This window comes from Antedon mediterranea, chromosome 4, assembly GCF_964355755.1.
Source record: "Antedon mediterranea chromosome 4, ecAntMedi1.1, whole genome shotgun sequence".
In the NCBI taxonomy this organism is placed as follows: domain Eukaryota; kingdom Metazoa; phylum Echinodermata; class Crinoidea; order Comatulida; family Antedonidae; genus Antedon; species Antedon mediterranea.
The window spans coordinates 33,488,699-33,632,877 of record NC_092673.1 but is presented as its reverse complement, the minus strand read 5'-3'; the positions used below and the strand labels follow the sequence as shown (position 1 = coordinate 33,632,877).

Genomic DNA, 144,179 nt, shown 5'->3' with positions numbered 1-144,179 from the left:
AAGGCAATAGGCAATAAAGTACAGACATAAAAGTTATACAATACTGTTGACGAGTATCAAGGGATTTTAAGAAATGCAAAAAAAAAAAAATGTCTTCCCATTATAACTATAACAGTTAAATTGGGCTAGCTAAATAACTGTTCAGTATCTTCCAGTTTCACATTAATTTGGGTTTATGTTCAAATACTTGCATTGTGTCTACGTCATTGCAAAGTGCCTTAAAGATACATAACAAACAAAACAAAAAACAGGCAGACTTAATCTCCTACTTCAACAACACTTGGGGATACCTCTACGAAAGGGACACTTTCCCATGAAACAAATGTGTAGCAATATGTTTTAACACTACAGACAGCCCCTAGGAACACCTTATAAGGGGACACTTCCCATGAAACAAATGAGTAGCAATATGTTTTAACACTACAGACAGCCCCTAGGAACACCTTATGAGGGGACACTTCCCATGAAACAAATATGTAGCAATATGTTTTAACACTACAGACAGCCCCTAGGAACACCTTATTATAAGGGGACACTTTCCCATGAAACAAATGTGTAGCAATATGTTTTAACACTACAGACGGCCCCTAGGAACACCTTATAAGGGGACACTTCCCATGAAACAAATGTGTAGCAATATGTTTTAACACTACAGACAGCCCCTAGGAACACCTTATAAGGGGACACTTCCCATGCAACAAATGAGTAGCAATATGTTTTAACACTACAGTCAGCCCCTAGGAACACCTTATAAGGGGACACTTCCCATGAAACAAATGAGTAGCAATATGTTTTAACACTACAGTCAGCCCCTAGGAACACCTTATAAGGGGACACTTCCGATGAAACAAATGAGTAGCAATATGTTTTAACACTACAGACAGCCCCTAGGAACACCTTATAAGGGGACACTTTCCCATGAAACAAATGAGTAGCAATATGTTTTAACACTACAGTCAGCCCCTAGGAACACCTTATAAGGGGACACTTCCCATGAAACAAATGAGTAGCAATATGTTTTAACACTACAGACGGCCCCTAGGAACACCTTAAGGGGACACTTCCCATGAAACAAATGAGTAGCAATATGTTTTAACACTACAGACAGCCCATAGGAACACCTTATAAGGGGACACTTCCCATGAAACAAATGAGTAGCAATATGTTTTAACACTACAGACGGCCCCTAGGAACACCTTAAGGGGACACTTCCCATGAAACAAATGAGTAGCAATATGTTTTAACACTACAGACGGCCCCTAGGAACACCTTATAAGGGGACACTTCCCATGAAACAAATGAGTAGCAATATGTTTTAACACTACAGACAGCCCCTAGGAACACCTTAAGGGGACACTTTCCCATGAAACAAATGAGTAGCAATATGTTTTAACACTACAGACGGCCCCTAGGAACACCTTATAAGGGGACACTTCCCATGAAACAAATGAGTAGCAATATGTTTTAACACTACAGACAGCCCCTAGGAACACCTTATAAGGGGACACTTCCCATGAAACAAATGAGTAGCAATATGTTTTAACACTACAGTCAGCCCCTAGGAACACCTTATAAGGGGACACTTTCCCATGAAACAAATGAGTAGCAATATGTTTTAACACTACAGACAGCCCCTAGGAACACCTTATAAGGGGACACTTCCCATGAAACAAATGAGTAGCAATATGTTTTAACACTACAGACAGCCCCTAGGAACACCTTATAAGGGGACACTTCCCATGAAACAAATGTGTAGCAATATGTTTTAACACTACAGACAGCCCCTAGGAACACCTTATAAGGGGACACTTCCCATGAAACAAATGAGTAGCAATATGTTTTAACACTACAGACAGCCCCTAGGAACACCTTATAAGGGGACACTTTCCCATGAAACAAATGAGTAGCAATATGTTTTAACACTACAGACAGCCCCTAGGAACACCTTATAAGGGGACACTTTCCCATGAAACAAATGAGTAGCAATATGTTTTAACACTACAGTCAGCCCCTAGGCACACCTTATAAGGGGACACTTCCCATGAAACAAATGAGTAGCAATATGTTTTAACACTACAGTCAGCCCCTAGGAACACCTTATAAGGGGACACTTCCCATGAAACAAATGAGTAGCAATATGTTTTAACACTACAGTCAGCCCCTAGGAACACCTTATAAGGGGACGCTTCCCATGAAACAAATGAGTAGCAATATGTTTTAACACTACAGACGGCCCCTAGGAACACCTTATAAGGGGACACCTTGCTGCTTCCTATTGTCTCCTAATAGGGGTTCTATTGTATATGTTTTTTTAATCTGATGGTGATGAACGCGAATGTCTCAATATGTGCCTAAATTTCAAAGCGGGTCAAATGGCCGAGCGGTTAAGGCAGGCTGCCATTTACTGTGCCTACAGAGCTAACAATATCCACCTAGTTCTGGTGTCTTCTCGGATAAGGACCATAAACTGTGTGCACTTCTTATAGAACCCAGTTCATCATTCAAAACGAGTTGGGCATTACTGCGGTGAACTGGTTCACAAAATTGCCCCTGTATCAGGGGGATTACCATCTATCTGATATGACAATGATTAATTTACTATTGGTAATCCTTAGCCACATATGTGTAAAGACATAAAATAAAAAATAAAATAGAGATGTGAATGACAACAATAATGACTTGAATGGCTTATCTTAAGGGTATCATCGAAGTGTAATTATGGGATTAATTAACAATTTTAATTACAGTATGTGCTTAAGCAAAGATTAAATCATATAATATATCAAGCTCATTTATCAAATATCAAAAAAAGTAATAAGTAGTTTTTATTCCCAAAGCTACATAAATGAAAATGAAGACATTTGATTGTATGTAACATTGTTTTTAAAGTAGACATTTTTTTTTTTTTTTAATTTCGTTTACGATATTCTGTGTTGATACAAGTGTCTGCCATGCAATATTGGTAAAGTAATGCTTGTCGGGTCAAGTGGCTACGCAGTTACAGACGGCAACACTGCAAACCATCGGCAGCAACAAATGCCAACAGTACTGTACTATGTACACATTCTCCAAGGCATTGTGTCTGTTACACTGCATGGAATTGATCGTGTCACAGCCACAGATAAACACTTTGATCTCCGGAGCTCAGCATCCTGTTCTTAGATTACCTTGAAAGAACCCAATGCACCTCTCGGAAAAGAGTAAAGTGTTACCTTGGAGTTGAGGGTCCATTTCATCGCCTTGTCATTTATCCCTGCCCTGGGCTAACAACCTAACAGTTTAATGATTTTCTTTACAGAAACCACAATCAGTACGGAACTCACCTTTATAAATTTCGGCCAATAGAATAGCAGATAGGGGTGTAAACTGCGACGGCTTATAAACCATAGTATTACCACACGCCAAGGCTGGTGCCGATTTCCAACCAGCAATTTGAACTGGGAAATTCCAAGCACCGATTCCAACACAAACTCCAAGTGGTTCTTGTCTTGTATATGCAAATGAGCCACCTGATAGTTGAATCTGTTGCCCTAAAATATAAATTGGATAACAATTTATTTTTAAAGCAAATATAACATTTCTGTCGTATTTATACCAAAAAAATACCATCACTTACTTTCTTTTAGATTTTTTTTTTCTCATCTTTAATATGTAAAAATCATTTGATGGCATTCACCTTTTAAGGAATACCCAGCTGGTAATTAGATGAGAGAATCTCAGGGGAATACGGTGAAATTAAAACAACTACACACTGACAAAGATGGATGTTTTGTCAAAAACCCAAAGGGAAACTAAGTTAGACAAAAATGTAATCTGTTTTTGTATTTTGCAAGAAGATAATTAATCAATTGTCTTGTAGTTGAGGTTTATATTTTTTGCTATTAGCTAATAAAAATAGATATAAAAGGTGACTTGATGTTGAAAAGAACCTTTTGAGTGCATGAAGCAATAACAAGTCAAAAAAGGAACCTTCTGTGATAAACTACACAAATCTATTGTTCCTGAGGCAAATCCTAAAATGAAAGGAGAGGGGGACAGACCCTAAACGTGTTGAACTTAACCTAATACCCTATTTTAAGAGGTAATAAGTTATTTGACTATTGGCTGCTCTGTTTAGCATGGCATCTGATTGGTTATTTTTTTTTTTTGTATTTTGTATTAATATTTGTCCTCAGTGAGGAAATTCGGATTAGGCCCTCCACGGACCCACGGCAGCCAGCAGTACAGCGCCTACCAGATTAGGCAATGAGAGTAAAGCATCTTGCCTAAGGATGCAATTAGTATGGTACAGATAACCTCGAACCCATGCCTATCACATGCTAGTCCGATATTACAATTACACCATCACTCTCCAGTATATACAGCACCCACCACGATTTCTAGACGGTCTCCCATCCAGAACGCAACCGGGCCCAACGTTGCTTAACTTCGGTGATCTGACGAGAACCGGTGTTTCAACGCAGTATGGCCGTATAATACTGTTAGTATTATCATTTATTTACTTCATTTACTCACTCTATTCAATGGTTCTACTGTATTTATTAACTATTGCACAAAACTGGCGACTGTGGCATTAAAAAAAAAAATCAACCGGAATATATGCATGGTCTGTTCTACTCCCCATCCAAAATCCAAGCACTGACTTTCTGAATGGCCTTAGCCTTCCACCTAACCTTTGACATGTTGAATAGGGAGAACATTCTTCTGCAGAACAATAAATCTTTTAACATTAATTATTTGTATATTAATTGGTCAGATGTAATCGCAATGGCAAACAAGTTTAAAAAAAAATTTAATTAACTTAGCTGACCGACGCAAATTATTTCAAAGTCTTAAAAGATTAAAGTAACATGAATTGCTATCTAGAATTACTATACACATAATAATATTTAATTCCGGTGTGTAATTCAAGAAACCCATATTTCTTAAACTGTATTATACTACAAAGGTCACTTATATAAGAATAACACATATTGATCTTCTTCTTCATATATTTTTTCCGCTACAATTTTGTAATCATTTTTCATGCGTAATGATGCGTGTGAAAACACACCACCCACTGAATTTAACAGCAACTGGGGTTAGCAAGAGGCTATGTCAAGCATTTCACTGGTACAGGTTTTTCAAGTACTACTGAACGACGTCTGTATATAATACTATGGAAATTTAATCAAACAATGGACATAAAAAAATGAAGATATCATATTTATTGGCTCGTTTTGAATAAAACGTCTCCCTTGAATAAACAGCAATTATTTTGATTGAAGACCCCCTACACTTTGAAAAAATTAAATAATTACTGGATGCTGAGCCCATCGCTAAAGGGATCCTACCTTAGAATCAATGAAAAGTAGCCGCCTATAATGTTATCCCAAAGTAGCCGCCTCAAACGGTTCCCCTTTTGCCCAGGAACTAGTCAAATATTGCACCCTCACTGGTGTGGTCTTGGTAGTTCAATTTATAGTATTTTTCAGTAAAACAGATAGAGTACTGTAAGAGCCTCATGTCTCGGAGTGGCTGCTGCACCACCACACTATTATTATTATTATATCAAAAATTATAAAGCGTCAATTCAAAGACCGAGGTACAAAATCAAAGGCGCTGGGCATTTTAGTGGTCGAAAAAATGAGTTTTGAGCAATTTTAAAAATAAGGCAACAGAAGAGCAGTGTTTAATTTGTGGGGGGGAGTGAATTCCAGAGTGTGGGTGCTGCAAAAGAAAACGATCTATGACCAAAGGTTTTAGTAGCTATGCGTGGAACAGAGAGTAAAAAATCAGATGATCTAAGAGTCCGTCCAGGAACATAAAAGGTGATTGACGGATGTAAGCAGGTTGGTTGAAAAGAAGTGCTTTAAAAGTAAGGAGCAAGATTTTAAATTTGATTCGATTGTCAATGGGGAGCCAGTGAAGTTCTCGAAGAACAGGTGAAATGTGAGAGCGACAGTTAGTGAACGTAATGATACGAGCAGCCGAGTTCTGTAGTCGTTGAAGACGATTAATTTAAAAATTCGGAAGGGCATAGAACAGAGAATTGCAATAATCAAGACGAGAGGAGATAAAACCATGAATAGAGGATGTGGAGCGCATCGAAAGAAAACGTCAAATGTGTGCAATATTGCGAAGATAAAAGTTTACTGATTTAGTAATATAACTGATGTGTGCTTGCATGTTTAGAGATTCGTCAAGTTTTATACCAAGATTAGTAACAAATTGAGACGGATGTATGAGTGATGAGCCTATAGTAATAAAATGGGGTGCTATTTTGGTACGAATATGATTAGTACAGAAAATGATGTATTCAGATTTATTATCATTTAATTTGAGGAGATTGGTTGAAAGCCAGGTATGGATGTCTTTAAAGCTCAGGTACAGGCATGAATTTTAAATATAATATTTGGTTAATTGTACATAAATCAAATATTTGTAACAGAAATCAAGACGAAAAAACATGAATTTCCATTAATATGGTCAAATACAAAATTTGGCCAAATTCTTCCATAAAAACCAGGAAGACTTTTTTTCAGTAGTTAGGTAGTTAACCTAATGTAATAACATGTCTGGTGACTCCCTAGACGGTGAAAAAAGGTGGTGGATATACGGTGGATAATTTTTGCTATAGCATGAAAATAAAAATCTGAAGTTGAATAAAAATATCAGAAATGTAATATTCAAGTTATATTACCTATATTTAGTCATCTGATAACTTTTTTTACCACACCGTTTATTTTTCATAGCTTTTTAAAATGCCTCTCTATTTACAAAATTTGTGTACAAAAGAATAGAGATTTTACTGTGTAATTTGAACTATCCCCCCACTGATAAGAAAGTGCTTATTTTTAACAAGCTCGTGTAACACAAATAAAATCCCAAAAATTATGAAACATAGGGGAAACTATAGATCGATAATTATTGGAATGTATGATCAATAGAAATTTTTTGCCCGCACCTGGCCTTTAAGGCAATTCTCAAGGCGTTCAATAACAATAAGTAGATTATGGGGATCAAAAGGAATATACAACTGAATATCATCAGCGTAGAAATGATGAGATGTTGTGACGTTTGATAATTTGGGATAAAGGAAATATGTATAAAGAGAAAAGAATAGGGCCAAGGATGGATCCTTGAGGGACTCCGCATTCCATATATTTAGGCGACGATCTAACACCATTTATTTCAATGAACTGTGTACGGTTTTGAAGATATGAAATCAACCAGTTCAAAACAAAGCCAGAAATGCCAAAATAAGAATGAAGACGATCAAGTATTTGGTGGTCAACTGTATCGAAGGCAGCAGATAGGTCAAGCATTACAAGGGCAACTGCTTGCTACTGTCCATAGCAACTGTTATGTCATTTATTTAGTATCCTGAGAAGAGCTCTTTCAGTACAGTGACCCTCTTTATATGCTGATTGGAATGGGTCTAACAAATTAAAATTAATAAGGTATGACATTAACTGTGTGGAGACAACTTTCTCAATTAATTTGGCATGGAAAGGTAAATTTGAGATAGGTCTAAAATTTTGGAATTGTTCCGGGTCAAGTGATGGGGATGACAACAGCCGATTTTAGCTGGTCAGGAAAAATACCAGTGGACAAGAACAAATTAATAAGGGAAGTAAGTATGGTGGCAAAAGCTTCTTTACAAGTCTTCAGAAGTGGAGTGGGAATGGGGTCAAGAGAGCAAGACGCCGAAGATGAGGAGGAAATGAGCTTAGCAACCTGAATAGGGTCAACCCAGTCAAATGAGCAGAGAGTAGCAGTGTTAGTGGTGGTTATGTTAGTAACGACATCATGGTCAGTGGGGATAGATTAGTGCGAATAGCAGCAATCTTGTTATGTAAAAAATCAGAAAATTGTTCGGCCAGATGGAAAATATTGGAATTACTTGGAAAGACTTGTTTAATAGTACCTTTAAAAAATTTATCAATAATATTAAATAATTTCCTAAGATCACCATTACATTTATCAATTTTAGAAGAGATGAATTTTGATTTAGCAAATACGTAATTTAGCATTAAACATTCTTTGTTGATTAGCAAACTTATCCTTATCAGAAAAAAATTTTGTTTTACGCCACTGACGTTCAAGTTTGCGAGATTGTTATTGAGATTGTTATTATACCAAGGTTTGTTTTTACAAGTAACCCCATTTTGATACAATTTTTACATCAAATGCGTAGACTTGGCTGCCAAGAATACTATTCTACTACCAGAACTATGGTGGAGAAGATCTTGAACCTGCACTTTTTATGCCTATAGGTGGTGGTACCCCGGTCTTAACTGCTTAACCACTGAATAATAAGTACCTGAAATAGTCGGAGCTAGCCCCGAATTATACTCTAATCCATCAATCACGGATTGTACATCGACTCGTGCTTCCCAAATTGGTTTTCCATTGTTATAGACTTCAAGTTCGGCAAGTTCTTCTCCACGTTCCTATAAGAAAAAAAACCATCCTAATAGATGTGAATAGTATCTACAAAAGTTGTCTGATACTGTGTCACATGTTTCAACTGCAATTACATTGCAAATTGTCTACAGTTACATAATATGTTATCATGCCACTAAACATTTATGACATGGAAGAAATAAGGGGAAAGGTTTTGTTTTATAACCTGCACAGCGCCAGTTTAAAAACAAAATATACCGTGTCATAGCCAGACTTCCTAGGTTGTCTGATAATTGTGGTAGTTTCCCAGGCATTTTGAGTGCCCTTCTGTTTCCCACTAAAAGTGCAATTTTGTCTAATTTATTTAAATAAAAATAAAATCCTGAAAATCCATAAATTCAACACAATGACATTTGTAATGGTACACAGTAAAGTAAATGTAATATACATTGTTTTATAGACATTGATGGCCCAGATTGTTTAACTAGCGCGCTCTATGGTGGCATGTTTAAACAGAATTATAGACCCCTCTATAGCTTGGCCAAATTTTAATAAAGTCCCCCAATATTTAATTTTTCCAAGTTGGGAATTCTGAAAAGCTACTCAACATTACAGTACAATAAAGTGGAGTAAGAAGTTGTTACCGAGTTCTCTCTTCAGATATCAGAATCATTTCCCGCATTGACACGGTGTAAGAGTATTTAAATTCACCTGCGTGTAAAGTTTCAAATTTTATTCAAATACTGGCAAGGTAATTGTTACCGACCTCGCAGGGCTGGTTAGAAATTACCAAACTCTTTCGTGATATACATGGGGGAAAATTAAAACTCCCTCTTGAAACACATTCGTATCAAGAAAACGATTGGTTATGAATTTTTAAAATTTCAGACACTTTTTAATACGTGTGAATTAGTAATTGTAATCACTTGTATTATTATACAATATGTTGTATTATCAGATTTCATTTGAAATGTACTTGTCACATATCATGATGTTAAATATTCAAAGTGCTACAAACAATCATATAATGTCACAAACTACAAGGATAAAGTTAAGCGTACTAAGACAAGCCTTAGAGAAAACACTGAAGAGTGATAATTAATTTGACCCGGGGTCAAATATATCAATCACGAAATGCAAAACAATCATCTTAAGTTGTTTAAAGTCAATGGTACTATCATATCACTCTCTTGATTTAAGCTAAAAGATTGGTTCATTCTGACAAATGAGATGTGTGGAGTGAATTGAGAATGAAGAAAAATGCTGGGAGAAGCTACTGTAAATAAAGATATTTGGAAATGAATAAAGACAAAACCAATACAGAAAAAAAATATTAACAGTTAAATATTAATTATAAAATAAGTATTATATGACATGATTAATGATATGATTGCAATGATTAATATAACAGAATTAAAAAAGGTTTTTGATGATTTAACAAAAATTTAGTGTTAGAAGAGGCTAAAGAAAGATATTTGGAAATGATTTAAGAAAAAAAAATACAGAAAAAATAATACATTAACAGTAATATTAATAATAAATGTTGTATGACATACAATGATTAAAAACAATTTAAAAAAGTGTTTGATGATTAACAAAAACAGGGTTGGCTAAGAAAGATATTTGGAAATATTTACGCCCGTATTCTTAAACCGGACTTTAGTTGTAGTTTGAAGTTCGACTTGAAAAAGTCGTAGTTCGAGCTATTACTTCAAATTCGATTCAAAAACAAAGTAGTCGAAGTTTGCAGTTCGACTTAATGAAGTCGAGCTTTTAGTTGAGTTGCACACGTCTGGGTAACAAAGGCTATACATTGGCCAATGACAAGAGAGTATTTGAGGAGCAGACGAAATTTTGCGCATTGATATCACTTTCCATTTTCTTACAACACTTTTTACGCATCAGGACTATATACATGAAAAGTAATTTTAATCGTTAATTATTAGAACAAGATCAGTATCAATTTAACAGTGAAGTACTTTTGATTAACAACAAACAAAATATTCAAAATATATTCAGGAACCATGGCGGTACGGTAACTTTTATATTTTCTAGGCCCCCAACAAAGTATGATCGCGACGAACCACGCACTTCATCGAGTGACAAGAAAGCGCTAGGCCCCCTAAACATTCCATCGCGTGGTGAATTTCCGCATCTGCCATTGTCGCTATGGCGTGACGTTGTTCAAGTCGGACTTGCGCGAAGAAAATAATGTAATTTGTATACGGTTGTAAATAAAGATTATTTCATTATTATAACTTATAATACCAATGTATACTTAATTAAGCTAATATAAAAATAGATATTTCATTTTTCAATATCTGGCCAATATAACAATTAAATGACTATTACGTTTTCCATAAACATCATTTAAAAACCATTTAGTCAACCATTTAGCCTGCCCCCTCCAGGACTAAAAAAATCGATCAAAATTCGTCTCGATTTAGTCGAGGTTGGCCTGAATTAGTCGGCGATTTAGTTGAAGTTTGGTTTATGAATTAAAATGACGTCATTTTTAAAGTTTTAGCTCGAACTACGACTAAAGTCCGGTTTAAGAATACGGGCGTTAGTTTGTTGGGCCCAAAATTGGGTTCTACTAAATTATTATTTCTTCTAAAACATTGAAGACTGAACCATGGTTGATGGTAATAGTGTTCTATGCAACCAGTGGTCTAATGGTAGGGTGCTTGCATATCAAGCAAAAGGTTGGTTCAAATCTCAACTATTTCAGTTGCAATCCATCCCATTATTTCAAAGCCTGTTGTATCAAACCTAGGGCAAAAGCTCTTTCAAAAGTTTTTTTAAACCTGGGTTAAAAAAGAAATAAATATTCTAACTATCTTCAAAAATATCTTTCACACGTAACATTTTTCAATTCTGAATTCAGATGTCATAATAGAATGTCGTTTTACGACTCATTCCTATCTATTTATTCGCAATAAAAAGGTTTAAGAAAGTTAATATGTGATTTTAACTCACTCAACAGGTTTATAATTACTAGTTGTGTCTCCGAGGTCTAATTAAGAAAGTGATAAATTGATTTAAATTTTACACAAAATGGTAACGCAGGTCGATTGCTGACATCACAAATCATTTTTATTCGACATAGTATTAAAAACCGTCTCACCACTGATTGACAGACTGTATGCCTACCTCACCTGTAGGCAGACAAAAAAAAATTTGTTGTCCTTAAACTTTAAATGTGTTCAGACTCTGCCTGCACTATCAAACTTTTAAACCCAGATTACTGAAAAACTTTAGTTTCATTCAACTCAAGGTAATACAATTGTAACCCTTTTTATTACATTATGTAAGACTTTATACATCCATCCAATACACATAAAACATATATTTTAATCATGATTAAATTCATTTAATTCACGATTATCATTTAATTCACTATTAAATTAATGTGCTAGTGGATAAAGTTACTGTAATTCATTCCTCCAAAATACATAAAACATTAAAGTTAAATATACATATCATATTTCAAATAATTCTATATCAATATCCGCAGCAAAGATTAAATTCTTAAATTATGAGGTACGACCATGTAACTGAAAACCAAAGTTAGTTATTTTTGTAATATGTTATTCGCTGATTTTTATAAGATTAAACAATTTGAATTTGCGGAAAATGTATAGCATTAATCCTCTCTTGGATCTGCTACCACAAGGTGGCCTCATAAGTAGATTTTTGTTATTAGATTGGACGCGAGTAGGATCACATGATAGAAAAATAAACGTAGCAGTAGGACACTCAACGTACCTTGTCGTTCCGTAATTTTGTTTTGTGTGTTCATTTTTGTTACACAGTGAGGAAACACACGCGTGTGAAGCTGTTGACTGATCACGTTCGATCAATCTGTACTCAGTGTCCTAAATAGGAGCTGCCTTTTTTAATGGTTTAACCTCTCGTTAAAAGTTTGTTATATTTGTGAGATGGTACAAATAATTTTATTCTGTAAAGTAGGTTTGTTAACAAATTTTTTATATTTGTGCAATAGTACAAATAATTTCAAAAGAAAGATATATATTGGTTATTTTGTCTTTACATTTGCCCTACATGAAGTTAGTGCATTGGATGCTATCCAATATTTTATACTGTATTATCGGCCTGGCATTATAGGTGCAGGTACTGTAGATCTTTAAAAGTCAGTGACAGATCGATGGGTGACCCATTAACACCTTTATTCTTTTAATTTTTAAACTTTAATCTGTGCCAAGAATGTGGTTAGCAGTGGCCCTAGAGGTCAGTGGCCCTACAGGTCATCATTCAACTACTGTAGACACAATTTTTTTAGAAAACTTTTTAAATATTTTATAAAATATTTACCTTCACTCTATTTGCAACAGACATTAAAATCTTTCCTCTTTCAAACCCAGATAGTCTGGACCACTCTGGAAAAGCATCTTTGGCAGCCTGCACGGCGCTGTCAACATCTTTTACACCAGAGCTTACGGTCTCGCATATTACTTCACCTGAAATAGATAGAGTTACATTCTAAACTCTATCAAACTTATGTTACAAAAATTATTATATATGTGAACTTTATTCAATCAATCGTACATTTGTTATAATGGTAACCACAATAAGATATAATATTACAGTAGATTTTTACAAAAAAACAAGACCAATATAAATATTAATTATAAAATATATACAATGATTATTTACAGTAATGATAATAATAAAAAAGAATATGATGTGCCCATATATGGACATGATGATGTCATATTGCTACCATATTTGGACATATCACACTAGTTTGATAGTGTAAATAAACACAATTCTTTATAATTATAGACATCACTTTTTCACCAATGACATCAAGATACAGAATGAATAATTTGTTTTGTCATCTCATAATCATAACTAAAGGTAGAAAGTTAAATTCTAACCTTAGGCTCTGTCTACACCATATATGGGTACATCACATTTTTTTGTCACATAAAATTTGATAGTGTGGACAGAGCTTTATGTCATTTTATTGGATGTGTAAAAACATCATTTTCATCAAAGGAAGTATAGATGGTTATGCTATAGTTAAAGGATTAAAACTCGTAAGATTTCTTTTGTCTTATAAAAAATGTGCATTTACCTATTTATCATCGTAGTGTAAATAGGCCTTAACACACTGCTCAAGGTCACCTTCAAACATTCAATTTAATCGCTTTAAATGAAAATTTCAACACAAATGTACACTCATACAATGTTGTACTTGATGAATGCTAATATTTGGATATACAGTACCATAATAGCTTGAGCTAGACCTACAATAGTAGTTTACCAGATGGTAGAGTTTTAATAATAGCTAGTCGTATACTGTAGTTAGAGGCTAGTTTAAAAAAACCGCTTTCATGGATAAGCTTATGACGATTTATAAACGAATAATTGACAGGCCACGCTTTACTATGACATCACTCTAGGAAAATACAATGATGGAGACTACCATTAATAAAAGTCATATAGGCCTATTACGGTAAGTATTTAGTAAAGATGGTGAAACGAAAAAAAAAAGAAGGAAAAATGCTTCGATCCAGTCCTGAGAAATTTATTTATCCAACATTTAATACAGCGATAGGTTTTTTTGTGTCAAGGATGAAAACAGCAAAACTGGGTCATACTAATCTTTGCCCAGTAGGCCTGGTATTGATTGGTATGGTTTTATGATATAAAATGTTAAGCGAAAATGTTATCAAGTACATCATAATACATGCTAACATATATATATACAAGTGATGTTTGTTTGTTGTCAACGTGTTTGACAAAAACAACTTTTTTTTACCGATTTTAACTCGTTTCTGGAAAGAAAAATATATAAAGTAAAATTGAAAACTATAGACTATTATAGTAGGGGGGGGGGGGGGCATAACATAGGCCTAACTTAACTAGCCTAGGCTAAAAAATAGGCATGTTAATAAACGTACTTAACGTCATTTTATATCTTAACCCTACCGGGCCCTAAATTTGCGATATCGGGGCTACAGGGCGTAGATTAGTATGACAGGCAAAGCTGTCCAAAACAGATCCGTGACCTGGCCTAGCTACTGTAGTATGGTTGTAGGCAGCTGGCACCGGCGAGCAGGGTCACCTGTCACACGTGTGGCCGCTGCTGATCATTATTGACAGGCCTAACCTTTGGCTGGATTAAACACTTTAAAATCTTCGTCCGAATTCTGACTTGTGGGCGTTTTGCGTACACCATTGACAAAATTCAACGGTTGATTAAAAAATTCTGTAGAAATCTGCCTACAGAACGAAGGTTTTAAAAGAATTTGATTCAGTACTGTTGTTGTAGATTTATGCATCGTTTCGCCGGTCGGTGGTTTTTTCACAGTAAAATAACATGAATGCTGCCCTCTATATATTAATATAACAGTTTGGGCCTTTAAAAAATCAATAAATTTAAACTTATTTTAATGCTTCTATGAGGAATGTTTGTTTCCCAGAATCACAGAATTGTTTCAATTGATTCAATTGCAACTTTCTGGTTTATGTGATTGCTTACCAATCTCTTGGGTTCAAATCATAGACTGACTTTTAGGCATATGAATTATAAAATTTCCCCCGGTGGTCTAACAGTGTCACTGATGTCCTCTTTAAAGAAACCTTATAACTTTATGGCCGATGTTAATGGCTATGCCACTATTTTAATGTATCGCTGAACGAGGAATTATTAACTGTAATAATATCACTGATCGCTGAGCACATTCTTCATAATCATAAAGTTGTATATCAATTAGTCAAAAAGCCTAGGATGAAAACAAGTTTCCCAGCCACGGGGATTAAACATTTCTTTATGGGCAGATTGATACATTTACAACTCTTTATAACGGTTTCCCGAGGTTGGAAATTCTGTGCATATAAATTCTTGTTAAATTATAAAAAACACCGCGCGCCCGGAGTTCGTGAGGCTTTGCTGGTACAGTACGAATCACTAGTAACTAAAGTGACGAAATAAAGGCCTACGACTAAAAAACAAACAAAAGATTGAATATTAGTTATTACTAGGCCTATTTATCTTAATTGTTTATCGGATACGCTACAAAAAAACAATGACGATAATGATATGCCGTGCGTCTGCACAACGGTTACTTCATACGACTCAGATGCACATACATTATAGAGCGGGCCTGGATGATAACTCGTTGGTATTCTGTTATTAAATGTACACACGCACGCGCCCTTGTAAAGATTGTCTCTTTATTCGTGATATTAAAGTATAGGTTCCCAGCTTGGACGCAATGGAACGTAAACACAACACAAAATGAGTTGACCAATCACAAGCGACATTTCGGATGATCGATCGCGTCGTGATTGGTTACTTTACTTGCGGTTTGACGTTCATTTCTTTTAAAAATTAGTATTTAGAATGATAATATCTAGTCAATCGAGTGAGAACCCGAACATACGGGATTGATACCAGTCTCCACATTGGATTTACAATAGGCCTATCCCATATGGGAAGAAGGTCGTTTTCCCTATAGACATAACCCGTGAAAGGGTGGGGTTTTATCATACCCCCCCTAGCATGGGTAAATAACCTGTCTTTTTCCTGTTATAATACGGATAACATCCCACCGCGCTAGTTTGTAATACTCTTTTATATTTTAGTAGCTGTAATTTCATAATGATTTGATATTGAAAACTATAAACGTACAACCACATGTTCGCTGTCATAACGTATGTGTTTAATTTTGTGTAACATTAATACACAGGCAGGTTTTATTATTAACACAAGTAATAATAATTATGAAAATAATAATAAAACTTGGAAGAAGATGCACTTATTATAATTTCTCCGATCCTTTCCACGTTCTGGTTAAATGATAACGCAATTTCCTGAAATATTGATTTAAAGTTAACAATTGGAACATCAGAATTAAACCGTCAACCGGAATAGTGAATTGCCTAAAGGGAAGACATTATCTTAAATCAAGTTAATAAAATTCTTTCAAGATGATATACTTTATTGACAGTAGAGAATACAATTTATGGCATATTCATTAATCAATGTAGCATGTAGGAGACTAGATGTTGTTTAAACTAATGATGACGACTTCGACGACAACTGGACCGTAAAAAACCGTCTTCATTTATATAATTTACACAATTCATTTTCTCTAATTACAAACTGAGAAAATTGAAAGGATATCAGATACAAAATTTACAGATAGCTATAAACGTATTAAATATGCTGTTTATAGCTCTCTACTCGCGAAGATTATATTTCTGACATTGCAGCAATGTACCGTTACGGCATTTGGCACTCACGTACTAAAATAATGTTTATGCGAGCGTAAAAACATGTAGATAAGGAGCCCGAATAAAGAACATGATTTATGAAATAAATAATGCACTCATCCGTTATACCGTTGAGCGCGTAAACATAATGTTAAGTTAGTATATTGCACTCACCACCGTAACGTTATACAGTCGAGCGCGTAAAAATCATGTTGGGTTAGTAATAATTGCACTCACCACAGTTATACTGTCAAGCGCGTAAAAACGATGTTTGAGTAATATTGCACTCTTGACTACTATGCTGTCGAGCGCGTAACAATTATGTTAAATTAATAATTGCTGCACTCAGCGTTATATTGTTGAGCGCTTAAAATTCATGTTAAGCCGGCAATAAATACACTCGCCAAAACCCTTATCCCATTTAAATAATATAATGCAAACACCATTACGGAAATACCAGAGGAGATTTTGTATGCGCACGTGAAATTGGCACGACGTTTTTACGTGCGTGTACACATTTTACGGCGTTTTACTTGTGTGCGTATAAAAATTGTACAAATGTTATATCCGGACGTAAAATGGGACGGACATTTGTGTAGAAAAGTGGCTTTGTATGCACGGTTGCATTGCACGGGTGAACGTTTTTTCTATTCGGTGGTTAAACCTACAATGTTCTAATAATAGTATTTATTAAATCGATATTGACAATGGAAAATAATACACGTATATAGAAAACCGGTTTACTATAGTAATGACAAAATAATCAGACGAAAAATATGAATTCAATATTTGAAAGTGGGCGGGACCGTTTCTGATTGGCTGGTGATACTTGACGCAAATTATTCAAGTACAGGCACAGTGTAGTAACAAATTCGGCACTAATGATTGTGATTCGAAAGATATTGGACTACAGCTAGTATTATCTGAGAGGAACACATCTATTCTGCTACTTAGAAAGATGAATACAATTGGACAGTTGTGAATATACAGAAAGCTGAAGTATTTTTAAATGTGACATTATGGAGTTCTGGAATGTAACATTAAATAATTACAATGCGTATGATTATGAAGAATATAGTATTAACAACCTACCACCGATAAAAGAGTCATTTCCAGATGTCCATCCAGCGATAAAAGTATTCCTAGCGTCCATCTATGTCTGTATGATGGTTATATCTGGTATTGGAAATCTGTTACTGTGCTGTGTGATAGCCGCCTATAGACGTATGCGAACGACTACAAACATCCTAATTGGCAACCTAGCTTGGTCTGACTTTTTAGTAGCTGTCATTTGTGTTCCGTTTAATTTTCACTACTACACGGCGTCAGTGTGGCCTTACGGAGAGGAGATCTGCAAGCTGGTGAATTACGTGAAATCCGCGTCATTGTATGTGTCAACAAACTCACTGCTCGTAATGGCACTTGACCGGTAAGCTAATTAATTATAATAAACAAAATTGTATTTTAAATAGTGTCAGAAAAGAAGGGTACGGACAAAAACGACTTTTTAAAAATCTTTTTTTTCATATGCGTTAGGACGCTCGCGTTCAATAACCGGTAAGACAATTAAACGACGAGCCACATCCTACAATACTCGAAGGTCATTCTCTGCACGGTCAGAATGACTATTAGACTCGATAGCCGCGTAAGCTCGTGAGCGTCGTGAAAACGAAACGCCACTTACGGAATGTCCGCAATGTTTATTTTGTTGTGAATGAGGCACGGTAACGGTCATCATTCATAACATTATAGAAATAAAATTACTTAGTAATACGCTTTTCTGACCTACCGATGTGAACGTGAACAAACTATTGAATAGAGTACCAGCACAGATCAATACAACAACAATTTTAATTGAATTAACATAACAATATTAATATAACAAAATATTGTTAAAATAAATTAAAATTAATATGTCTACATATAACAACAAACAACGAATAATTCAATAATAGCAAATTAAATGTTATAACTCATTACAATAGAATATTTAAATTATATCAACAATTTAAAATACATATAGTGTGGCATCATCAACAAATAATTATAAGTTCATTAATAATTTGATAACGACACAAGAACTGCGTACTAAAAAAAATACGCGCGCGCCAAATGTTGTGTGTGACGTCACCTGCATTAAGTGCCGGTACTGCCGCCACAATGAGAGACGTTAATTCAACACAATTAAAAAAACAAACAAATTTGTCTACTCGATCCCGCGCGCGTCCAATGTCTGTCGTCACCACAGTGAGACGTTTTAGTACTTACGCGCGCGTCCAATGTTTCCTGAATAACATTAGGTGACGTCACTGTCACAATGAGAGACGTTAATATTCAACAACACAAAAAACACACGTTTTAATACTTACGCGCGCGTCTAAGTGTTGTGTCTACGTCACAAATCATTAAACGAAGCTTTTTCTGATTAGAGAACGAAAACAGAAAAATTAAGTATTGCTGGCCTTTTCATCATCCTAGTAAACCGTTTGATCTATGAATAAATGGTAACATTAAAAACGATTTAAAATGGATGATGATGAGACAGCAATTCCAATACAAAGGTTGAAAGAGGTGACAGATGATTCTGGGTTAATCTCATTATTGCACTGTTTTATAATTACACTACCGTATCTAGGTTGAATGAAACTAATTATGATTAGAACGCAGGAGTAGTCGAACTTTACTTCGTTGGATTGTAGCGTTAATATTGCTTTTCATGAACTGATTAAGCTTTTCTCTATCTATTTGTATCAAATACGGTTGTTACTACTGATCACATGTTAATCCGCTGCACGCGCTTTCTCTAATAGTGCAACCAACGTGACGACTATAGCTAATTTACACAAGAAATATACACAGTATTGTATAATACATCCAAAGACAAATTACTGAAAAAATTACAATGCTGTGGGTATCAGAGTGGCTGGATCCCAATGAAGATACAGTAGAATACATGGATGATTAAATGGTCAGCAGGAACATAAAATGACCCTTGGGTGTCCAGGCTGAGTTGTGTTAAAGCATAAGTATATATTGCCACTCGTTAGGGTTGTCTCCTGATTGATTGCGCTTTTTTTGTTTGTCGTCACAAAAAAAGTAGAAATAGAAATATTAATACGCATGCGCATGAGGCTTTCGATTCGGGATTCGCCCAAGGAGTGTGGGAAACATAACACGGTAAACACTATTTCATTTTACTTGAATAACACGCGTGTCTTATATGTAAGTAGAAATATATTGATATGGCATATAATGTATGAAATTGAAACGCAGTAAATTAATAAGATGGAACAAAATGCTCCATGAAGTCTCTGAATACAGTACCCGTTTGTCGTAGTTATCATATACTGTTAGGCCTATGTTTGTTTCAGTGGAAAATGGTTCCTTAATTATATGTATTTTTGCTCTAAAATATAAAGAAAGAATTCACATGTACTGGAAGTAATAAAATGAATATTTTCTTTTTAAGAAAAAATAAATGTATAAAATAATCATGTTAGAAAAACACTTTTTATCGCTTTATGCTGATGAACAACTCTAAAATGTATATATTTATATTTATTATTTTGTGTTTATTGTTTTATTTTTTTTATGTAAAAGGGTCCTGCGAAAACAGAATTGTAAACTTCTCTATGCAAGATACTTGCCATCATTTATATTATGAAACTATATTTAAAAACGATGAGTAAATAAATTTGAAATGTGTTAATAAATGTGTCATGTCAAAGGAGAGGTTCACTGTAATAAAGTGGTTTTAAAAACAATACAGGCAATATTAAAAAATATAATTTCTAAAAAAAGGAAACGAGGTGACTAGAAATCAGACCTAACAGACCTACTTCGTGAGTTTAATAAAGTCGATTTTTAGTATTATATTACGTTACATCTTGTTTTAGTCTACTGAAATAACCTTTTTTTTTTTATAGTAAATTGATTTTTAACAGAAAACGGTATATACAAGCGATCGGCCTAGTTATCTAAAGGTGCATTTGCAACAGGAATCAAAACTAGGCCTACATTATTCCAAATCTAAAAATATAATACATTGTCCACCACAGTCATGATACAGTATCATGTGGTGGACAATGTATGAGTATTACTCATACAAGACTGTAAGAGTGCGTTCAGACAAAGTTAAAAAAAAATCACAACTAGAGTAGACGTCATATAACAATCGTAGAGTCTCTGTTTTAAAGGTTTGTTCACATCGGATACAATGTGTATAACACATGATAACCATACCTACATGTTTATTAAAGGTGCATTCGCACGTCACCAGATCCAATGAGTGTAGAATTTAGAATACTAGATGAAAGACATAATTATAGAGGTACGCCTATGTAACTACTGTACTAAAGGTGCCTTCACACCAGATCCAATGAGTATAGAATACTGGATCAATAACCATTGAGAAGGCGAACTACTAAAGGTAGGCCTACATTCACACCGGATCCAATACGTGTAGAATACTGGATCAATAACCATTGAGAAGGCGAACTACTAAAGGTAGGCCTACATTCACACCGGATCCAATACGTGTAGAATAGGACTTCAACCTCAATCTTGTTTATAATTCATTAAATTCATGTGTTTAATAGCAAGTTTGTAAGATCACTTTAGAATCTCTAGTTACGACGCTATATATTATTATTTTCATATGTCTAAATTAAATTTAACCAATCACATTTCATTTTTACCTTGCTGTTTAAATGACAATAAATACTATCTATCGTATCGTGTAACTGTTAAAAGTGCATTCACATCAGAATCCAACACGTGTTTAATACTGTATTAACCCTAAAGTTATCAAAACTCGTTCTAAAAATTGAATATATAAATATGTAAGCCAGTCATATAGGCTTGGTTCCAGAGACGCAACGCAAGGACGTAACGCAAGCCAGTTGACAAATGACAAGCGACTGTTCAATTACTAATCAATCGCTTGTGATTGGTCAAATCACGTTGCGTTGCGTCTGTGCGTTGCGTCTCTAGTGGGAACCAAGCTTAACCTACAATAGACTTGAATTCATGTTGAATCCAGCTGTTGAAACGAGTGTAAATGTTATTTGAATACAGCTGTTGTACATAGAAGCGATTAACACTTTATGGCCACACTATCCTACAACTTATTAACTCATGGAACTCATATTTGACGAGATAAATCACATTCGCATTAACTATTTAAAAATATATAATCTACTTCAGATGAGTGATTATTTTTAAATCACATGAATAATAATAATAATTACACCTAACCTGCACAATTAAAGCCTGCGCCTAATGCGCGCCGTGTACACCCACCTTGACACTTTTGTTACTTATTAGGCCCTGTATATATCTTGTTTTTGTGATAAACGGAAAAAAGTATGGCAATGTAAACAAGAAATATTTCTTACAAAAAACGCCGCTCGACATTTTAAAATTAATCATTGTTCTTTCTACAGATATATTAATAATTTATAGAAAATATGTTTTTGTTACCATGGAAACGTGTAACAAAATAAAAATATGTTGGTTAAACGCAAAAATACACAAAATCTAACTTAATATAATAATAAATCACATCATGGCCATTTTGGTGGGTGTTAGTAATCTGGTTGTATTTCACTGAATAATTGATATTTCTGCTAATTTTCAACAGCATTTGAAATAAGACACGTGTACCTTTCTAACAATGTATTATTTGCCAACAAATATTTCTCTACTAATTAAAAATGGCATTTAAAAATGGTCAATTTTGAACTTTATGTGCTGTGTGTGTGACCTCAACCTGTAGGCATGCAACTGAATACCCTCTAGAGTCAACGTGACTTTTCACGGTGGTGGTACAAATGAAAAATTCTTCCGCAGTCTGTTGGATCGCGTCAACCAATCAAAGGGCGAGAATCCAAAATCGTTCAAGCGTGAGCCTTCATAAACTCTCTTTTCCCAGACGTTTTTTGGGTCTAGCAGCTGGGACCTATAAATTATTGTCGACTTTACAAATTCCTAAAACTGTCGGCCTTAGAACTATAGCTACCGCGATGATAAAGCTTTTTAATGAGTATGTCCTCTACAATACGAATTTTTGATTAATAATATTTATTATTAAATAGTATGTCGTTCTTATGCAGTAGGCCTTATTATAGCGCCAAATGCCTAGACTCAATCACTTCACATTATTACCCCGGCCATTTTTGGATCAAAAAAGTCCTAAAATATGCAACCTAAAAGTCTCATTATATCCCCTATTGTGTCTATTGCTAATTCAAAATTAACGCATCTACTACAAATATATTAGCATGACGTCATAGGTCATAGGTCGTCAAAATCGAATGCACCCTATCAATAGCCTATATTACTAGTCTTGATAATAATGATTACGTGAAAAATAATAATTGTGGCAACAATGGTGATTAAAACATACAATAATAGTTACAAATTAACAAAAAGTCATGGCCAATCACAGAGACAGGATAGAATTAATAAAAAATAATCACACAAATACACGATACATTAACCTTGTATTAAAACTCAAGAAGCACTTAACGAAAATCGCCTGATACGTGTGGAGTGTCACCCATGCTCTTATAGCATAAAGTAGTTTTAACGAATTTAATAGAATTGAAAAAAAAAATCAGTAACATTTAAATATAATCCGATTTCGTCGAGAGGTATCAATTGACAACTTGCATCATATTTTCTGAAATAATGTCGTCGCGCAGAAAAATATTAAATTGGAAGAACAACATTAAAGCCGATTAATAAATAGATACATGTTTTTAGAAAGTTAAATTAAATCGGTTGCTTAGAGTCGACGCAGTTTTTATAAAAACGAAGACGCGTAATAATAACACAATTAAAGGAGAATTAAACACGGGGGATAATGAATCAATTATAAAAACAAGTGTATTCGTCGAGTCTACTTTAGTACAGTTGCTTTGTGTTGTGTTTTTTTGCTCGCATGTCTCTACCAGATACGGTTCTAGACAGAAATTAGTAAAAAGTAAATATTTTGGCACATATGGCGTTTCATACGTATAATACATGAGTTCGTATTTTTAGTATTCAAACAAAAATTAAAACGCCGACTGGTGGTGGACTAACATAAACAAGGCCATATACATGGCTGCAGTCGCTTGCTCAAGTTAGTGTTTACCGACCGACCAACCGAAAAAACGACCGACATATTATTAGTGAGCTGTAGAGTCGCCTTACGCGACTAGAAAGACAATAACTACAGAGTCTAGCAAGTCTCCTCAAAGAGAGAAAACAAGTTCATGTGATCATGGATTAAAGGAATAGTTTTTATTTCACTTGTGTAATTGTAGCCCGCAGTTGGGGCAAGTCTAACCATGCTTTACGGGCAGGTATGAAGGACATTTTATTGGGAAGATGGTAATCGCCCTTCAAGTCATGGTTCTACAGAAAGATTTCCATCGAATATTTTACATAAATAAATCAGAAACTACGTTTCAGTATTCGTGTACTTGGCACAGAATTCATCATTGATTTTTCAACAATAGAAAATTAGATACTGTATATATTTTTACAGAGATAAATAGGCCGGAAGCAAAACTTATATAAAATACATTAATTTTTAAATTGACGCATTAATCTCATTATTTCGATTTTTATCTTAAGGTATTATAGATATTATATAATAAATGCGACTATGCACATGCGCAGAGTTCTAATTATTGCATCATTTGTGTATTATTAGCTTATTCTTAATAATAATAGGGCCTAAATAGAACTATTTCCCGAATATAAATTATTGAACATTTCAAGTAAACTCAGTTATTTTGGGCTATACGGATGTTTTTTTTAAATATTTTTTTTCATTGATTTTAAAATCAGAATTCAAACGACAAAAACTTTCATAAATAAAAAACAGTTTATTTATATAGTTCACTTGACTTGCAGAGATATAATTAAAGGCCGGTCCACACGTCACATTCGATTTGATGTTCACACTGAAATCGTTCGTTCGTTAAAAATTACGGTTCGATTTAACGGTGACGCTTCACGTCTAAATAGTTCAGTGTGCTCCGGCTTTAAGACATGTTCTGGACTATTTATCGACTGTGATTAAACTCTTCATAAACGCACAGTATGTATGATTTAATTTTAACATCCGGACTTCGGTCTAGTGGACAAATGCAATATTTTTTTCACATATCAGGTTAAGAATAAATTTATGAAATTAATTATGGCATAAAAATGAATTACCTCGTGACAACATTATCTATGATTTCTGCCTTAACTCAATGGGAAAAAAAATTAATACTGGCCGGATGAAAATCGGAATCGTGAAAATGGGTATATATTTCAAGACAGAACATTTTGGACCGAATCTGGTTTCAGTGTGAACGATAGCTTAAAATAACAGTACGTTCACACACGACTTTTCGACGACGCATACAAAAAGAGAAAAACATAAGATAAGATAAACAGATACAGTAACATGACCCTGTTCTTCTTCTTCCTGTCCCTGTTCCTATGATTTTATTTCCTATCTATTAAATTGAACTATTATACAAAATGTAATTTAATGGAAAAAATAAATTGCAGAAATTGATAACGTACCAATCCAATATTGAAGGCACAGTGAACAAATTACCAAGTAAACAGAAACGTTATCAAATTAGTTTAAATTTGATTCAGCTCAAGATTGTCGAACATAAAACTGATATAAAACATATAAAATTTGTAATTTAATTTTTAAATATAAAAAATATATAATACCGCGTAGAGGAATTTTTTTCATTCAATTGAGGCAAAGTAGACGAAATCAAATTAAAAATCCAATCGATCAGTGATCACTTTTAGAAAATAATAATCTTATCAACATAAGGGAAATACCTCATCTTAAAGCTCTGTCTACACTATCAAACCTTATTATGTGACAAAAACAATGTGATGTACCCATATATGGACATGATGATGTCATATCACTACCATATTTGGGCACTTTTTTGTCAAACTAGTTTTAGAATAGATACAGTACAGTTTTGTTCCTCCCACTGATGCCAGTCGCAGCCAAGAGGCAGTCTTCTCTAGCCGGGTCTCTAGCATCCAAATATATGCTGGGTCCGACTGTTGAAGGGCTTTCTTGACTGGGTTAGCTTCTTAGCTTGACTAGGATCGCACTGAAGGAGATTGCCTAATTTGATATGGTTTTCGGGCTTGTGCAAAGAGCATTCGTTTTGTTCTCGACAGATATGGGCTATGTACTTCAGGTAGTGAACATGTATATAGTCTTTTAGTGGAGTTGCACCGATAGATAGATAGATAGACCGGTTAAAAACATATATAAGGAGTTACTATTCGCATACGGTGAGTTTGGGAATTCTGTTAATATAAGCGTGGTTCTAAAGCTTGGTTCCCACTAGAACGTAACGCAAGGACGTAAACGCAACGCAAGCGTTTTAACCAATGACAAGCGAAGTTATAGACAGTTAGCAATGACAAGCGAATGGCCATCGCTTGTGATTGGTCAATTCACTTGCGTTGCGTTACGTCCTTGTGTTGCGTCGCTAGTGGGAACCACGCTTCACTAACGACGCAACGCAACGCAGCGAAGTGCTGTATTGCGTAATCACAAGTGGGAAGCGACGACGCAACAGTGCTGCAAACATCGTGATTTCACGCAGGCGGGGGCAAACACAATGATCGTTGCGTAGGTTGCGTTACGTTCCTTCGCTAGTGAGAACCGTTAAATGCGCGTGTCATGGGTGCGTTCAGATTTAGTTATTTACACAGGTAAAGTTGGCTTCACGGACTAATTATTGCTAAATTTGGTGGGTAGGTCACTAACTTACCCGGGTAGTTAACTAAGCCTGAACGCCGGACGACAAGTAATGTATAATATTTTACATACAGTTCTATATGTCGTTACAATTCGTTCACTACTGTACTCATTTCTTTAAAAGTAATATAAACAGAGGATTTAGTATAAAATTGATGTTTTTTCCTAGAGGTCACTTCTTAATAAAGTTTTACATACCTGACCGTGAACTAACCAACCGTGTCATAACCTTAAAAGGCGCGTGAACGTGATAGATTAGAAAATGTTATCAGAAAATGACTGAATTAACTCAAGTTTTCTGAGCCTTTAACAACAAGTGAAAATGAACTCCTTTAATTTAATGCATTTAGGATTAAAAAACAGAAGACAGTCAATTAAGGTTCGCTTCTTTACGTGCCTTTGCTAAATGCTCGTATCAGACTGTTATTCTTCTTCACAGATAGGCCTAGGCCTAATATTAATTGCATCTTTCATTTTTCATCATCCCGTCCCACTTTTATTTAAAGATGTATTATCCCCCAAAGACATGAAAAATGAAGATTAATTAAATCAGACTTTGAATATGTTATGTTGTAGTTTTAATAAATTTAATCACTTCAGTAGAAAAAAAAATCGAAAAAAAAAAATGTTTTCACTTATAAAATGACAAAATAAATGGTTAAATTCAACTAAAAACCCATTGGCTGGCAGCCAATTTGAGCATTTTTTTGCTATAAATTACAGGTTTTTTTTTAGGTAGTAAATACATTATTTTTTAGATCCAATTTTTGGTCAAAGTGGATAACTATTATTTTATAAAAATATAATTCTAAGAATTATTTTTTCAAGGGGACAATACATTTAAACATTAGAAAGGTTTGCTTCTTGACGTGCTTTTATACCTAACTTATCTATCTCAGATGTACCGCGAAACGTAGATTTGATAACATTAGTTTTCAGTTCGACGCTATTGTTCCATATTTCTATCTTAGGAAGATATTATAAAGAGTTTTTTAACAAAATTTATTATTTCAACAGTAGATTTTCAACTCAATTTCAATTCTTCGCGGTCAATGTAATTTCCGGGTTTACGATGAGTTCACCTTGCAACAACCTGGTTTCAACTATTTTCTCTCTTAATTGATATAATAAATAATATATTTACTGTATTATAATAACAATATTATTAAAATAACATCAAATTATTATCGTTAGTTCGACGGTTACTATTATTTTGATAGAAACTTTAATTAATTGTTGCTGTTTTAAACGTAAGTTTAATACAGGATCATGGCTAATATTCTTGAGCGCAACTTTAATTTTTTTCCTTTTATTATTTGTGAATCATTTTTTTTCATAATTGAAATTAAATAACTAATATTAGTATCCTGTTTGGTTAATAGGCGACAACCGATGAATATGTTATTATGGGTTTTCAACCTAACTTAGGCCCAAAGGTCTTAATTTGAACTATTACGCATTTCTGCAATTTCTCAATGTTTTCTTTGCAATTACCCATAAGCGATCGTCAACTGATTTCTGAACATCTTTAATCAGACATAATATTGTCACTCGCGGATATAGATAAGAACCCAACCACCTGGAATAAGATGTTTGTTTATGCAAACTGAGAGTTAAAAGTCCTCAAATTTGTTTTACAACCATTGTAGATTAAATTTGAAGTTTCACTTCATTTTAAGTAAACGTAATTTTTTTCTTTGATAAATACTTAGTTTAAAGATGTATTGTCCCCCCAAAACATGAAAATGAAGATTGTAATTTGACCAATAATGACGTAATGAATCATTTGAACTTTTGTTGTGCCTGCGTCTTTGCGTCTCGTCTAATGGGAAGCTTATAAATTGAAATTGCTGTAGGCCAACATCGAACCCTTCTTTCTATTTCCAAGCTCATAAATGCGTAAAATAACGATGTCAATGTATATATATACAAACCGGGCGGTTTAGAATTAATGTTCTTTGCCTCTTGTGTTTTCTAACAATACCATGAAAGCCCCAGTGGTCTAATGGTTAGGACATCTGCATATCAAGCAGGTGGTCCGAGTTCGAGTCTCGGTTGGGGCGACTTTTTCTCATTCTCACAGATTTCCTCATCTTTATCGTTTCAAATTAATTAATTAAATTTCAGTATATCACCGGGCGGTTTAGAATTAATGTTCTTTGCCTCTTGTGTTTATATATATATATCTTTAGAATTATATACAACTTTAATTCGCAACGTTGCGAATTAAAGTTGGAATTTATTCTGACTTGTTAAGCCTCCACTGATTGTGAGGGCGTTTGTTGTATGAGAGAATGTATCTGGTGGGTGAAAATCTGTGATAATACCATACATGGCTCTGTGGCCTAGTGGTATGATACTCGCCCTGTAAGCGAGAGGTTGCAGGTTCGAATCCCGCCAGAGACATTTTTTCATACAACTAAAAAATACGGAACTTTCGCCAATGAGCTATGCTCGACGCGATTATGAGATCATGTTCCGAATATGAGCACTGTTTCTATAATTTACAGTATGATTTATATATAATTTACACAGTGCTACGCAACTTCATTGATTTATATATATATATATATTTATATATTTATTTATTAATGTGCTTGTAATTTAACATTTTGCTCTTCCCTCATTTAAATTGAGGGATATGGGACAACTGCAGTGCCGACATGTCAATAGAAGCCGTAAGCCAGATAATCCTCTAGATGCGCCATTGGGAAGAAGAAACATTGTCAAATGAATTCCCCGAAGACCAGTACTATAATGAAATGTATTCATAACACCATTTCACACTCTCACTTAATTAGTTAACATAATTACTAGTATATATAATATCATTAATAAAATATAGTCCGTTCATAGAAAATGTATTTTTAATTTTAGATAACGGATCGAACGATATAATGTAACCGTTTAAATTACTCTTTAATATTTATAAACATATAAATGCATGTAAGAACTTTACAAAAAATGTTTACTTTCTAAAGACCAGAGATTCCGAAATCGATTGAATGAATAAATGAATATAATAAAATTAAAAAAATACTGTACAACGATTTACGGACCGAAATCGAACGAAAACCATTTACAGTGCTGCGACAGCGACCAAAATGACAATCTACATTTCCAAACTATAGTTTGACAAAAAAAGTGTGATGTGCCCAAATATGGTAGTGATATGAAAGATGGTGGTGATATGACATCATCATGTCCATATATGGGCACATCACATTTTTTTAAAACATAAAGTTTGATAGTGTCGACAGAGCTTTAGTGTAGTTTGTGTAGTGATCGAGAATTTCATGTATATACGTTTCTTGTTAGTTTTGTGTTGCGCAAATAAAGCAACAAAAATAAATTAAACAAAATAAATAAATAAAATATATTGAATTATAATAAGCAAATTGATACAAAGTACAAATTGTCCAATCTTAAAGATTAGCATTAATAAGTATTTGCGGTCACAAACTAACAATGATATTTTAAACGTCCCAAGGACACTTGATGAATTTAAAATTACAATTTAAATTATTTTGCAGGTACCTTTCATATAATATATTTCATATTTTGGTTTAAATTGCATTTTTGAATTAATAAACCATGTTTTGTCGCTCGGAGCCTTCCATATATCACCGTGACGAATGTTAAATTATGCAACGTTACATATTTGGGCAAACTTCTTATAATCAAATCTCATACCCTGTGGCAGTGGAAAACATAATTATTGATACTTTAACATCAAAAGGCAAGTTACGAGACACATAAATATAAAAACCGAACGAATAATAAAGTAAATAAATAAAAACAATATTAATATTTTACTCGTTTTCAGATACCAATTATAAAAATATTTAATTTCTAAGGATTCATCGTTTTTTCATAAATATATTATTATTCCTAATTTACTTCAGTCACGTGAGGAATTGTTGTTGACGCACTCGTGTAAATTACATTGATATACTAAATTAAGATATATAGCAATATTGTTTAATGTGGTGCAATGAAATAAGAAAGGCTTTAACTCAACTTGAAACGTGTTTAATTTAATGTTACGCTGTGTATGTCTTAATGTTTCCCTAAAGTGTCGTTTTAATGTACTGTATTATCTTATTCTAAACATTATCAAAGAAAAGTTTAACTAAAACTGATTTGTGGTTAATTCTACAAGCTGGGAGCTAACGGATAGTTCAATTAAGATCTATGAGACCACAATGAAAAGCAAACGTCTATTTTTACAATAAATAATCACTATAACAAAAGTTTGTGACGGGATGGAAAGTGATTTGACCAATCACAAGCAACGGATCATCCGAAATATCGCTTGTGATTGGTCCAAATACTTGTGTTGCGTATACGTCATTGCGTTGCGTAGTGGGGGAGATTAGATAGCTTTAGATTTGCGACGACATATGACCTAGGACTTTATATGTATAAATTATTCATCAGTGTAGCCAGTAGTAAAAATCAGGAGTTCATAACGCAAACATCAATCTCTGTCTATACTTTGTAGACAGAGCATTAGAAGTTACATTATAGAATTTACTAACGCCCTTCATGATGCATCAGTGATTTTGACGCTTTCCAGTGAACAACGGCTAATATCACGATCAGTGATTACGACACGTAGTCTGAACACCTTTAACACTACTGATTTACCATGGGCCAAATTCCATGGCCTAAAACGGAAACTTAGTAAATTGCCTTGGTAAAATAAAGCTAGGTTTAGCATTGCTTTTATTAGTAATTGAATAAACGTTTTCACTTGTTAATTAGGCCTACAATTGAATTAAAATGGACGCTGTTGTCTCAATCCAGAAACAGAAATCATTTTAGCTACATTGCTTTTCTATGGAATAGTAGGCCTACAGACAACCCAGATGTTTAAACTGTTAGGGCTATTTTCCGATAAAAGTAACATATCATGTATGCCCATGTTGTTTATCACTTGGTTTGTGTTTGTCTAAATACATTTATATCGATTTCGTTACTGATTTCACGACAAAATGCTATGATCTTCAATTGACTGTCACAAAACAATTTGTAAAGACAATTTTATACAACTGTTTAATTAACATTAATCAGTATAACATTTCAACTGGATGAGAATATAGGGCCTAATTATCTCTATATTGTATATTAGATTTTGTTTTAAATCGCAAAATAGGCCTAATTATTGTAACAGTTGGTTATAGACAGGTGCATCCTAGCGGGTTTAATGCATTGGCTTCCCCAGTCACAAATAACTGTACTGAGAGCCGGGAAAATGATAAACCTATATATTAGCACAGAGACGCTACGCGCCTTTGTCGCAAATTACGCCAGTTTGCCAGTTCCCATCATAATTGTTCTTTAAAATGAAAAGCAGGTGGAAAGGACCTAGGTGGCAACAGGTCCTTTACAGGTCCAAATTCTTTATCAATTTCATTTACACTCAATATTTGATACTATACGTACGTAGGTGCGGCGAGAGATCATTTTCGGTTACCACGTGAAATCTATTCCCATGGTTTTCCGTCACATCATGAATATTCATAGGCCCTCTGTAGTTTCTGCCTTAACATAATAGGAAAAAAAATAATACAGTGGTGTGGCAAATGGCCGGGTGGCAATTGGCCGGGTGGCAATTGGCCGGATGGCAATTGGCCGGGTGGTAATTGGCCGGATGGCAATTGGCCGGGTGGCAATTGGCCGGATGGCAATTGGCCGGGTGGCAATTGGCCGGATGGCAATTGGTCTAATGTGGCACTACGTAGACTATAGAGCATAATGCTATATAAACAAGAAAAGTGGCATTAATTGATTGAGCTTTTTGCAGATAACCTTTGAAATATATCTACTTACTATACACAATGTTTTCTAAAAACTATTTTTAAGTCTACTAAATCTACATCACAGTTTATAAAGTAATCGATGGCCATCACTGAATTCTTTAATGCTGACCACGTCTTCATGATTATACCCACTGCGGAACAGAAACCTTGTTGGCCTAAATACGACATTTTTAAACCATAATTCAAAATATGGCGATCCTTACGAAATATAATTACTGAAAGTGAATAAAAAATAAATAAAAATACAGCATCTCATACATTCAATCGAATTTAGACTGCTGAAAACGAATTTTTTAAAACCCCTTTAACTGAAGGTGCATCAATCTATATGATAAATAAATTAACCGGAGCTGAACTCGAGTCCTGATCCCTGAGGTTATAAAGGTGAAAGTTAATTTTAAAATCCTAAATTAATTTAATTTAGATTCTGCGAGTGTTTTTATAATTTAAAAAGTTAATATAAAACACAAGGTCAAGGTACTTGAAAAGAGGTTATTTAGTATAATATTAATATAAAATTTTTTAAAAACACGAACCAGCATAAAATAATCATACTTAACATTTGTCAAATTAAGAAAGAAGAAACTAGGGTACTCCGAGAGTACAAACCTCCGCCTACTGTAAAATTCCCCTACATAAAATTCCTCCTGAATATTTTTTTTAACATTTTTTTTATTAGTTCTAAGTGTAAATATGCTAACTGCACACTACAAAGTTGTGGATGACAGTGTGGTGTAATGGTTATGTATCCAGCCTCTCACAGTTGAGATCGCTGGTTCAAGTCCTGAGGTTTTTCTTTTTTATTATTTTTTTATTTATTTTTTTTTTTGTGGACCTTGATCTTTGACCCTGACCCTTCAAAATTTAACCACAATTATATGATGTGTCATTGATCATTGTAGCTAAAGTTTGGTGAGAAACGGATAAAAACTGTGGTCTCTAGCCAGTAAAATAGTTTTTTGTTAGTTGTGACCTTGACCTATGACCTTGACCTATGACCTTTTCCCCTCAAATTCGAACTCGTCCGAGCTTTTGGGGCATAGATCATTGTTGCCAAATTTGGTGAGAGTCGGATAAAAACTGTGGCCTCCAGGCTGTTCACAGACACACAAACACACAAACATACAGGGGTGAAAATATAACCTCCTCGGCGGAGGTAATTATGACAAACTGATATTAACTGCTGTATTATTTATTGTTCGTCAAATAAAGAAACAGTATTGCATTAACAGCTTGTAAAGAGTATTAAAACGTGCGCTGAAATACTGATATTTCCAAAAAAAACATTGAGATAAATCAATGATAAACAAACATTCAAAATAAAGTGCTTGACTTTTTCTAATTATATTGATAGGACTAATACTCAATAATTTTATATTCATTGCATTTTGTATATAAAAATTGCAATATTTCATTATCATATTTTACCTAAAATGCACAACAATGAGTTAAGATTATTATATTATAATATTCTAAAGCAAGCTGTGATATGAAATTTGCTATATTATTAATACTACTATTAGTTTAAGTATTAGTTTTGTACTATTTATCCCAAACACTCTGTTTATCTATTTCATTTTACCAAACTATTGTTAAAGTTAGTTTATGATCAATACAATTGTATTAATTACATATTAATATTAATGCCCTAAATCTTGAACATTTTTTAATAGACTGCTCCACGAATATTGTTCAAAATTCCATTACACGAATACATTTTAAAGATCACTATCACTCGATCACTTGATATGCCAGGCCTACACTATTGGTATTGTTGCACATTTTAAGATCAAAATCGGACACTGTCCGGGGGTCCTCGGGTGTTTTTTCAAGGGGGAGGGGGATGACGGGGAGAGTTTACTACTATTAGTATAAATATTTTTGTTGTAAAAACAATATCATAGTTTCAGTAATTTCATACTGAATGGTAGCCTTCTGCTCTTGATTTAAATGTATTTACAGGGACTTGCTTGATCTTGCTCGTCTCATATTCTGTAACATTTGATTGGTTAAGTATGCTAGTAAGCCTCAGGCTTTAGGCCGAACAACACTATAGTTGATTAAGATTAAAAGGACAACACTGGGTTGTCATAGATATTACAAAATATAACTGATTTGTCATCACGTTTGTATAAATAAGAAATGTTCGATTTGTGATGGTCTAAAAATCAGCCTAAAATTTGTCGAGGAATCGAGTGAAGAAACACGTCTTAACCTCACCCGAGTAGGCCTATCTAGTTCTCATGCTAGGCTATAGGCTGGCTACTAATGATTTCGTTCGTAGGCCTAACGTGAAGAGCGTCGTAAAATAAGTACGATATCTTACTCAAAATGTGTGTATGAATAGAGTTGGCAACATATCACAGTGCAATAATGTACCATTTGTAAAATGTTAATCTCAGCAGGTCTAGGCTATACTTTCACAGATCCTTGAACATGCATGTATTTGTATACAAAAAGTTATCAAATAATAATAATTCAACATTTATTAGTTTCTATCAATGGTATCAATGCAATAAAAAGAATGATAATTTATAATGAGAAAATACAAACAATACCATTAATAGAGGATCTTGCAAGAAGAGATTACTTGTCACACAAGACTCATAAACAAAAGAAAAAAATACATTTGTATATAATTATTAAATAAAATAAAAAAAAAGTCATGACAAAAACAGTTTGAAGGTCTAGTTTGAGTACAATCAAATTAATCCTATTTTTACAGGAAAATTTAGCCCTCAATTTCACTAAAAAATCACAAAGTAAATAAAATCAAAAGGATGTTTATCCTGTACAGTAAGAGGATTTGTCGCCGGTAATGCTTACAAGGCTAAAATATTACCACCACAAGGAGAAAAAATAATCGCATCTTTTGATAATAATATTGATCAAATTAAAATACTTATTAATAATTCATCATTATATAAGTAAAATAACAAGTTTGTAATGAAAACGATCAATTAATATTAATGTGTTTAAACAGCCTGTTCTATAATTTACTACATAGTTAAATATAGCTTAAATACAATCCATGCATACAACACCACATGGCCTTCCTTCATCATCGTGACAGGAAAACAATAATAACTAGAGGGTACTCCGAGAGTACAAACCTCCGCCTACTGTAAAATTCCCCTACATAAAATTCCCCCTGAATATTTTTTTTTACATTTTTTTTTATTAGTTCTAAGTGTAAATATGTTAACTGCACACTACAAAGTTGTGGATGACAGTGTGGTGTAATGGTTATGTATCCAGCCTCTCACAGTTGAGATCGCTGGTTCAAGTCCCACTGAGGGGTTTTTTTTTTTAATTATTTTTTTATTTCTTTTTGTTTTGTTTTTTGTGGACCTTGATCTTTGACCCTGACCCTTCAAAATTTAACCACAATTATATGATGTGTCATTGATCATTGTGTCTAAGTTTGGTGAGAATCAGATCAAAACTGTGGTCTCTAGGCAGTAAAATAGTTTTTTGTTAGTTGTGACCTTGACCTATGACCTTTCCCTTTTCCCCCTCAAATTCGAACTCGTCCGAGCTTTTTGGGCATAGATCATTGTGTCCAAATTTGGTTAGAATCGGATAAAAACTGTGGCCTCCAGGCTGTTCACAGACACACACACAAACACACACACAAACATACAGGGGTGAAAACATAACCTCCTTGGCGGAGGTAATAACTTATAATATAGTACTGTACCTCGAATGACAGTCTGATTGTGAGAATTAGGAAGATGGCCTGCATGTGCTGGAGGGGTTGGGAGATTTTTGGGATGAGGCAATACCTTGAAAACACCCTGGCACCCTCCGAAACGCCCGGGATATGCGTCCATTGTGACGTCACATGTCCTTGGGGATGAGCATTTAAAAACGTGTGCATGTTTTTCCAGTGAAACACGACATTTACACACATTTACATATATTTTACAACATAAACATCAGCTTATCTCAATATATAATTATTATTGTATATATTTATCAAAATTAATTTCGTTCTGCACTCTATTTGTTATGATAAAATATTGCTTATTACTGGTAGGCTTACAGTTTATGTTATAGGCCTATACATTAAAATGAAAGACTATTATATTATCAAAGGATTAACACAAGACAAAACAGATCAACAACAAAACTAACCGATCAATAACCAAACTAACCGATCAATAACCAAACTAACCGATCAATAACCAAACTAACCGATCAACAACCAAACTAACCGATCAATAACCAAACTAACCGATCATCAACCAAACTAACCGTCCAATAACCAAACCAACCGATCAACAACCAAATTAACCCATCATTAACCAAACCAACCGATCAACAACCAAACTAACCGATCAATAACCAAACTAACCGATCAATAACCAAACTAACCGATCAATAACCAAACTAACCGATCAACAACCAAATTAACCGACCAACAACCAAACTAACCGATCAACCACCAAACTAACCGATCAATAACCAAACTAACCGATCAACAACCAAACCAACCGATCAACAACCAAACTAACCGATCAACAACCAAACTAACCCTTCAACAGCCAAACCAACCAAACTAACCGATCAATAACCAAACTAACCGATCAACAACCAAACCAACCGATCAACAACCAAACCAACCGATCAACAACCAAACTAACCCTTCAACAGCCAAACCAACCAAACTAACCGTACAACAACCACACTAACCGTTCAACAACTAAACTAACCGTTCAACAACTAAACCAACCGATCAACAAGCAAACAATTGATAACCATTTATTCTGTCTGAAGTCTAATAAAATGACATCACGAGGGGCAATAATATTGCGGCGATGTATACAGCAATGTTATTATGACATCATTTGATAAAAATATTATTTTCGTCGTCAAAGACAACAGCAGTATATATATGGTTATTCTGTAGCTCTTAAATGAAAACTGTCCTAATTTCTTTTTTCTACAAAACAAATGCATATTTATCTATATTCTCGACAGAATAATAACTTTGTATAAACTTTTCGATCGACGTATTCTTAAACGTTAACATTTTCTTTCTTTTTCTCTCAGGTATGTAATCATTATGAATCCGCTGAGACCGCGCATGACACGGCTGTGCACTATTATCATCATTGCTTTCGTTTGGATATTCTCATTCTGCCTGGCAATACCAACATTAATAAATACAGCCGTTTTAAAAATTCACAAAGATGACGGAACGATTAAACAGTGTTTGGGAGATTGGACAAACGGACATCACTTGCGCAACTACACGTTAACATTAATAATAATTGCTTTTATTATACCTATGATTATAATGACTGCCGTGTATTCTCGAATCGCTGTTAAACTATGGTTCAGGAACATTCCAGGCAACCAATGTACTGCTCAGCAGGCTGCAGCCTCCGAACAGTCGAAAAAACGAAGTGTGCGCATGCTCATTATACTGGTGGTAACGTTTGCCGTCTGCTTTGGACCATATTACAGTTTCATTTTTTTTCGTGACGTCATGCTCTTGTTTACGCATACGGATCATTTGGTATATTACGGCTTCTACATTGTGGAATGCTTAGCAATGAGTAATTGTATAGTCGATACAGTTACATACGTTATTTTGAATCCAAACTTTAGGAAACATGCTCGTATGCTGTTGGCAGCGATATTTCCGAAATATTTCAGCAAGCCGTCTATAATGAGTGCACAAGGTATGCAGCTGACGCGTCGCGCAACAAACTCCAGTTACGTTGGACGCGTCGCCAACACCGGCGGCGGGAACAACAGTCAACGAACGCCACGTAGTTCTTTTACGTACCAACCTGTTTCGAGACTCGAAAGAACATCAGCTATTTTGATCGTTAAAGAAGATACAGATTCAACTTGAAGTAAAAGGGAAGAACTGATTTACAATCATGGTAATAATTCATGATTCAAGATTATTTGTTATTGAGTGAAGATAGGCTCAGATGTTCCTACTTGAAATTACAGACAATGTTTGAGATTGTATGTCTACATGTTGTGCAATATAGATAGGCCTACCGACATAAAACGACACAAACATAATTGTTAAAAATAATAATTCCTTACTTTTGGTTTTATTTCAAATAGTAAAATATGTCCTGGTTAGCTATTTTGAACTTATACAAAAGCTGTATTACTTCCAGTGGTTACCGATTTGTTGTTCAATTTGTGTACTGTTTGAGAAGTCTCAAATTAATAGATTTAAATAGATTAGAAAGTATACAAAGGAAAGCAACAAGAAATGATGTTTAAAAAAGATAGATTAAAAGTGCTAGAAATATAATCTATTGAAGACTTGTTTTAAATTAGACTTTTATTTATTTATTTTATTTTATTTTTTTAGTGGCCAAGGATTATTAGGATTTAAGGTGTTGAATGGTCACTGTCCTCATTCTTTCAATGAGTATATTAACACTAGTGAAAGATGTCCGTGTAGGCTTTTACGTTGGAAATCGAAAGGCAATACTTTTCATAATTCTGTATTTGTTTCCTTTCCTATGGGAGCACATACCAAATATGACATAACACACACAATTCAATATTTAAGGCTGCTTTAACAAAACACTTTATTTCATGTTATGTATAGTTTTATTTGTATTACAAGTGTTTAATTTTAATTAAGGTTATATTTTAACTGTTTGAATTTTTATGGAGTGAGTGCAGAATCTGCTTGAGCTTTAGCCTGGTTATTTTTCATTGTTGACCGAATCAATATTATTATTAATATTAATTAATGTTTGAGTGTTTGGGTTTATCTCAAACGATAACGACAACCCCCCCCCCTCCTACGTCACGAGTATGGGCGGCCTTAACTGCCTCACAGAGAGTACCACTTATAGCAGTCTGTCGATTACGTTAAAAGTGCAATGTCCGATCTTAGTATTATTATTAGATCATAATGTATAATATACGAGCATCATTAACAAAACACATTTCTTCATTTCTCGTTTAATTGTGCGTGTTTCACTCTAAAATGGCTACCACTTGCTTTCACTCATCATTTTCTCAACGATTATACAGTCTCTCTGGCCTAATGTCACAATTGTAATTACTCTACTTTCAACCACCATTAAAATAACTTATTTATTTCTACATGCAACAGCTATTATAATCCGTTGGTGGCGCCGTTTAATATCATGACGTCAGTGATTATACAGTGTCTCTGGCCTAATCTTCCGATTGTAATTACTGTTCTTTCAACCACTATGGGAAAATAACTTATTTATTTATCCATGGAACAACTATTATAATCCTTTGGTGGCGCTGTTCAATATCATGACGTCAGTGAGCAGAAAAAACGTATTTCTCAAGACAATGCCCTTTAATATATCGCCCACCTTTACAATTGTTTTTTTTTAAAGATTAAGATAATATAGAATATCTTCTAAACAATTATTGCGCACACAATTCTGCCATTTCTTTTTGCTATGACGCCTTTGCTACAGTGAAATGTAAATTACTAATACTATAATATTCTCAGCTCGGAATACGTGAATAATATAAAATATTCTATTATAAAATTAAAACTTTCGGAGAGAATAGAGTGTTAAGGGTTTATTTTATTTTGTGTCAATTGGAAAAATGATTTCGTAAAGTATTTCTTAATGTATTGTCACCCTGAATAAATATCTTTTTACATTTTTTTGTGGAATATTCCATTTTAATGTCACATAATAGTTAATCACTTTGACCAAAAATGTTACTAAAAAAAAAAAAATTTACTTAAAACTAATTTTATGCACAAAATAGTCAAATTGGGTACCAGCAACTGGGTTTCTGGTTGAATTCAACTGTTTATTTTTTCATTTCATAACTGAAAACATTATTGTTTTCAGTTTTTTTCTACGGGAAGTGAATAACTTTGTTAGAACTACCAAATTCAAAGTCTGATTTATTAATTTTCATGTTTGTTGGGGACAATGCATCTTTAAAATTTCTAGATTGGGTCACCTACTAAATTTTTACATTGCCTCTAATTGAATTTAAAAAAAAACCTAAAAATGTCAACAATGCATACAGTAGTCAGAAATATTCAAACGCCCTGACTCACGTCGCGTATTATTGAACAGACGTAATCGAGAATACGCGTAAACAAGTCTAAGTTGTCAGGTGGGAATAAACTGATGGTTGTCCTTGGTAATTTGCCTAGATATATACAAATAAACAAAGCAACAATATTTTTTTCCAAAAGAATACAAGTGCAGTAGCTCTCTTTATTTACAAGATATACGACAAAGGATATATAGAAATTGGCAACGGAAACTAAATAAATAATGGTCATAAAAACAGAAATAAAATAAGATTTGAATGAGAGTTAGGCTAAACTAAAATAACTAAGATATTATTTATTTCACAGCAAAACATCTGGCAACAAATCAAATCTCGAGTTACTTTTATAAACCAATTGTAAGATAAATGACGTAGTTGCAGAAGCCGTCACAACACTTATTTCACTGTAATAAACGAGAACAAAAAAACCCGCGTTTGATTTTCGCTGGGCATGCAGAACAGGTGTTTTATTGCGGCTATTATAATTAGAATCGCATAGTATTAAGTTAAAAATAAAATCAATATTGAAATACTATACTGGAAAAATTACGTTTTAATATCACTCAAGAGTCCAAATACAGCATGAAACTAAAATGTAATTCCAAACTAGTGATACTTTGTTCAATAGAACATAAACCTAGTCATATGAATTGTGTGACACACACATAAAACTATTGGTCAAGAGCTAGTATCCTCAACTATCGGAAGTATCTATAGCAGTACTGCTGGTTAAAACATTTTTATCCTCGCGTGTGACACGCGTGGATGCACGCGACACATGTATGTAGATGCGACACACGTGGATTCATGTGACACGCGTAGTAGATGCATGTGACACGCGTAGATTCATGTGATACGCATAGATGCATGTGACACCGTGGATGCATGTGACATGCGTAGATGCTAGTGACACGCATAGATGCATTTGGCACGCGTATAGATACATATGTGACATGCGGCGTAGATGTTAGTGACACGCGTAGATTCATGTGACACGCGTAGGTGCATGTGACACACGTAGATGCATGTGACGCGCGTGGATGCGGACAAGTTAAATTTCTATTTAAAATATCAAAAAAAAATACACGCAAATATTCCGTGGGTTATTGTAACGTGCTGATCAAACAAAATCGGGTGGTGGTTTATAGTTTTTAATAACACGCGTCAAAATGTTGTTAAAACATTGACGAACTTTTGTACGCGCGCGTCAATGTTACCGCGCGTTCAAATGTTGATAATAGCAATACGCTTTTCCTAGCCGCACGTCAATGTTGCCATGCTATCAACGGCTTTTGTACGTGCACATAAAGTTGTCGGGCTAATCCGAACGTTTCATGTTAACCATGTGTCCTTTTTGTTGTTGTCACGACGTCTTTTCAGACAGAACACAATATAATCGAATTATTATTATTATATTAACCCCGAATTATTAAAATGAAAAGCTTTATTTGCATTAGTAAGAAACAGTCACTATAGGGTCTACATATAAAGTCAGTACTGTATAGAGAGTGACATTTAACCAATCAATCGCCAACTCAGCAGATTCAGCGACGTAAGTAAAGCCATTGCTTTCAAATTTTATTTATTTATAATTTGGAATTAGAGTAGCTATATACATTATTCCATCTTATAAATGAAAATCCTCACATAGGCCAATGACTTTTCATAATACCATAAAATTACTTTATTAAGATAGATTGAGAAAACAAGATCGGAGAAGATTGAATGAATACGATATAAATCAATTACTTAATTTTGAAGTAGTTACACGAACTGTCTTCTTCATTACTTCGCGATACAAAATGTCAATGACGATGTACGAAAATTGTTAAGGTCAAAGGTCAGAGAGAGAGAAGAAAGAGACCGACTCGTACTACTCGAAAGTAGAAAAGAAGATTTTTTTAATGATGGAAAGGTAATATATTAGAGAAAAATAATGAAACATTTATTTTTTTTAATTAGGATGTTTGGAAAGGTTATGCGAATTATATACTACACTATTATAAAATACCCTCATAAAACAAATTAAAATTCGAATTAATCAAAAATTGTAATTCATTTGACATAAACAACTAAACATGAGGCTAAAATTAACTGAAAATACCCTTACTTATAAAACCATACACAATTTCATTTTTTTATTTTCATTTATTTATTTCAGTTTACAAATATATAAATATAAAGTGGAGGAGCCTAAAAGAAAGCAAAGCTTGTGGTGAATAGGCTCCTCAAAACAAAAACAAAAAAAAATATAAATAAAATAACACAATTAGAAAAACCAAAAAAAAAAACAACAATTTAACTAATATCTTTTCTCTAACACATATGTTTAAAACTAAAAAAACAAGTAAAAAAAAGATTATATAAATTATTTAAGAAATATCCAAATATATCAATAATAAAATAATCAATAATAAAAGAATTTACAAAGAACCTTCAACCAATAATAGTTTAAATTGACGTTTAAATAAAGCACAGTTATGAGATTTTTTAAGAAATAAAGGAAGAGAATTCCAGAGTTTAGGTCCAGTGTATACAAGGGTATTCATTTTAAGACTAGTTCGAGTAAATGGCAGGTGATACTGATCTTTTTGTCTTGTTTGGTGAGTGTGGTATTGTTTATTTTGAGTGAATTTACTGGATTATTATAGGTGGTAAGTGTCCGGCGGTTAATTGAAACATGATGACACCAACATTAAATCTATAGAGATCCTCAATTTTTAATATTTTATTTTTTTGAAAGAGATCTTGGGTGTGAGCACGAAAAGTTACCCCTGAGATAAATCTGAAAGCTCGTTTCTGGATTAATAAAATTTTAGTAATAGTTGATTTTGAAGCATTTCCCCAAGCAAGAACACCATAATTTAAGTACGATAAAATAAGAGTAGAATATAAAATATTTAATACTTTTTGGGGAAATATTGATTTCAATTTATACATCATGCCAACATTTTTTGATAATAGTTTGCAAAGGTAATTAACATGGGATTTCCAGTCAAGTCTGTCGTCAATAAATATACCAAGAAATTTTGTGTTGGTTATTTGATTAATAGGAACATTGTTGAAAATAATATCTTTTGGTAACATACTATATTTGTTACTAAACAACATAAAATTGGTTTTTAGCATATTTAGTGATAGCTTGTTTGCATGTATCCAAGTAGTAACTTTTTTTTTAGTTCTTGATTAACGATGTCACAAAGACTATCTGGATCATCATGTGAATAAAACAGACTTGAATCATCCGCAAACAGTATTGACGACATGACATTAGATACATTATTGAAATCATTTGCATAAATTATGAAGAGAAGTGGGCCCAGAATCGAACCCTGGGGGACACCACATGTAACAGGTCTGCAGCTTGATTCAAAATTATTTAATGATACAAATTGTTGCCTATCAGAAAGGTAACTTCTAAACCATTTTTGAGCCACCCCTCTAATTCCATAGTTTGATAATTTATGCAGTAAGATTTCATGATTAACTGTATCGAAAGCTTTGGAGTAATCGAGGAAAATACCAATTGTATGCATATGATTATCTAAGGCTGATGTAATCATGTCAACGAAGTGTAAAATGGCATATGACGTAGTGTGCTTTTCTCTAAATCCAAATTGAATGTTTGAAAAATATTACACTGGTTTAAAAAATGTAAAGTCCGCATATATACAAGCTTTTCTAAAATGTTTGAAAATGATGTCAATAGTGAAATTGGTCGGTAATTTGATACTTCTTCAAGACTTCCTTTCTTTAATAAATGAATTACTTTCGCAATTTTCATTCTTTTAGGGACACACCCGTTACATATTGAGAGATTATATATATGAATTAAAGGCGTTATAATGTTGGGAATAATGCTTTTAATTAAATCATTGCTTATTCCATCAAATCCAGGACTTTTTTTTTCTTAAGGGTATTTACACTATCAATAACGTCCATTTCCGTTATTGGAACGAAAAAAATACTGTTTTTATTCGGATCATTCATATAACTATGAAAAGATTTGTTTGTAGTTGGAATCGATTGTGCTAAGGAAGTGCCAATATTTGAGAAATATTCATTGAGGTGCTCAACTATGATCTGTTTGTCAACGATAGTTTGACCATTAATTTTTAATTTTCCGATCTCTTTACGACTTTGGTCGGGATTCAATACAGAATTTATCACTTTCCACGTTCCTCTTATATCATTGTATACGGATTGGAATTGAAAAAATAGTCTTTCTTAGCAGAACGTATTAAGGATGTAAGAATATTTTTATATTTGTTATATTTCGTCTTAGATTCGAGTGTTTTAGAAATTTTAAATTTATAAAAAAGTTTGTTCTTCTTATTTATTGATTTTAATATAGATCTTGATATCCATGGCATACGAGGGATTTTTTTACGACTTCTGACACGATTTGCCCTTTGACTAAAACATTCATTTTGAAGAAATTTAAGTCTTTCCATAAATACATTAAAAGACTTGTTAGCGTCATTTTCATCTAGAACTAATTGCCAATCAGAGTTTGCCAAACGTTCTTTAAAGTGATCCAACGATTGGGGATTAAAAGAGTAAATTGTCTTATTTATCACAATGACAGTTACAATGTTGATTAACCGTTAGCGAGGTTTTTGCAAATATCGGAAAATGATCCGATATATCGGATACAATAATTCCCGAGACCGGGAAAGGGTGGATATTGCTAAATATATTGTCAAGTAACGTAGATGAAGTATCAGTTACACGTGTTGGTTTGGTAATAAGTGGAATAAGTGAAAATGAAATTAATGTATCTAGAAATTCACTAATGCGTGCATTTTCATCGTGATGTAGTAAATTTAAATTAAAATCGCCCATAATAAATACATTTTTATTTGTTAATGCTTGATGTGAGAGAATGTTTTCAATTTCAGTGTTAAATAATGATATGTTACTTTGTGGTGGTCTGTACACGACTCCACCAACGATAATATTGTTTTATTAGGACATCTGATTTCTACAAAAATAGATTCCAATATGTCATTCATAAATTGTAATTCAGATAATTCTTGGCAATCGAAGGTAGAAGGCAAGTATATTGCTACACCACCTCCACGTTGATCGCCAGGTCTACTGTTTGTTAATAAATTATAGCCGGGGAGTGAGTAAAAGTTATGTGAAGAATCAGATAGCCAAGTCTCCGTGAGACCAACAATTGTAGGAGCAGAATCAATATGTGATAAAAAATAATTATAGAGGTGGTCAAAATTTGTATTCATGCTACGGATATTAAAGTGTAGTAATGAAATTTGGTTTGTATCCGATGCAAAATGTTCATGAAATTTGTGTTCAGTGAGGTATTCACAATTTAAAAGAAAAACCCTTAATCCTCAAATGCGTCATAATCAAGGTATGAATTAATAATGTTAAAATCAATCATAATATATATGCATAGTAATAGTGTTAGCATTTTTTTGGAGTAAATAATAAATAGATAAAAAATAATAATAAATAAAATAAGATGTATAATAAAGTATTTTCTTTCTGACATGTTTAGGAAAAAAATTAAATAGTAGCATGCTCCGCCAATTAAACAATTTAAGTAATTAAAAGAAAGCAGTTACAAAATATGTGCAATTATTGGTTGCCATACAACAAACCATTAACATTCATAGAGGTTACCATTTCTTAAAGTTGGTTGCTTCCCCTTTTCATAGGCCGTGATCATTACTTCTCAGGATAATGTATACAATTAAAGTTAGCCATACAACTGACCATTGATATAGAGGTTACCATTTCTGAAAGTAGGTCGCTTCCCTTCTTCATAGGCCTTGGTCATTACTTCTCTCAAGCCTCTTTTTTTCTTTAAGTCTGATTCACTGAGATCATCAATGACAAATTTACTGGTATTTTTAAATAGTGACCTCACTTGTGTAAAGACTTGATTACGTTGAGAACGGTATACGAACCGTACGATAATATGTCTTGATGTTTCATTCGGTGTACGGGGCCTTCCTATACGATGAGCGTTTTCAATTTTGATGTCTGGTATATTTAGTTCTTTTTCAATCAAATCTGTAATTTTCACTATAGCATTTTCATGATCATGTTCTGGAAGACCGCCGAATCGCAAGTTGTAAGATCTTGAGTGCCGTTCGAGCTTATTCAGTTTTTTTTGCATCGTTGACAACTTAAATTTTTCATTCCCAACATCAGCCGAAACATCTTTAATGTTCGCATCTAAAGTAGCAGTTTTATTTTTTAAATCCGATATTGAAGCACATTCGAATTCAATTGATTTTTCAAACTCAGACTGCTTGGTTTCAAGTGTGTCCATCCTCGTAAGCATTGTTTGTTGGTTACGCAAGACCGAATCCAGCTGGTCACGAATACCGCGCAGATCTGTTGTTAGTCCTATAAGTTCACGCCGCAATAGCTCTGTGTCGGTTTCGGCGACAGCGGCTTTGGTGGCTCAGGTGATGTTGGGGCTAGGACTATTTCCTTCTTTTTTTGGCATTCTGACTTAAAATTTCACCGTGTAATTAAGATGTGGTATACTACAAATGAACTCACAGTTCAAATATACTTAGACTTGATGATAGTTAAATATTAGTAACGTTTTAGCGGAGCTGCTACGATTAACCGTTCATTCACATGCCATGCTGTCAATAAGAAATATAGAACTCTGTGTAACAGAAAGAAACAACTAAAAACGGTTGATTCAATAAATAGAAGATTACATTACAAAAGAAAAGAACATGTAAGACTTCCAATGAATACGCTATAGTCATAGTAGCTTTTGCAGAATTCGTACGGAAAGTTAAAAAGACCAGTTTGTGGCAGACCAAAATTTACCTGGATAGGACACAACAAAGAACTCTATCATTGCTAGTTAAACCACAGAGCAACAAAATAAGAGGAGAAACATCGAAATTCAGATCAAAAGTACCTTTGCCGCGACAGTAAATTACGTAACTATCTCAGTGGAGTTCACAGAAATGGAAAACATGTTTTGTTGCTCCATTTTATAACAAACGAATACCATCAATTAACAGACGAATGGTTATTTAGGAATATGGATAATTTTTTTTTTTTTTTTTTATCATCTTATGTAGGTTCATCCCACGTTTATTTCCATACATATGTTGCTATCTCTTTACATATATTTTTCTCTAAACATTTTCATTTCATTACACTATACATATTATTATATTAACAATGTTTGTTTTCATCATCCGTTTCATACACTTTTTTTAAAGAGTTTTGTTCATTTACATATTATCACATTTTCCATTGATTTTTGTTTTAATTTTCTCAACATAGCTTCTATAGAATATGGATAATTTAATTTTAATGTTTAAATACATTTATCTCTTCTTAAAACATAAAATAGACAATAACTATAGACTTGGTGCAAGATTATGGACACCGAAAGAAGAAGATTAACAGTATATATACTGTAGTGTATACAGCAAGTATAATAGTAAACAATAGACTCGTTTCTAGATGACTTACGATTGTCAGTTAGGCTCTATCTAGTGACAGTTGCATACTTCTGTATGTATTTCTGTATTTCATTGGTGTTTATGATGTAGAAGAACAGTTATACTGTTTGGGCCTATATGTCTATACTTTCTCCTGGCAGGTTATGTACCAGCACTTTAACCTGCTGAATATATTATAATAATAATAATAACAATAATATTATTAATGATAATTTTCTATTTTTTTTAAAGCTGTGTTAATTAAATTACAATAACAGAATACTATACTAAATAATGCCATGGAAATTAATCTATTATTATGTATAAGCCTATATGAGACAAGAAGACGAACAATGGTATTTAGAAGGGTGAAAGCACTTTTGAATTAGCAAAGGGATGCTATACTTAACGACAATATTATATATGGAATTTAAGTGGATTATCACACATTATAATGAAAATGAATGATATAATAATCAAATCTTTAAAACACTATTATCAAATACCATTAGTTCTTAATGTCCATTTCACCATGACTATTCATTTTATGCTAAAGCTGCTAAAACAATTATGGATTTATTTATAATATTTTTTAAAACCAGCGTTGTTAAAATCCAGCAATTAAGTGCGTCAACTGTTACGATAAAAGTGCGTTTTTCACAAAAGAAGTGCGTCAACTTTACGTGTTGCACACGCATTATGTCGAACATTATTAGTGTACTATCATCTCAGGACAATTATAGGTTAGATTTGAGGTATACGATAAGCATCTAATGAGAAAAGAAAACGACCGATATAATTTTAGTGAAAGTGAGCACTTAGTCTAATCATGTCAACGAGAAACATAGTTAATTTGTACTTTTTTTGAACAATCTGAATCAAAGCGCCGCTTGCGACACATAAAACATAATACGCGCGACACATAAAACATAACACTGTGTAATGCCGCAGTACAACGCAATGGCTGGAATGATGGCGACGACGACGACGACGATTCGATCTGACATGCTCCTTGATGGCATATCCTGGATAAGAGCTGCACATAATGGGTTCAGCTTGAGGAGATCTTCGCCCTGACGTGACCGATAATGACTGAAATGATGGTAATGGCGATGACGACAACGATGAACGCGATCTTTAGTCAACTTTTATAGATATTATAGTTTATAAAGCTGTAACGCAATAATACCTTGGTTGTTGCTGCTATTACTACTACTGTTATTATACATTACATTATAGTTGTACTAATGTTGCTGTCACCATGTTGTCAATTAGGATTACATTAGTACGTTAATATAAATATAATTATTGCCTAATGACATGATGATGACAGAACATTAAACCAAACGTGTCAATAGATTGCTTTATTGTGTAATATCATAAAAATATTGATAAGGATCAGAAAATACGGTAGATTGGTTTACATAGATAAAACATACGTGCGATGAGCTGTTACGAACTCTCGATTATCAACCTATATCAGCTGCTCATAGACCATGGACCTATACAATTAGGTCCATGCATAGACTATAAACTAAATACATTGCTTAAGCTTGGTTCCCACTAGGACGCAAGGACGTATACGCAACGCAAGCGAGTTGATCAATGACAAGCGGCAGTTCGAATAATTCATCGCTTGTGATTGGTCAAATCCCTTACGTTGCGTTACGTCGTTGTGTTTCGTCTCTAGTGGTAACCACGCCTAAATGTCATTTGTCAACTCGCTTGCGTTGGGCTTACGTCCTAGTGGGAACCAAGCTTTCCTTAAGCTTGGTTCTCACTAGAGCGCAACGTAAGGACGTAGACGCAACACAAGCAAGTTGACCAATCCCACGCGACTGTTCGAATAATCCATCGCTTGAGATTGGTCAAATCACGTTGCGTTGCGTTACGTCTTTGCGTTGCGTTCTAGTGGGAACCAAGCTTACGACACGATACCGCATGATTGGAAGAGGATAGAAAACCAAATATGAGGCAATTGACATGCGGAAAGTAAACAATAAGATCAACCAGAATGTTACTCTTTCCTGAATCAACGATCACATTTGTGCGCGCATTGACTTCTCTTGGGCTATTCCTGCCAATTTCATAACTAATCATTTAAGCTCCTGAGTCGCTGCATCAACTATAGCAACACAACGCCAGGAGTTTTAATAGTGTTCTACTCTAATGTTATGGCCTTGATAAACACATAGTTATTAAGGAAATTGATACGGATTTAATGCTCTTCAAGTAACGGTGTACGTATACGCTTTTCCGTGATAACAAATTAACATAAAATTATTAAATGACGCATGTTATAAAGTTTGAAACAATCGTGCACGATGAAAAACAAAACACTTGAAAAGAAAGATACTGAGAAAAAAAAAAAGCTGATTATTACATTAAGAAGGGACAATTTAACGATATAGACATGTAATGTATTATTGGTAGTATGTATCGTCTTGTTTTAATGAAGTAGCGTGGCTTGGGGTTTCCAGATTTTAATGCCCCAGAGATAAATAAATCGAATGTTTAAAGGTTAATTACAACTTGTCCATTGTTTATTATCAAATTAAAGGGGAATTTCCCCCTTTTTCCCACAGGGGGAGTGTCCAACCGGAGTTGTTGACCAGTCGTATGGGCGACGAATATTTATTTTTTTTATGTATAACATACTTTATTTTAATTTGTTTCTGATGAATGTTGTTTAGTATGTGTGTACATGAAAAGGATCAAGAATCGTTATATATATCATTCTTGTACGGCCTAAATTGAGTAGTAAAATTACAAAAAAGTGGTCCAGAATTAGGATCATGGACCGGATTTCCTCCAAAATTATTTATTTATTTATTTATTTTTGTTTTTTTCCTCCAAAATTATTTATTATAAGTTAATGGAGTCGTCCGTGATCACATAACTATGAATTTGTTAAAGATCCATCTTTTAGTTTTGGCGTTATCCTGCTAACAGACAGCCAGACAGACAGACCCCCACACTCAAGAGCACACACACATATTTTATTTTTATTTTATTTTTATTTTATTTTATTCTCATCCAACAGCGAGCAACCCGCCAATTACAGGATGGATAAACTATTTAATAATTTCACAAGACAAATATATACACAAGATGCTCTACATAAACAAAGACTTATTATTAAGTCTTTGGGAGTGGAGTTGTAAATTGTCATGAGAAAAAAACCTGACATATGACAGGACTTGAACCCAGGACCCTTAGATTGGTAGCCAAGCATCATAACCACCAAGCCACAGCTCCACTCCATATACCATCTTAGGCGGAGATAATAACTAAATTAATTTTTCGTTCGAAATACCAAGCATCCTTCAGTCAAAAATGGTTGTGGAGACGATATTGGCGAGCATTTTATCAGCACGCTAACTGTAAGTATCACACTCCATTATATTATTTTTTATTTTTAACATTTAAAAATCGTATTTTCCTGTGTAAAATTGATTGTTTTTTATTTGATTTGTATACTTTATTCTTAGGAAATTTACAAAAATGATTGTCATTTATATCTTTTAGCATAATCCATAACAAAAAAGTTCAGTAACTGCAAAAGAAAAGGTTTATTTTTCGCTTGATATAATTTTCGCTGATATAATTTTCATTTCATTTCATTTCATTTATTTCAATATCATCATCGCAGCCTTAGCTGAATTACAAAGATATTTACATTTTCTCAATATTAAAATTTGTATAAAAGTATAAAACCAATGATAATTATATATAAAAAAGGAGGCAATTTACACAAGAAATACAATACAGGAACATTCAAAAAGTTTAGCTTAAAATATTAAAATAGAAAAAAAAAAACACCTAAAAGCACCGATAAGAATCGCATAGCTGTGTGATATATACTGATTATTCATTTAGAAGCGAGATAAGGTATGGTATTGCACTTTTTCTATATCTTTCAACTCTGCATTTGGGTTGTTGATACTTTACACGTCTTAGTTTCATGTTACTTACATTCTTCACTGGAAACCATTTTCCAAAATGAATACTTTTTGAACAATTCAGAGCAAACTTATAGCATAGATTACGCCTTCTATCAGGTAAAGTGTCTAAAGAAAGATCATTGAGTGCTTGGTCATAACATATGTATTAATAACACATAATGGGGAAGAGGTGGGGATAAAGCATTATTTAAAACGATGTTAAATGGACAAACAATATGTTGACAGTATAAATGTAGTTTAGAAATAACTGCCTAAATTGGTAAAGTTAATGATTACACATTCCAATTAAAATCAAACTTACGTACTGTATACGTGTTTTCTGTACACTCAGTAAATCTATGTCGCCTCTATTACCGATCACCCTGAATTCACATGGAGACCATAAAGATTATAAATAAAACATAATTATCTACACTGTTTTCCAAGAGTGTATCATTATTCAAACGAGAGGAATTTAGTTACGATGTAAAAAAACTATACAATAATATTAACTGAAACAGCTGAAAAATAACATTATACATTGCTAGAAATGTCTTTTGTTGGAAAATTCGCAAAAAAATCCGCCCATTTTATTTCAGAACAATATTTGCGGCGACTGCACTCCATATGATGGGTATGGAAAGCAAAACGTGAAAAACAAAATAGGAATTAAAAATAGTAAACGGTTTGTTTGGTCATCAGTACGTTGAGAAACTCTCAAACAAACTATGTGCATCATTTCACTTAATTTATTAACATGTTGTGCGGCAACCGCACTCCATAGATGGGGTATGGAACTATCAGATTTTGAATCGAAACCGAACAAAAGAGTAGGCCTATTACTTTAAAAAAAATGGGAATATTTCCGCAGACCGTTTTTGGAAGCCTTTGGAGCATAGCGACAACCGTATTATTATTATTATTTTATTATTATTATTATATAGTATGATAATACAAGTATAAGAAAATAATTCTTTCTTGATTAATTTTGCATGGTTTGGAAGACTTTTGAGCATAACGTTTTTACAACCGTACATTATAGTATCGTATGATTACACAGTGGAACTCCATCAATTCTAAGAAAACAATTATATTTTTTTTCAGATCATCTGTTCATATCTATAAAGTCATAACTATTAATTTAGATACGTACACTGTATTGTTATTTCATCATCAAAAGAATATCCAAAGGGATTTAGTGACGAGGTGTTGCTTAAAGCTTGGTTCCCACTAGAACGTAACGCAAGGACGTAAACGCAACGCAAGCGTTTTAACCAATGACAAGCGAAGTTATAGACAGTTAGCAATCACAAGCGAATAAGCCATCGCTTGTGATTGGTCAATTCACTTGCGTTGCGTTACGTCCTTGCGTTGCGTCGCTAGTGGGAACCACGCTTTAGAGTTAAAACAAAAACATTAAAGAGGAAAATTTTAAAGAGATTATATTCCATGGTATACCGGTTACGAGAACCACGGTGATAACGAATTTCGAATCCCAGCAGACAGTATGCTGATGATGTTATTATGTTACAGTCATATGCAATGTATGATTTCTCAAACAAATTACCCTTTGAGAACTTCATTCTATTTATACGGTACATACTCCGTTGTATATATAATTGTTTTTATAAAAATTGAAATATTATAAAATAGGAGATCTGGAATTGGAAAAATAGGAAACAACCTTTTGTGACCTTAATGTGTTTGTTTGATTTATATTTTGTATTTATATTATCATATATTTTTTCGAATAAAACTAATTAATTCCCTATTGGTAGGGCCTAATCCTTGGCCACATTATCTAAAGACATCAAAATAAAATAAATAAAATAAATTTTAGTTTAAATATCAAATGTTTTAGTTCAGACGGTTCTCGGTATCAAAGTGCCACAGAATGTATCATAATGTATCAAATATTTGTTGTTATGTAAACATTCATATTTTGATTTCGTTCTGTGTTTTATTTGTTTGCCATGTGTTATATGACAATACTGTGACGACGGTGAGAGTCTATAAAGAACTGAATTGAATCATATCATTACTAATCTATTGTAATATAGACGAAGAATAATATTGTGTCACTATTATACCTTTGACATTTTAATGTGTTTCCTTGACGTAACAACATGTGCATTTCTTTTGAACACTTTTCCCGACGGTCTTCAAACCAGGCCCGTAGCCAGGGGGTTTTTTGGGGGTTCGGGCGAACCCCCCCTTTTGCGCGAACCCCCCTTTTACCAGCGAACCCCCCTTGAAAAAAAAAGGCCCCACTTCCAAAATCGTGCAATTAATTATCAATTATAGCAGATTTTTTGGTCATTTTACTTCTATTGACTATGTTTAAATCGATCGAATATACAGATTGTCCGATGTCAAAGTCACTGCTGAGCGTGAGATCGAGAGATTGTTGAGATGGTTATAAATATGACAGAAAAATGGACTGACCAATCGCGTGCTTCAGCCGGGCTTTTCGGAACGCATAAGATCACGTTCAGTTCAGTTCAATCTTTTTGGGGATTTTTATTTTTTTCCTGGAAATATTTTTCATTAAACCAAAGAATTTCACTGTGTAAACTTGAATAAAAATGGTGTTGAGTTAAATTGGTACGTGTACGTAGGCCTACCGTATATTTCGGTGTATAAGACGCACTTTTGACACGCAAATTTGACCTCTAAATGTTACCCTAATTAATTTAATTACCTACTAATACTTAAATTAATTAAAAATAGTGTAGGCCTACTACTCTGCAATGTAGGCCTAGCTAGTTACTCACTCCTGTCTAACCACAGTGTGGTAACAAGTTTATTGAATTTTTAGTTAAGGTAAATTGTCATCCTCGACTGTATTAATTAATATTACAGTACGCATTAGATATTCTACCCAGGCCTAGTAATACTCTCTGAACTCGCGGGTGTGTACTAGCAGCATGCAGCATCACACAGCGCAACACATTTATGGAAGAGTCCATTAATTACGGTGGTGTCACATTTTAATTACACAATAACTATTTCCCTTGATCACGGTGGTTTATGTTTATTACATCTCTATGTCAACAATCACATAATTTTATAATCATGTAGGCAATAGTTCGTATGTCAAGCGATATCTAAAAGAGTGTGTTGTTATTGTGTTAAGTAGCTTCCCCTAATCTCATAGTGTATATGGCCAACAGTGCTGGCCACCAGGCAGCACATGGTTAGTGCTCTTTTCTCCTCATATTGCTGTAATGCATGCATGGAAATAGGAAAGATTTTCATATAGGCCTACCCAACATGATATTCCTGGTTCATTATCAGCCCAAAAAACTGAACATCTTTTGGATTGATTTTATAATGGTCATACACACAATAAGAAGGTATATATTTAAATAATATGAAATTAAAGTTACTTAAATGACATAGGCTAGCCCTACCCACACAGTGCATCGTAACTGAAACAATATGGGGATTTCCCTTTTCATTGAACGTTCAGTTTAAGTAGTAGTAGTAGTAGTTGAAGTAGAGACTGATTACGATGTAATAAAGGCAATCAAACAAAATTATATCATTTGATTCTAATAAATATGTCTCAAATATCGTTGTTTTATTATTAAAATACCATTGTTTTGATTGTAAAAATGTTTAAATTTCGGCCTAGAAATAAGTGCGTCTTATGCATCGACTACATAAAAAATACTAATATTTCAGTCTCCGTTATGGGTGCGTCTTGTACACAGGTGCGACTTGTACACCGAAATATACGGTACTATTTGTTTTTTATGTTTATAGGATAAGAAATTATTTAAGGGCCTAATATAATATACTTTTTTGCAACAATAAAGCTGTATTTCATGATCAGTACTACTAACTTCCATAATACTGTACTATATAATTTCTCTGCATTACTCAGATTTTAGTAGGTAAAAAATGTCTCTGTAAGCTTATTAAAACAACCGAAATTGCTCTGAGAGCCAAAGCTTCAAGGGGACTTCGCCCCCTGGACCCCCACCGGGGGCCCTTGGCGGCCCCCTGGCCCCCAGCCTACAGTTGCTCACTGCGCTCGCAAAATACTTGGTGTCAAGAAAACCCCCCTCTGATGCATTCTGGCTACGGGCCTGCAAACGTTGTTATATTATAACGGAGTTATGTTTGCATTTATCGGGTTGTTTATCGTCTAACGGTACGTTTGGTATTTGACTTCGCTAGGGCCTTAATTAAGCAACCGTCCTTAACAAGGAAGGTTGCTTAATGTCCTAGCGAAGTTGACGAACAATCTAAAACGTCGTTGTTGAAAAGGTGTTTGTGGTAGTGTAACCCCTTCGAATCGTTTTAAGGACTTTAAGCGATTTTTAAAACAAAAAAACCGCAGAAGAGTATTCATTGACTGATCCAAAATGTTTTTTCACGCTTATGATCACTGCTCGGGCTACGTGCCACAAAATCAGCGTAAAGCGACGCAACGTAGCGCAATCTAGGCAACGTAAGAAAATGCCCTTCCAATCATTGCGTTTGCCCCCGCTCCTGCGTGGAATCAAACCTACGATGTTTGCAGCACTATTGCGTCGTCGGTTCCCACTTGTGATTACGCAATACAACACTTTGCGAAGATACTTCACTGCGTTGCGTTCTAGTGGGAACCACGCATAAAAGACATTTTACACATTTTTGTAGAGCCAGTAGTAACGTAGGCGAAATAAACGAGGAGAAATCTAAACCTCAATATAACTTTTTAGGAGTAGTAGATTCAGCGACATCACGATTGGGTTCGTGGACACTAAAAATGCAAATCGAGGGAACCCCATAGAATTTAAAATTGATACCGGTGCTGATGTCACGGTAATACCAATACTCTCGTCGTATATAGGCCTAAACCATAATGCAAAAACCTGACAGAATCATATGTGGTCCTGGGCTACGGTCCATTATTATTAGATGTTATTGGAAAATTCAAAACGACCAACATTTATTCCTTCCAATTATACATACCGTACATTATATAGATTATAGTTTTTTACACCTTCTTCTTAAGCCTTGTCCACACTATCAAACTTTACGTGACAAAAATGTGATGTGCCCATATATGGATATGATGATGTCATATCACTACCATATTTGGACATATCATTACCATATTTAAGCACATCACACTTTGTTTTGTCAAACTAGTTTGATAGTGTAGACAGAGCTTTACACAAACATAATTTTTATGGTATTATATTTGTAGTAGACACATTAAATTTAAGTATAAATGTACATATATTATAATTCCTTTTAAGTATTATGTCAACTTTAAGGCCCATTCACACTAGGACGATAACGACCGACGATAAATATATAAGCATGCATTTTTTTAACATAAAACAAAAGAAATTAGAAAGGGTTTCGTTCTAGGACTATTGGATAATCATTTATGCTGTCTTTGATAAAAATAATATTTTTAAAATTTCAATCAAATGACGTCATGATACATAAAAACAATAAAATCGTTGTATCGTCACGGTATTATTGCTCTTACTAATCATGACGTCATTTGATTGGACGTGTGAACATATAATTGTCATCAAAGGAAGCATAAATGGTTATTCTATAGTTCTAGAATGAAAAGGTTTTATATTTCTTTTATTTTATGTATGAAAAATGCAAATTATTGTCTATTATCGTCGATCGTTATCGTCCTAGTGTGAATGGGCCTTTAATCATGCTTTGATTATTATAGTTATAAATACTGTACATAACTACAGTATTTATATATTTTCTTATATTATTTAAGTATTTAGTATCTAAACTCTAACAGCCACAGCAACCAATTGGTTGAGCAAACTAAGTTTATCAGGAAATGTTATCTTGTTTTTGTAACAAATTTTGGAAACAACAGATGTATTGTCCCCCTGAAAAAAAATTATTTTAATTTTTGTTGTTGAATATGCCATTTTAATGTCACATAATAGTTATCCACTTTGACCAAAAATTAAATCGAAAAAATGTATTTACCTGGAGAAACTGTAATTTAAAGCAAAAAATAGTCAAATTGGCTGCCAGCCAACGGATTTTTGGTTGAATATTTAACCATTTTTTTGTCATTTTATAAGGGAAAACATTTTTTTTTTTTGCTACGGAAGTGAATAACTTAATTAAAACTACAAAATAATTTATTCAAAGTCTGATTTTATTAATCTTCATTTTTCATGTTTTTGGGGGACAATACATCTATTACCCGCCAGCACATCTGTGTTCATTCAAGATTAAAGAGGCCGACGGCACACTAGCACAGAAAAGAGTTATGACACGAAAAAAAAATATATAATCGATTGAATTAAAGAATTTTTTTATTGCACAATAAATAAATATTTAAATGTTTTTAGTGTTTCGGGGAAAATGCTATTATAATTGCATTAATTTGTCATTTTCATCTTCTTCCCCGAAACACTTTCCAAGATAAATCCCCAAACAATGGGCAAATTGTGTATGGCTTTAGGCCTACATTTAAATAGCGGCATCACAATGAAATTGGTAATAATAACCTCCAGCAATGTCCTCATTTATTACCTTATTAGGGCATTTCTATTTTATCGTGAAATGTAATGTAATAATACATCTATTTTTAAATAGTTATCTAAAAGAAACAATATTCTGATTGTAGAATGTGGTTATCTGTTATTTTTTTTAGCGTACTTTTCCTATTTTACGACGAAATTTAATGTAATAGGCCTACATTTATTTTATAACATTTAGCTTTTAGAAGAGAACATTGTCAATTTGATATAACATTAAAATTCACTCAAAGTCGGCTGTATAATGCAATACAACTTTAGAAATTCAGAAAAGAAATTTACTTTTGATGTGTAAAATAAAATTCACTGAATGTCGGTAATATTATAACTATTTTATATTTAGCATATAATCACTTATTAATTTTCTAAGTTTTGGGGGGACAATTTTATTGCATTTGGAAGCATGGTTAAACTAGAACCATCCAACAATTGTATTCATAACATAAATTATTCAATAGAAGTATTCATTAATTTAAGAATAAAACATAGTGTCATTGTTAGTATTCATTAATGTATTTATATTTAAATTTAACTGTGTTCATGTTGATTAATATATAAAGAATCATTAAATGCGCATAATACGTGTCATCTATCAACTAATAGCCAATCACTGAATGATAAAATTTAAAAATACTGCATAAATATAGGAAAGGAGAGAGTTCAGGCGTAAGCAACTGAAGAAAAATCAATTTGGGATCACATCGGGCGATCCTGATCAAAATAATTTTTCTCACCCTTTTTAACCTCTTTTATGAAATTTTAATGGTTTTTAAATATTTTTAAAAGATTTTAAACATTTTTTTTTTAGATGTTTTAAAATATTTTTATCATTGTTTTATATGTTGTTTTTAATACTGTTTTATTCATGAACCTTTTTACTGGTGTGGGTTCGAACTCTATTAACCCCTGGCTGTAAGGGCTTTGTACTGCAATACACTCTTGCTACAGCATTGCCCCTATAAAGTACTCTTTTATTATTATAAATACATGTTAATGTTTCTTCATGAAACAGTCTGTGGTGCATAGTACAACGTTGATCTTTATATCTTAATGCCTTCTCTCTATGTCTGTCCACTTACACCTACATGTCCTGCTTTTCACATATCCATATTTTAATATAAAACAAATAATACTCAATAAAGATTGAAGATTCAGTAATTTTAGTCAACATTAAAATACTACATATGTTAGACAATAGAGCCCTCTATAATTATATTCACCACCTGTATGCAAATTAGATTATATACAACTGTATATACTGTTTATTGTTCTATTTTATGTTAAATATTGCTGCTAGATCTCTGTTCACAGGAAACGACACAGCTTGCGTCCAATATTTAAACTCAATCAAATTTATAATTAACCTATATTTAACATTCATTGAAGATGATGATCGCAATTAATATATAAATATCTCAAATTTCACCTGTTTTAAATTTGAAAATCATGATTTCTATGAATATTACACAGAAAAAAGAATTCTTTACATATTTAACTTATGACAAAAAACAACATCATACATTAAAGTGTCATCAAAGTGTCATTTAGTTCAATTATTATTGATACATATTGTATATTTTATATTTTTTCATATGTAGATTATCAGTATCCCATAGAAAATTGTACTAAGTAGCTAAGTGGCAAGCCTGGTTGCATAAATAAACCTATTTTATCCTGATTTAGCCTATTATATCTGTTATTGCCTTTATTGTTATTAGCACTATTACAGTAGTATTAACACAGTTATAGCAATGTCTTATTCCAAAGGAATAAAGCACTATAATGCCTCATAAACAACTTTATATCAGCAACCTTTGACCTCTGCAATACTTTGTTATCACCTTTATATTCCAAGATCACAAACTCTTTGGAATCGGTGACAACTGCATATTTCAACTCCTTAAGATAGCAGAGATACCCAGCTGCCTGGTACACCGCCACATCAAGACATAGACCACTGTTTGATGTGATAGTTAAAAGCAAGGAAGCTAGGGAGTCATTACCTAACCCTTTCTGATACTTCAAATCAACAAGTCGGTTGGCAGAAAAGTTAGAGTCGGGTTTGATTGATTTCTAAAAAAAACGTAACAAAAAAAATTATATAATTATAGATTTACCTAAATATTACATTCCTTGTGAGCTAAAAGAAAAAAAAAAATCAATTTATAATTCAATTCAATATGTTTGTCCTGAAAAATAATAATGTTGAATATGCCATTTTAATGTCACCTAACAGTAATATCCACTTTGACCAAAAATTGGATTGAAAAAAAATATATATTTACCTAAAAAACTGTAATTTAAAGGAAAAAATAGTCAAATTGGCTGCCAGCAAATTTAACCATTTTATAAGTAAAAATTATTAACTTTTCCATTTTTTTCTATGGAAGTGACTAACTAAAAAATAACCTATTCAAAATCTGATTAAATTAATCTTTATTTTTCATGTTTTTGGGGGACAATACATCTTAACATTCTTTTAATTTACACTAACCGTAAATTTGCTTCACACAACAACGTAGGCGCAATGTAAGTGAGTTGACCAATCACAAGTGACAGTTAGGAAAATTCATTGTGTCGTGATCAAATTACTTATGGTGAGCTTATGCTTATGCGTCAAAGTGGGAACTAAGCTTAAGGGTTTTTAAAGTGGTTCAGAAGACTATTCTAAACACTAAATTAAGACATGGTATTCTAGCCTTCATAAACTGTAAAGTAGATTTATACATTTTTACTATTACTCAATATGAGAATAAATGCGTGTTTACCATGGACATTTGTGCTGAGAAACAAAATGTGGAATGCCAAAAAAGTCTGCAGCTCAATAAATAGTCGCAGTGAAAGAAATGTCATCAGCGCCGCTGTACTTGTTTATACATTTTAGCATGGTATTTTGAAGTGAGTTTTAACATTTGTAAGACATTGGTTAGAAATTCTCTCTTGTGTAATGAATAGCAAGAACACAATTTGTCAATAAAAATATTTGTATTTTTAGCTAAATTGGTTGCACATAATTCGTTGATGGAATTTACTCTCTTGACAATACCAATGGTCAACATTGCTTTACGTTGGAACTTGAATAACGCTTCTGTTTGATTTTTGTTCACAAATTTTTAACAGTAATGACTTGATGTTAATAGACACCATTTCCTGAGATGCCGACGAAAGTAAAAATAACTTGGCGGCAATTTATTTCACAAATACTAACTTTACCGATTATTCTGGTTTAAATTAGGATGTAGTAGAAACATCACTATCAGATCACCTTCTGGACCCTCAAGTGTCCTTTAATAGGGTTGTCCCCTGGTTAGGGTGTGTTAAAACGTATATTGTCCCTTTTTAGTATAACAAGTGCCCTTTAACAGGGTTGTCCCCTGGTTAGGGTGTGTTAAAACGTATATTGTCCCTTGTTAGTTTAACAAGTGTCCTTTAATAGGGTTGTCCCCTGGTTAGGGTGTGTTAAAACGTATATTGTCCCTTGTTAGTTTAACAAGTGTCCTTTAATAGGGTTGTCCTCTGGTTGCGGTGTGTTAAAACGTATATTGTCCCTTGTTAGTATAACAAGTGTCTTTTAATAGGGTTGTCCTCTGGTTGTGGTGTGTTAAAACGTATATTGTCCCTTGTTAGTTTAACAAGTGTCCTTTAATAGGGTTGTCCTCTGGTTGTGGTGTGTTAAAACGTATATTGTCCCTTGTTAGTTTAACAAGTGTCCTTTAATAGGGTTGTCCTCTGGTTGTGGTGTGTTAAAACGTATATTGTCCCTTGTTAGTTTAACAAGTGTCCTTTAATAGGGTTGTCCTCTGGTTGTGGTGTGTTAAAACGTATATTGTCCCTTGTTAGTTTAACAAGTGTCCTTTAATAGGGTTGTCCTCTGGTTGTGGTGTGTTAAAACGTATATTGTCCCTTGTTAGTTTAACAAGTGTCCTTTAATAGGGTTGTCCTCTGGTTGTGGTGTGTTAAAACGTATATTGTCCCTTGTTAGTATAACAAGTGTCCTTTAATAGGGTTGTCCTCTGGTTGTGGTGTGTTAAAACGTATATTGTCCCTTGTTAGTATAACAAGTGTCCTTTAATAGGGTTGTCCCCTGGTTGTGGTGCGTTAAAACGTATATTGTCCCTTGTTAGTTTAACAAGTGTCCTTTAATAGGGTTGTCCTCTGGTTGTGGTGTGTTAAAACGTATATTGTCCCTTGTTAGTTTAACAAGTGTCCTTTAATAGGGTTGTCCTCTGGTTGTGGTGTGTTAAAACGTATATTGTCCCTTGTTAGTTTAACAAGTGTCCTTTAATAGGGTTGTCCTCTGGTTGTGGTGTGTTAAAACGTATATTGTCCCTTGTTAGTTTAACAAGTGTCCTTTAATAGGGTTGTCCTCTGGTTGTGGTGTGTTAAAACGTATATTGTCCCTTGTTAGTTTAACAAGTGTCCTTTAATAGGGTTGTCCTCTGGTTGTGGTGTGTTAAAACGTATATTGTCCCTTGTTAGTATAACAAGTGTCCTTTAATAGGGTTGTCCTCTGGTTGTGGTGTGTTAAAACGTATATTGTCCCTTGTTAGTATAACAAGTGTCCTTTAATAGGGTTGTCCCCTGGTTGTGGTGTGTTAAAACGTATATTGTCCCTTGTTAGTTTAACAAGTGTCCTTTAATAGGGTTGTCCTCTGGTTGCGGTGTGTTAAAACGTATATTGTCCCTTGTTAGTATAACAAGTGTCTTTTAATAGGGTTGTCCTCTGGTTGTGGTGTGTTAAAACGTATATTGTCCCTTGTTAGTTTAACAAGTGTCCTTTAATAGGGTTGTCCTCTGGTTGTGGTGTGTTAAAACGTATATTGTCCCTTGTTAGTTTAACAAGTGTCCTTTAATAGGGTTGTCCTCTGGTTGTGGTGTGTTAAAACGTATATTGTCCCTTGTTAGTTTAACAAGTGTCCTTTAATAGGGTTGTCCTCTGGTTGTGGTGTGTTAAAACGTATATTGTCCCTTGTTAGTATAACAAGTGTCCTTTAATAGGGTTGTCCCCTGGTTGTGGTGTGTTAAAACGTATATTGTCCCTTTTTAGTATAACAAGTGCCCTTTAATAGGGTTGTCCCCTGGTTAGGGTGTGTTAAAACGTATATTGTCCCTTGTTAGTTTAACAAGTGTCCTTTAATAGGGTTGTCCTCTGGTTGCGGTGTGTTAAAACGTATATTGTCCCTTTTTAGTATAACAAGTGCCCTTTAATAGGGTTGTCCCCTGGTTAGGGTGTGTTAAAACGTATATTGTCCCTTGTTAGTTTAACAAGTGTCCTTTAATAGGGTTGTCCTCTGGTTGTGGTGTGTTAAAACGTATATTGTCCCTTGTTAGTTTAACAAGTGTCCTTTAATAGGGTTGTCCTCTGGTTGTGGTGTGTTAAAACGTATATTGTCCCTTGTTAGTTTAACAAGTGTCCTTTAATAGGGTTGTCCCCTGATTGTGGTGTGTTAAAACGTATATTGTCCCTTGTTAGTTTAACAAGTGTCCTTTAATAGGGTTGTCCCCTGGTTGCGGTGTGTTAAAACGTATTGTCCCTTGTTAGTTTAACAAGTGTCCTTTAATAGGGTTGTCCTCTGGTTGTGGTGTGTTAAAACGTGTATTGTCCCTTGTTAGTTTAACAAGTGTCCTTTAATAGGGTTGTCCTCTGGTTGTGGTGTGTTAAAACGTATATTGTCCCTTGTTAGTTTAACAAGTGTCCTTTAATAGGGTTGTCCTCTGGTTGTGGTGTGTTAAAACGTATATTGTCCCTTGTTAGTTTAACAAGTGTCCTTTAATAGGGTTGTCCTCTGGTTGCGGTGTGTTAAAACGTATATTGTCCCTTGTTAGTATAGTGTCCTTTAATAGGGCTGTCCTCTGGTTGTGGTGTGTTAAACGTATATTGTCCCTTGTTAGTTTAACAAGTGTCCTTTAATAGGGTTGTCCCCTGGTTGTGGTGTGTTAAAACGTATATTGTCCCTTGTTAGTATAACAAGTGTCCTTTAATAGGGTTGTCCCCTGGTTGTGGTGTGTTAAAACGTATATTGTCCCTTGTTAGTATAACAAGTGTCCTTTAATAGGGTTGTCCTCTGGTTGTGGTGTGTTAAAACGTATATTGTCCCTTATTAGTATAACAAGTGCCCTTTAATAGGGTTGTCCCCTGGTTAGGGTGTGTTAAAACGTATATTGTCCCTTTTTAGTATAACAAGTGCCCTTTAATAGGGTTGTCCCCTGGTTAGGGTGTGTTAAAACGTATATTGTCCCTTGTTAGTTTAACAAGTGTCCTTTAATAGGGTTGTCCTCTGGTTGTGGTGTGTTAAAACGTATATTGTCCCTTGTTAGTATAACAAGTGTCCTTTAATAGGGTTGTCCCCTGGTTGTGGTGCGTTAAAACGTATATTGTCCCTTGTTAGTTTAACAAGTGTCCTTTAATAGGGTTGTCCTCTGGTTGTGGTGTGTTAAAACGTATATTGTCCCTTGTTAGTTTAACAAGTGTCCTTTAATAGGGTTGTCCTCTGGTTGTGGTGTGTTAAAACGTATATTGTCCCTTGTTAGTTTAACAAGTGTCCTTTAATAGGGTTGTCCTCTGGTTGTGGTGTGTTAAAACGTATATTGTCCCTTGTTAGTTTAACAAGTGTCCTTTAATAGGGTTGTCCTCTGGTTGTGGTGTGTTAAAACGTATATTGTCCCTTGTTAGTTTAACAAGTGTCCTTTAATAGGGTTGTCCTCTGGTTGTGGTGTGTTAAAACGTATATTGTCCCTTGTTAGTATAACAAGTGTCCTTTAATAGGGTTGTCCTCTGGTTGTGGTGTGTTAAAACGTATATTGTCCCTTGTTAGTATAACAAGTGTCCTTTAATAGGGTTGTCCCCTGGTTGTGGTGTGTTAAAACGTATATTGTCCCTTGTTAGTTTAACAAGTGTCCTTTAATAGGGTTGTCCTCTGGTTGCGGTGTGTTAAAACGTATATTGTCCCTTGTTAGTATAACAAGTGTCTTTTAATAGGGTTGTCCTCTGGTTGTGGTGTGTTAAAACGTATATTGTCCCTTGTTAGTTTAACAAGTGTCCTTTAATAGGGTTGTCCTCTGGTTGTGGTGTGTTAAAACGTATATTGTCCCTTGTTAGTTTAACAAGTGTCCTTTAATAGGGTTGTCCTCTGGTTGTGGTGTGTTAAAACGTATATTGTCCCTTGTTAGTTTAACAAGTGTCCTTTAATAGGGTTGTCCTCTGGTTGTGGTGTGTTAAAACGTATATTGTCCCTTGTTAGTATAACAAGTGTCCTTTAATAGGGTTGTCCCCTGGTTGTGGTGTGTTAAAACGTATATTGTCCCTTTTTAGTATAACAAGTGCCCTTTAATAGGGTTGTCCCCTGGTTAGGGTGTGTTAAAACGTATATTGTCCCTTGTTAGTTTAACAAGTGTCCTTTAATAGGGTTGTCCTCTGGTTGCGGTGTGTTAAAACGTATATTGTCCCTTTTTAGTATAACAAGTGCCCTTTAATAGGGTTGTCCCCTGGTTAGGGTGTGTTAAAACGTATATTGTCCCTTGTTAGTTTAACAAGTGTCCTTTAATAGGGTTGTCCTCTGGTTGTGGTGTGTTAAAACGTATATTGTCCCTTGTTAGTTTAACAAGTGTCCTTTAATAGGGTTGTCCTCTGGTTGTGGTGTGTTAAAACGTATATTGTCCCTTGTTAGTTTAACAAGTGTCCTTTAATAGGGTTGTCCCCTGATTGTGGTGTGTTAAAACGTATATTGTCCCTTGTTAGTTTAACAAGTGTCCTTTAATAGGGTTGTCCCCTGGTTGCGGTGTGTTAAAACGTATTGTCCCTTGTTAGTTTAACAAGTGTCCTTTAATAGGGTTGTCCTCTGGTTGTGGTGTGTTAAAACGTGTATTGTCCCTTGTTAGTTTAACAAGTGTCCTTTAATAGGGTTGTCCTCTGGTTGTGGTGTGTTAAAACGTATATTGTCCCTTGTTAGTTTAACAAGTGTCCTTTAATAGGGTTGTCCTCTGGTTGTGGTGTGTTAAAACGTATATTGTCCCTTGTTAGTTTAACAAGTGTCCTTTAATAGGGTTGTCCTCTGGTTGCGGTGTGTTAAAACGTATATTGTCCCTTGTTAGTATAGTGTCCTTTAATAGGGCTGTCCTCTGGTTGTGGTGTGTTAAACGTATATTGTCCCTTGTTAGTTTAACAAGTGTCCTTTAATAGGGTTGTCCCCTGGTTGTGGTGTGTTAAAACGTATATTGTCCCTTGTTAGTATAACAAGTGTCCTTTAATAGGGTTGTCCCCTGGTTGTGGTGTGTTAAAACGTATATTGTCCCTTGTTAGTATAACAAGTGTCCTTTAATAGGGTTGTCCTCTGGTTGTGGTGTGTTAAAACGTATATTGTCCCTTATTAGTATAACAAGTGCCCTTTAATAGGGTTGTCCCCTGGTTAGGGTGTGTTAAAACGTATATTGTCCCTTTTTAGTATAACAAGTGCCCTTTAATAGGGTTGTCCCCTGGTTAGGGTGTGTTAAAACGTATATTGTCCCTTGTTAGTTTAACAAGTGTCCTTTAATAGGGTTGTCCTCTGGTTGCGGTGTGTTAAAACGTATATTGTCCCTTGTTAGTTTAACAAGTGTCCTTTAATAGGGTTGTCCTCTGGTTGTGGTGTGTTAAAACGTATATTGTCCCTTGTTAGTATAACAAGTGTCCTTTAATAGGGTTGTCCTCTGGTTGTGGTGTGTTAAAACATATATTGTCCCTTGTTAGTTTAACAAGTGTCCTTTAATAGGGTTGTCCTCTGGTTGTGGTGTGTTAAAACATATATTGTCCCTTGTTAGTTTAACAAGTGTCCTTTAATAGGGTTGTCCTCTGGTTGTGGTGTGTTAAAACGTATATTGTCCCTTGTTAGTATAACAAGTGTCCTTTAATAGGGTTGTCCCCTGGTTGTGGTGTGTTAAAACGTATATTGTCCCTTGTTAGTATAACAAGTGTCCTTTAATAGGGTTGTCCTCTGGTTGTGGTGTGTTAAAACGTATTGTCCCTTGTTAGTTTAACAAGTGTCCTTTAATAGGGTTGTCCTCTGGTTGCGGTGTGTTAAAACGTATATTGTCCCTTGTTAGTTTAACAAGTGTCCTTTAATAGGGTTGTCCTCTGGTTGTGGTGTGTTAAAACGTATATTGTCCCTTGTTAGTTTAACAAGTGTCCTTTAATAGGGTTGTCCTCTGGTTGTGGTGTGTTAAAACGTATATTGTCCCTTGTTAGTTTAACAAGTGTCCTTTAATAGTGTTGTCCTCTGGTTGTGGTGTGTTAAAACGTATATTGTCCCTTGTTAGTTTAACAAGTGTCCTTTAATAGGGTTGTCCTCTGGTTGTGGTGTGTTAAAACGTATATTGTCCCTTGTTAGTTTAACAAGTGTCCTTTAATAGGGTTGTCCTCTGGTTGTGGTGTGTTAAAACGTATATTGTCCCTTGTTAGTATAACAAGTGTCCTTTAATAGGGTTGTCCTCTGGTTGTGGTGTGTTAAAACGTATATTGTCCCTTGTTAGTTTAACAAGTGTCCTTTAATAGTGTTGTCCTCTGGTTGTGGTGTGTTAAAACGTATATTGTCCCTTGTTAGTTTAACAAGTGTCCTTTAATAGTGTTGTCCTCTGGTTGTGGTGTGTTAAAACGTATATTGTCCCTTGTTAGTTTAACAAGTGTTCCTTTAATAGGGTTGTCCTCTGGTTGTGGTGTGTTAAAACGTATATTGTCCCTTGTTAGTTTAACAAGTGTCCTTTAATAGGGTTGTCCTCTGGTTGTGGTGTGTTAAAACGTATATTGTCCCTTGTTAGTTTAACAAGTGTCCTTTAATAGGGTTGTCCTCTGGTTGTGGTGTGTTAAAACGTATATTGTCCCTTGTTAGTTTAACAAGTGTCCTTTAATAGGGTTGTCCTCTGGTTGCGGTGTGTTAAACGTATTGTCCCTTGTTAGTATAACAAGTGTCCTTTAATAGGGTTGTCCCCTGGTTGTGGTGTGTTAAAACGTATATTGTCCCTTATTTAACTCAATAGACGTTTATGGGTTCTACAGGTTATTTCTGGGTGGTATCTTGTACTTTACAAAATTGTTAACTTTTTTTATATTGGACATGATTATAATGGTATAATATATACAAAGATGTTTTACAATTACTCATAAACAATACTGAAGTGATATGAGAAAGGTAAGGAAAATGGCCGTACATATATATTTATTCCAAATTATTATCTAATATATAAAACTAAATTTCTTGTTTTTAATTTTTGCATACAAGGATTAAGAACAACTTGTCGTGTTGATAAACTAACGAGGTGTAGTGGTGCGTGATTACAAACTGGCATATCTAATTGGTCGAAAAGTGATGCCGCCAAATCATGTTTTGTTTCTTTATAGTAAATTGCTTTTAAAGTTGACCCTCTAGTTATGCAACCTCTTTGAGTAATACACTAATCATCAATCAAAGTTTATAGATGTTTGACTTAACAACATTTTCTACTTAACCTAAACTTTCTTTCTCAATACATGTCAAGGAACACAAACGAATGGAATATATTAAGAAATATGCATGCTAAATTAGAAAAAAAATTTGAAATTCAGCAGACAAAAAGTCTAGAAGTATCTATGAAAGTCAACCAATTTAGAATGATAGCATGTTAAATATAACCGTTTAGAAACATTAAATGATCACTGTGCCCTACTTTTAGAGAGCAAGCCATTAAATAGTTGTTCCTTTGTGATGCAATATGGTTATAACAATGATTAATATAAAGTACTTAAGTTTCAGTTACAAATAATAACTGTATGCAAAAATCATTACTGTACAATAATCGACAATGTCGTAATAAAAAAATGAAACTAATAATAGTAACTGTATGTCAGAGTTATTATCATACCATTCAATACTGATACCAGTGTTCTGTCATACCAAACAGAAAATTCTTCCAGCACCAACTTTCCCAAATTCATAATATGCAATAAAGGATTTTCTAAAAAGAAAAATAACTAAATTTTGATTGAAAATTGTTACTCGGTAAATTCCTTTGTTATTACATTATAAAAAAGCCATATAGAACGACTTTTTAAAAATGGGGCTTGTTTTTGTTTTACCGCTGATGAAAAATTAGGTTAGTGGAAATTATTTAGAGTGATAGTTGTTCTTCTTTAACTTAAATAATCAAGCCTGGGTTGTAATACTTGACTAACATATTCATTAAACTAAATTGTGTCTTATTTATATATAACAAAATATTTTGAAAAACTATACTTGTTGACTTTTTTTCTATTAAATTTTATGATTTTATCAAGCTCATTTCGAGTTTTTATGTGTTTCTTTTTCATCGCATTATCGACCTAAATATTCATTTGATAAAATAAAATAATACAAATTTGAGCTTGTAGGGTGTGCGGCCTCAATTACCCCTTTGCAACTAGTAAAAACTACACACACCGATGCATCAACACAGAAGATTTGTATTGTGCCCTACCCGGTGTGTGCAAACTCAGGAGCTTTGCTAGGCACCATTAAAGGGTATAAGTCTTGTAATCTTTCTAGACATAGATATATCTTAACCCATGAAGGATGCCAAGAATTTGTACAATTTTATTTGATTATATTTTATAGGTAAAAATAATTAAGAATATTTATAATGCCGCCATACTACACAATATTCAAAGGAATGTATTGATGTATTGATATTTTAAAGTCACTGGGTCTTTTAGAAAAATGTCAATAAAGATTAGCATTTCAAATCATTTGAAAATTTTAAAACCATCTGAAAAATATGCATAAAAAAAGAGAGCAATTTTTCAATTGACATATTGTATCAATAATTTTTTAAAGTATAAATAATTTCTAAGTCATTACACACTGTATGAACATAATGACATTTTTACAATGCTCATCATTATTAGAAATTGTATGGTTTTATATAAATATTTATAGTCTTTAAAGATGCCTTTTTATCTATTTTACAATTTATTCTTCTCCTCTTTTATAAAGCCATGAGAGATTAAAAAAAGTTCCCCTTAATTATGGATTTAAAGTAGCGAAGGGGTCACATGAACACATGAGTATGTCTGGAAATGTTAACCCATCATGTATCCTATCTAGAAGACTTTAGGGAACAAAGTCCTTGAGAACTGTGAATCATATATCCCTTTCACACCAAAACTCCGGAGACACCCCAGGGTTTATGACCATTCAAAACGTCGAGAAACTCCGGAGATACCCCTTTCACACAAACCTAGCAACACCAGGGTTTATAAAATAAAATTGCAAATGTCGCCCTCTATTTTGTTTGTTTACATAGCGACGATCATTAGAATCATTTTAATTAATAATATTTTTAATTTAATAATTACTTTCAAAAGTCTCAGAAGTAACAATGTTTTATTTATACTACTTATTAATTTCTAGACCCGCTATATATTTTTTACAAATATTTAGTGTTTTAAAATAAAACTAAATAAAAAATTGATTGCGAGGATAACCTTTTGACCCGAAACACTCCGGAGTTTGATGTTGGTACCTTTCACACCAAAACACCGGGGTGTCCCCGCAGTTCGCTCTCCGGAGAATGTTCAGCTGTTCAACCCCGCAGTTTTAAACTCCGGAGTTGCTTGATTTTACCTTTCACACCAAACAGCGGGGCGTCAACTCCGGGGTGTCTCCGGAGTTTTGCTTTTGGTGTGAAAGGGGTAAATGATACAATTCAATTCTTCTATCTGTTTTAAAATTGTCTCCTTTATAATATATTGACCCCAACACATCAGTGATTTTAAAAAACTGTAATTGGTTTTAAAATAGAAAACGACAACATTATGTATGTGTGTACCTTTTAACCCATCATGTATTATGATGGAAGACTCTTTAGAGCACAAAGTCTCAAGAAAAGTACATTTATTTATAACACACCTGATTAGATTCTTGATATTTGATTGGAGGATTGAAAAAACTACAATAACTCTAGTACAGTAAAAATGTAATAATAATAAGGGTGTGTGGCGCAGTGTGATGGACGTTGGACACTGATCGTGAGATCGCGATTCGAATCCAACTCTGCCGCATTGCTTGTATCCTTAGGCAAGATACTTTACTTACGTTTGCCTCTCTCCACCCAGGTGTATAAATGGGTACCCGGTTAGATCAAGACACAACTTTGCACAGACTACTATTTTAGCTGCATTATGGGAGTACGTTTCCATATTCCATGTTTGATGCAAAAATGAACGGGGTAATAATGTGCTTAGAGGTTTCACAACATTAGGCGCTATATAAATCCAGGATATTATAATGGTACTTTTAAAAATATTAAAACATGAATTTTAGATTTGAATGCTGTACAAATATAGATATTGGAAATACTGAACGTTCTGTCTCTTTGTTATTAACAACACAGTGATTTTTCACTTCATTTAATATACAGTAAAAATGCAATGTTCATGAAATTCTAGACATAATTTTCATTTTGAATATTTGAAACGAATTTCAAAGAGCTTTTACTAAAAAAGTGTAAATATATTACTGTATCATTAAAAAAAACAGCAAAAATTAATGAGACCGATTTGGAATTCAACATCAATAAAAAATACCGGTATTCAAATATTCCTAAACATAAATTCCAACAAGATTCCAAGATTATTATATTAATTATAAATTAAATGAAAAATATTTTTCAATATTTAGGAAGGATATCTTATTACAAAAATTGTTTAACATATTTATTAGTCAAATTATAGGTTTAAAATTAATATTTTTTTTCAATATTTCATTAGGTAAATTGTGTTTTAAACCTCCAACATAAATTCTGTGAGGTTGGCTGTTTAGCGAGTACTAGACATGTTATAAAAATTTGTATTCATAAAATAATAAAATTCTCTCTCAATTTATTAAGATTGTATTAAATGTTCCTGGAGCCTATAGAGCCTTGTACTTACTCTCCCAGAATCTCTTTATCCTATTAGATGCAATCACAATTGGTTATTGTCAAAATATTATTTATCCTATTTTTCTGGCTTTTATAGTCACATTATTCAATTAAGAATGACAGTATTATTATTGTTTCTCATACAAGAGGCCATACAAGTTGGCAATACAAAATTGAAGTGTGAAAGGTCAGTTGTTGACCTTCTCTGGAAAAAACATTTTGAGTGTATTAAAATACAGTATTACAAAATAGTGCAGCTCTGTTTAAGCCAGGGAAGAGTTAAATTAACTCTTCCCTGGTTTAAACTATGTTTTGCAAGTATTTTCTCATGATTTTTCTTTGTTAAAATTATTGAAAATCCAGTAAAGGAATCATGTCAAAATCTTTCTACTGTGGTTACTGCAGTAACTACATTTTTTACTGCAGTAAAATGTATGATTTTATTTTGTTTCAATGTAGAGGTTTATGAAGTAGTCACTGTAATAAACGGTGTGTATTTAAATAAAAAAAATTGCAAAATAATTGCATAAACTAATAGATTTTAAAGAGTAAACAAAATTTTGCTACTTCAGTAGAATAAAGTTGACAGCTTGGTTCTCACTAGCGACGCAACGTAACGCAATTTACGCAACATAAGAAAATGTCCTTCCAATAATTGTATTTGCCCCCACCTGTGTGAAATCAAACCTGTGATGTTTGCAGCACTGTTGCGTCGTCGGTTCCCACTTGTGATTAAGCAATGCAGCACTTTGCGTCAATACGTCGCTGCGTTGCGTTTTAATGGGAACCACGCTTAAGGGTAAAACAACAACAAAATTAATTCACTTATTAATAACAGTAGATAATTTGTTTACATAAAATCAACAAAACGTATGAACTGTCAATCAAATATCTGGGACTGCCAAATAATTACAGCTAGAAAACGTGATAATTGCCCAATTTCGCGGCACTGGAACCTACAAAATTTGACCTAACCGATTCACAGCGACTAACAAATAGATGGCACAGATAATGCATCCAATTAAAATGAAGTCATTAAGCAGACTACTCTATCTAAATTTAGCGGATTTGGATTGAAATAGGCAAATTACTGACGACAATACGAGTGTACTAGTTTTCCTATTATTTGGTTTGGCAAAAGTGTTGTTAGAGAATTGTATATGTAATTGCGTTACAAATGAATGGTAAATGAAGTCAAATGGAATGATATCAGATAAATTCATTTGACTGGCTCCATGTCAATGATATATAAATCACAATAAAACATGCTGGATATGAACAATCAGAGTATCTACTATTAATTCTAATTATGTAGTAAAAATTGCATAATAAAGAATAATATACGAGAGTAATAAAAGAGAGGGAGTCGAGTGAAAATGAGAAACATATGCAATCAGTAAAAATTACTTATCTACAGAGTATTATTTCACCTCATGTTCTACTACTGTATGTCCAGGATTTTTTGACGAAATGGACTTACTTTATTCACTCTAAAAACTTCCCTAAACTCGACCCCAGAAAGGTTTTTTTTCCACTTAAGCACCATTTATCTAAATTCAGATTCATTTTACATCCGTCAATGTTATGTAAATCTGTTCTCACTAGTTCAATTGAATTTTGCTGCAAGACAGCAGTTTAGAAGCACTTTACAAACGCAATATATTTTTCAGAGAATTTATTTGAGAATGCGATTATATCTTGATAACAAAATTAACGTGGTTCAATAAGATCACCAATGATGTGAATAGCTCAAAATGAACTACCGTATTTACTCGAATAAACACCCCGCCACATGCATTATCTACACAATATTCTATTACAACACATTTGTAGTAGAATTCATTGATTGATACTATCTACAATTTATCCAGCATATTGATTTTTACTATATTTTATCTTCTTGAAATTAGTGTTTTGTATTTTTTCATATCAAAGGGATATTTATTCAAGATTATACATGTTACCATATTACACCCAAAAATATAAATACATCCTCTGAATAAATGCCTCTCTCAAATAAACGCAACGCAACAAAAAAACACCATAGAGTTCGAATAAATATATACAACATTATATTTTAGTGAAATATAAAGAAAATTGTACCATGCCATTAAGTTTTTTGACCATTTTTTTTTTGCAAATAAGAAAAGAAATGACTCACCCGTGTTTGTACATCAAGTGGCATGTAGTCAGATATATCTCTCCTATGTTTTCTAAGAAACTGTCTCAAACTGACCAACCATTCCAAAAAACTACTTTCAACGTTCTCTTTGGCAATACTCCTACATCGGCTAAACACATCCTATGGAAAGAGATAAAAGGTTGTAGAGTAATTCTTGATTCACACACAAACTTAACAAAATGTAATACATTCTTAAGGCCCATTTACACCAGGGTGATAACGATCGACAATATGCATTTTTCAAACATAAGACAAAGAAATCTAACAATTTTTTATCCTTTAACTATAGTATAACCATCTATGCTTCCTGTGATGAAAATGATATTTTCACATGTCCAATCAAATGACGTCATGATTGAGCAAAGACAGCATAAATGTATATCCTTTAGTTCTAGAACGAAAACCTTTCTAATTTCTTTTGTTTTACGTAAGAAAAATGCATGCTTATCTATTTATCGTCGATCGTTATCGTCCTAGTGTAAAAGGGCCTTTATATGGATATCTCTGTTAGAGATGTAATCTTACCGAGTTATAACTTATATTTAGAAAGAGACACACACATTGGCACTGTGTTACATTAATGTTACATTAACTTGTTCCAAGATGTAACTTATGGAAATGTTTTCACAGCTTTGTACTAAGTGTGTGTGAATTGGGTATAAGGCATTTTTTTTTACTAGGTACTACATAGCTCTTAAAACTTACAAAATGGTACAAACATCAAAACATGCTGTTGTGTTAATATAAATTAAAAAAAGTACCTTTGTTTAATTTTATACCTTAGTGTTGAGTATTACACACACCGTTTTATTTTCATTCATACCATAAAATTAATTTTATTTATTTATTTTGTGTGTATCTAAACATTTTTATTTATTTGATCCTTTTTAAGTTTGTTTTTATTTATTTATTTTTTTTTTTTAGTGTAAATTTCACACTACATTCTATTATTTTGACATTTATTTTGATTCATTTTTAAGTTAATACTTTTATTTATTCTTGTATGCTGTATTTCACACAACATTTATTTTGTTTTATTTTAAGTTATTACTTTGGACGCACCTTTATCATCAAAGTGTGTCACTGTTGTAAAAGTGAAGTTTTCAATAAATTATTATTATATCAAAAGCAAAATAAGATAAATAAATAACCCAAAAAAGGCATTTATCTTTGAAGTACAGTAAGTAAAATTCCTCACTATATAACCCAACGGTTAATTAAGGGGAAACTTTGAATTCCCAAGGTGTCCACTTAAGCTAAGCACTATGATGCAACGCAAGGATGTAAACGCAACGCAAGTTGACCAATGGCAAGCAACAGTTCGATGATGCATCGCGTTGTGATTGGATTGCGTCCTAATGGGAACCAAGCTTGAATGGGGATTCAACTGTATTCTACTTCATTACTTTTTAGTATTAAAATAAAATGTGTAAATGAAAAAAAATCATTAGTGTTCAACGTTGTGTTGAATATATATTCAATGTTTGCATAATGCATAGATTGATAAGTGAGTATTCCCTACAGTAGCTTTGTAGAAGATCCAACTATAAGTCTGTAAACCTGTCTTGTCATAAATTAGGACATTTTTATCTATCATTCTATAATTAAAAGTGGTATTAACATATTTTTTTGAAAGATAGTACTATAGATTAAATGCTAGGAAATGAGTAATTCTGAAATCTCAAGGACAAAAGAACATTGTCTGTTTTATGACATCTTTCCTAGGGATTTTAAGGATAAACACATAAAAAAATAATATCACTGAGAATCATTATTTACATCAAAGATGTATTGTCCCTAAAAACATGAAAAATGAAGATTAATAAACTTAGACTTTAAATAGGCCATTTTGCTGTTTTAATAAAGTTATTAAATTCTATAAAAAAAAAAAAAAAACTATTAATAAGACTAATGAAACAATTAATTTTAACTTCATTAATTTTACTTATTTAATTTTAATTTTAAAAATCATTGTCTGACAATTTTTTTCAATCCAGTTTTTAGTCAAGGGGAATATCTATTATGTGACATTAAAATGGCATATTTAACAACAAATTTTAAACAACAATGTACCTGTCATTAAAGATGTATTGTCCCTTGAAAAAAATGAAAGTCAAAATATTCTAAATCTAAATTGACCATATCAAAGTAATACTAAAGTTATTCTCTTTAAGTCGAAATTCGAGCCAAAAACAACAAGTTTACGTAATTAACAGGTAAATTAATTTGATTACATTTCATCTGAAAAATCGTCGCGAGCGAAAGTACACAAAGATTTCAAACCACGAGTATGCATTATGCATGATGCTAATTAGGATTGTTTACAACTCGTCACGGTTGAGAAGGTGTTCTTACACAGATTGCGAGGAAGTTTTATGATTATGCATACAGAGTAGCCAAACAAGCGCGTTGCATTATGAGATGTTTTGATCAAAAACTTTGACTGGAAGTCAAAGTTATTTTTTGAACAAAGAAACGTCTGTATTTCAGTTAAATGATTTTTTTTTCACCTAATTTTTGTTGAAAGTATTATGATACTTCAAACCCACTTTTTTTCGAAATATTTTATTTTTTATTTTTTGGGAATTAGTCAAAGGGACAATACATATTTAAAAAAAAAAATGTCATTTAAATGTTTGTAATGAAAAAATCATTTTCAAATAAAATTTGATATCAAAAACTGTAGGGTAAAAAATTCTTTTCATTTTTTAAAATAAAAAGCTAGCGGGCGAATTTCCGTGTATTCTTTATAGTTGGAAATTTCTTGTCTCGTTTTAGAGATAGCTTGAAGGCGATATTGGCGATGGCAGGATGGAAGTTAACAAGTAAGACCCAAAATGACAGCCGTTGGCAAAAATGCATTAATGTATAAAAAGAAGAAAATTTGAAAAACGAATTGTTGCCACATCTATTTCTTAAAAACAATATCTCAAAACATAATCATTTAATAACTATAATGAAACATAAGATGTTCTTAAAATAGTAAAACCTAATCAAGTTTAGCCCATAAACATTTAAACATCATATATTTTGTTATCATCTAGATTATTTATATTATGTTTACTACTTATTTAGTAATCATTGGTTGGAGGTACACACCTAATTGGTGACAGTGGCTTAGGCTGCTTTTCTGCTTTTCTGGCAGCTAGTCACTATGTGGAGGTACTGTACACACCTAATTGGTGACAGTGGCTTAGACTGATTTTGTGCTTTCCTGGCAGCTAGTGACTATGTGGAGGTACACACCTAATTGGTGACAGTGGCTTAGACTGATTTTGTGCTTTTCTGGCAGCTAGTCACTATGTGGAGGTACTGTACACACCTAATTGGTGACAGTGGCTTAGTCTGCTTTTCTGCTTTTCTGGCAGCTAGTCACTATGTGGAGGTACTGTACACACCTAATTGGTGACAGTGGCTTAGACTGATTTTGTGCTTTCCTGGCAGCTAGTGACTATGTGGAGGTACACACCTGATTGGTGACAGTGGCTTAGGCTGCTTTTCTGCTTTTCTGGCAGCTAGTCACTATGTGGAGGTACTGTACACACCTAATTGGTGACAGTGGCTTAGACTGATTTTGTGCTTTCCTGGCAGCTAGTGACTATGTGGAGGTACACACCTAATTGGTGACAGTGGCTTAGACTGATTTTGTGCTTTCCTGGCAGCTAGTGACTATGTGGAGGTACACACCTAATTGGTGACAGTGGCTTAGTCTGCTTTTGTGCTTTCCTGGAAGCTAGTGACTATGATTTTATATTTTCTTCTTGCATCATGTTTGTTTAATTTGTTGATTTGTACTATATTTTGTAACAAAATCTTCTGTCTTTAATAATAAATAATAATGAAATAATAATAATTTAATATTCTATAACAAACTATTTTATTCTATGCATTTCTATGACATTTTCATAGATTGTGATATGGTATCTGAATATATGATGTTTGCAAGTAAAAGGACGTAGGAGTTTGTACTGTATGCACCCATACACATGGGGTATAAATAAATAAATCATCACATATGTCAGCCATTTGGTGGAAGTTGGGTATCTTTCCTAGTAATATCTGTGATAGCCCTACCTCATATTCCACTGCGATGGCAGCTAAATCAACTTCTGAAAAGGTTTTGTCTTCGCTACAGTCAACCTCATCTTGGATTATATCAGGAAAATCTATTGAAAAAGATTGATTGATTGCTGTTTACCACACCCACCAAAATGAAAATACATTTCTACAGTAAAACAACACCCTGTTTTAGGCCTTTCATTAAAGACCTTTATATTAACAGCTGAATGCTTAGAATGATGTATGTATAGGCTGCTGAATGCTGTCAAAACAATAGAACCTCTATTTAAGGGACATTTTCAAGACCCAACTGAGGACAATAGGAGTCTCCCTTTAATAGGAGTTGGAGCTGTACATATTGTATCCTATTCCTTACACAGTAAAGTGACCAATTATTAATAGAGGTGTCCGCTGAATAGGGGTTTCCTTAAAAACATGACACAATTAAATTAAAGACATAAAAACAAGGACTTTAGCAAAGGGAGTACAGAAGATGGGCTAGACAAATATTTTCCTAAAAGCCTTGGAGCCAATTAGGACCTTATTAAGAAATTTTTATTTTTGACAAAAATAAATATTGTTGCTTTTCGACATCTTGTCGACTGTAAAAGTAATTTATAGAACTGATTTAGTTTACCTCGGAAATTAAGTCCAAGTTCTCGTAATAAGTGACTTTTATACTTCTTATTTTCTTTATCCACGGTAAAATTCATTTCTCTGAATAAATCCAACTGCTGACGAAATCCAAAATTAGGTCTGAAAAAGAAGACACACAAAGTATAAATTGTAATATTTTATACAGCCTAGTTTCATCAAACCTGAAAGATTGATGCAAGGCTAACATTAGCGTAAATGAAATATTTATAGTTTCAAGATTAATGCTAATCTTGCGTCTCTACAAAGATAAATTACTTTTTTTGGACTTTCGTTATTCTTAAAAGATGTTAACTACTAAACTGGGATGTATAAAAAACCCACTAGTTAAGTTAGTATAGATTAGAAGATGTAGGGCACAATAATACACAAGGACTGTAGTGAATGACACAAGGATGAAACATCTTCTACAAATATTAGTATAATGCTGAAAGGATACAGATTTTAGGATGAGATTTAAAGATTTGAACAGAGACAGTAATTTCAATATATATCTATATATTACCTGGCTTGAGGTCGAGCTTTGCGTATTGAAACTAGTGCGTCATCAAATGAAATGTTCTCGTTTTTCATAAGGTAAGCAGCAACTATCGTGGAACTGCGAGATATACCCATAAAACTGAAACAGGTTTTATAGGTTAGAGGTGGGCAATGTTTTTCGGTTCTCTTTATAATTAAAGGTAATTAAAATGGTGCTTAGTACGTCATTTCTGTCAGAAGTAAACGAATACTATTAGCTTTCATAATCAATTATTTTCCATCTATGACAGATGAACAATTTTAACATTTAAAGTAATTACTATGATGATATACTACCTTCTATTCGAACTACTAATTCAATTTAAATGTATTGTGGTGTGTACATTTATACAATGAAGAAATGTTAAATTAATAATTTAATTAAAGAAGTACAGTATTCTCCCCCAAAAACACGAAGATTAATAAAATTAGACATTTTGCAGTAATAATAAACTTTGTTATTCTCAAAAAAAAAATTAATGAATTCACTTATAAAGACAAAATAAATGGTTAAATTGAATAAAAAACTATTGTCCGATAGAAATTTGACTATTATTTTTGTTTTAAATTACAGTGTTTTCAGTTAAATAATTGTTTTAAATCCAATTTTTGGCCAAAGTAAATAAATATTATGCAAAATTTAAATGGCATATGATTTTAGAAAAAAAAAACAAGAAATTTTCAGGGAGGACAATTTCTTGAAAAATACAAAATTTATGACAATACACTACAAATTTTAAAGATATATTGTCCCCCTGAAAAAAATAATTGTTGTTGAATACAGTATGAGATTTCGAAGTTCCATAGTAGTTTTTTCACTTTTACCAAAAGTTGGATCAAAAAAATTAAAATTTACATGAAAAAATTGGGCATATACTTTTGAAAGTGTATTTATTTTTCTCCAGAGTTTAATCAGTGTTTATTATTATGAATGACTTTTCAGGCCAAATGTGTTGTTTTAGTTTTAGTAAACACATTAATGGTAATAATGTTTGCTCAATTAAAATAAAATCCATACTAAGGGAACACCAAAAATAACACAACAAAAATTTTTTCTTATAAATATATATAGGGTTTCTCCTCAATAGGGGTTAAAGGTCATAGTGTTGAAACTATAATATTGCCCCTAATTTAGCCTTGAATATGGGTGGCCAAACGGAGGTTTCCTTTTAAAACTCTATTTTCTGAATGGTCAAATTTTGTGGTGAAATTGCAATGAATTACCAATGAACTAATACGCCTCCATTTTCAACAGAATCTTCAATGAATTGGACACACTGCGGCATCAGGCTCAGTAGATCCGCATCAGGGTCATCATCTACATACACAAATTTGTTGGAAATATCGGCAGGCAGGTGAGGCTTGGCCCATTCAATTGACAACACATTGCTTATTGAAATTGCCCGTAGCTTGTTGTCGCGTGCATCTCCGCGAGATCCTAAGAATAGGTTTGGTCGTATTTCACTCATGTTGCTTTAGCTGTAGCGGCCTTACTATATTCCCTGCTGGTAAAAATAAATTTTAATCAAGTTGCGGATGTTGTATATAGTTGTAGCTTCCAGACATTTACAATTCTCATAACGCAACATAACTATCACTTGACTAACATACCAGGCTTAAAATAAATAAAAAATAGGTCTTTTATCATTGTACTATAATAAAGATAGGAGCTAGGCCTGGTAGTAGTAGTATAGTAGGCCTATAAAAGATACGCCTGGTTTGGTTAGGAAGTTAGTTAGAGGTTATATAGGCCTAGCCATAGATAGGCCTATTGTCTTATAATATGATGAGGCCTCAGTCTAGTCCAGCAGAGGCCTAGCTAGATTAACTGGCCTTGCAAAAATATCAAGTACTTACCGCAAGTTAAGAAATATGCCTATTTTACTTTATAATCAATTTGTCAATTTCAGGACCGATTATATAGGACTAGCTAGGCTTACTCATTTCTATTTTTATTTATGATTCCCGGTCATCATAAACGTGGGTTTGTTGTTTACGTGGTACACAGACGAGGTGTATTTTGAGGTCGTAATATGTAGCCTGTCATGGTTTTTGTGTTGCATAACGTACCCCAAATATACCTCAATAAATTTATGTTTGCTGCCCTCTCTCACGCAGTGATGATGTAAACGCTAAAAGTTGTACTGTACTCTTTTATTTAAACGTCTACAAAATATCTCAGCTTTTAGTTTTCAGTTGCAACAGTATTTAATGTTACAGAATTACTTTTAAAATCTAAAAAAACATTATTTAATTTTCTGTATCACTTAAAGATGTGTTGTCCCTTTGTCAAATAAAATAAAATAAAAAGATTTCGAAAAAAACTGGGTCATTTTGAAGTATTATAATAGTCGAAAAAAAAATCATTTAACTGAAATACAGACGTTTTTTGGTTAAAAAAATAACTTTGACTTCCAGTCAAAGTTTTCGATCAAAACATATCTCATAATGCAATGCGCATATTTGGCTACTCTGTATGCATAATCATAAAAATTTCCTTGCGATCTGTGTGAAAACACCTTCTCAACCGTGACAAGTTGTAAACCATCCTAATTAGCATCATGCATAATGTATACTCATGGTTTGAAATCTTTGTTTACTTTGTTTTCAGACGAAATGTAATCAAATTAATTTAGCTACTAATTACGTAAAATTGTTGTTTTTGTCTTGAATTTTCGACTTAAAGTGAATAACTTTAATATTACTTTGATATGGCCAATTAAAATTTTTTTGTGTTTCAAGGGACAATACATCTTTAATAAGGTATATATTTTGGTTAACTGTTAACCATACCTCACTGTTAACCATACCTCCCAACAGGAAAAATGAAAGCATGTCAAAACTAGGGGACATCTCATATAACATTTTGAAAAATATACCATAGAGGACACAATTAAAATATATAACAATATTAGTATCTACATTAGTAAACATAGGAAAGAGTTCTCAAGAAATTTCATCTGGTTTCAAATGGATATTAAATAAATAAATGTTAACTTTTTGGTTAAACCAGTTGACAAGTACTTACTTGGAAAGAGTGAAAATGTGATTTAAAAATGCTTATAAAAAATTGATTATATATCTTTAAGATCGATAGTATGTGATATATTTTCTAGAGCATAGTAGTAGAAATTATAATGTATACATTATCAGTAAATATTGTTTATCCAAAAATCGAGAGAGCAGATGACATGAAATATCTGAATCTAACAGGAGATTCCCGAGATTGTTGCGAGATTTGGGAGGTCGGATTGTGCAACATTAGGTTTGGTCAGATGTACACACTACGTCAGAGTACGGTCTAAAGTAATTATTTACTGCACATTTTCTGGCACCACCTCATGAAGCAGAAAATAATATCAAATAGAGTTCGATAGAGCACATAAACTGAACAAAATGAATTACTTGAATTGTGAAAATATTGGTGTAACCCAGTGCGAAATCCCAAATGTCAGAAAGCCATAAAGAGCCCTCTTGCAATGTTTGTAATTAAAGAAGACATAAATTACCCAAAGTTGTCAGATAAGCCTAGCCCCCCATTCCATTCCTCTGATGCACACAGATAAAACCAAGAAATACAAAGTGTAAGAGTGCTTCAACAATATTAACAACCTGTTTTTTAAATTTCTATCTGGTCCGTACGACTGGCTCTTTTCAGATTAAACTTCAATTGGAATAAACTCCGGAATAATATAAATTTATTTTTATCGAACAAGAAGGGTTACAAATTGGGGGCTCGTCCGGGAATCCCAATTGAAGCTTGGAAATTTAGGGAATATTGAGCCAGTGTTTCCTACGGAATCGAGTGGTGTGAGGAAAGAAACTACCCCGTAGATTGATGTTTGTTGTTAGTCCGCCGAAAATTGGAAATTCCTACAAAACGAATTTATTATTTCTCTGTGTGGGTCGCTTCCAACTGAAACAGTGGACAGAGGAGAGGAGGTAGATGCTCATGCCTGGCAGAAGACGCTAGTATTGGCAAAGCTGTCCATACATGTCAGAGAACTAAAACTTCCAGAAACGATTGTGGTAACCGAAGACATAGAGATGCGAACCATCATGCTACAGAAGGTAGCCGTGACTTCAACACCAGTGGAATCATCCTCCGGCACTAACAGCTTCTAACTATCACTTCACCGGCAATTGACCTGTCTAGACTTTCGTTTGGTAGCAACTACCTAAAGGTCTGGTCACACAACTAAATAAAAAAATTAGGACAAATAAAATGGCAGACGCAAGCCAAAGCGCTGACAGAAGAAGCCGAAACTGAAGTATCGCAATTGGAGAAGAAGACTGAGAGCGGCTCAAAGATCCCAAGCATTAGATATAATAGATGACTTGAAGATAACCAGCAAGCCACCGCCAAAGACTACGTGGACGCGTTGGAGGTGGTGTTTGGAACTTTGCTTCAGGGAGAAGAACTCTATCACAAGTTTGTGGGTTTAGATCATCAGCAAGCAGGTGAGAAGCCTTCTGATTACCTGTCCAGACTACAGTCTTCATTAAGACAGATAGTACAATAAGGAGAAATTACAGCAGACAAGGCCAACCAATGAAGCAATTCCTGAAGGGAACTATATACTACCAACTTCTTCTCGTTGACCTGCATCTTCAAGATCAAGGTTCTAATGCACTGACCTACCTGACTCTGCTAGGACAGGAGCGTAGAGGAATGCCAAGTAAAAAAAAAGAAGGAAAAGGCGAGAGACATAGTTACCAGAATAGCCAGAACAAAGAGCTAGTAAACGAAAAACTGATAGCTGCACTGCATCAGGGAAACGGAAGACGGCATCTGAGAAGGAGCGACCAGATGTCATCAGACGAACGACCAGTAGCTCCGAATGGTGACATTCCACATGGTTTAGTTGGAGAGAGTATAGTTGATGTCTGTTACATTACTGGAATTTGCCATCCTTCCCTCCTCGACAGCGGATCTCAAGTTAGTAATTCCATCTTTGAGTCTTTATACAAAGCTGTATCCACTTTCTGACCTCCTTCTTTGGCATGATGGAGGCGAAAATATACCGAATCTTTGCTGGACCAAGATAGAATTGGGCTTTAACCAATATTTTGCTGGCACCCGACCAGTCGTTTTCAACTTTAACCTTAGTAGTAAAAGACAATCCACAGGCACAACACCCAATTATAATTGGTACCAACACTGGACTTTTTGATAATTTAAGACGAAGATGTAAGAAAGATGTTGGTAATCAAAACTTGCAAAAGTTAAATATGCATTCCTGGTGCGCCACACTGTATAGCAAAGCAGAGAAAGAAGCACAATTAGGTAGCGAAGGGAAGTTGGGAGTAGTAAAAGCAAAAGGCTCGACTACCATTCCTGCATGTCAATGGAGGTATTAATCGAGGTATAGTTCCACTGGCGAGTATAGAAGATCACTTATCCGGTTACTGGTTGATCAGAAGGAACCTCCTGAAGTAATCCACGATATTGAGACTGGTAACAAAGAAAGTGTTTTGAGTGAAGCAATACCCAAAGTTGCCGTTGATGGTATAATGGTGGATCCTGAATTATGACCGGGTCTCCTAGGCCTAGTATTTATTATATTAATTTTTGTTATGTTATTTAAATTACCCTAATTATTATTCTCTAATAATATTATTATTAATAAGGCAAGGAGCAGGCGATGGAGATAAAAAGAACTGTTATGGTTAAACAATGTCAAGATAGTCTGCTGCCGACTGGAAAGGGATTGAAATGAAAAGCAGATGTAGGCCTAGAAAAAGATGTGAGTAAAGACAAAGAAAGAGTTACTATTAACTAGGCCTATGCTTTGCTAGAATAAACTAAATATGAACATTAATTGTAGCATATATTATTAACATTTGTATAACGTAATTGCATTATGATTATTTTAGAGTAAGTGTAAGCCAGCTGTGGCGAAGAAGGACATTCGAGAAATATTTTTAGAACCATCTGAACCATTTAGAATTCAACGGCCATGCGAAAAGTGTACTGAATTAGAAAAAAAAGTTAATAAATACAAAGATAAATGCCACTCATGTTGCTGTTGATGGAATAAATAATGGTGGATCCTAATGCGTCGGAGACAGCAGCAAACGAAACTGGAGCTGTGGTAGATCCTACGCCCAGGTCGTATTCGTGTGTAGATAGCACGCATGAACCGATACCGGATACGGTTATTGTGGAAGGTATCGGAGACGGAATGCTTATCAGAGATGGACATGAAGACTGCAGTTCTGTTGATGATGACAGTAACATCATCACTGTTAGTGATAATAAAGAAATGACTGTGACTGATACAACCACCATCTTGGATGATGATAATAATGTATCTACCCCTTGTATAGAGGAACCAATGCAAGATATGGAAGCTGTGGGTAGTGATGCAGATTCAGCAGATGACACCCAAACTCTACCAACATCCAAAACGTCACAACCAATCATTACTCAACCGGAACCAACTTCAATGGATGAACTGGTTTTGTTAACTTCAAGTGATGCAACTGATAAACCTCCGACCACTGACCAAATCGATCATGAAGAACCCCTTGATGACGATTTGAGAGGAGAGGAGACTTCGACCCATCCACGTAGAGAAAGAAGACCACCAGCTAGGTTACAATACGATAATTTAAGAAATCCATCTTTTTATGTTTTTTTTATCTAATATTGGGAATGCTATATCTGCATTAGAGACAATGCATAGTTAGAGAGGGGAGGGTGTAACCAGGGAGTAATTATTTTACAACTTCCTGGTGTAACCCAGTGCAAAATCTCAAATGACAGGGAACCATAACATAAAGAGCTCTCTTGCTATGTTTGTAATTAAAGAAGACATAAATTACCCAAAGTTGTCAGATAAGCCTAGCCCCACATTCGATTCTCCTGATGCACACAGATAGCAAGACATACAAAGTGTACCAGTGCTCCGACCATATTAACAACCTGTTTTTAAAGTTTCTATCTGGCTCTCTTTTCAGATTAAACTTCAATTGGAATAACTTCCGGAATAATATAAATTTATTTGGAATCCGAGTTTTAAGGGAAGGGTTAAATTAGGTTTCGGCCATATGCCCATGGGGCTAAGCACACGTATAGCCAGGTTTATGACACCTATGCCTCAATAATTTCCCCTGCTTTAGTGAAAATAATTTATATAGTTTTTAGAAAAGCATTGAAATCTTCTACTGATGACTTAGCAATTTCTTGACAGAATAACTCATCTGATCCTTCCACAAGTTTCTGTAAGGATATGTAGCCTGGCATCTTCGGATCATATTGTGCAAGGCCAAGGTTTCGCAAATACTGAGAAAATTAAAAATTAGAATGAAAAATATTATGATAGATTAACTAGATCTAAAAAAATTGTTATGCTGCCTAACCAGAGCATCAATTGAAAACAGAGTTCTTTCAGCTGATCTTATGACAACACAAATAATTACCAAAAAATACAGCCTTGCTAAAAAAAAACTTACTGGGCCAAAATCTAAAATAGATGGCGCTATAAATCACTAAAACTGTAAATTTAACTGAAAAATGTAATGCGCAATTATTGTACATTGAAATGTACTGTTCATAATACTTTCATCACTGAAGTCATAAAATCAAGCAATATATATAAATGACACTGGGAGTGCATGTTAAATAATATTTGAAAAGAGTAGGGGATCGTCTCTCGGTGTGCTGATCTGGTAGGCTCTGCACGGCTGGCTACCGTGGGTCCATGAAGGGCCTAATACGAATTAACATTTAAAAACATACCTGATCTCTTTCTTTAACATTGAGTAAACGAGTTCTTAATACAGCAGGAAAATGAATGAACAGTTGATGAGGTATTTCCATCTCATTATGTATGTAATCAAATGTATTCATCAAACTCTGTTTACCTGAAATAAAAGAAACACAAAAAGGTCATGCAGGAATAAATCCATGGCCAGGCGTTGCCAGGGCAACTTTATATCCAGGCCAGAAGCATACCATACTCACGGCAACTATATACACTGGGCTGTTAAATAACTAGGGCAGCTACATATACTGTACCAGGGGAGCTAAATATCCAGGACAGTTATAACCCAGGAAAGCTATATGCCCAGGGCAGCTATATAACCAGGGTGTTATATACCCAGGGCAGCTATATACCCAGGACAGCAACATCTCATCAGCAATATAACCAGCACATTAGAAGAGAATCCACTACTTAATTCAAACACTTTTAAGTTTTTTTTCTATTACATAGTGCATGACTATCTGACTATGCAGCTATCAAGTCAAAATACATGCAATCACTATTACCTGCAAGAAGCAACTTGGGTGACTTGAGGACCATTACTTTCATTGCGGACTTTGAAAAACCAAGCAGATTATGTATCACATACATGTTTTCTTGTATCCGAGAGATTTTGTTAGTTACCAACTACAAGTAAATGAAAACATTTACATTTATTGAAATAATCAAAATATTAGTACATTAATAAAAAAAGAGCGTAAAATGTGTTGGGGTTAATCACAAGGTGAAACTATCAACAGCTACAAGGACAAGTTTGTTGGGTTCCACTTCTTAGACTTCTCTATGCAGATGCCTAAAGCCCCTTCTAACACTGGAGGTCTACAACGTTTTTAGCCTTTTTTGACATACAATACATGTTTTCTTCTTCTGGGCCCTGCTCAGGGGCCCGCATAAGTTTTGGGGCCCCTGGGTTTAACCACTGAGTGCTCTCATAGCTGTTACGTCACTGCTAACAAACCTGGTTACTGTACCTGTGGACATTTGGTTACGAGGTGTCTAACTTCATTGCCTGTCAGGTGAAACTCCTTCTGGAAATAACCAAGCTTTCTATCAACTCTTTCTGTCTATTCAGAGGAATAAAAAGAATTTAATTTTGTTATTTTCGTTCATTATCAAAAACACATGAACATATTTCTAGAGAAAACTTAAAAAAGAAAAAGTATTTCAACTTAGGTTAAACTTAAAGTATCTCAACTTATGGAAAAACGTAGAGTATTTCAATTTATGGAAAAACGTAAAGTATTTCAACTTACAGAAAAACTTAAGAAATATGGAGCTCTGTTGACAATTAACGATATAGAATCTTTGGAAAATTTCTTAGAATTAAGATACGAGATTCTAACTTCAAGAGAATTTAATTCGTCACTTAAAATATGTGGATTCTTTGTTATAAAATTGCCTAAATTGTCACTGGCAACACCAACATTGTAAAGAAATGCAATTTTATCTTTGATGTCTCGGTCGAAGTCCATTTTGAGAATGGCATTAGCTGCATCTTGTCTCTTCTGGATTTTGTGAAGGTCAACCCCGAGGTGTACCAGTTTCTGAAGCGTTGGGGACTGCTGGACAAACGACTGCAACGTAAATGTTTGCGCAGGAAGAGATGGCTTGGTGTACGAATCAAGAATCGTTGGTGTCTCCGTTTCCGCAAGAATATCCACGTATGTGTTGTCGTCAAATGGCTGTATTTTATCTATGGTCATTACGTGTTGTAGTGAATTATTATTTAAATCTTCACCATCGTCAACCTTCTTTATTTCTGATGTCTCTACATTTTCTGTATCCTCTTTGATTTTATCTTTAATTAAATATGTTTCATTCCCTGATATTCCATTATTTTTTATTTGACAAGTGGAAAACCATGTTCTGTTTGCTGCCATATATTGACAATTTTTATGATTGTTAGTAATTATAAGTCTTGGATAACAAACATTCTTAACAGAGATGACTCGCATTAACCCTTGAAGACATCTGGATGCTCCTGTTGTCGCCATTTTCATTCAAGGACTACAGGTAAAATATAAAAAAAAACACATTTAGTGACTTTTCTAGCAGGTGTTTTCGACTGGTCGCTTTACAAACTGTACATAAAAGATCTTGTAGTATACAGTATACAGAGTATACTTAGTTGCGTCATGGTATATTGTACCTACTAGAGTCTACTATTTTAAATGACTGTTATGCGCGATTTGAACGATTTGCGCAATTTGAAATTGCGCAAAAAAATCCTTGCGCAATTTAAAATTGCGCAAGGATTTTTTTGCGCAATTTCAAATTGCGCAATCAACTTGTGCAATTTCAAATTGCGCAAGAAAATCTTTGCGCAATTTTAAATTGCGCTGCACAATTTGTAAATTGTGCAAGATAGTTCTTGCGCAATATGACACCTTTGCGCAATTTGAAAACGAACTGTAAATTTTCCCATACATGGCTAGGCTAGGCAGAGGAGTTTAAAATTTAGTATTTTATTATTATAAATAAGACCATTTCAATGAAGATAATGTTTAATACTCACTTTTTAAGTTTTTAATAGATACCTAGTCAGTATCAGTAGTCCAGACCCTAGCTAGGCTAGAGTAGTATAGCCGGCCGCCCGCGCCGCGCCCGCCTGGTGGAACACCACCGCTTCGTTTTCCTTCGTCGGTTCTTCGACGGTATGCTAACTTATAACAATATTTGCTCTACTAAAATAAGGAAATGCGATATTTATCTTTAATTTTGAATCATTCTTAGAAATTACTATAAAAATATGGGTGTGCATGATTTCACAATCTGTCGAAAAACCTTGCGCAATTTGTAGATTCCTTGCGCAATTTAATATGTTGCTTGCGCAATTTGAAACACATGTTTCAATTCAAATTGCGCAAGGATTTTTTTTGCGCAATTTCAAATTGCGCAAATCGTTCAAATCGCGCATAACATGACCAATCGGATATATAAACAGAAAGGCTAAATCAGAGACTAGAAATTTGATATATGAATTGATAATAATATAAATATAATATTGAATACAAATTCAGTCAGTGAGAGGCAGGCCTAAAAGGCTAGCTAGATTAGTATTACCACCAGAGAAGAGTAAATTTCACTCTTCCCTGGTAAATAACACTGGTAATGGTACTGTGGACTTGGACTGGCCTCCTGTATGTTCGTTTAAGTTATGCATGACTGTTCTCACATGTACGAGACGGGAGAGACATGGCCCGGGAAGAGCTTCCCTCTGTCTGTCATGACTCTCGTCAAGTAGCTTTTGTAGGGCCTACCTAACCCACAAAACCACACTATCCAGGCCCTAGGCCTAGAGTAGTAGTGTAGTATAGTTAGTTAGAGTGTTGACAAAGTGCGAGGCAGCGAGGCACGCGAGGCATGCCAAATATTTGTGCGAGGCATCATTTTATCATTTCCAAAAGTGCGAGGCATGCGAGGCATATAGTTTACAATTTCAAAAAGGTGCGAGGCATATCTTAACGTGCTATTATGCTATATTATAGGCCTAATAATCAATCGATACAAGCGTATCTAAATAGATTCGTGTATACACTCATCATGTTGTTTATTTTTATGTAACGATTGTTTTTTCATTCAAGTCATATCGTGTCAAATTTTACTTTTACAAAAGTGCCCAAACTACGGTTCAAAAATCTGAACGACAGTCTTCAACTTTCGATAAACAATAATTGTTATAGCGACACACTCATCAAATGACTGCAATGTTTGTTGGCATTTCGAGCGTGTTCACTCACATGTCTCTCGAACATTGCAGAGTGAAAATAATATTTTGTCACACCCCTGTGCCTAGATCCGGTAGACCCGAGAGATGGAAAATCCCTCTTTACTATTTAGCAGGTAGCGGAATGATTCAGCCCTCAGCTCAGAGGATTGTGGTGCATTCCCCTCCTATAGCACGTGGTTTCAGCAGCAACGCACAGACTTCTCTCTGAGCGGCGTGCCAAAGACATTGTTGACATTCCATTCTCTAGGAACAACACGTGTACCTCTCTCGCAAATAAGGTGAACAGCGATTGCCAGGACAAGTTCAATAACTGGCGGTGAATAAAAGGTAACTGATATGCCGATCCAATAACATGCCGCAAAGAAAAAAATTGCGACAGAATTCTGGAGCGCGTGTGAAAAAAGACTTGTAATACTAGGCCTAAAATTAAACTTTAGCTAATATGCTTAGCCCTAACCTAGATAAGAGGCCTATGTAGAAAATAATTTAATCAATTTTGATAAAATAATAATTGGTGTAATATTTAATAATGATACACTATTCCTGTTTTAGTAAGCTAGGTACATTACGAACGATTTTTATTTATTGTTGTCCATGTACGTACTAATAAACCTGGCGCTAGTTTCCTTCGCTTGTATTTTTACTCCAAATTTGATAAATCACTAACTTTATCGTGTGAATACCACACCTTTAGAAGTATACCTCATGAGTACTTTAATGAAAGAATCACATAAAAAGTAACAAATAAATCCTTAAATTAATGATTTTACAGGCGTGTTTCTCGCACACTGTTCGCGAATTTCACTAATTCAATGTTCAATATTTTTGTTTCTAGAGCGCCAAAAGAGCAACGATAATAGAGGACTAAAACTCAGTGGAATGCGTCAATTTATCATGCATTTATTGGTGAAAAACACGTTTTATTTCAATATATTTGTTAATTTGTCAATAAAAATGTTGTAATATGTTACTGCTGATACTGTTCTGTTTTCAAAGAATAATAATCGATCCTAAATCAACATCACTACCTAGTCTAGACCTAGGACATCCTACTAAGGATATTATGATGAATTTTTCTATTTTATTCTTTAAAAGGTTAACGAAACCGTGTACATTATCAACAGTAACATTTTTCCTTACTGACAGTGACAAAATCTATTGAAATTGTACTTGATTTTCACCAAATAATGCGTTAAATATAAATGGATTCCACAGAGTTTTTAGCCCTCTAATTAATTTTGCTCTTTTGGCGTTCCATAGAAACCAAAATATTGAACATTGAGTGTGCGAAATGCGAGAAAAACGTCTGTAAAATCACCAATTTAATGGATTTATTGTTACTTTTATGTGATTTTTCTTTATTAAAGTAGGCCTACTAATTCTAAGCTGTGGTATTCAAGATAAAGTTGGTTAAAATACGTACAAGGCAGGTGCAAAAGGAAACTAGCCTAGCGGGGCCTAGGCCTAGGCTACTTCAATTTCGGTGATTTCCTGCCTTGCAATTTTGAGAAATGATAAAATGATGCCTCGCATTTTTTGATGATGGTAAAACGATGCCTCGCATAAATTTCTGACTTGCCTCGCATGCCTTCCCTGCCTCGCGTGCCTCGCTGCCTCGCACTTTGTTACTACCCAGTTAGTTAGTAGGCCTAGCTAGCCTAAGCCTCTATATAATAAGTCAAAAAGGCTAGGCGGCCTAGCTAGTAAACTAATAGTAATAATTTAATACAATACAGTACTGTCTGTGCTGTGTCTGTGTGTAGACCTGTCTGGTAAAACAGTTTATGTTAAATTGTTGAGTCCTACAGCAGTTGTTTAATTACTGTAGATTATTATAATAATATCGCAAGGTTAAAAAAACCTGAACTAATAACCAAAACCAAATTTTAGGCTAAAAAATAACAAACATCTTTGATAACATGTGTCCTTTTTTCCCTCTCTGTAAAAAATAATAAATACTGCCCTCTATCCCAGATTGAAACGAAAACTTGGTGGCGCGTGTGCGAACAAAACAAAAACGACGGGTCGTCGAAAATTGACGATGACAATTAAAAATCAATCAATTTACGATAGACGGCGACGAGATTGGTTATTTAGTGGAGTATGTCGACCACAGCAAAACATGAAACCCACAGTTTTATTTATTTAGACTATGTCACTAGGTTATATACAGTCACTAATCCCTAGCTAGGCTAGCTAGGAGGTCTATGCTATAGACCAGTCTATAGTCTAGTGTAGTAGGCTATAGGCCTACTAACTGAGTACCTAGACGACTAGGCCGCGGCGCTAGTTCCCACTAGAGACGCAAGGCAAGGACGTAACGCAACGCAAGTGAGTTGACCAATCACAAGCGATGGCTTATTCACTTTTGATTGCTAACTTAAAGACCCCTTCCCTGCAATTTTGGACGTTTTTTGGAAAATAATACATATATATCACTTTAAAAACATTAAACCATGTCATTCCTTGTCTTAAATGTACGTTTTATGGTAAATTATGATAAAAAGTGAGAAACAATGCACTACCTAAGTAGCTCGCGGCGATCGAACTCTCGTGGACGGTCTCAGGCCTAGCCTAGCTAGGCTTAGTTTTGTAGGCCTAGCTGGTAAACATCGGTAACGTACGAACATCGTACGCTAGCTATATACCTAGCCTGACGTTGTATAGTTGCTGCATTAATTGTCTTTCTATTTTTGCCAGACTCCGTTGATACAAATTGGGGAACACCCGGTATTTTTGCTGAAAAGTTAGGAGTCTTCCATTTGTTTTTGCTTCACGATCGATCGAAAAGTGGGCGAATTACAGGTGAAAAACAAAAATATCAATCCGCGCGCAATGCATTTTGGGATTTATAGCGGGCCGCTATAATTATTAAAATCGATTTATTTTTCACATTTTTAACCGTTTAAAGACGAAAAAAGTTATCGCAATAGGACCATATAGTATTATTTTTACATTAAATATAGTTTGTGATCTTAAATTAGATCTAAAAAACGTAGGGAATGGGGCTTTAACTGTCTATAACTTCGCTTGTCATTGTTCAACACGCTTACGTTGCGTTTACGTCCTTGCGTTACGTTCTAGTGGGAACCAAGCTTTAGAAAGCGTGGTTCCCACTAGAACGTAACGCAAGAACGTAAACGGAACGCAAGCGTTTTAACCAATGACAAGCGAAGTTATAGACAGTTAGCAATCACAAGCGAATAAGCCATCGCTTGTGATTGGTCAATTCACTTGCGTTGCGTTACGTCCTTGCGTTGCGTCGCTAGTGGGAACCACGCTTTAGCCTTCCTACTACTACTGGGCTAGGGCCTAGGTAGTAGTTAGTAGGTAGCCTATACCTACCTTCCTAAAATATATAATAGGCCTGGAATATAATCTACTAAAATAGCTAGCTAGAGTAGTCCTGGAGTGCAGGCTAGTAAAGTAGTAATGTAGAGCTGTAATGTAGAAGCAGGGAGGTATAATGATAGTAAAGTAGGAAGAGGGAATGAGAAAAAGACGTACTTTGTTCTACTGTATTAATTTGCTTATTGAATTTACCTTGAACTTCGGACATTGAGAACTAGCTCATTTGTCCCTCCATCGTCAACTGCAAAATCTTCATTAACGTACGGGCGAAACTTGATGTGGTAGTCAGACCAATATTTAGCAATGCCCGATTTGAACTCATTGACCGATTGTGCCTCTACTACATGACTGGGTAATGAGTTCCAATCATCTACCACTCTTACCGAATATGCACTCTTTCTAACGTTTAATTTTATCTTGGGTTTAGAGACTTTGAAACTGTGTCCTCTAGTTTGTTTATAATTAGATTTTGCAAAGAGCTTCTCATCATTTATTTTCTCATACTTATTAAATATTTTAAATGTTTGTAATACATCAGCCCTTTTCTTTCTAAATACTAAAGTAGGTAGGTCCAAAGCCTTCAACCTCTCTTCGTATGGTTTGTGTCTTAATTCGGACACCAGCCTTGTTGATCTCTGTTGAACTTTCTCCAGTCTGTCTTTATCTTTTTGATATAGTGGGATCCATGAGCTACCTCCATATTCCATCTTGGGTCTAACCATAGCTTTATACAGATACATGTAACTAGAACTATCAAGATATTTGAAGGACCTACATATCATTCCCAGCATCATATTTGCAGATCTAGCAACTTTTGTAGTATGACCCGAAAAATTCAATTCTATTAAAATCCCCAAATCGGTTTCTTGTGTTACACTCTCAATGATCACTTTGGAAGGACAAAATAATCTTTAAAAATACTTGCAATCCTAGACTAAATTCACTCAAATGTATATTTGATTTCTACAGATATGAAGAAAAAGGATTCGCTATATCATCCATCCACCAACAGAAGAGTATTGAATTGGAAGAAAAGCACATGTTTTTTTCTACCAAAATCATTGATAAAATCAATTGAATTGAACAAATATTAAATAATGAAAGATAGAGATAAACTTATTCAGTGTGTAAAGAACGGAGCATTACACAAAGTTAAGCGATGTCTTAAAAAGTGGAAAAAGGAAGGAAAGAGCATTAATGATGTGAAAACTGGCAGTGGGCGTACTCTCCTACATCTAGCATGTTACCATGGCGAAGATGCTGTTGCTAGGGCATTGTTGCGAGCAGGTTGCAGTGCAAATTGTCTGGATAAAGATGACAACACTCCGATTCATCTGGCTCTGAATCGTGTCCTAGAGGGCGATAATAATTGTGCGTTTTATTTTATTGAGTATAACATTTATAAGTAACAATACAAGAAATATGCTTTATAATGTTTTATATATATCATAATTACTATTACATTTGTTTCCATCCCACTCGCCTCCCAAGCTCGCTCCAATATGATCAAAGATTGATTGATTCAGTTTGAAAAAAAAAAGTAGTGAATTTGTCAGCATATATTGAGTGGTACTATATTTCTTTTTCTGCTGATAAAAAAAAATGTTAAATTGAGTACACTCCTTTGAGATACCCGATATTCAGGGGAAACCCCTATTAAGGGAACACTAAAAATGAACAAGGGGCAATATATTATTAATATGACCAACCCCATTAAGGGGACACTTGTCCTGAAAGTGTCCCCTTAAGGTGGTCTACTGTAGTAATAACTAACAGATCTTGTTGACTTCAGTATTTTTATGTAAATTTGTGTTTTAAATATTTTTGTTTATCCGATTTTATTCTTCTTTAAAAGTGTTTTTTAAAATTATACATAGTGCTGAATGACTTAGTGGAATCATTACTTCTCAATGCCACCTCCGATGAAATCATGCAAAAGCAACGAAATGGTTTAGGTGTAACGCCCGCATTACTACTCACAAGAGCAAGGAGTCATGTAGCTGAAAGTAAAAAGGTAACAAAGAATCAACAACCTAAAGCCCTGTCTACATTATCAAACTCTATGTGACAAAAAAGTGTGATGTGCCCAAACATGGTAGTGATATGACAGCACATTTTCATCACATGTTGTTTGATGGTGTAGACAGATCCTAAGCCTAAGTGGTGTTTAATGGGAGTGTTTTCGTTTTAGATCAAGGGGTTCGCTGTAAAAGAGAGGGTATTTAAACAAAAATACATTTCCCATTTCAGGCTTCAAGTTCGCAAGGTGCATCATGGCAAAATGAGGAGCAAGATTTCAATCGGGATTGGAATGACAAACTGGCTGATGAATATGCATATGAGCATATGCAAATGAACGATGACAGATACTGGACAAGTATGTTGACAACTGTGACGTCATTAACAATATTTTACTTGAATACATGCTCATTAAAGACAATGTTACGCGACTTTACAGCTCAATATGTTGGTCGGTTGATCGGTAAACACTAACTCAAATTTGCGCATACGACCGCAGCCATGTATATGGCCTTGTTATGTAGTGCAAGACTGTGTATGTATTGATGCATCTAAAATATTAATATTAAATCTGAAATACAGTACCAACTTTTGAATAGGTTGGAAATTGAAAGAGCGCCATCAACATTTTTACATGAAATACACTTTTGGTGGTGATTGATGAATGTTGTACAGTATAATACTGTACGGTAATCTTTAGTTTTCAGTATGCTTTAAAATTTGTAATTTATTTATTTAAATGCACTTTAACCTTCAATTTTAGATTAAGTTAAAACATTCCCTTGTTTGATATATGAAATGTATTATATATTGTGCTTTTCTCAATTTTTTATATTAAAATGTTACATTACAAGTACAGTATCTGTATAAAATAAACTGCAATAAAAATTATTTCCATTTTTTCAGGTTTTAATGGGCAAAATCACTGCCAGAACGAAACGTATGACGAATGGGCTGAAAGAATGTCTTCTGAATATCACACAAAACAAGATCATCAGAAACACTCGCGGCAAAAATCAAAGAAAACCAAAGAAAAATCCACAAACAATGATAAATTATTACGCAAACTCCAAAAAGATCATGAGAAATATTTAGAGAAACAAAAAGAAAAAGCTGCGATGAAGCTGAAAAGAAATAAAGAAGAGTATTTATTAATATCGGAACATTTTTTCAACAATAATAACGATGATTCAAAAGTGTTACAATATGAGGATATTCCGTGGCCGGGTCAGAGGTCAGATGTAACTGGAATGCTAGAAGTGTTGCAATGCGGAGTCGAAACCAAGTCTTTAAAAAAATTTGTTTTAACTCAACTTCGATTCTGGCATCCAGATAAGTTTCAGCAGAAATTTGGCGAAAGATTGCATAAAGATAGTGAACAGATTTTGAAACAAGTCAATGCACTTAGTCAAGGACTGAACAAATTGATAGAAGACATACCTAGCTAGCTTTTATAGTTTTGTTAATAAAAGATTTCAAAAGCCTATTGTATTTTAATCATAAAGGTGCAGCTTGAAGGCCTTGTAGACACCTGACATGCTGTCTGATATTGTATGTTGCAATAAAATAGGTCTATAATTATGCATTGACATACATCATTGATTGAGGCTATAAAACTACGAAAGTCGTAGGTTTTTAAAACTTATTGTGAATAGGTCTATTAAGTTTGCGTGATAAATAAGTGACTCGCTCTAACAAAATAATCGTACTGATAATGTTTTGGCAAAATTTCACCTAATGCACTGATAATTGACGTAGGATTTAAAAACTTATTGTGAATAAGCCTATTGAGTTTGTGTGGTAAGTATGCGCAACTAGTTCTAATCATGGTTAATGCTTTTAAATTTGTATAGCGCAAAATAGAGATATTCTACCTAAAAGTAATACCTAATGCACTTATTTAATGAAAGCATTAAATGCTTATTGCCAAATATAAGTAAAAGCAAGGCAAACCATAACCTGACACACTTTACAGTTCTGTCTACACTATCAAACTAGTTTGACAAAAAAGTGTGATGTGCCCAAATATGGTAGTGATATGACATCATAATGTCAATTACCACATAATACAGTTTGATAGTGTAGACAGGGTTGCGACAACCTGGACGATAACGATCTATAATAAACGGATACAATAAATTGATATAAACATTACATCCTGTCGGTGGAATGTCTTGTCGGTGGAATTTCCTGTCGGCGAAATGTCCTGTCGACGAAATGACGGGTCGGAGAAATGTCCGGTCGGTGAATAGTTTGTCACCAAAAAGGCGTTCGGCAGTGCTCGTGTCGCGCACAACTTTTGCAGATGTAACCGCAACGGTTAAATGAGGGAAGAAGCCTCATTTTGTTCTGGTTAAATAAATCATAGAGATATTCACTATAATATCTCTATGAATAAATATAGATTGACTACAAACAAAATTACAATAAACAAAACAACGTATATTGCATCAACAATAGTTGATTTTATTTATTTGCATCTTTTCAGTTCAACCCTTTCAACCGTTAAATGTTTTAATAGAAACTTAAAATAAATCAAATTACCAAAAGCAGCAGTACAAACTGAGTATACACTTATAATTAGGAGGTATGCCCTCCACAGGATATGTTTTTCATCTTTCTGGACTTGTACCTTCTTTTTAAATTGTGTTTAAATATATGGTTCATTGAAATCAATTTTGTATATGAAAGGAGTAAATAAATGTTGCTTTGAAATTTACTTGAAATAACCAATTAAGACATTACAATAACACGTGATGGTATTCATCAAGTATATTTTACAATAATGTTGTCTGGCTTTCTATAATTAACTTAACAAAAGAGTTAATATATTCGCTAATTTGATTATTAACGCTCACACGCGATTTTTTTTTTCAGTAGACAGTACAGAAGTTCGAAATTTCCGATTGGTCACACTTTATCATTTTCTTCTTTTGAAAATACATAGCCACTGCATACATTTATTCTGCGGATGTGTAAAGGGTGGTCCAGGGAGTTGATAACTAAAAACTCCCTGCTAGGAAAATAACGATCAATGATAATTAGTAGGCCTAGTATAATGCGCATTTTTCTACAGAAAAGAAATCGAAACATTTTCCAACCTAGAACCTTTGATAACCATTTATGCGGTCCAATCAGATGACGTCATCATTAAAAAGCGCAATCATAATATTGTAAATATACGATTGTATTGTTCTTATTAATTATTATTATGATCAGCATAAATGGTTATCCTATAATAAAAATAAATCCTTTTGAATTTTTGTTCGTTTTTTTTTGTAAGAAAAATGTATGTTGATCTACTTATCGTCGATAGCTATATCTGATGTTTTTGTATCTTTTAGATACGTTTGCTATCTTTCCCTAAATTAAACAGCATTTCAGTTACCAATGTTTAAAGTAACTATATGACAGCCAAAACTTTCTAGTGTACCAGCATGATCCAAAACAAATTAACTGATTAATTTTTAACATAATTTATTTTTTTGCATCCTCATAAGTTCCAGCAAAAATTTGTTGAGAGATTATAAATGGGGTTTAAAGTGAGTATTGTTACTGTGTCTATTCCTGGTGTAATCACACTGTAAAAACTATTAAATATTCAGTGTGCTACTATCAACAAACTGAGAATGTTGCGTCTATGGTTTTCGAATAGTAGTTTCTGAACAGATACGACTTGCTCTAATAAACAACTACAAGGACCAGAAATCATGTAGCTGAAACTAAAAAGGTAACAAAGAATCAATAACCTAAGTCAGGTGGTGTTTGATGTGGGTGAAGCTTTAACCTTACATTTTAGATTATGTTAAAATATTCCTTTTTTGGTATTAGCAGTCGAAAGGAGGCGTATTATATGGCCATACGTCACTGACTTTTATATCACAACTATTATATGAAATTAGACGATTTTAAAAGCCAATTGTATTGTATTTGGTATTGCAGTATATTATATTGCTATGCATCATTGACTGCTACTGTATATCTATATATTATTATGTAAAATTATGTGATTTTAAAAGCCTATATTGTAAGTATGCCTGGTATCGCAGTATCGAAATGAGGCAGTAGGCCTATATAGTATTGTCATAATGTCACAGACTGCTATAGAATAACTTTTATATACATTTGCATGTTAAACCATGGTTAAACAGGTACAGACTCGCTCTAATTAGGGAGTTGTAAAACAAATTATGTTATTGTTATACAACTCCCTGCTCTAAGACTCTCGTTTACTGAAAATTTCACCTAATCCACCATTGATTTAATCTATCGTTGAATGCTTATTTTTGCCAAACAAACAATAAACTGAAACTATATTTTACTCAATACAAAGTGTTTCAAAATTATATCGCGCATACGTACGTATTTTGAATACAATTCGTTGAATGTCCCGCTGTGTGTTGTATTGATAAATATTCTGATGTTCCACACGCACTACACGACGAGGCGTTACGTCACCGTCATCGCCGATTCCCTGTCACAGCTTCCACACACGAGCGATATGCTAAAACTCGTGCTCAACAAGGAAATATTGACTTGGTTTCGCCAACAAAAGTAAACACACATTATGGAACACAAATATTGATTGAATATTTATTTATAAAGAAACCCCTTTAACAATATCATATTAATGGTATTCTCAAGTAAAGTAAATTGTTATTAGATTTTTTAACAAGGAACACTTATAATGTCGACAGTAATAATTCAAAATTAGTTAGAAGCCCCCAAATACCCTCATAATGATAATGTGAGTGAGTGGCCGAGCGGTTAAGACAGTGGAACCGTAATTACGGAGCCATAACATCGGCAAAAAGGGTTCGAGGCTCACTTACTCCATGGTTCTGGTGGTAGAACCAGTCTTCTCGGATAAGGACTATAAACCGTAGGTCCAGTGTACACATCTAGCTCGTGTACACTTTAAAGAACCTAGTACATCTTTCGAGACGAGTAGGGGGTTACCCCGGTGTATTAGTACATCACAGCCACTGATCACCAACTGGGCCCACTTGGAGAAAAAGTCTTTGACTGAAGAGGTTACCCAGTATAAATATATATTTCAATTCAATCAATGAAAACATCTAAAATCCGGTAGGCCTAATCATCTTCAGTTTACCCCCGACCAAGGTCCTCGCCTGGTCGTTGTTTCTTCATTATCATCATTATTCTCTCAAGGAGTAATTCACTCACGGCTTCCTCGTCGTCGTTTTCGTCCTCATCTAAAGGCGATTGGGTCGTAACGGCAACTTTGTTGGTAGTCGTTGGTGGTTCAGCTGTAGTCGATATATCTTCTTCGATTATGTTTGATTCTCCGTATTCACCGCCACTGTTTTCATCGAAGAAAAACGTGTTGTCATATAAGTAATACACGGTTAGGAGTTTGACAAGACGTGCCACTTCCGGGTCTGCCATACATTGAACGTTTACAATGTTGTAGATGTCGTCACGTTCACTTAGACCTTGTTCAGTAACAAATTGATAAGATTTGTAGCAGTAGACAATGTGCTGGATATACAGGTCTGCATCAGGTTGCTGCTGTTGCTGTTTGGAAGTGGTTGTTGGAATGGACACTGCAGTGGTCTGTATGTCGTTGCTTTCTTCCATCAGTTCGGCATAGAGCTCTTTTACCACCATGTCAAGTTCACGTTTCTATAAAGATTATATTTCATCTTATTTATTCAATTAAAAATTAAATCGTTATAAAATAGTGATCTGCCGCATTCAGAAATACGGTAGTTATTAATTTAGAAGAAAACCAAGAAAAATGAATTTGTTAATATGTGCTAAAAAATACATGATTAACAAAATAGAAGAAAAAGTATAAATAGTATTATTTATCAAATACGTAGACCATCAGAATAAATGTACAGAATATCTATATTCATATTATCTTTAGTCTAAAAATAAATTCCTACTGAAAATATTCTGGCAAAGCGCATACAGTTAAGATGATATACTAAATTATTAATATTATTTAAAAGGTATACATTTGGTACTGTATGTATGATGTAATACCATTGAGAAATGCTTTAGGTTATTTTTTTTCAGAATGGCAAAACGATAAACTATTGTAGATTGTCTAGCTTATTTTTTCATGGCAATATCACGCCATCACAACAGGTCGTGTTGCAGACTGAAAGCGCACAATGATCGGATAGTGTAAGCTTAACAATCATGGAACAAAGAATACTTTACAAAAGTGAGTGACTAATTTGCATAACTATTCTGACTACGTGAGTTGTTACTCAGCAAGAGTACAACCACTAAACTTTCTTAAAATACATTAAAACTCACCTGTAGTAGCTCTTCACCAACATCTCTAGTGTTGATTACACGACCGACACAGCACGACGATAAACTAAGTAAAACAACGTTTAAAATGACAAGATCTGCGACGATTCTCCTAAGCACAGCCATGATCGCGATCATTCCGAAGACAAAATCAACTGATTTATTTTCAACTAAAATTTGACTTTGATTGTCAATTGAACGGTTCAGTAAGCAAATCACACAATATGTGTTCGACAGGTATTTTTATTTCTTTCTTTGTAATTGGTGACGTAAGGGGGCTTGACAATAGAATGTTTCGATGTTTCAAATGCGATGTTTGACCTTCGTAAAAGTGCGTTGGATCATGACACCATGGTTCAGATGCTGTGTCAGAGATTTTTTAAAGAACAATATATTGTTTAAGCTGTGTATGGCGAAATCAATAAGTTGATCTTATAAGTTTTTTCGGTACACCACTATTGTATATTTCACTCCTGAGGATGATTAAAGTATTTTGATGCCCTTAATCCATTGATGAAAACGTTGAGAAACCCATCAATCCTCCTTTCAGAACCACATATACGTGGCGCAGCCTACTGCACACTCTTGATGTCAACATAAACAACAATTATGCTTGGTTTCCACTAGAGACGCAACGTAAGAAAATGCCCTTCTAATCATTGTGTTTTCCCCCGCCTGCATGAAAGCAAACCTGCTATGTTTGTGGCATTGTTGCGTCGTCGGTTCCCACTTGTGATTACGCAATAAAGCACTTTGCGTCGATACGTCGCGTTCTAGTGGGTACCACGCTTTACACAAATATGGGTAAATTTTTTTGAATTAAGAAAAACATTAATAACCACTAGTATTCTCAATTATTCATTGTATTTTATTAAGATAAGGTTTTTTCAATAATGAGTTTAAAAGACAAACGATGCATGCGTTTAGGCTTAGTTAACCGGTGAAATTGGTTCTTTTCACAAAATTGTGCCCATAAAACCGACTTAGATCGGCAAGCAGCTTCAATCTGAAAAGGCCAAATAATATTGATGACATTTTAATTTCTATTAAAATGAAAGCAATGGGTATTGTCAGTGTCTAAAATGACGTTTACAGTTAGTAGACCCCAAATACCCTTTAAATGTTTTCTTATGTTGACTTGTAATTATACGACCAGGTTTTACCAACAAAATAAAACCCTTCTTTCCCAACAATCTAAATTAAATTCTCTTCTCTCTCCCTCAAGGACTAATTCTGATAAAACTAGGCTGAATACCAAATTAACTCTACCTAGATGTTGTTGTCCTTTTGTGCCTTTGTGTGTCTCTTCTGTCCAGAGTTTATTTTTATGGTCCAGTAATTTAAACAAGAGTTTTAAAACTAAAATAATTCTAATATATTTCGCAATGTAGCCTTCGGACTGCCATGTTATATATATAAATACCATTATGAAAAAAACCCCTTTCACCCTCTTATGTGTTTTTTATTTATCATCATTAGTATTCGCTCAAGGAGCAATTCACGCACTGCATCGTCATCATTGTTTTCTTCATCCAAGGGCGATTCAGAGGTTTTCTGTCGACGAGTCGTCATTGAGTTTGATGTCGTAGTTGGTGCAACTGTTGTCCGTATCTCTTCCTCGCTCCTACTCTCTTCCTCGCTCCTACTCTCTTCCTCGCTGCTACTGTCTTCCTCACTGCTATAACTGTCTTCCTCACTGCTACTACTGTCACTGCCTGGCACATCAATGTTTTCATAATAAAAATACGCGGTTAAGAGTTTGACAAGGCGTGCCACTGCTGGGTCCATCATACACTGAACGTTTACAATGTTATAGATGTCATCACGTTCATTTAGACCTTGTTCAGTAACAAATTGATAAGATTTGTAGCAGTTAACAATGTGCTGGATATACAGGTCTGTATCAGGTTGCTGCTGCTGCTGCTTGGATGTGGTTGTTGGAATGGACACTGTAGTGGCCTGTATGGCGTTGCTGTCATCCATCAGTTCAGCATAGAGCTCCTTTACAGCCATGAAAAGTTCACGATCCTATGAAAATGATATGGCATAATAATTATTTAATTTATTAAATCTATCTATCTTTTTACGTTTATGACAAAACAAAATAATACATAGCAGAGTATAGTAACAGGCACATAAGTTAACGGCTTCCTCCCTATGTTAGGGCGTCTCATACCGATAAGGCGCAATCGGATTATAGTAGGCTTAAACGTGGAAAAGGTATATAATATGAAAATTATCAAAAAAATGGAGCGGGACCAAGTTTCGATTGGATGACTACAGATGATTTGCATAACTATTCTAATCGTGTCAGTGTTACTCAGCGGTCAAATAACAATATTATAATAGTAAACACACTGCATGTAATGTAATTCACTCACCTCCAACTCTTCACCAACATCTCTAGTGTTGATTACACGACCGACACAGCACGACGATAAACTTAATAAAACAACGTTTAAAATGACAAGATCTGCGACGATTCTCCTTAACACAGCCATGATCACGATCCTTCTGAAGACAAAATCAACTGATTTGCTTTAAGCCTAAATTTGACTTTGATTGTCAATTGAACGCTTCAGTAAACAGATCACAATACTTGGTCTACATGTATTTCTATTTCTTTCTTTGTAATTAGTGACGTAGGCGGGTATAACAATTGAAATGTTTCGCTGGTCAAATTCTATGTTTGAACCCTTGTAAGTGCGTGAGGTGTTCATTGTGTTTTCTCAATATCCGATTATTGTTCTTAGAGATCCATGTTCATTGTTTCTTTGAGATCAAATGTTTCATGCTTTCTTGAGATCCAATGTTTCATGGTTAAACCTCGAGATTCCATTTTCCACCATTTAATTTCTTCGATTTGATTCTTCGTGGCTGCTTCGATCTGATTATTGTTAGAGATCCGATGTTCCATAATTTCTTTGAGATCAGATTGTCGCTAGAGATCAGATGTTCCATCTTTTCATGAACACTGTTTCGCAGATAAAGGACTTCACACACATACAAGAAAATCCACATCAATGACCCTTTTCCATTTTTATTTGCAACTTTTAATTAGAAATAAAACAAAAATACAATTATAAAAGTAGTAAAAGTATTAAAAAAGGAGAAACAATTTTCTAGTTAAAAGTTGTTTTCACGAAAGCTTTAAGACTACAATGTAAAACCTTAACATTTCCTAAATAGAAACTTGAAATATGAAGTAACATTACATAGATAAACTTGAACCAAGTCTGTAGTTATTCTATTTTTTATGTTTAGTATATTCCAGTGGCACTAAACTACACTCATGATTCAGCTAGAAATATCGTATTATACGTATGAAACGTCAAATGTGCCAACATTTTTACCCATTTGAAGTTGAATCACCGTCTTCTGTCTACAAATTACACTATTTAAGACTACTTAACAAAACAGTGTGCATAGGCTATAAAATGGGAAAAAATCACAGAAGAGGTTAACCGCAGAAGTCACGAAATTGTAGGAGCGTTGGGCTCCGTTTGTAACCGTTGAGAAAAGGTCATGGCGGTAGCCACGTGGAAAAATCGTCCGACATCTTCCTTTTCGAAAAATTATGGCCTTTACCACTTTGAACATTTTCTGATAATCTGTAAGTGGTTAAGAGTTTGACAATTCGTGCCACTTCCGGGTCTGTCATGCATTGAGCGTTTACAATGTTGTAGATGTCATCACGTTCATTTAGACCTTGTTCAGTAACAATTTGGTAATATTTGTAGCAGTTGACAATGTGCTGGATATACAGGTCTGTACCAGGTTGCTGCTGCTGCTTTGATGTGGTTGTTGGAATGGACAATGTAGTGGTCTGTATGCCGTTTCTTTTTTCCATCAATTTGGCATAGAGCTCTTTCACCACCATGTCAAGTTCACGTTCCTATAAAGTGACAATATTTTTAATATTATCAAAGCTATATGGAGTTGTGACATGAAAAACCAACGAACATGATAATCAGAAACGTGATGCACTAGTATTCAAATGTCTACAGATGATACTTAAAATAAGTTGGTCATTATGTTATATCTAAGGACAATAGGCCTAAGCCTACATACTAAAAACCACCAACATGAAAAGAATAAACAATGAGACAAAGATTAAAACATGGAAATGGATTGGCTTGTGATGAGACCAATATTCATTGTTTGAAACAATGAAATGAAAATCAGAAGGCAGAAGAAAGAGAAAGAGAAAGAGGGGGTGGGGTGCGGGGAGAGATACGGTAGCAAAGCAAATTGGCGACGATAGAACCAACTGTGATGTGTCACTACAGACTTATGGGCTACGAGGCCCGAAGAGGATAGGTACGTTATAGTAATACTATAGTGTAATTTACAAAACAAAACACAAACAAACTTACATTAAATTCTTCAGCAACTGCATCTCTAGTGTTGATTACACGACCGACACAGCACGACGATAAACTTAGTAAAACAACGTATAAAAGCACAGCCATGATCACGATCATTCAGGAGACAAAGTAAACTGATTTTTAAAATTCGATTTCAATAACTTTCATTGTTGAACAAGCTTAGCACAATAAATGACAAGTATTTATTTAATTATCTCTATGATTCGGTTGGGTGCCAGCCTAATAGAGTAATTATTTCTACATTTTTATGTCATTTGTCAAATTCTACAATGGGCGTATTACGTTTAACCTTCGCGCAAAGAAAAAAACGTTAGCATTGTTATGTCGTTCAGTATTCTCACGTACAAGTTAATTCATGTATAGGCCTACTTTAGTTATAACAACGATGGTGCATCATCATCTGGCCCTATCCGCATCAACAGTGAACAACGGGTACACGTTTACACCGTATTTTATACCGTAGAGGCCTACATTACGTAACCGTTTATATAAATTATCTATGCATAACGAATTCAGAGCCGATATATAAAGAGTTACGACATTTGACACAATTTGCTCTAGTGGTATCACGTGACTTTAACCCACTGAACGAATTACTGTCATTGCACAGCGTCATCATTATTAACATTTACGCTTGGTTCGTATTTGTTGACATAGCGCTCTCAATAGTTATTTCACTTTTATTTCAAATATAAAAAATCGACCATAATTACAACTCGTGGGTAAGAGCCAAATTGCGTGTAAAAATACATGTCATAATAAAAATATATTTATATATATATATAAAAAACAAAGAAGGAAAGAGTAGTCGCAAGCTCGCAGGGGAAAAAATTAAGAATGTAATAATTTGATGAAGTAGGGTATAGGGCTATTAGTAAATCTGGATGTTTTAGACGCTAGCTGGGTAATTTTGTCGGTGGGATTAAATCAGCAGTTTGTTTAATTTTGGGGAGATACTCTGCGAACTTGTGACAATGCTCCACCCTTCTTTGAGCCAAAGTCTCTTATTTAAGAAAATTTCCGCTTACCTATAGGATATGAAACGATGTAGCGCATCGCAAATTTCAAAAACATCTAACCTTTGCACACCTTCATTCTGCGCATGTCTATTTTATTACCGTTACGTTCTGATTTTTAAGAATCTAATTTTAGAGTCTCGGCACAACTTTTGAAGTAAATATTAAATAAAGATTGACAAAAAATATCTACATCAATTATACTAGGTATATTTATCTGCATCTCCCAAATACAATAAAACAGTTGTATTAAAACATGCTTTGCTAAAATAAATAAAAAAGCATTTATTTATGCATCATCCCCAGTGGTTTTACGGATGGTAACCCCTTGTCATGCGTTCGAGTGTCGGTTGAGGTGCCTTTTTAGTCTAGCAGATTTTCTCAATCTTACTTTCACAATAAATGAATAAATCAGTGAATTCTAAAATAGCGAGACATTATAACTATGAAAATGTTTACATGATGGCGGAAATGAGCGAGTTTTAGTTGACAAATTGTCCTGGTTTTAGGGATAGATAAGCAAAGAGACAAAGATCAAAAGATGGAAATGGATTGGCTTGTGATAAGAATGAAAACCAATTTATTGTTAGATCAAAAAATGGAAATGGATTGGCTTGTGATAAGAATGAAAACCAATTTATTGTTTGACAGCAATGAAAGACAAAGACAAAAGAAGTGTCGGACGGTCCAAAACAATATGGCGGAGGACAGTGCAGAAAGAGATGGAGGACCGGTAGAAACAACTGGAGATGTGTCACTGCAGACTTACGGTCTAAGTTCAAGTAATATTATCAAAGGGTAATTTACAAAAGACATTTTAAAGTCTACAAAACATTCGTCTTAAACGAACTGAAAAAAATTTAAAGAAGCCAAAAACAGTACAAACTGAGTACAATATACCGTGAATAACGGAATAATGGAAATCACAAGTAACAACAATGAAATACGGGCTACGTTGCTACTAGTCGGGAAATATTTCCGGATATTCTTTGTATTTTTACCTCTTCGAAAGCTTTTCCTCTTGGTTGCCTGCAATTTCATCATTTTCTTTGAATCTGTAATCGGTCATAAGTTTGACAAGGCGAGCCACTTTCGGGTCTGCCATACACTGAACGTTTACAATGTTGTAGATGTCGTCACGTTCACTTAGACCTTGTTCAGTAACAAATTGGTAATATTTGTAGCAGTTGACAATGTGCTGGATATACAGGTTTGTACCAGGTTGCTGCTGCTGCTTGGAAGTGGTTGTTGGAATGGACACTGTAGTGGTCTGTATGCCGTTTCTTTTTTCCATCAGTTCGGCATAAAGCTCTTTTACAGCCATGACAAGTTCACGATCCTATAAAGATTATATTTTATCATTAGAATTAAGTTCTTTTTTTTCTTTGCTAATACGCAGGCGCAAATTAACACGGCCCGTTCATACTTAGTTATTATACACGGGTAAGTTGGTTTCATTGGCACACTTATCACTTACTTTGACAGGTAAAAAACTAACTTACCCGGGTAAGTCCGGGCTTCATGTAAACGTGATGTGCATCAATTCTTACGATATATAATAATTTATGTTGTTTAATAACATCCAATCTTTAAAGGTAAAACCTAAATATTCTTGAAATGTAATAAATAAAACATTACCTCAAAGTCACCATCATTGTCAGCATCTCTAGTGACGACAACACGAGCGACACAGCAAGACGATAAACTCAGCAAGACAATGTTCAAAATAACAAGATCAGCAACGACTCTCTTGAATACTGACCATCATGTCTCTCTCCTTTTAGCTAAACGGCGCAAAAGCAACTAAAAACTGTCTTGCCGTCAGTTATTAGGCCTATATAGGCCCCTCCTTGGTGTCAACAGACCTTGCAATCACGCGATGGTATTCATAAATGTATTTTATAATAATGTCTATTATAACTTCCTGCAATTAAGTCAATTAACTATATTGTACAAAAGAGCTACTGTAATGTTACTCGAAGAACTTATCGACACACATACGCGATATTTTTCCCAGTAAAATAGAAGATTGGCCGAACAAAAATGTTTTGTTTTGCTTATAAGGCCTGTATACACGATCAGTGCGCATGCTCAATATGCAAACATTCTGTCTAGAAATATGAAGATCTTTGGTATGTTTTATCCAATAAGAATAGGTCTAGGCCTATATACAATTTAGGTGATTTTGTAATAGAAAAATGTGCGATCTCAAGGAAGAACTCTTCATTCTGCGCATGTCTACTTTCTACATTTTACTATCTGCATTTCAGCATTAGTGTTGTGACCCGTGGTCAATGACTTAATTTGCATATGTTTCCACCTGTGGATATGGTAAATAAGACGGGATATTCTAACAGACGAATAAAAAGGAACGGCACCAAATGTAGATGGCGTCCGGTTCTTTATTTATCAAATCCATTAGAAGTACGTTTAGCGATTTACCACCATTAAAGTCCAGCTCTTGTAAATTACAATCATTAGACCGTTTTCTATACGCGTCCATCATTACTATGATGGACGCGTATAGAAAACGGTCTAATGTAAATGCATCTTAAAACGAAAGTGGAAAGCAATCGATTGAAAACAAAAACAATGCTATAAAGAACGTTTACTTTATTTTCATCCAATGCTATCCAATTATATAGAATTTTTTCTGAGTATGGTTTGAATTTGTATCAAAACAAAATCACGTTTTAAACAAATCAGTTACTAGCCAAACAACAGAAAAATATTGTATTTATAGTTAGTTTTATAATTATATTAGTTCACATAAGTACCCATCAATTTATAATATTTAGGCCTCGTTTTCTGGTTTTATAACTAAACAATGATTTAAAAAATAAAAATAATCAATGGTAGTGCCGTAAGTTTAACCCCTTTGTTTTTTTAATATATTTAGTATACGTTCAAGCTGTAACTCTCGTACTAAGTCTTCGCCATTGTTCTCTTCATTTAGGGGGTAGGATGTAGTTGGCACATTGGCATCTTGCTCTTCAGTTGTTTCTTGTTTCAGGGTTGTAGGTTCAACCTTTCTGGTAGTGGTATTCTCAGAAGTTGGTTCTATTGTTGGTTGTGCAGCTGTTGTCTTTACCTCTTCTTGATAAACGTCAGTGTTTATCTGGTTGTCTTCGGTGTCTTCATCAAAAATGCTAAACAGCCACTCCACCACAGCGTAATCGCTATACCCAATGTCCTTATTGAGTTTGTAAGTATAATAAGCGGTTAAAACTTTGACAAATCGTTCCACGGTGGGATCTGCCATACATTGGACGTTTACAATGTTGTAGATGTTATCACGTTCACTTAGACCTTGTTCAGTAATAAATCGATATGATTTGTAGCAATTGACAATGTGCTGGATATACACGGTGTTGTCAACTGGTTTTTGGGCAGTGGTTGTCGATGGCGCTGTAGTTTGAATGCTTTCAACAGTGGTTATTTCTACGTTTTCTTCGTTGCTGACGAGCGACATTAATTTATCAAGTAGCCATTTTACCTTAAAGTCGTCAAGTTCACGTTCCTGTAACAGAATAAAAAATCGAAAAAAAAAATTAAAAAATGTTAATTTTATACGTCCCTTTAATGTTTTAAATGCGTTGCTGGAACTATAGGCATGTAACAAACAAAAGAAAATTATTCGATTTTCAATTATTCTATAAATCCACGTCCTTAAGCTCTGTCTCCACTTTATTAAACTTTATGTGACAGAAAAATGTGATTCCCCATATATGGACATGGTGATGTCATATCACTACCATATTTTGGAATACCACTACCATGGGCACATCAAACTTTTTTGTCAAACAAACTAGTTTGATAGTGTAGACAGAGCAGCTTTAGCAACTTTCAATATTATCCTAGGTGATACAACCTGCTCCTGTCTATGCCCTATCATTAAAACGAACGTCTGATATTATCCTAGGTGATACAACCTGCTCCTGTCTATGCCCTATCATTAAAACGAACGTCTGATATTATCCTAGGTGATACAACCTGCTCCTGTCTATGCCCTATCATTAAAACGAACGTCTGATATTATCCTAGGTGATACAACCTGCTCCTGTCTATGCCCTATCATTAAAACGAACGTCTGATATTATCCTAGGTGATACAACCTGCTCCTGTCTATGCCCTATCATTAAAACGAACGTCTGATATTATCCTAGGTGATACAACCTGCTCCTGTCTATGCCCTATCATTAAAACGAACGTCTGATATTATCCTAGGTGATACAACCTGCTCCTGTCTATGCCCTATCATTAAAACGAACGTCTGATATTATCCTAGGTGATACAACCTGCTCCTGTCTATGCCCTATCATTAAAACGAACGTCTGATATTATCCTAGGTGATACAACCTGCTCCTGTCTATGCCCTATCATTAAAACGAACGTCTGGTGTTCCAAAGTAATACCAGACTATAATCACTATGTTTAAGCAAAACAAAAATTCTCAAATGTTTTTTGTAATATTTAAATACATTGTGGACTATTTTTACATATTTCTACCAAGTTTCATTTTAGAAATGGTATGTTTTATCGTTATTTCAAGGTTTGGACACTCCTTCTTATTGTTTTATTATTAGAATAGAGATATTATAGTTCACTATATCTCTATGCTATTAGTTATTACTATTCTTATACAAATTTTAAAACATGTCATGTGAAAAACTCACCAAAAGCTGATCGCCTGCAACATCTCTAGTGTTGATTACACGACCGACACAGCACGACGATAAACTAAGTAAAACAACGTTTAAAATGACAAGATCTGCGACGATTCTCCTTAACACAGCCATGATTGCGATCATTCCGAAGACAAAATCAACTGATTTGCTTTAAGCCTAAATTTGACTTCTGTGACTTTGATTGTCAACTGTACGGTTCAACAAGCAGAACACACAATGCGTGAAAGACGTGTACTAGATTTTTTCTTTTAATAGTTCGGCGACGTAGGAGGGTTTAACAATGGAAATCACACGCCTTTGTTTAAATGGATTTCTTCTTTCAATAATTCGTTTTGTCAAACTTTACTACAATTATACCTCTGACCTTCTGAAGTAAATCAGACTTATAGTACAACAGATTTAATGTTCACGCAGAGGTTTTACTTATATAAAAGTAGGTCTGGATTAGTACTATCAGGGAAGACTGAACTTTAAATGGATTTCTTCTATCAATAATTCGTTTTGTCAAACTTTACTACAATTATACATCTGACCTTCTGAAGTAAATCAGACTTATAGTACAAACGATTTAATGTCCACGCAGAGGTTTTACTTATATAAAAGTAGGTCTGGATTAGTAAGAGTAAAAATTCAGACGGTCTCATCGTCTCTCTAAATTAGTTTTTCTTAAAAAAGGTGTAATAAACTCAGCTTGACACTGTAAATGTTTTCATTCTCTCTTTATTACCAGTTCGCTGTATTTTTATTCGTGATAAAAGGTAGTGTAATCAACCATCCTTTTATTCTATTAAATAAATTCTCATGCCTTATGCTGTTATTTTATGCCTTTTCGTCTAGTGACGCAACTCCCATTGTAAAGAATAAGAGCCAAAAAACACTTTATATTTGAAATTAGTGTAACTTAATAGCGCAAAACCAAAACCAACCAAGAACACCGCTGAGAAGTGAATGAACTTTCGCCCACGTTGTATTTTTGACACCAATTTAAATAATAAATATCCAACAGCGTTAAACGTCAATTAGTTTTTATAAAATAAACCCACGCTTCAAGACTTAGTAAGGTAATCATTTAATGGCGCTGATCTAATACATGAGAAATTCCTGGCATGGGATTTGAACCCAAGAATTAGGTTAAGCAACCAAACGCCAAGCTACACTGCCACTTTTTTAGTCGCGTGACTCTACAGCCCACTATGTCGGTCGTTAAAAACTAACTTGCACGTGACTGCAGCCATGTATATGGCCTTGTTAAATATCATATTGTATAATTGTTCTTGTGTATGAATAACTAATATTGAACATAAAATATTGAAACCACTGTAACTAGTCAATATCCTATACAGCAATTTAGATATTCATAAAATAAAAACTTTTATGCACACATGGCGTGTCATACCAGTGTTATGTTGATTAAATTTAACCGGTTTTTGGTATTTTAAACTGCTGCAGTGTATTAAAAAAGATTTTATTTTTATATGAATTAGACCAATAAAAGATGAATTGAATTATCATTATTTTGTATATTATATTGTATATAAAGGTTTTATATATTTTTTCTTTCTTTTTAGTCGCGTTCAACATGACTCTACAGCTCACTAAGTCAGTCGGTTGATTGTTAAACACTAACATGAGCATGCAACTGCAGCCATGTACATGGTCTTGTTTTTGTTGAATTCCATCTTATTCCTTTCTTTCAGCTTTTCACTAATTACAGTATACTGTTTTTATGGTGTTTTTTCCCTTTTTTAAAATTTTATGATAGATAACTCGAAATGTGTTATTTCATTTCCTCCATGTGACAAAAATGACTGTTACTTCATTCCGTCAGGTTGCTGCTGATAAAAATCACTCGGCATTAGACAGTTCAAATCACCGTGTGGCAGCTCTCCTATTTCACCACACCGCCAAGGTGTAGCTCACCAATTCAATACTAATTCCATCAGGAGTGGCTAGCTGAATCAACACTTCAATCCATACGACCATGATGTTTTAACAACATAGGCAGAACATTAGAGATCCACCCTCAACTGCCTAGTACTCACAGACAGAGTTTTACCTTATGTCAAGCACTGAAGTTGAAATGATTCATTTGGAGTCTACATCATGTCACAACTTTCCCGAATGGAGTGAATTCCATCCTCTGATAAATCTATCTAGAAGCATATTATCACAATTTTGTATTCAAATGCATTACATAAATCGAACAATATCAATATTTTGTCAAACAAGATAGGACAATGTGAACAGATAAGTAGCTTATGATAGTACCCTGCTTAACTTGATCCAATAGTGTGTGTATGCGTATCTTTTGGTTATGATGAGAAAAGGTCTTCATCCTCTTTGTAGCTTAATACAGACCGTTTGTCTTGATGCCTTGGTTTCGTACGATTAAATGCTAAAAAGAAAATAAAGAATAATAAAAAAAAAATGTACTTAATGAGTCCAGATAAGCATAAAGCAGAAACAATAAAATAAAAATCAACATTTATATTTTTTACGATTTACGTGTGTTTACTAGAAATTTTCGCGATTTGCCAGAAAACTCATTACATGACACAAATTTTTCGATGCACCTGTGACGTCACAGCAATTTACAGAGACAGCTGTACGAAGAGCGAGTGCGGCGATATCCTTAATCTCGCGATGGTTCTGAAATGATATGTACATCCCTAATACGTTGTTAAAATATGGTCCTCGGTCAAGTTGTCCTTTAAATAATTTTTTTGAATATGTTTTTTTATTTTCACATACTAGTTACTGTATTTACTTTGATCAAAATTGGATGGAAAAAGAAATATTTACCAGAAAATTTTTTTTAATATTAAATCTAACCTCTTTTTGTAAAGTTTTTATAAGTTAAATCTATATTTTTGTTGTTGTTTTCTATGAAAGTGAACAACTTTATTAAAACTACAAAACGGTCTATTGAATATTTTATTTATCTTCATTTTTTATTTTTTTAGAGGACCATACATTGTTAATGATCTGTAGGATAAATTTGCACACCTTTATAAAAATGAAAGTATATCATAAACTGAAACGCAACTTACAAACATCAGCCCAAGGTGACGACGAGTCCCCTGGTCCCTCTTGCAATGGTTGACGTCTTGCGAATGATACCCTCAATCTGACGTCTTGCATTATAGCTTTATTCATGTCTTTGATGGCTGCTTCAGCTCCCTCTACTTTATCAAAGGTCACAAAAGCAACACTGAAAATATAATGCAATTTTGATTTGATTTATTTCATCTTTATCATCTTTTTATTGCAATTTTGTTATTTATATATATTACTGTAATTGTAAATGATGGTAAATGTGGTTTATGAATACAAGCATATAAAGTATTTATTTATTGTACTACTACTTTTAACACTGTGTATATATACATAATACAGTACATACAAAAGAGAGAAAACAGTGTCTCCATTGAGATCCAGCCACTGATACTGACAGCATTGTCATTTTTCAGTTATTTCTCTTTGGATTTGTATATATATATATATATTTATAACAGAGTATCATAATACAAGTGGGAAGAAACCACACCAGACAAAAAAAAAGGTAATTCCATGGTTTTTAGATAATTTTTCAGTTTGCATCATACACGTATTCATGTATTATGTATGTGTTGTTTGAATAAATTTAATGAAACATAAATTTATACCACTAAGGACCTTTTTCTGTTTAAAAACAATTTTCTTCCTAAAAAACAGTTTTGCATTGCAGCTAAAAATTGCTCCCCGAAAACTGTTTTTGGGCGATTGTGAATGGAAACATAAGATAAGATATCCTTTGTGATTTTTTAAAAGGACCCATTTCTGTTCACAAGAAAAAAATTTCATTTTTTAAAACCTCTAATTGCTAGTATAATGTGACTGATTGTTATAAGAAACACTGCTACAGCATGTACAAGTCAACATATAGTTATTTATAGTAAGTTAAGTATATTTCTTTTATTAATACCATTAGGCTTTCAACATTAAGTCAACGGCGCAATGACAAATTTAGTATAGAGATTACATAAAAATGTTGCTTTACAAAAGTAAGTTCCAATTGATTGCACTCTTTCCAAATAAATAGATCAAAAATCTTTTAGACATTCTGTGTTCAATTCAAGTTCTTTCAACAAGAAAGTTATGCACTAAAGGTAAAACCATATTAATTATAGTTCAAATATTTAAATATTCTGTAATTTTAAAAACATATACTACATTCACGATAGCTGCATTGAAATAATTTCATATATTAGTCTGTCTGGCGACTGTATGCTACACAATACTGGTTCAAACACTACATGTTAACATTAACATGATTAGTGCCAGAAATCGGAAAAATGAAACATGGGGAGAATTTATGAAACCATATAAAAATACTTCTTAAAACTATAGAGGGCACTATTAAAAAACAAAATATTGGCATCTATAGTACAGTCAACTCTCCCAATACCAGACACCTTTGGGCTGGCATAATATGTCTGGTTTTCTGGAAATTCTGGTATTTAGAATATGTTTGTACTGTTAAAAAGGAATTTAGGACAATGCAGAAAACACTCTTTTGCAGGATGCGATAAAAAATGTTTCTCACCAGGGTAAAAAAGACTACTAACTAAAATTGTTAGTAAGTGAAAATTAATTTCACGATTTATGAATGTAAATATTGTTTTACTTACTTTTTATCTTTTTCCAAGTTCATATTTAGAATGTTTCCATATTTTTTAAAAGCTTCTTGACACAATTTTTCTGTTAACATATTTGTGCCTTTTACATAAATTGTGTTTCCTCGCTTTGGTTCCATATCTGAATATGACGGCCCTAAAAAAAGTGATTTATTAGTAGTAGCCTAAGAAGCCTTTCAATTTGTGATGACCTACTAAGTCATCATTGACTAAAATTGGTTGATTGTGACAAATGTATGTCCACATGCAAATTATTTTTTTAGGTAATTACATTTTTTTTTCCGATCCAACTTTTGGTAAAATTGGATAACTATTATCATTTAAATGGCATATTCAACAAACAAAAATTTAAGATTTATTTTTTCAGGGGACAATAAATCTTTAGGTTGAAAAAATTGATTGACTTATTATCTTTTATTTGCCATTTATTAACGTTGGTTTGGCCATCTGAATAAAACCAATATAATAAGCATAAATACATGAAGAATTTTAATTTATTAATAATTTAAGCATTTTACTTACTTTCTTCATATTTCCTTGGCTGTCTGTCACTGCTACTCACAAAACTACAAGTGATGACAAATTAAAAAAAAAATTAGTTTAGAAAAGTTTTCACAAAATTAATATAATATAAATAAACCATTTAAAAATTACAATCAACTAAAAAAATATATCGATATTTACAATGTTGAACTTATACTGTAAGCTAAGAAAAAAAATTGCACTTTACAATTTTACTTAATTATCCAATCTGTAGACAGTATTGTTTCTATATTATTAGATATTGTCAGTTCAGCTAATGTTTTATATGTACGATATCTTTGCAATCTTTGTGTATTAATGAAAGTACAATGGATTTTACAGTGACTTTAACCGATTACAATAGAACCTCATTAAAGCTGGGTTCCCACTAGTATGTAAACGTAAATGATTTGACCAATCACAAGCGATGGATTATTCGAAAAAGTGCTTTTGATTGGTCAACTTGCTTGCGTTGTGTCTACATCCTTGCGTTGGTTGATATGACATCATCATGTCATATATGGGCACATCACATTTTTTGTCACATAAAGTTTGATAGTGTTGTAGACAGAGCAAAGAAGGGGTTCCTACTGGAATTAAATACCTTTCATATAATGGCCTGTAGGAAGAACGTCTGTCTTTAGTTGGAGTTGATGGTGCGTCTTCTTCACCGGCACCGTTGAAGGGTTCAAACGGCACCATACCAGATTTATCCGGTTTTTCAGTTTCTTTAATCTTCCTTTCAAAATGTTTGGATCGTTTAAAACCTTTTTCTTTCTTAACCATAGCCGACTGTAAAAAAAAATGTATGTATTAGCCAGGAAATACAGTAGTATAGAAATACTTTTAAATTAAATTGTTGTAAAAAAGTTTTAAAATCCAATTTAACTTTCACACATGATTGAGTAATTATGGAGGTTGGTGAAAATAAGTGGGGGGGGGGGGGGATTATCCTTGGATTGCATTAACAATGAAATTAAGTCTGAATTTAGCTCAAATTAGGGGGTGGCATTATAATATGCAAGCATTCCAGATCATCACTACAGTTTATTTTAATATACCTACTAAAATAGCACACACTGGTGAATCAAAGATTTACAAACAATTAGATTATAATAGGGGAATGAGGTGTCGGAAGATTTTCCCCCACCCTCAATGGTTATATGAACAGAAGAGTATACCTGAGTCGCTAGAACTTTCTTTGCCATTTCCTTTGCTTCTTCTTGACTAACTTCTGAAATAGCTGATAAAAAAGATAAAATAAGTTATATATGTACTACAATCAAGGCAACATAACAACAACAGGATGCTGAGGTCCAGAGATCAAAGAGTTTATCTGTGGCTGCGACACGATCAGTTCCCAACCTTTACAGATACCACACGCCACAGCAAATAGGTACATAGTACACTTCCTGTTGGTATTTATATATATATAAATATACCCAGAAATGAGATAAAAGGATTGTTGCAATTTCCTATCTTGGCAAGGTAAGTACAGTGTCTTGTTGTTAGATTGCCATCCTCCGAAAATTATAAATTCTTGTTTTTACAGGGTGGGTGGGCGTTTAAATCACTGGACTACTGAGGAGGTTATCAAACTTACTTCTTTTGGCATTGCCCTTTGGTTTGGCCTCTTGAGATTCAGCTGGGGGCTTTGCTTTTGCCTGCTTCAATAAATACAATGCTCTTTTCTACCCAAGATAAAACAAGGCAGATCACATAATTATTACAAAATTGGGGTTGCGTTTTTATCATTATTAAAACTGTTTGTTCCCATTATAATTATTGGCCTACCTAGTTTAAAATGTAAAATAGGCCTAAATGTGTGTAAGCGTATGATGTAGAAAATGCTGAAATAAATAGTTTACATATTATTATATTTAAATAAATTCACATTATTAACTTTTTTTGGAGTCGGCTAGCCCACAAATGATGATGACAACGTGAGGACAAAACGACTCAAAAGCCCTACAACTAAAACTGAAAGGAAGTTGCTACTTGGATCCTTGAAAGCTCGACTGTAGGGCTATATCCTTTACCCTCATTCCTTACCTAGTAACACTAGGCCTGGTAAGTAGGGCGAAGCCAGACAGCTAGCCAACCGGACCAGGAGCCGCCTACCTTATCTACTCTAGTCTAGGCGGCGCGGCGCGGCCTGCCTGGACCTAGGCCTAGCTAGCCTAGCTGGTCTGACTGAGGCCTAGCACAATTAATTAAATAAACCTTACTTAGCCTATAGATCGACAATATTTGAAAACAAATTTACCTTTTTCTTAAGTAATGCAAACTTCTGTTGAAGTATTTCTTCTTCTTCAGTCAATCTGGAAGGAAATAACATCTTCATTCTCGGTTGTTTTCTTCTTCTGCTTTTATTTTGTTTAGGTCAAGGTTCATCTGCGTACTTGATTGTTTAATATTTAGAGCGTATTATTATCAAGCACTTACACGTTCGATTTTATTTAATTTGTTTAACTTTAACAAAATAATGTTAATGTTAATGTTAATTTTATTATACTAAAGAGATTTGTTTTACTTCTTTTTAAAAATTAAATAATAAAAACTTTAATCTAATTTTGGTTCACCAGTCCACCGTTGAGGGATCACAGTAGTGGACGGAAAAACAATAGGAAGAAAATTTGAGAATTTAAGCGATCTGTTTTGGGTGCCTTCCCAAGTGATTTTGGATATTATTGTGTTATTAAATAGTAAAACAACAAGTCATTATTTTATAGGTATGCATTTATTACGATTCTAATCGATTTTAAAGACATATAAACGACAACTAGGCCTAGGCCTAACCATCCCTCTCTCCCACCACTCCTCCTTTTGTTCTCGCACATCATGTTGTTACAGCAGCAGCATGCAGTAGTGCCAAGTTCAGCGAAGCGTAACGAACACAAATATTGACGTTTGTTACGTAGGTGTCATCTCTAGATATTTCAAATTAACTGTTTACTACTAATAATAACCCTACTATTAATACAGATTAATCTTAGGCCTAGTTATTTTATGTTCAATGCTAATTGCTCGGTGCTAGTTCCGTTTCGCACCTGTTTTTATTGAGACTTTCTTTCGACTCCAAACTTGTTAAGTAACTTGTGAATAACACGCCTTAGTATATAGACATCATAAGTACTTGTTGTATGAAGAAGAATCACGTAAAAAATAAATCCTATATATTATTTAGATTATTGTCATTGAGATATTATTTAGATTATTGAGGAATATTATTATTAACCTACAGTACATCTTTCTTATGATGATGAATTTGTCAGTTTTTATTCTTACAAACCATGTACAGTATCAACAGTAACATTTTACTTGTATTGACATTGACAAAATATATTGAAATTGAACATAATTTTCCCCAATTCAATAGATGCAATAAATATACGCATTCCACTGCCTTTTAGCCCTCTATTATAGTTGCTCTTTTGGCACTCCATAGAAATGTTAATATTGAACATAGAGTATGCGGAATTCACAAACCGTGTGCGAGAAACACGTTTGTAAATTCAACAATTCAAAGGATTTATTTATTACTTTTTCTGTGATTCTCCATCGTTAAAGTACTTATGAGGTCTAATTCTAAGGTGTGGTATTCAGGATAAAGTTCCTTAACAAATTTGGAGTTGAAATAAAATACAGATGCGAAACGGAACTAGCACCAATTGATCTACATATATACACAGTACTACTAACCTATCTAAACCAAGAACAATGCCAATTATTATGATGGTGAAATGATAAATGAGACAAGACAATACAATGATTGAATTGAATATTTTTCAGATCAGTGAATGTTTCACGATGGGAATAAAGGCACCTGTACACCCATTTAAGAACGTATATGAAGCTATACCCGGATTCACAGACGTCTTCGATGAATATACATTTTATTGGTTTGCATTTTTCTTCGTCATCTTAACTTTCGCTGTTGCATATTTCTTGTCTAAAAGGGTCACTATCAGAGAACACGAACACTTTTATTAAAAAGGTACAGTATGTCTGTTGGTCCTTAGCCGAATATATTTCATAAATATTTCACCTTGTAATACTAAAATACAAGACGAGGAATAAAATTAATGTAAAATAAAGGATTGTTGTTATAAAATCTGAGGCTCTTAAATTGAAATGTAATTCAAATTAGATGTAAGTCGGCATGGTCAACCCTGCGACTAAATGCCTTGTTTTCAATGTGTCTATAGAAAGTTATACTTGACGCAAAGTAATAGTTAACCATGTTGATAGAAAATAATAAATAACAGCAGTTGATCATGAATTTGGCCACTTGGAAAAAAAATAAGTACTGTATTAAAATAGCACTGGCTTGCTGTACATTTCATAGAAACCTCTCTTTCTTTTTTGTAAAGCTCTGTCTACACTATTATCATACTTTATGTGGCAAAAATCACTACCATATTTTGTCACATGATGTCTAGAGGACACCAAGTCCGCTCTTTTTGGGATGAAGCCATATTAGTGTTCAATTGTTGTAGAGACAGTCTTCTTCTAGTTGACAACAAGGGTGTATACTACTAATTACTACTGTATTTGGGAAGAAAATCATTTTAATCAAATACATTTTGTCTTGCAGAAAACACACTTGATTTGATTATTAATCAATTAATATCTGAAAAAGGTTGGTGCATTTTTGTCAATTAACAACCTTGCCAATGTTCTAATTAATAAATCAATTCTGTACAAATACTGTACTTAATAAAAAGCATAGTTAATCTATGATGAGGGTATATTATAAATGTGTCCCTGATGTAAACAAATATTAGTAGGCTGCCCTCTATAGTCAAAATATATAATTACACTTTTTTCCACGACAGTAATTCCACTCTTTTTCCATAACTTTTATTCACCCTCAAAAGTAATGACCAGATTTTTTTTTTGATAAGTCTGACAAGTATATATTAAACACAATTTATTGAAAATTATGAAATTATATTAACTCTTGTAATTAATCATTAACTAATTGTATATATTTTTATTCTCCCTGCTGAATAATGGTAGATTCCATTTACTTTTTGTATTCAAAAGCATATTGATTTCCTTTTGTTAAGACAACAATGAATATACTTAGTTCTTAGTGCTAAAGGTCAATAAAAACTGCTTTCATGCGCGTGCTTTCTTTAGTTGTTGTATATGCCGTCATAATGGTGGTTTACACGTAACTAAGGCAGCCAATTTTGTATTTTTCACGGAATAGGCATATTTTGTAAGTATTTTAATCCATGTACAGTACTCTGAGACTGAATATTTTGAGATTTAATCATATAACGATATAAAAAGCAATCGTGACTTAATCTTATATCAGTCTTATACACAAACAAACTGTAGTGTAAGGCTATGTTTGATAGCCTTGCTAACTGTTTGCCCTTATATTGAATTAAGCCTAAGTAGCCATGCACAATTTCATAAATAAAAATAAAATTTAACATGCAAAGTTAACTTGAATGACTCACTCAAATAAAGTCCTAAAAAATATATGAAAATATATTTACAATTTAATATTAAATTTTATTATTTTTCTACTATAAATCAAACTGACGTTCTTTTTCTTTTTAGATGGTACTAAACGTTCTAGATAAAAACAGACTAATGGGTAAAAGTGGCAGTAAGCTAGACAGCGCTATTCTTAAAGATCTTCAAACAAACACGCATTGTAAGTCAATTTAAAGCTCTGTCTACACTATCAAAATTTATGTGAACAAAAATGTGATGTGCCCATATATGGACATGATGATGTCATATCACTACCATATTTGGGCATATCACTACCGTATTTGGGCACACCACAATTGTTTTGTTCAACTATGATAGTGTATACAGTGCTTTTAAGCATTATCTTTGCCACAGGAAATCAGGGTTAGGCAAAACGAATTATCTCCATATGTCGGTTAAACCATCTCAAGTACAGTAGTAGGTTAGTTATTCAATGCAGAATAATCCAGTTGATCCTCGGATATACAATACAGTACAACAATTTACAAAATATGCAATTTCTCAATAGTAAAGAAATTGATAATGCTAACAACAACAACAACAGTAGTATTACTGTATACTGTAGATAGAATATAGATTATCAACATGGCTAATAATAATATTGTAAAAAAAATAATATGTTTTTCGAATACTTTTCCAAATTCCTACTGTACAATACATTAATTTACAAACTACAGTATACAATGCTAACAACAATAATAACAGTAGTATTATATAGATAGAATATGGATTACCAACACTCATATCTTATATTGTGTATACAAAAATTAGGTTTAGCAAATACATTTTTCTAATACTTTTCCCAATTCCTATTTCAGTTTCTTCAAAAGAAATTTCACAGTGGTAAGTATAAAGCAAATAAAAAATTAATAAAAATAATAAAATATAAAACATACCTGTGCTTAATGAAATTTTTTAAGGTGTATTGTCCCCCAAAATAATGATTTGAATTTGAAAATGAAGATTTAAAAAAAAAGACTTTGATTACGCAATTTCACAGTTTTAATCTAGTTAATCACTTCTGTAGAAAAAAAAAAATATAAAATAATAATATTTAACTTATAAGAAGACAAGATAAACAGTTACATTCAACCAAAAACCCATTGACTTCAAGTCAATTTGACTATATTTTGCATTAAATTACAGTTTTTTAGGTAAATAACATTAACATGGCAAATTAAAAAAAATTTAAAACAATTATTTTTTCAGGGGACAATATATCTTTAAACTAAACTCCACTGGATAAAATTACAATTTTTATAAGAAAGTAGCAGGTTTTATGTAAAATTCTCTTAAAAACCAGTGTATACACTGTGAGACCTTGCTAAATTTAAACTGGTAGCTGTTAAATTATTATTATTATTTTCTTATTTTATTTATACAGGCACCGTGGGTTTATGAAGGACTGTCCCGATGGCAGTTTACATCAACATGAGTTTCTGAGTATCTATCAACAATTCTTTCCCTTTGGAGATGCTACCAAATTTGCAACTTTTGTTTTTAAAGTATTTGACGACAATCAGGTATTGTTCTCAACTTTAAGCTTGGTTCCCATTAGGACACAAACGCAACGTACGCAATTTGATGGATTATTTTACGTGCTTGCGTTACGTCCTAGTGGGAACCAAGATTAAATAACTCCCTATTTTTAATGGTCCATTCCCAAACATAAACTAAGAATACAGAATATCATTTTAAGGCTCATACAAATTTATTTGTACGAATGAAACATTTCTCAGTTCTGATTGGTTGTATTATGAATACAGTTTTGCAAAAACAAACTCTTGCAATTTTTGCAAATAAAGTAATCTAGTAAAAAGCTGGTATAAAGTGATCCAATATTAGGGGTATACTCATTATCAATGATACATCATTTATGCAGGTGTTTCCTGATCAACACTATTGTGATTGATTTCAGGAATAAGCCCATATCAAGGGATGGGCTTATACAATAATTCATATCTTCATCTGCCTCCTTAATGCCTAATTTTTTTATTTATCTTTTCATGTCTTTTCATTTTTAGAGTTTGTAATCTTTTAGTACTTGTTACTGTACATGCAATCATGGCCATTGCTCAAAAGTTGTAACATATTTGTACTATACAAATATGAATGTGTTTTTAATAAATAAAGTTTTGTTTTTTTAGGATGGGTTGATTGAATTTACTGAATTCATTAAAGCTTTATCGGTTACATCAAGAGGAACCGTGGAAGATAAATTAGAATGTAAGCTTTCTTTTAAATCTTTTTTTGCGGAGGTCCTGGAATGGGAAACCCCACTATGTTTACTGTACTTTAAGTTTAAAACACCTTTTTTTTAAATTTTTATAATAAAATAACAAAACCAAGGTAAAGTAACTACCTTCTTTGCTAATTTTTGGAAACCAGAACCCAATTAATTCTGTTCATTATTTTTATCTAATTTTGTAATAAGAAATGCATATGAGTTATGATACTTTATTACGATTTTTGGATGCCCGGAATTGTTGTACATAATAGATTATAATTCAGCCCCTGTTGTTGTGGACAGACGAACGAGCGCCCTTTGGTGGAAGCACTCGACACGAAGGGACTTTTATAGGGAGTAGAAAGTTGTGGTATGTGTCATCCACACCTGTGCACAATTCAGCCCAGTAGGCTGCAAGTCACAGGTTATTCCCCCATTTACATTTAACAATACCAAATATGGATATTTTACTACATGACTAAACTTTAACTCTGTAATTTACTGTGTTCCTATATTTACTTGACTACCAATAACTTTTATTTAACTTTTCAAATAGGGGCATTTAAACTGTATGATCTCGATAAAGATGGTTATATTACTGAGGAAGAAATGACTGATGTTGTAGATGCAATTTATAAAATGGTTGGTACCATGGTAACTTACCCAGAGGATGAGAGCACACCAGAAAAAATGGTTTCTAAAATCTTCAAAAAAATGGACAAGGTATGTTTTGAAGGTACAATGCAAAGAGCATATACGTTGGTTAAACTGACCAAACTGGTAATGACCTTTTGACCTAGGAACAAACTAGGTCATGTCAATGTTTCCTTAGACCTAAAAACTTTCAAAACTCTGTCGAGGTGGAGAGCGGATAAATTGATAATTCGAGTTTAAACAACTGGAATATTTAACTGCACTAAATCACTAAAGCTCTTTCTACTATCAAACTAGTTTGACAAAAAAAGTGTGATTTACCCAAATGGTAGTGATGTGCCCAAATATGACAGTGATATGACATCATCATGTCACATACCTGTAAACTTTTGATAGTTTAGACAGAGCTTTAGTTTTACTGAACATTTGCCAGTGCGAACAAGGCTTTATTTATGACACTACACATTCTATCTTTCAGAACCTGACACACAAACTGTCAAAAGAAGAGTTCAAAGACGGGTGTAAACTGGACCCAAGCATCATCAAAGCACTCTGTCTTTACGATGGTCTTGTGTAGTTATCAACATTTTGTTACAGTCATTTAATAGGTTTTGTGCAATTATACAACAAGAGACTGTTAATATTTGGCACATTGGGAAAGATCAAATCATGCTTAGTGGCGGAACCTCGAATCAGGGAAATACCAAGCCAAGGTACATCAGGGAAAAACTAAATCATGTGTAGGGGGTAGGGAGGAACCCCACATCAAGTCATATGTACACTATGTTGGAACCAGGGTAAAAAAAGCACTACATATTTAGTATTGAAATTAAAGAGAAAAGAGTGGTGGGTAATTCCATTTTCTCCAAAGGGATGTGCTGCCACTTTTCTTAAATATAACTGGTTTTACCCATAATCATGTAAACAAATTTGTTCTCTTATTTATTGAATTAGATTTTAAAATGTAAATATATTTAATGATCAATTCATCTGTTCATGTAACCTATTTAAACAAAAACATAAGTTTTCAAATTGGTGGATATGTAAAAAGTATTTATTGTTAAGATAACGTGTAGGCCAATTGCAAAAGTAGATTGAATTGATAGATAGTTCATTTGGTGCAGATACATTAAGCAAGTTATAATTATAATTCAGGTACTATTGTCCAAAAACAGACGATCATTGTTACAAAAAGACTGAAACCATATCATTTTACATTAAAAAGGTTAACATTTACTAGAAAATATAGGCATAGGTATATATATGCATAAGTTCATAGGGTCACCCCTCTAAATTCAAAATTACAGTGCAAAAGATAGGGTATTTGGTAATGTTATGTACTTTGCCTATTACAAAATCCTGGAAATGCCAATGATCAGTGCTGAAGGTAATATCTTATAAAGAGCTGAGAAAATGTTGTCAAAATGTAGAGAATAAGTGGAAGGAATTCTTCTTTCTCCAGAGGGCGGTGTTGATGTATTCCAAAAGAGTCATATATTGAACTAAAAGATGGCTCCGATTCAAACAGAATCAACGTTATGTTTTTATAGCTTGTAACTTAGGTAATACGAGATGTTCTCACAAACATTGGTAGAAATTGGTTTTTATTGTAAAAATAATCCGAAAAATATACATTCTTAATTTGTATTTCAACGTATTTCACAAAAAATGTATCATAATTAGTAACGTATGGTGATTATGTTTTGCCTATAAATCCTACAGAGTACTGTTGTGTCGTATTCACCAATAACACTTAAGTGAGATAAATCCTACAGAGTACTGTTGTGTCGTATTCACCAATAACACTTAAGTGAGATAAATCCTACAGAGTACTGTTGTGTCGTATTCACCAATAACACTTAAGTGAGATAAATCCTACAGAGTACTGTTGTGTCGTATTCACCAATAACACTTAAGTGAGATAAATCCTACAGAGTACTGTTGTGTCGCATTCACCAATAACACTTAAGTGAGATAAATCCTACAGAGTACTGTTGTGTCGCATTCACCAATAACACTTAAGTGAGATAAATCCTACAGAGTACTGTTGTGTCGCATTCACCAATAACACTTAAGTGAGATAAATCCTACAGAGTACTGTTGTGTCGCATTCACCAATAACACTTAAGTGAGATAAATCCTACAGAGTACTGTTGTGTCGCATTCACCAATAACACTTAAGTGAGATAAATCCTACAGAGTACTGTTGTGTCGTATTCGCCAATAACACTTAAGTGAGATAAATCCTACAGAGTACTGTTGTGTCGTATTCACCAATAACACTTAAGTGAGATAAATCCTACAGAGTACTGTTGTGTCGTATTCACCAATAACACTTAAGTGAGATAAATCCTACAGAGTACTGTTGTGTCGTATTCACCAATAACACTTAAGTGAGATAAATCCTACAGAGTACTGTTGTGCCGTATTCACCAATAACACTTAAGTGAGATAAATCCTACAGAGTACTGTTGTGTCGTATTCACCAATAACACTTAAGTGAGATAAATCCTACAGAGTACTGTTGTGTCGTATTCGCCAATAACACTTAAGTGAGATAAATCCTACAGAGTACTGTTGTGTCGTATTCACCAATAACACTTAAGTGAGATAAATCCTACAGAGTACTGTTGTGTCGTATTCACCAATAACACTTAAGTGAGATAAATCCTTCAGAGTACTGTTGTGTCGTATTCGCCAATAACACTTAAGTGAGATATTTCTCTTAAAGTATTTCACTTAATTCAATAAATATTTAAGGATTTCTTCTTCTATATTGCATTCATTTAGATAGGAGATATTTTAGATTATAAGGGTAATTTATTTTCCTTAGCCTAAGTGTGAATGGTGAATACAGTCACTGGATGTCAGTCTTGTCAAATGCCAGGAATTATTTAAAGAACAACTCACCACTTTCAACAGCTCGATGTACAGGATCTTGCGGCATATATGTTTTCATGTTTGAAAATTGCATTGATCCAATTCAGAAATCTTTGCTGAGGCTAAGATGGATAATAAGAAATATACATAAAAAGGGTAATAGTATTTAAGAATACAGTATAACGTCCATACTACCATCACTGATTCTTTTAAATACTTAAAAAGAAAAGACATCGAACATGGAAATAATATTTGAGATCATTTTATACTTGCTTCTTAGACCACAATATGATTCTTTTTTAAATTTTGGGACATTATTGATGTGAAATAAAATATTTAAAAAATAAAGTGTTGTTGTTGAGTTCAATGTAAATCATCAATTACAGGATGGATAAACTATTTTTGGCATGCTTATAAACTATAAGTCTCATTTGAGGTTTAGGGAGTGGAGTTGGAAGAGGTGTGAGGTACAACCCTGGCACTAGGTCATGATTAAACCCTGGATCGACCTTGGTATTGGAAGGAAAATACGTTAACCACCAAGCTATAGCTCAACTCAATGTATGTATGTACTCAATGTGCATCTTTTTTACTGACCTGTACCTTATGAAATTTCTATGCCGACCAAAGGCAGATTTTCTGTTTTTATGGGCACCTAACCAATAACCAATCGTATTTCATTACTATAAATCACCAGTGAGTGTGCGCCGCCATTAACTATTGTATCCCCTTCCCCAATTTCTAGATTTGCAGTATGAACGTTTTTAGGGCACAATGTATTTTAAAACGGAGCATTATAGTATCTGTATTCTGACTAACAAACCGAAAGTCATAGATTGCCAGTTTGCCAATTGAAACCATTCTATTGTTTTTATTTAACTCAACGATCTGTCCACAACAATAATATAAATTGTTATTAATAAACAAATAATCATGAATTGTATTTTTTAAGCATTTAACCAAATATAGAAATCGGGATAGAAATAGATATTTCTTTAAAAGGCGTTTTCGGTAAATCGGTACTGTATCGATATCATCTTCTTTATCTTTACCACGACAGGTGCACGACGGACCGTACCCAGACATAATAATCGGGATCGGGTGCACGGCACGGCGGACCGTACCCAGACATAATAATCGGGATCGGGTGCACGACGGACCGTACCCAGACATAATAATCGGGATAGGGTGCACGGCGGACCGTACCCAGACATAATAATCGGGATCGGGTGCACGGCGGACCGTACCCAGACATAATAATCGGGATCGGGTGCACCGCGGACCGTACCCGACACAATAATCGGGATCGGGTGCACGGCGGACCGTACCCAGACATAATAATCAGGATCGGGTGCACGGCGGACCGTACCCAGACATAATAATCGAGATCGGGTGCACGGCGGACCGTACCCAGACATAATAATCGAGATCGGGTGCACGGCGGACCGTACCCAGACATAATAATCGAGATCGGGTGCACGGAGGACCGTACCCAGACATAATAATCGGGATCGGGTGCACGGCGGACCGTACCCAGACATAATAATCGGGATCGGGTGCACGGCGGACCGTACCCAGACATAATAATCGGGATCGGGGGCCTTATAAAAGTATAACAACAAACTATGAATGAATAATAACACGAATATGTCAAAGTGATATTAGTATAGTATTATGGCCCGGACAAAAAAAGACATTTCGTTTTGCAGGTGGAAATATCAAGGGCGTATTATAGGTTATGAAATACCTATCTTTTATCATCGTCACTTAATACAGTATATCTATATTATTATTATATATATCTATATATACATATTTTTATGAATATGTATATTATTTAAATTAATTACTTATAATTAAGTTAGCAAAACTGAATATTTTCATTCATTTTATACTGAAAAATTAGGCCCAGTAACAACAATAACTCAAAAGTATTTCGAAAAATGTTATTAATGATTTAAAAAAATAATATATTATTTGGCATCTTCAATTAAAATAATTATATTTTAAGGCTGCTGGCCTACAAATAAAGTCTTTCTCTGAGTAGAGTTGAACTTAGATAATATTTATTTACAAGCACCATTTGCATCAGTGGCACTCAACACCAAGGAAGGTACGCGGCGTCAACTCATAAAACATTACCAAATTTACAATAAAAAAAAGAAACATTTATTATATAATTATTATGATTCAATCAGTTGTCACTTTCATTTCTTTGAGGCAACTTTTCAAATAGTGAAAATGCATATTAAGACGTCGAATCAATAAACAAATTACAAAATTCTTTATGAGTATTGCGTATGGTCATCCATGAAAGTGGACCAAAAAATCAAGAAAAAATTCATCGGCATTCCCCGTCTTCGGTTGCTCTCACCGGAAGACGTTTTACCGACCTTTCCCCCGTCAGTCCGTCCTAAAGACACTAACCACTATTAAGGATATAAGGAAACTATTAATATCAATTTCTATATGGCTAATAATCGACATTATTTCATATTACATGGTAATAATGGCCAATTGAAACATTGATGTAATGATACAATGCTCGTAAAGCTGAATGAGATACATGCTAGGTCATTTCCAACAATAGCTTGACAATAACTTCCGTCATTATTACTGTTTGGTTGTTTTGTGGGTTGGTCGCTAATTTGTTTCTCACCTCTGGTTCAAGTATAATTTTTAGTACAGGTGCGTTATTATCCCGTCAATTTTTGTATTTTTTTCTTGAAAAAAAAAAAATTAAATAAAAAAAACACAAAAATTAATTTTGTTCCTACTTGATGCAAATTAAATCTACGAGGTAAGCATGTATAGATATGCCACATATCCGAAATCTGAACTTTTGATTAACTATATATAATATAATGTAGTCCTATGGCATACGGTACTACTATAGTAAAGATGCATTACAAAATAACCATGATACTATTATTGAGAAATATGATGTAACATTTGACCTAATTAATCACCCGAAACCAAAACAGATGTTTTTTATATCAAATATTATATTTAATATTTGAAATATTGATTTTTAATTTCTGTAAATATATATTTGTTGGATTTTTATGGAAAAAAAATGTGCAGTGCAGTGCATTTCTATTTAAAATTTAAAAAAAAAATACTTAAAACTGAAAACAATTTATTATTACAAAATAATACAATAATTACGTAACTAATCCATGGATTTAGATTAACTGTAGTTGGCACTAAATCCGATAAATGAACAACATATAGTATAACCAATGGATATTCCATGATGGATCGATCGAAAGTCATCGACGTTGGAAAGTGGATTTCATAGCGAGTAGTACTCGGGAATAGTTGATTGCAATATGACACATTCAATATTCCTGGTACATCATCCAGGCATAGGATAAGAGCCTTTACATTGCAATACGAATAAATTGACTTTGATTTTCAGCAATGTTTTAGCACTTTCAATAAATTACTGTATTATAAATGATATAAAATAGGTAGGTAACACTAAACAATGGTATTTTCAAAATATATTTGGGTCTTAGTTTTCTAGATCTTAGTTTTCTAGACACCCGTGTATATTGGCCTTTATTACTACAAACAGGAAAAAGTAAAATTGCACAACTCCCTGCTAAAATCTTAAATTTACAAATTGAAAAAAGAAATTATGGGCAAAGCCTCCGGATATCTTCTCTAATCGTGTTTTTGTTTGTTATTTGGAAAACTATTAAACTATAAAGGCTCAATCTTAGGCCCACTTTTATTTTCTATTTTCGTTAACGACATACCCTCCAGCTCTAGAATACTCAAATTTATTCTTTTTGCCGACGATACTAACATATTTTATTCACATTCTAATCTTAACACTTTATTTAATATCATGAACAATGAACTTTGTAACATATCAAACTGGTTAAAATGCAACAAATTAATTCTTAACATATCCAAAACCAAAAGCCAAAACAAAAACAGATAAAAATATATACATTGATAAAATGCTAATTAACCATGTTCATGAAATCAAGTTCCTTGGTGTCACTATTGACTCAAATTTGACATGGAAGCAACATATTAATACAACCAGTAGCTTGATCGCTAGAAACATAGGTATAATTAACAAACTTAAACATCTACTCCCTCAACAAATCCTACTCACATTATACAATGTCTTAGTTTTACCTTATCTTTCATATATTAATTTAAGTTGGGCCGTTACCTTAGATAAGTTCGATACATTGTGCCCATGGCTTAGTAATGAGACTACCCATATTGACTGCTTTTTCAAATTACAAAAACGTGCTTTACGTATTTGTGCAGGGCAATCTTATAGATCACATATTCGAAATTACTTTTTTATAAGCTTAACGTTCTAAACATTTATGATTTGAATAAGCTTCAGATAGCTCTATTTATGTTCCGCTTATCTAAAAATATCTTGCCTTTTCATATAAGTTCTCTATTTTCAAAAACTGCTGATGGTCATACACATAACACTAGAAGTTCGATAAATAATTTTATTCCTGATAAGTCGTTTTATAAGCCTCGTCGTCACTCTGGTTTTTATGTTGGACCTAAGCTCTGGAGAGTAATCTCACAAGAGTTAATTAAAAAGAAAATGTACAGTCTCTTATAGTTTTAAATACAACTACAAAAAGCTTTTAGTCTCTGAATATAATAAATAATTTATTAGTACTTAAATACTACGTATTTATTATTATTATTAACTTATTATTACTTGTGCAAATGCTAAAGTTTAAAACACTTATGATTCATTTTAATAACTTATACAGTACTACTGTTTTTCTTATTTACTTACTTTTTAAATTTTTTATTTTACTTATGTATTTTTACTTCTTATTTTATATTCTTACTATGTATTAATTACTCGTTATACTTGATAATGTTTATTGTATCTTTTCTGGTGGGTAAGCCTTAAAGTTCTTTGAACTTATTTGCCCACCAGCGACACATCTTTCTTGTATATATATATGTTTATTGTTACTTAATTATCATATTCATTTTGTGTGGAAAATCAATAAAAAACAAACAAACAAATAAAGGATATTATAAGATATAAGGTTTTTATATTTGTCCTCATGCTTAACTGGAAACTGAGGAAATTCGGATTAGGCCCTCCACGGACCCACGACAGCCAGCAGTGCAGCGCCGACCAGCACACCGCGGAAGACGATCCTCTACTCTTTGCGAATAGTGTAATATTGCATTATGTACACGGGACCAACGGCTTTACGTCCCATCATATTTATATATATATATCATTTTAATTATAAAACCAATACCATTAAATAATTTTCTTTTAATTAGAACGATCATTTTCGGGAGTATATTACAGACCTCAGGGGTTATCGCCAAGGAATGATTTGTGTGAAGCAAAGAGAGTCGATCATCTCCTCCTCGTCCTCAACAAACTATTCAGAAGCTTGTCAAGATATAATCAACGACATCTTAGACGTTAATTATCGCATTGATAACTATGTAAGTTTTTCCATTTCATGTTGCTTAGCATTTGAACGCAACAACGTAAGCTTTATGGCAAGAATTTGACCAATCACAAGCGACGGTTCGGGTGATCCATCGTGTCGTGATTGGTCAAATTCGCTGCGCTTATTTTGCGTTGCGTCCAAGTGCGAACCGAGCTTTGATATCATTAATATTAACTTATAATAAATAGAAAATAGAATACTAACAAATGTTTATTTCAAAGTTATTGATTTTTTTATTGATAAATCTTTGATCTAGATGTTTATTTTAATAATTTTATTGTTTACTCCACAGCTTCAAAGCACTGGTGATGGCGGCGGACCTTATGCTACTTTGGCTCCTTTTCCATGTCGCCGATATTTTAACGATGCTCATCGAATCAACGAAAATGCCGTAATCGTTGAAAATTTATCAACTTTTGTAAGTGTGCTCTATGATGACGTCATACGTTTACATCATAATAGTAGCAGCTCTTGATTGTCATGCCAATAAGTTAATTTATTTAAAAAAAAAATTAATGTTCAGCTAATATTAATAATCATTTATTTTTTATAAAACAACCTTACGAAAATAAACACACACACACCTCTTTTAAAGCAATGCAAGTAATTTGACCAATCATGACGCGATGAATCATCATCCATCGCGTCGTGATTGGTCAATTTAGTAGCCTTGCGCTTACGTTCTTGCGCTGCGTCCTAGTGCAAACCAAGCTTAAGCAGGAGTGCTATACAATATGTGTTATAACACGTGAACGCTGACGTCATGCGTTTAAACAAATCCTTGGTTCGTGCAACAATGTTTAATAATCGGGTTTTCTTGTATTATTGGTTTAAATCAAATCAAACGAAATTAACGCCTTCCAACTTATGTGCTATATACCCCACAGTATACCTCGCTAAACGATGTTGTCATACGTTTATATAGTAATAAATAATAGTAACCTCCATAGATTGACTTGGTGGGTTACTTTTAGAAGGGTTTTATTAGAGTGTGAACTATTAGATTTACGGTTATTTTTATTTATTATGTTTTCTGTTATTTATAATGTATATTGGAATAGTTGTTTAATTGATATATCAGGGTGCTTGCTTTTCTTGCCATTGTTTGGGCCATGTTGTGCTGGCCTTTTGATTCTACAGTATTGTTATAAACATATAAACAATGTAATTAAGGTATAATGTTAGTGACCTCTATCTCACTAGCAATTCTTTACTCAACAGTGTTTAATTTTGTAAAATGCTTAAAGGCCAGGTACGGGCAAAAAATTTCTATTGATCATACATTCCAATAATTATCAATCTTTAGTTTCCCCTATGTTTCATAATTTTTTGGATTTTATTTGTGTTACACGAGCTTGTTGAAAATAAGCACTTTCTTATCAGTGGGGGGATAGTTAAAATTACACAGTAAAATCTCTATTCTTTTGTACACACATTTTGTAAATAGAGAGGCATTTTAAAAAGCTATGAAAAATAAACGGTGTGGTAAAATATGTTATCAGAGGACTTAATATAGGTAATATAACTTGAATATTACATTTCTAATATTTTTATTCAATTTCAGATTTTTATTTTCATGCTATAGCAAAAATTATCCACTGTATATCCACCATCTTTTTTCACCGTCTAGAGAGTCATCAGATCAGGTTAACTACCTAACTACTGAAAAAAAGTCTTCCTGGTTTTTATGGAAGAATTTTGCAAAATTTTGTATTTGACCATATTATGGGAAATTCATGTTTTTTTGTTTCGATTTCTGTTACAAATATTTGATATATGTACAATTGACCAAATATTAAATTTAAAATTCATGCCTGTACCCCACTCTTTATAAGAACTAGGGCCTAGTATAGTATCTATTATATAAGATTAAAATTGTGTTACAGAGCCTCCTGACTTTATGGCACGACACAACAGTTGCTAATTTGCGATTTTCACAGTACTTTTTACTGTATTTTGACAGTAAAGATGATTTTAAAATTATTATAAAAAAAGTATCTTCTGTAAGAAGAGAAAGTGTTTAACCGATTTCACGGTTGATTGATTACGTTAAGGTAATGAGATGTTTCTGTTTAGGCCCATGGTCTTATTTAAGAATATGTACGTAACATATTACTGATTTTTAATGTTTAATAAATTGCGAATTGAAAATGATATGATTATGAAGTTTTGTATTGTACGAAGCATTATTGACTGACAATAAAAACAACCCAATAGGCCTACTGTATTAATCAATAATTAAGTCTCAATAGGCCTAATCAAATCATTTACTTTAATATTCTCATCATCTTCACTTCATAATATTCAGGAAATGTCTCATTTGCAATTATAATACCGCATGTATTGTTGTTTGGTCAATCAATTTTCATCAATAGACGGCTTATACACATAAATGGACGAATCTATTTTTAGCATCGGGAAGTTTCTTTCCGCGTATCTAATCGAAGTATCTATTTTTAGAATCGGGATTTCCTTTCATATCTATTTATACAATGCCTAATTCAATAGACAGGGTATCGAAACCGAAACTAATGTTATGTTTTCTGTTGCAAAAAGGGATGAACGGTTGCTATGGGTCTATTGCGAACAGATACCGATACTATGCCACGACCTGTCAACATAAATAACATTTTATTTTTAATAATTAAACAATTGTATTGAGTGGCTCTAAGATGCATAATGAACCGAAACTAATTTAAATCATGAAATCGTTTATCAAATATATAATATCTATGTAGGCCTATTCAATAAATTAAAAATATACTTTTATTTGTTTTTAGGAAAACTGGAAATTTTTTTCGCAATTATTTGAATATGTAAATTTATTTTATAATGCTATATATATTTTTTTTTTATTAAATATTGTCTTTTTTTTTTTATGTATATGAAATTTAGCTTGACTCTATAATAACACATCTATACGTTTTTTTCTACGTATCATGGTTGTATTTTTCTATTGGACGCAATTTAGTTTTGTACTACAATGTCGTTTTTAAAATAAACCAGAATAAATAAATAAATAAATAAAAGTCTGATTTTATTAATCTTTACTTTTAATGTTTTTTGGGGGACAATACATCTTTAATAGTAGGCCTACTGTATTTAAAAATCATATTCGGTACCGTAGCGAAACAGAAAAGGTTTGAGCTACTGAGATTATAGGTCAGAAAATTCAATCAGACCAAACTTAAATAAAAGTTTGATTTTATTAATCTTCACTTTCCATGTGTTTTGTTGGACTAAATCTTTATAGTAGGCCTACTGTATTTAAAAAGCATATACCGTAGCAAACCAGAACAAAAGTTGAGCTACTGAGACCCATCGGGTCAGAAATTCAATTAGACCAAACTTAAATAAAGTCTGATTTTATTAATCTTCAACTTTCATGTTTTTCTTGTTGGAGGGGGGGGGGAGGGGGGGGGGGGGAGAGATATATCTTTAATAGTACGCCTACTGTATTTAAAAGCATAACGTAGTGAAACAGAAAAGATTTGAGCTACTGAGATCCATTTAGGTCAGAAAATTCAATTATATTAAACTTAAATAAACGTCTGATTTTATTAATCTTCACTTTTCATGTTTATTTTGCTTGGGGTGGGGTGGAGGGGGGGGGGGATACATCTTTAATAGTACACCTACTATATTTAAAAAGCATAACGTAGTGAAACAGAAAAGATTTGAGCTACTGTGATCCATTTAGGTCAGAGAAGTCAATTACACCAAACTTCCATATTTACAAATGTAAAGAAATTATCGATTCACTCTTTCACTCAACAATATTCCAAACATTTCCGGCGCGGAAACATGGCCTCGCTTTGAATCTTTCACTAAAAAATATCATGCCAGTGATAATTTTATCAAAAGCACTCTGGCGATCCTCTCTATAGAACATCCCCTCCGCCTTTCTCCACTAATAGCAAGCAAGATCTGTTTTTGAATTCGATTGAAATTGATTCAATTCAAAATAATAAACAAATTAAGATAAATGTATCTCACAACAGTTATATATTTTAAAAAAAATCCCAAATAATATACATTTCTGCTAAATTATTAATAGGCCTAATTTAGTACCTTAATGAATTATATATTATTATATATTTACTTATTCAATTTTCTGCCATATACAATAAAAAGAAGACAAAACATATATAAAAGGCAAGAAAGAAAGACCAAACAGGCGCTAAACACCTATACTATGCTAGTCGGTCAACCCAGAACAGAGCACACACCCATTGCTGCCTATGCGGTAGGCGCTAAACACCTATACTATGCTAGTCGGTCAACCCAGAACAGAGCACACACCCATTGCTGCCTATGCGGTAGGCGCTAAACACCTATACTATGCTAGTCGGTCAACCCAGAACAGAGCACACACCAATTGCTGCCTATGCGGTAGGCGCTAAACACCTATACTATGCTAGTCGGTCAACCCAGAACAGAGCACACACCAATTGCTGCCTATGCGGTAGGCGCTAAACACCTATACTATGCTAGTCGGTCAACCCAGAACAGAGCACACACCCATTGCTGCCTATGCGGTATGCGCTAAACACCTATACTATGCTAGTCGGTCAACCCAGAACAGAGCACACACCCATTGCTGCCTATGCGGTATGCATTTCGAATTGTTCAATTTATGATCAGACCCCTTCTTTCTTATAACATTTTGACAGTGAGCTTTCGATGTCGATGCCCAACCAGCTCATGAGCATGTCTACCGTTACACTGCTCAGGTGGTTTTTGGGTCTAACAAGAAATACCCGGGGACAATCATAACACACTTCGGCATCAATCAACTAACAGTAACCACTGAAGAACACATCGGTATGCCTACGGTACCTGCTGTCACTACTGGAATCTTCCACTCCATATCCCGTTCTTTGATACAGCAAATCCAATCGATTGTTTGGTAGGCTAATGGTGCTGCCTACTACAGGCGCATGTGCTACCCAGAGCAGTACGAGTGTGTTAATAACGCAATATTGAAAAAAAAAACACTCACAAACATAACTACTGTATCAACTTCGTATTCAATCTACATACCAGTTTTATTCTGAACTAAATTTTCTAATACAAGACTTTTCACCTAGAATAAATTTCAATACGCATATATGTACAGTATTATATTAATAATAGGCATTATTATAGATAATACAAATTTGTCATAAAATACAATTGCTGGAGATCAACGTCTCCTACTTAGGCTACTCTAGTACTATATTCCTCTGTCAGTGTCATGCAAATTAAAATTCGGGATTCCAAACCCATCCATATGATTTTATGAGATTTTATGGGCCTTTTTTGTTGTTGGGTAACCTACCACAGACAGGCAGTGGCACCGTCACAACCCACCCATCAATACGTCTCTTCCCTGGTTACAAAACCAAACCGAACGGCCTATTATATTCAAGAATACTGTATACACACGGGTACCTTACACGTTACGAGGTATCGCAGCGGCACACAAAGGCCTAGCCTACCTAAAGCTAGGCTTACTAGCCTAGTAGTAGGCCTATGTACGCGATCTGCTGCACTGCAATTCACTTCCGATGGCATGCTGACAATCAAAATCATCTAATATAATCCTAAACACGAAAAATAGTGACAGACAATACAGTGATTTGAAAACTGTAAGTGGTTTAGGCCTATGATTCCAATATCAAACTAAATCTTCTGTTCTCTTGCAGCGTACTGAGTCGACTGTTGAATTATTTCGTTACTACATCGAAAAGGGGAATCCCATGATGTCATCCACATCATCCAATCAGAGCTCAAAGCAACTTTGCATAGGATACGTAACAGTACAAAAGAGCACTATTGGCCAACATTACTGTTAGCGATTACATCATCGGTAAGGCAAGTAAAACTTCATCGGTAATAGGGAAAGCGGTATTTTGAATCTGAGAAATGATCTGATAGCCTTACATATATAAAAGCAGAGATGGAGTCAAATCAGATCATTCCTAAACGTAAACATGTACAGAATGGCGACAGGTAAGAGTTTATACGTTGATTTTTTTTCTCATTTTTTCCTTATATAATCTGAGCCCATTAGGCTACTAAATAGGGTTGTTATTGCCATGATCGTGTACACGATGGATGGATCGATAGAACCCAGTCAATTTCTGTATATTATTCTGTTGGTAGGATAGTTTGCCTATAATAAACCTTTAACGGATAGTACATTGATTAGATTACAGTATGTACTTATAGTGCGCAATAATCATGCTTTACGTTTGTTTTGTTTTGAGGTCCCTCATTGTGGATGAGCTTAATTAATAATAATATCAATCGTAGTCATCCACTCATCTCCATAAAACGATCAAATAATAATTATACAATTCAACTAGACCTTTATTAGAACTCAATCTACACTAGGACGTTAAGCAAGGATATAAGCGCAACGCATGTAATTTGATCAACCACAGGCGATTGATTATTATTCGAATGGTCGACGTCCTAGTTAGGCTTGGTTCCCACTAGGACGCAACGCAAGGACGTATACACAACGTAAGTTAGTTGATCAATCACAAGCGATGGATTATTCGAAATTTCGCTTGTCATTGGTCAACACGCTTGCGTTGCGTTACCTTCCTTGCGTTGAACGAGAACCAAGCTGTGCGTGTATCGTCGGTAGTTACTGCAATCAGCATTAGGCTAGGCCTACAGTATTATAAAATGTCTTATGCATGCGCGAACAAGTCTTTAATTCCTTAATCTTTAAGAATAGTTTTCTCTTATTATCTAATTTTTTTTAGAATTTATAATAATGTATTTATTTTTCTGTCATTCGCAGTCGTTTTATTATTAATCGCTACCTGCCTATACAGTGTGAAAGCAGCTCCTATTCCCTCAATTGTCGACGATTTAGATAAGAAAGTCGAAGAATTAGTAAATAGACAAACATCAATATTAAATAATATGGTGAGTAGCAATGTATTTTTACTTTAAAGCTCAGGTACAGGCATGAATTTTAAATAATATCTGGTTAATTGTACATAAATCAAATATTTGTAACAGAAATCAAGACGAAAAACATGAATTTCCCTTATTATGGTCAAATACAAAATTTGGCAAAATTCTGCTATAAAAACCAGGAAGACATTTTTTTCAGTAGTTAGGTACGGTAGTTTAACCAAATGTAATAACATGTCTTGTGACTCCCTAGAAGGTGAACAAAGATGGTGGATATACGGTGGATAATTTTTGCTATAGCATGAAAATAAAAATCTGAAGTTGAATAAAAATACCAGAAATGTAAAATTCAAGTTATATATTCGGTTTTTATTTTAGAAGGAATGGGAGGTGGGAAACCGTAATTTCCTAGCGGCACCAACCCTATTGTAATTTCCGGAATAATACTAGTAATAGTGTTGTAATGGTGGAATAAATTCATTTCCTATATAACCACGAAAACCACGAAATGTATATTATCATACCATTGCATATAGTGTACCGGTACCGACAGTTAGTTCGGTTTCAGACAAATAAACTTTGGCCTATCTATTTTATGTTCAAGTCTTGGCGCCTTTAGTTATTCGCCCACGCGAAAGATGGTTTCATGGGCACAGTTTATTGGTGGGTAGGGCACCAACTTACCCGGGTAAATAAAGCCGGGCCCATAGACTGTAGTCTGCTTGAACGGGCCCATAGACTGCTGTAGTCTGCTTGTTGAACGGGCCCATAGACTGCAGTCTGATTGAACAGGCCCATAGACTGTCCAGTCTAATTGAACGGGCCCATAGACTGTCCAGTCTGATTGAACGAGCCCATAGACTGTCCAGTCTGATTAAACGGGCCCATACTGCAGTCTGATTGGAACGATTTTCTCATACTGTATTACCGTTCGTATTATTCGTTTCAGCCTTATCAGTGCAGGGGTAGTTTAGTGTTTCTTGGCTTATAATGCATGGAGTAATATCTATAAATGATTTAAAGTTTGTACAGCATGATTATTATATCAGAAATCAGTTAAGCGTGGTTCCCACTAGGACGTAACGCAAGGACGTAAACGCAACGCAAGCGTGTTGACCAATGACAAGCGACAGTTCGAATAATCCATCGCTTGTGATTGGTCAAATCACTTACGTCGTTGTGTTGCGTCTCTAGTGGGAACCAATCATTAATATTCACATGTGCCTCACTTGCTTTCAAACTAAAGCTTGTTTCACACTTTGAGACGCAACTCAACGAAAGTATAGCGTAAAAACAGGCGATAGTTCGGATGATCCATCGCGCGCCGCCCTGATTGGCAAAATTACTTGCGTTGCGCTTACGTTCATGCGTTTCCTCCTCATAATATAGTAATTGGGATTTATTGATCATTCATTTAACTCATGACGTCACAATATACATCACATATTACCAACAGGGCCTTTAAAAAAATCAAGTAAACAATACATGTACAGTAGTTATCCGGTATAATATTAACTATGATTAAATCTTAATTTTTGTCAATGAAGAAATCGATAGTTGTTATACTTTATTGACGCGAAAGCAAAACCAGATGAATCCAAGTCCGCCAGTTTTAGACAATCGCCTTTCCCTTTTCAACACGTGGGTACTCATTACCATAATAAAATATTACACATTATATAATAATATTTTCATTTTTAGATTTAAAATCACTATTTCTTATTGTTATCATTGTCATTTTTGTCTTACCAATTATTTAACTATCATTGTCATTTTGTATAAGTATACTATTATTATTGATTTACATATACTATATCATTATGTTTCGCCACGCTCATTAATATTATTTTTGTCTATTCACATTGTTGTCACTAAGTTATTTTTAATAATATTTTCTTGAAAATGTCCTCAGATAACTCATCATTAGTAATAATATTTCTGTTTATAGAAAACTATGAGATTTGGTGATCCTGGGTACACAAACGGATACACAAATAACAATGTCCCTCAAAACCAAGATGCCTACGCTAGGTCACAACAACCAGATATAACGGTAAGTTTTTAAAAAGGCGACTGATTTCCTACTCCCACAAAAGCGTGGTTCCCAATAGCGACGCAACGCAAGGACGTAACGCAACGCAAGTGAATTGACCAATCACAAGCGATGGCTTATTCGCTTGTGATTGCTAACTGTCTATAACTTCGCTTGTCATTGGTTAAAACGCTTGCGTTGCGTTTACGTCCTTGCGTACGTTCTAGTGGGAACCAAGCTTAAGCCGCAACTACGTTGACGTACGACGCGATAGATCATTCGCATTTTCGCTTGTCATGATTGGTGAATCAACTCTCGCTCAAACCCACCACAAAGTAACTTGACCAATCAAGAACCTTCGCCTGTGATTGGTCAACTCCACCGCACTGCATTGCGATTTTACACCCACGCACAAAAGATGTGATTTGGCTTTGCTTCTCCACCACATATAGTTGGAAAAACCCAAACAGATTTAGCCAAAAGACTA

General features: G+C 33.9%; 11 protein-coding genes and 1 non-coding gene across 20 annotated transcripts in view; 4 read left to right on the top strand and 8 right to left on the bottom strand.

Moving 5' to 3' along the window:
• Nucleotides 1-20,999, bottom strand: part of LOC140047371 (4-trimethylaminobutyraldehyde dehydrogenase A-like) — a 35,066-nt gene extending 14,067 nt beyond the window's left edge. Inside the window, exons 1-4 of one of the 2 annotated variants that reach the window (XM_072092360.1) lie at nt 20,882-20,999; nt 12,724-12,869; nt 8,306-8,435; nt 3,324-3,530 (exon numbers count right to left, since the gene is read on the bottom strand). In XM_072092360.1, the coding sequence (XP_071948461.1) occupies nt 3,324-3,530; nt 8,306-8,435; nt 12,724-12,747 (361 nt within the window). In that variant the 5' untranslated portion in view covers nt 12,748-12,869; nt 20,882-20,999. Of the gene's footprint in view, nt 1-3,323; nt 3,531-8,305; nt 8,436-12,723; nt 12,870-14,527; nt 14,973-20,881 lie in introns of those variants that run through there. The other variant, XM_072092359.1, reaches the window with a different exon arrangement.
• Nucleotides 17,256-40,942, top strand: LOC140047372 (prokineticin receptor 2-like). The gene is made up of 2 exons (XM_072092361.1): nt 17,256-18,064; nt 37,306-40,942. Exons 1-2 carry the CDS (start codon nt 17,655-17,657, stop codon nt 38,114-38,116), a joined length of 1,221 nt encoding a protein of 406 aa, XP_071948462.1. The 5' UTR covers nt 17,256-17,654; the 3' UTR covers nt 38,117-40,942.
• Trnad-auc (transfer RNA aspartic acid (anticodon AUC)) lies at nt 28,417-28,488 on the top strand. The gene has a single exon. It is a non-coding gene; the product is annotated as a tRNA-Asp (tRNA).
• A 10,764-nt stretch (nt 40,943-51,706) lies between the features above and the next one.
• Nucleotides 51,707-81,537, bottom strand: LOC140047374 (uncharacterized). 3 transcript variants are annotated; one of them, XM_072092365.1, is made up of 7 exons: nt 81,401-81,524; nt 80,768-81,048; nt 79,530-79,643; nt 79,008-79,126; nt 78,386-78,477; nt 74,291-74,431; nt 51,707-52,080 (listed from the first exon to the last, which is right to left on the bottom strand). In XM_072092365.1, exons 2-7 carry the CDS (start codon nt 81,010-81,012, stop codon nt 52,069-52,071), a joined length of 723 nt encoding a protein of 240 aa, XP_071948466.1. In that variant the 5' UTR covers nt 81,013-81,048; nt 81,401-81,524; the 3' UTR covers nt 51,707-52,068. The 3 variants fall into 3 exon arrangements, with proteins under 3 accessions (XP_071948466.1, XP_071948465.1, XP_071948464.1); XM_072092364.1 differs by lacking the exon at nt 51,707-52,080 and adding an exon at nt 57,976-60,300 and having other exon boundaries at nt 80,768-81,045; nt 81,401-81,537; XM_072092363.1 differs by lacking the exon at nt 51,707-52,080 and adding an exon at nt 57,976-60,300.
• A 4,763-nt stretch (nt 81,538-86,300) lies between these two features.
• On the bottom strand, nt 86,301-92,975 carry LOC140047368 (transcription termination factor 3, mitochondrial-like). 2 transcript variants are annotated; one of them, XM_072092352.1, is made up of 6 exons: nt 92,950-92,975; nt 88,566-89,319; nt 88,284-88,376; nt 87,819-87,939; nt 87,288-87,412; nt 86,301-86,831 (listed from the first exon to the last, which is right to left on the bottom strand). In XM_072092352.1, the coding sequence occupies exons 2-6, from the start codon at nt 89,310-89,312 to the stop codon at nt 86,679-86,681; spliced, it is 1,239 nt and encodes a 412-aa protein (XP_071948453.1). In that variant the 5' UTR covers nt 89,313-89,319; nt 92,950-92,975; the 3' UTR covers nt 86,301-86,678. The 2 variants fall into 2 exon arrangements, with proteins under 2 accessions (XP_071948453.1, XP_071948454.1); XM_072092353.1 differs by lacking the exon at nt 92,950-92,975 and having other exon boundaries at nt 88,566-89,400.
• A 44-nt stretch (nt 92,976-93,019) lies between these two features.
• LOC140047369 (uncharacterized) lies at nt 93,020-98,575 on the top strand. Of its 4 annotated transcripts, none has more exons than XM_072092357.1 (5): nt 93,020-93,143; nt 95,363-95,764; nt 96,271-96,407; nt 96,644-96,770; nt 97,319-98,575. In XM_072092357.1, exons 2-5 carry the CDS (start codon nt 95,491-95,493, stop codon nt 97,858-97,860), a joined length of 1,080 nt encoding a protein of 359 aa, XP_071948458.1. In that variant the 5' UTR covers nt 93,020-93,143; nt 95,363-95,490; the 3' UTR covers nt 97,861-98,575. The 4 variants fall into 4 exon arrangements, with proteins under 4 accessions (XP_071948458.1, XP_071948455.1, XP_071948456.1 ...); XM_072092354.1 differs by having other exon boundaries at nt 96,644-96,875; XM_072092355.1 differs by having other exon boundaries at nt 93,064-93,130; nt 96,644-96,875.
• A 2,417-nt stretch (nt 98,576-100,992) lies between these two features.
• On the bottom strand, nt 100,993-102,864 carry LOC140046428 (uncharacterized). Its single transcript, XM_072091073.1, has 2 exons — nt 102,704-102,864; nt 100,993-102,058 (listed from the first exon to the last, which is right to left on the bottom strand). The coding sequence occupies exons 1-2, from the start codon at nt 102,836-102,838 to the stop codon at nt 101,522-101,524; spliced, it is 672 nt and encodes a 223-aa protein (XP_071947174.1). The 5' UTR covers nt 102,839-102,864; the 3' UTR covers nt 100,993-101,521.
• A 683-nt stretch (nt 102,865-103,547) lies between these two features.
• LOC140046427 (uncharacterized) lies at nt 103,548-105,264 on the bottom strand. The gene is made up of 2 exons (XM_072091072.1): nt 105,082-105,264; nt 103,548-104,728 (listed from the first exon to the last, which is right to left on the bottom strand). The coding sequence occupies exons 1-2, from the start codon at nt 105,199-105,201 to the stop codon at nt 104,144-104,146; spliced, it is 705 nt and encodes a 234-aa protein (XP_071947173.1). The 5' UTR covers nt 105,202-105,264; the 3' UTR covers nt 103,548-104,143.
• Nucleotides 105,265-105,773: 509 nt separating this feature from the next.
• LOC140047826 (uncharacterized) lies at nt 105,774-107,172 on the bottom strand. The gene is made up of 2 exons (XM_072092859.1): nt 107,077-107,172; nt 105,774-106,595 (listed from the first exon to the last, which is right to left on the bottom strand). Exons 1-2 carry the CDS (start codon nt 107,170-107,172, stop codon nt 106,224-106,226), a joined length of 468 nt encoding a protein of 155 aa, XP_071948960.1. The 3' UTR covers nt 105,774-106,223.
• Nucleotides 107,173-110,466: 3,294 nt separating this feature from the next.
• On the bottom strand, nt 110,467-112,968 carry LOC140046426 (uncharacterized). Its single transcript, XM_072091071.1, has 2 exons — nt 112,781-112,968; nt 110,467-111,624 (listed from the first exon to the last, which is right to left on the bottom strand). Exons 1-2 carry the CDS (start codon nt 112,913-112,915, stop codon nt 110,974-110,976), a joined length of 786 nt encoding a protein of 261 aa, XP_071947172.1. The 5' UTR covers nt 112,916-112,968; the 3' UTR covers nt 110,467-110,973.
• Nucleotides 112,969-113,432: 464 nt separating this feature from the next.
• On the bottom strand, nt 113,433-120,514 carry LOC140047366 (negative elongation factor E-like). Its single transcript, XM_072092348.1, has 8 exons — nt 120,257-120,514; nt 119,594-119,681; nt 119,172-119,233; nt 118,595-118,782; nt 117,991-118,034; nt 117,463-117,604; nt 115,843-116,003; nt 113,433-115,187 (listed from the first exon to the last, which is right to left on the bottom strand). Exons 1-8 carry the CDS (start codon nt 120,332-120,334, stop codon nt 115,105-115,107), a joined length of 846 nt encoding a protein of 281 aa, XP_071948449.1. The 5' UTR covers nt 120,335-120,514; the 3' UTR covers nt 113,433-115,104.
• Nucleotides 120,515-121,909: 1,395 nt separating this feature from the next.
• On the top strand, nt 121,910-129,584 carry LOC140047367 (neuronal calcium sensor 1-like). 2 transcript variants are annotated; one of them, XM_072092350.1, is made up of 8 exons: nt 121,910-121,987; nt 122,588-122,632; nt 123,568-123,664; nt 124,323-124,347; nt 124,889-125,027; nt 125,652-125,730; nt 126,288-126,454; nt 126,864-129,584. In XM_072092350.1, the coding sequence occupies exons 3-8, from the start codon at nt 123,568-123,570 to the stop codon at nt 126,960-126,962; spliced, it is 606 nt and encodes a 201-aa protein (XP_071948451.1). In that variant the 5' UTR covers nt 121,910-121,987; nt 122,588-122,632; the 3' UTR covers nt 126,963-129,584. The 2 variants fall into 2 exon arrangements, with proteins under 2 accessions (XP_071948451.1, XP_071948452.1); XM_072092351.1 differs by lacking the exons at nt 121,910-121,987; nt 122,588-122,632 and adding an exon at nt 123,119-123,217.
• The last annotated feature ends 14,595 nt before the right edge of the window (nt 129,585-144,179 follow it).

Excerpts from the sequence above, each read along its gene's own strand:
- LOC140047367 (XM_072092350.1), top strand. The coding sequence starts at position 123,568 with ATGGTACTAAACGTTCTAGATAAAAACAGACTAATGGGTAAAAGTGGC. Across the intron at positions 123,665-124,322 it reads TCTTCAAACAAACACGCATT|TTTCTTCAAAAGAAATTTCA; the intron begins GTAAGTCAATTT and ends TTCCTATTTCAG. Across the intron at positions 124,348-124,888 it reads TCAAAAGAAATTTCACAGTG|GCACCGTGGGTTTATGAAGG; the intron begins GTAAGTATAAAG and ends TTATTTATACAG.
- LOC140047826 (XM_072092859.1), bottom strand. The coding sequence starts at position 107,172 with ATGGCTGTGCTTTTATACGTTGTTTTACTAAGTTTATCGTCGTGCTGT. Across the intron at positions 106,596-107,076 it reads CAGTTGCTGAAGAATTTAAT|GAACGTGAACTTGACATGGT; the intron begins GTAAGTTTGTTT and ends GTCACTTTATAG.
- LOC140047366 (XM_072092348.1), bottom strand. The coding sequence starts at position 120,334 with ATGAAGATGTTATTTCCTTCCAGATTGACTGAAGAAGAAGAAATACTT. Across the intron at positions 119,682-120,256 it reads TTGCATTACTTAAGAAAAAG|AAAAGAGCATTGTATTTATT; the intron begins GTAAATTTGTTT and ends TATCTTGGGTAG. Across the intron at positions 118,035-118,594 it reads TACAGGCCATTATATGAAAG|TTTTGTGAGTAGCAGTGACA; the intron begins GTATTTAATTCC and ends CATCACTTGTAG.
- LOC140046427 (XM_072091072.1), bottom strand. The coding sequence starts at position 105,201 with ATGGCTGTGTTAAGGAGAATCGTCGCAGATCTTGTCATTTTAAACGTT. Across the intron at positions 104,729-105,081 it reads ATGTTGGTGAAGAGTTGGAG|GATCGTGAACTTTTCATGGC; the intron begins GTGAGTGAATTA and ends TCATTTTCATAG.
- LOC140047368 (XM_072092352.1), bottom strand. The coding sequence starts at position 89,312 with ATGAAAATGGCGACAACAGGAGCATCCAGATGTCTTCAAGGGTTAATG. Across the intron at positions 88,377-88,565 it reads CATATTTCTTAAGTTTTTCT|ACAGAAAGAGTTGATAGAAA; the intron begins GTAAGTTGAAAT and ends TCCTCTGAATAG. Across the intron at positions 86,832-87,287 it reads ATGTTAAAGAAAGAGATCAG|TATTTGCGAAACCTTGGCCT; the intron begins GTATGTTTTTAA and ends TAATTTTCTCAG.
- LOC140046428 (XM_072091073.1), bottom strand. The coding sequence starts at position 102,838 with ATGATCGCGATCATGGCTGTGCTTAGGAGAATCGTCGCAGATCTTGTC. Across the intron at positions 102,059-102,703 it reads TTGGTGAAGAGCTACTACAG|AAACGTGAACTTGACATGGT; the intron begins GTGAGTTTTAAT and ends TAATCTTTATAG.
- LOC140046426 (XM_072091071.1), bottom strand. The coding sequence starts at position 112,915 with ATGATCGCAATCATGGCTGTGTTAAGGAGAATCGTCGCAGATCTTGTC. Across the intron at positions 111,625-112,780 it reads TTGCAGGCGATCAGCTTTTG|GAACGTGAACTTGACGACTT; the intron begins GTGAGTTTTTCA and ends ATTCTGTTACAG.
- LOC140047369 (XM_072092354.1), top strand. The coding sequence starts at position 95,491 with ATGAAAGATAGAGATAAACTTATTCAGTGTGTAAAGAACGGAGCATTA. Across the intron at positions 95,765-96,270 it reads CCTAGAGGGCGATAATAATT|TGCTGAATGACTTAGTGGAA; the intron begins GTGCGTTTTATT and ends AATTATACATAG. Across the intron at positions 96,876-97,318 it reads ATATGTTGGTCGGTTGATCG|GTTTTAATGGGCAAAATCAC; the intron begins GTAAACACTAAC and ends CCATTTTTTCAG.
- LOC140047374 (XM_072092364.1), bottom strand. The coding sequence starts at position 81,012 with ATGAGTGAAATACGACCAAACCTATTCTTAGGATCTCGCGGAGATGCA. Across the intron at positions 79,127-79,529 it reads AAAGCTCGACCTCAAGCCAG|ACCTAATTTTGGATTTCGTC; the intron begins GTAATATATAGA and ends CTTCTTTTTCAG. Across the intron at positions 60,301-74,290 it reads CACTTGATGTACAAACACGG|AAATCAATCAAACCCGACTC; the intron begins GTGAGTCATTTC and ends CGTTTTTTTTAG.
- LOC140047372 (XM_072092361.1), top strand. The coding sequence starts at position 17,655 with ATGGAGTTCTGGAATGTAACATTAAATAATTACAATGCGTATGATTAT. Across the intron at positions 18,065-37,305 it reads CTCGTAATGGCACTTGACCG|GTATGTAATCATTATGAATC; the intron begins GTAAGCTAATTA and ends TTTTTCTCTCAG.